General features: G+C 41.3%; 4 protein-coding genes and 1 pseudogene across 30 annotated transcripts in view; 3 read left to right on the forward strand and 2 right to left on the reverse strand.

The window, feature by feature from the left end:
- Positions 1-6,856: 6,856 nt before the first annotated feature.
- Positions 6,857-9,297, reverse strand: LOC307179884 (U3 small nucleolar RNA-associated protein 25 homolog; annotated as a pseudogene). The gene has a single exon. The product of its transcript is annotated as a U3 small nucleolar RNA-associated protein 25 homolog (transcript).
- LOC307180561 (U3 small nucleolar RNA-associated protein 25 homolog) lies at positions 7,058-47,397 on the reverse strand (the record flags this gene model as incomplete). Its single annotated transcript, XM_079910947.1, has 4 exons — positions 7,058-7,100; positions 42,134-43,878; positions 44,045-44,416; positions 47,282-47,397. 3 exons carry the CDS (start codon positions 47,395-47,397, stop codon positions 42,255-42,257), a joined length of 2,112 nt encoding a protein of 703 aa, XP_079767073.1. The 3' UTR covers positions 7,058-7,100; positions 42,134-42,254.
- LOC307179888 (CXXC-type zinc finger protein 1-like) lies at positions 8,110-34,940 on the forward strand. Of its 17 annotated transcripts, XM_079909630.1 has the most exons (11): positions 8,649-8,732; positions 26,369-27,717; positions 27,875-27,890; positions 29,490-29,597; positions 29,724-29,887; positions 30,268-30,475; positions 30,577-30,687; positions 31,012-31,061; positions 31,277-31,373; positions 32,326-32,478; positions 32,555-34,940. In XM_079909630.1, the coding sequence occupies exons 4-11, from the start codon at positions 29,496-29,498 to the stop codon at positions 32,699-32,701; spliced, it is 1,032 nt and encodes a 343-aa protein (XP_079765756.1). In that variant the 5' UTR covers positions 8,649-8,732; positions 26,369-27,717; positions 27,875-27,890; positions 29,490-29,495; the 3' UTR covers positions 32,702-34,940. The 17 variants fall into 17 exon arrangements, with proteins under 17 accessions (XP_079765744.1, XP_079765756.1, XP_079765755.1 ...); XM_079909618.1 differs by lacking the exons at positions 8,649-8,732; positions 27,875-27,890 and adding an exon at positions 8,110-8,148 and having other exon boundaries at positions 26,664-26,741; XM_079909629.1 differs by lacking the exon at positions 27,875-27,890.
- On the forward strand, positions 43,407-71,566 carry LOC307179886 (CXXC-type zinc finger protein 1-like). 8 transcript variants are annotated; one of them, XM_079909609.1, is made up of 11 exons: positions 43,407-43,545; positions 43,942-44,129; positions 61,108-62,261; positions 64,116-64,580; positions 64,707-64,870; positions 65,251-65,458; positions 65,560-65,670; positions 65,995-66,044; positions 66,260-66,356; positions 67,309-67,461; positions 67,541-71,566. In XM_079909609.1, the coding sequence occupies exons 4-11, from the start codon at positions 64,389-64,391 to the stop codon at positions 67,712-67,714; spliced, it is 1,149 nt and encodes a 382-aa protein (XP_079765735.1). In that variant the 5' UTR covers positions 43,407-43,545; positions 43,942-44,129; positions 61,108-62,261; positions 64,116-64,388; the 3' UTR covers positions 67,715-71,566. The 8 variants fall into 8 exon arrangements, with proteins under 8 accessions (XP_079765735.1, XP_079765736.1, XP_079765733.1 ...); XM_079909610.1 differs by lacking the exon at positions 43,942-44,129 and having other exon boundaries at positions 43,449-43,545; XM_079909607.1 differs by lacking the exon at positions 43,407-43,545 and having other exon boundaries at positions 43,749-44,129.
- A 24,445-nt stretch (positions 71,567-96,011) lies between these two features.
- Positions 96,012-144,179, forward strand: part of ZNF81 (zinc finger protein 81) — a 71,633-nt gene continuing 23,465 nt past the window's right edge. Inside the window, exons 1-4 of one of the 3 annotated variants that reach the window (XM_079911488.1) lie at positions 96,012-96,116; positions 101,693-101,938; positions 131,204-131,330; positions 138,499-138,594. In XM_079911488.1, the coding sequence (XP_079767614.1) occupies positions 101,867-101,938; positions 131,204-131,330; positions 138,499-138,594 (295 nt within the window). In that variant the 5' untranslated portion in view covers positions 96,012-96,116; positions 101,693-101,866. Of the gene's footprint in view, positions 96,117-101,692; positions 101,939-121,089; positions 121,183-131,203; positions 131,331-134,922; positions 134,987-138,498; positions 138,595-144,179 lie in introns of those variants that run through there. The other 2 variants (XM_079911489.1, XM_079911490.1) reach the window with 2 other exon arrangements.

The raw sequence follows: 144,179 nt of genomic DNA on the forward strand, positions 1-144,179 counted from the left end.
TTAAGTCAATTCTGCTTCAAGAAAACTTACTTAACATTTTTATTCAAAGTCCCCCGTCCCTTTATTTGTCATAATTTAACTATAGCTATATGAATGTGTACTTGAGGGTGTGTATTTTACCACAACAGTCATTGCTAACCATTGTCTTGCTCTGTTATTTTGAGATCTATCTTCTGATTTAGTATTCATTTATTTAGAATGCTTCCTTTAGTGTTTTCCTCAAATAGAGTAAATTGGTAGAATAGTGTTCATATTATTTAATGTCTGAAGCTGTTTATTTCTCCATGGTCTATGGGAAGCAACTTCTAAAATGGCTCCCAATGATCCTTGCCTCCTGGTATTCATGGCCTTGTGTCCTTCCCTCCATTTGAGTAACTTGCTTCTAATAAATAGCATACCTTTAACACTGAGGAGATGCCACCTTCGTGATTAGATTACAAGAGATTGTAGCTTCTGTCTTGCTAACAGGCTGTCCCCCTTGTTGGATTTAGTGAACCAACTTGCCATGTTGGGGAGGCCCGTATAGCAGGGAACTGAGGGTGGCCTTTCACCAACAGTCGGTATGAAACTGAGGCTCTCAGTCCAACAGCCCACATGAACTGAATCCTGTAAACAACCATATAAGTGAACTTGGAAGCGGATCCTTCCCCAGTTGAGCCATCAGATGAGGCCCCAAGCCTAGCTGAGACCTTGAATGCAGCCTCATGAGAGACCCTAAAACAGAGGACCAAGCTAAGCTGTGCCCAGATTCCAGACTCATATAAACTATGAGATAATAAATGTGTGCTTTTTTAGGCCACTAAGTTTATGGGGATGTAGAGCCAGGCAATTAGGGACTGGAGGGTCAGTGGCTTTGTGAGGGACTTCTGGAATGAAAGCCATAACATCTTTCAGGAATGGTCAGCGTTTAGCTGCTCCATAAGTCAGTTTTGGAAACTATGCGGGTCAGTAACTTGCAGTCTGGGAAGACGGATGATTGGAAGCCTGCTGGGAGTGTGGCACTGGTGTGCCCGTGTTGGGCATTATTCAAGGTTCCTGTGGTCATCATGGATTAATGGTATGAGGAGCATGGGCCATGCCAGTGACCGGGGGACTTTGAAGTATCCTCTGGCAGTCCCTGTAGTCCAACCATAGGTGGCTTCTGCTGGTCAGTAAATGATGGGCAGCCAGAGGAATCAGGGGCATGGTCCCAGGGATTTGGGACCTCACGTGACCAGAGATCAACTTTCCTGAGTTCGTCAATCACTGGAGGACCTGGTGCACACCTGGTTTTCAGTGTCTAAGAAGTGGGTGGGGAGGGTGAGTTTGAGTTTTCATCTCTGTCAGAAGAGGGAGGACCAGGTAGGTTGCCCTGGACGTGCACTGAAACATGCAGAAGCTCAGTTTATGCACACAAGATGTTGTCTCCCCTCAGCCTGAGCACTTTGAAGACAATGGAAAATAGGAATATTGTTTATTGGGAGCCAACCCTGCATGGGGTTCAGAATCGCAGAGTGACAGGGACTTCCCTGGTGGTCCAGTGGTTAAGACTCCGCGCTCCCAATGTAGGGGGCATGGGTTTGATCCCTGGTTGGGGAAGATCCCACATGCCGCGTGGCACGGCCAAAAAAAAAAAAAAAAAAAAAAAAGAATCGCAGAGTGACTGAGTATGGGCACTTTGGAGTCAGCTGAACTTGGCTTAAGTATTTCCTGGTCCTTCTACTTGCTAGCAGTGTGACCTTGGGCAACCGACTTCACCTCACTGTGCTTCCGCTGCTTCTACTGTCAAATGGTCCAAATGATGATCATTGTCAGGTAGCTGACAAGGTTGCAGTGAAAATTAAATGAGGTACCTGATATTGATCACCAGGGCCTCAGGGCAGAGGCAAGTTCCAGACTTGGTGTCCCTGAGACAGGTCACCATCTTCCTGCTGCATGAGCACCACGTGGCTGGTGTCCCACATCCAGAGCCCTTCCTGTTTCAGTGGAAAATGTGGTGCAGCCGATGGAAGAAAGGTGAGATGGGAGGGTCAGCCCCACAGCCTAGAGGAGGGGGAGGCAGCTCCCTGCAGGGTGTCTGCGAGCGAGGTCTGGGTCGGGGTGACCACCGGCCCCAGTCAGGGAGACGCTACCCCCTGATGCCCCGCACAGGCCCTTCAGTCCTCACTGGCTCTGTGCACATGCTCAGTTGATCCCCACCAGAGCTGCTTTCCCCCAGCACAATACTGTTAAATAAGCTATAGACCTAATTCAAATTTCACCATTTTTGCCACTAGTGTTCTTTTTGTTTCAAGATCTTCTCCAAACTTTGACTGTTCCTCCGTCTATCCTTGTCTTTAATGACCTTGACACTTTTGAAAAGTACAGTTCAGGTATTTTGTAGAATGTCTCTCAACTTAGGTTTGTCTGTTATTTTCTCATGATTAGATTGTGGTTTTGCATTTTAGCAAGAATGCCACAGAAATGTCCTCAGTGCACTTCTTGAGGAGGTACGTGATGTCGATGTTAAACTTGATCATTTGGTTAAGGTAATATCTGCTGGTTTCTCCATTGTAAAGTTTCTATTTTTCGCATTGTACTTAATAAATACCTTGGGGAAGATACTTTGAGACTATGCGAATATTCTGTTGCTATTCAATCTTTTGCCCACTAATTTTAGCATTTATCAGTGGATCTTGCCTACAACAATTATTACCGTGGTGTTTGCCCAATAGTGGTTTTGTATTTCCTTCATTCCTTCTACATTTATTAATTGGGATTATTCTCTAAGAAAGAGCTGTCCCTCCCCTCTCACTTATTTATTGTCTTTTTATTCACTTTTTAATTTATATCAGTATGGACTCATGGATATTTATTTTATTCTCTGGGTTATCCTCCAATACAGTGGCCCCTCCTTATCCGCAGTTTAGTTTTCCACAGTTTCAGTTACCCATGGTCAAATGTGGTCCAAAAATATTAAATGGAAAATTCCAGAAACCAACAATTTATAAGTTTTAAAATTGTGTGCCATTCTGAGTGGTGTGATTAAATCTCCCGCCATCCCGCTTCGTCCTGCCTGGGGCTGTGAATCATCCCTTCATCCAGTGTATCCCACCCGTTTGTTGCAATATAGCAGTGACTGTGTTCAAGTAACCATTATTTTACTTAATAATGGCCCCAAAGTGCAGGAGTAGTGAAGCTGGCAGTTTGGCTATTCTCTACTGTGCCTAACTTATAAATTAAACTTTATCATAGGTATGTATGTGTATAGGGAAAAATAGTATGTATAAGGTTCGGTACAATATGTGGTTTCAGGCATCCATTGGGGATCTTGGAACATATCCCCCATGGATAAGGGGGGAGCTACTGAACTAGCATTATTTATTGTGTTGCTCACATTGTCCCAGCTGTGGCTATTGGGAGCTCCTTCAGGTTGGCTCCTGTGTCCTTTTTTCTAAATAAGTTTAAATAAACTTATAAATAAATAAAGTTTAAAGTTTAAATAAAGTTTAAAGTTTAAATAAACTTTAAAAAACTACAATAGCTTTCGATTTATAGAAAAGTCTCAAAGATAGTTTTCCCTATCGTTAACATCCTACATTGCTATGGTATGTTTGTCACAACTAAGGAACCAACATTGGTACATTACTGTTAACTAAACTACACACTTTATTTGCATTTCTTTGGTTTTAAACTAATGTTTTTTTTTTCTGTTGCAGGATCTCATCCAGGACAGCACATTACATTTATTCATCATGTCTCTTTGGCTTCCCCTAGACTGTGAGTTTCTCAAACTTTCCTTGTTTGTGATGACCTTGACAGTTTCTAGGAGTACTGGTCAAGTGATTGATACAACATTCTTCAGTTGGTCTTATCTGACATTTTTCTCATTACCAGACTAGGGTTTGAGATTTTGGGAAGAATACCACAGAAGTGAAGTACCATTCTCATCACTTCATATCAGGGGTACATGCTATCAACCTGACTTATCCCCAATAATGTTAACCTTGATCACTCCCTTGGCAGAGGTTTGCCAGCTTTCTCCACTATAAAGTTACTCCCCACCCCCTTTCTATACTCCAGTCTTAGGAAGCAAGTCACTAAGCACACCCAGGGATGGGGAGAGGATGTTAACCACTACCTCCTGGACGGGGAAATATCTACACACATTATTTGAAATTCTCCAAGTTATCTGTCTCATCTCTCCCATTTATTAGTTTATTCAATCATGTATTTATACTGGTATGGACTTATGGATATTCATTTTTATTTCATGGGTTATAATCCAATACTATTGTTTATGTTTTGTTGCTCAGATCTCTAGCTTTGGCCATTAGGAGCTCCTCTGGGTTGGCTTCTGTATCTTTTTGACATGCCCTGCCTTTTTTGAGTACGTTCTTACTTTTTGGCACCACAAGATGTTTCAGGTTCATTTTGTAGTTTCCCTGCTCCAGCCCTGGACTCAAGCACTTCTCCAAGAAGTCCTAACTCCTTTTATTGGAGAATGGTATTGAGAAACAGGATCTGGGCACTAAATGTGCTCACTGACTAGGCAGAACACTCCAGTGTTACCTAGTATATTCTTAGAGCCCAATCAAGAGACAAATCACACAGGAGTTTGAAGAGAGCATGTTTAATATAAGTAATTAACTATAACAGGGAATTGGAGGAATGGGAGATTGGCTACTAAGAGGTAAAGAGCACTCCAAAGAATAGCAAATATAGGGAGTAGCCTTTATCCCTAGTGCTGAGATAAAGCACCTGAGAAAGAGGCCACTCCCCATCTCTCCACCCCGGCTTAGAATTTGATCTAATTGGAAAGGGCACGACCAAGACCCATTGGATGGCAGAGAAGTTTGCTGAGCTGGTTGGCAGGGCTTGATGGAAGTCTGCCCTCTGGGATGACGGGGGAAGACGTTTATGGGATGTGCCACATGCTTATGGCCGCTGGGTGCTACTGTCCACCTAGGGATGCACTGCAGAAGCCATGGGTGCTGCAGGAACTTGGTGAGAGCAGCACACCAGAGCTAGCAAGAGAAGTCTCTTCCTCCTCCAGTGTCTTTCTATGCCCTCTACTGATAACTGAAATACTTAGGCTAATTTCTTTCCTTTCCCATCCTCTTCAGTGCCGTTATACTATTCATTTTTAATATAGGTATGTTCATTTGTTAGCGTATATGTCATTTAGGGTTCACTCCACATTGTAGTTAATTTTAATTTTTTTGGAGGATGTGAAACAGTATGGTTTCATGAATCAAAGCTACACAAAAAGGTATATTCAGAGAAGCGTCACTTATCTCCTTGTCCCTACTATCCTGTCCCTTTCCCACCTATCCCCTGTAAGTAAGTGAGCTCTTTAGTTTCAAGTGTATCCTCCTGTATTTCTTTTGCAAGGACATGTATGTCTTCTTATATCCCCTTCTTTCTAGACACTCTTTAAAGCTTCACTTTTTTCATTTAACAGTATGAAATCATTCCATATCCATTCATAGTCTTCCTTTTGTTGGAGATCTTTAAGGTGGATTTCTAGATGTAGGATTGCTGCCTCAAGAGGTAAGAACAAATGTAGTCTAGTTAGATATTACCCAATTCCTCGCCAGAAGGATTGAAGCAGTTTGTGTTCCCAACAGAAATATACTAGAGTGCTTTTTTCCCCACAGCCTCACCAACATAACATATTGTCACACTTTTAATTTTTACCAGTCTGATAGATGAGACATGGCATCTTGGTGTTATTTTAATGTGCATTTTGCTAATTGTAAGTAAGTTTGAGCTTTAAAAATATATTTGGTGGCCATCGTACATCTCTTTTTCTTTTTGTGAATTACCTGTTCATGTCTTCCCATTTTTTAAATTTGTTTTGTATTAAAGTATAGTTGATTCACAATGTTGTGTTAATTTCTGCTGTTCAGCAGTGATTCAGTTATACATATACATACATTCTTTTTAAAATATTTTTTTCCATTGTTTATCCATTCCATATATAATAGCTTGCATATGCTAACCCCAGCGTCCCACTCCATCCCTCCCCCACCCTCCATCCCCCTTGGAAACCACAAGTCTGTTTTCTACGTCTGTGAGTCTGTTTCTGTTTCGTAGATGCATTTGTGTCAGGTTTTAGATTTCATATATAAGTGATATCATATGGTGTTTGTCTTTCTCTTTCTGACTTACTGCACTTAGTATGATAATCTCTAGTTGCATCCCTGTTGCTGAAAATGGCATTATCTCATTCTTTTTGATGGCTGAGTAGTATTCCATTGTATATATGTACCACATCTTCTTTATCCATTCATCTGTCAATGGACATTTAGGTTGCTCCCACATTTTTAAAATGAGGTTTTTAGGCCCATGTTTCTCAATTTTTAAGAGTTCTTTATATCAGGGATCAGCAAACTAGAACCCATAGGCCAAATCTGGCCCACCACCAGTTTTTATAAATAAAGTTTTATTGAAACACAGCCACACTCATTTGTTTACATATTGTCTATGCTGCTTTCACACTACCCCTGCAGAGTTGGTAGTGTAGATTGAGTCAATTCTTTTCGTTCTTTTTTTTTTAAGAATTTACCAAGTGTAATAAATTAGAGGTGAAGTCACAACAAAAGAATTTATGGCGTCCAAAAAAATTCACAAGTAGAAGTTTCCTTCTATCAACTTCTCAGAGTCCCATGAGCTCTCCCCTGACCTCTGAAAGATGAGTTTTACCAAAATCTGGTTTACACTGAACTTTTCAGGTATATATGATCTGAAAAGAAAGAAGTATCTGAAAAGAACCTGCCTGGTGCTCCTTCCTTGTTGCAGCCCTTCTTTGTGTAAGTGACCAGAATCAGGTCCAAGTGACACAGAACCAAGCATGACATATCACACCAAACACCATTTCCTGTCCAACCAATTCTCATCTCTCTCCAGTAATGAAGAGGTGGACGTTCTTCTTGGACTGCAGCATCTGTGCAGCCCGCTCGACCCCGACCACAGCAGCCAACCTCTGGGCATCGTACTTGGAGTAGAGGACAGTGCAGGTCCAGGCAGCTTCCTCTCCTCTGGTGGTGGCTTGCAGCATGTTACAGACTTCACTGTAGAAGTGGGGATATGTTGGCAGTTCATAGAAAATCAGGTTCCTGATGCCTTTTATTGTGTATCTTTTGTAGAAATGGAAGCGCTCTGTGAGGAGCAGGAACTGCTTCTCTCCTTGAAGGAAGAAGTGTCTGGCCCTGGAGACACCAGACTTCTGGGCACACTCGCAGATATGAGTGAAGTTCAGTTCCTCCTTCTTGAAGTAATTTCGGAGACGCACAAAGTCCAAGTAGGAGGGGACATAGATAAGCGTGTGAGACATGACTGCGTCACGATACTGAGGCAAAATCTTGTTGACGAAAAAGTTAAACCTGGCATCAATCACTGAAGCTAGGTTTTCAGCTTCCATCCTCTGGAAGACACGTGGGAGCTGCACCAGGACATGACTGATGCAGCCTGTCATCGGGACGTTCCTCACAGCCACGTGGCCTTGCCCATGGACGCAGTATTTGATGAACACAGAGTTGATCTGGGCATCCTGCAGGGCCCCAGACAGCAGCGTCTGACGATAGTACTTGGACTAATTATTGAGGCTCCACATGCGCACTCGAGAAAAGTCCACCCCATGTGAGTCCAAGGGCAGTAGGTCCATGTGGTTCATCAAATGCAAGACATGCTCCCAGTTCTGCATCAGGTAAATGTCAGCTTGGATCAATGATGAGAAGCTCAATAGAAGACAGAAAGTCAAAATCTCTCTTCTTCTCTCCTTCTCCACCAATGATGGTCCTCAAGCCCAGAGGGGAGGCAATGAGGATGTCTGACGAATAGAAGGGGGCATAAAGTCGGATGCTTCTCTGCAGTATTGCCACTCCAGTCCTGAACTGGTCATCGATGTTGCCGACAAATACAGCTTCATAATCCTCAGGGCTCTTCAGGTTGGGTGGTCTCTCCTCGGAATCTGAGCCATACTCTCCATTAAACCTCTTTTTGTTGCCTACAATTATTTTCTTCTTGCTGTCGCCCTCAAGAAGACTGATGAAGAGCTGTACCACCCGCAAAGCAGTTTCCTGGAATGGCACCACTATCAGCACCTTGGGCCTCGTTAGCCCTTGGTCCCTGAAGTCATCATCATCACCCACCCCAAGTTTCTGGCTTCGGCACCTGCTGTTGTTGGTAAGCACCTGGGCATTGGCTTTGTGGGCGTGATTTATCACATGCAGGCAGTACACGTGGCGGATCTCTTCCCCATTCTTCAGGGCAGTCCTTTCTGGGTAGAACAGGTCCTGGTAAGAATTCATAATTAAGAAGAGCTCTTTCTGGAGGGGTGTGAAGGGGCTACTTGAATTTGGGGGACCAGAGAGGAACTGGCTGTTGGTCTTGATCCAGGTGGATTCCAGAGGCTTCTGGAGATGAAGTGACTTTAAGTCAATGTCCTTTGGGGGTTTAAAGGTTTCCGGTTTCCAACTGTTGAAACCTGGATGAAAAGACAAGCTGGCCCAGGATGGGCTATTTTAGCTGGTGGGTAGTTTTGGGATTTGTGGCAACAGCCTGGATTTCTTTTTCTTTCAGTTCTTTGTTTACATGTTGTGCAAATGGATCTTGTAATGCTTTCAGAGAACAGTTGCCTTCTCTTTCCTCTTCGAGAAAGTTGGTTTCTAGGCTGAAGAGTGACTCATGTTTTGCATCTGTAAACTCCTCTGGGGATTCCTCTGATGTGCCAGGTGGCCCGTGCCCATCTTTTCCCTTAGGGTCAGCAGGTAAGGCCGCATTCTTCTGCATGTCAGTAGACGCTACTGCCGTCTCTTCCTCCACACTGATGTCACTATCGCCATCTTCAAGATTCATTTCTGTCTCATCTATAACACTGTCTTCTTCTTCCTCTTCCTCCTCCTCATCTTCCTTGGAAACATCCTTTAATGTGGCAAGTAGTCTGTTGTAACCAGAAACTTGTTCTGGTTCACTCTCTGCTTCACTTTCAGAACTTGAAGTATCTAAACTCTCTGACAGTTGACAAGTCTGTGGTTTTGCTTCCTTTCTGGAAACCCTTGGAAGGTGGAAAACAGAAGTTCAATGTTTTGAAATAAAAGATTTGGTAAAGCTGTCTTCTCTTGTAACTTAGAAAGAAGATCAGTGGACGAAAGCAGTTCAGGAGCTTGTAGTTCTAAAGAAGTCATGATCCACACCATTGTAAAGAAATCATACCCCAATAAAGATGTTAAAAAAAAAAAGTCATGATCAAGTGGGGTTTATTCCAGAGACACAAGGATAGTTCAATATCAGCCCGAGAGGCTTGTCTGCTCACCTGCCGGGGTGGACGGGGCTGGGAGCTCAATTCTTTTCATTCTTGTTTCTTTATTCTGCTCTGTGGTAGTTATTTCCACTATTTTATCTTCCAGGTCACTTATCCGTTCTTCTGCCTCAGTTATTCTGCTATTGATTCCTTCTAGAGAATTTTGTATTTCATTTATTGTGTTGTTCATCATTGTTTCTTTGCGCTTTAATTCTTCTAGGTCCTTGTTAAACGTTTCTTGTATTTTCTCCATTCTATTTCCAAGATTTTGGATCATCTTTACTATCATTACTCTGAATTATTTTCAGGTAGACTGCCTATTTCCTCATCATTTGTTTGGTCTGGTGGGTTTTTACCTTGCTCCTTCATCTGCTGTGTGTTTCTCTGTCTTCTCATTTTGCTTAACTTACTGTGTTTGGTGTCTCCTTTTTGCAGGCTGCAGGTTCATAGTTCTTGTTGTTTTTGATGTCTGCCCCCAGTGGCTAAGGTTGGTTCAGTGGGTTGTGCGGGCTTCCTGGTGGGGGGGACTGGTGCCTGTGTTCTTGTGGATGAGGCTGGATCTTGTCTTTCTGGTGGGCAGAACCGTGTCCGGTGGTGTTTTGCGGTGTCTGGGACCTTATTATGATTTTAGGCAGCCTCTCTGCTAATGGGTGGGGTTGTGTTCCTGCCTTGCTAGTTGTAGGGTGTCCAGCACTGTAGCTTGCTGGTTGTTGAATGGAGCTGGCTCTTAGCTTTGAGATGGAGATCTCTGGGAGAGCTTTCACTGTTTGATATTATGTGGAGCTGGGAGGTCTCTGGTGGTCCAATGTCCTGATCTCGGCTTTCCCACCTCAGAGGCACAGGCCTGACACTTGGCTGGAGCACCAAGACCCTGTCAGACACACGGCTCAGAATTAAAGGGAGAAAGAAAGAAAGAAAGAAAGAGAGAGAGAGAGAGAGAGAGAGAGGGAGGGAGGCAGGGAAGGAGGGTGGGAGGGAGGAAGAGAGAGAGAGAGAGCGAGAGAGAAAGAAGGAAAGAAAGAAAGAAAGAGAGAAAGGAAGGAAGGAAGGAGAAAAGAAAGAAAAAATAAAGTTATTAAAATAAAAAAATATTAAAAATTTTTAAAAAAAGAAAGAAAGAAAGAAGAGAGCAGCCGAACCAAAAAAACAAATCCACCAGTGATATCAAGCCCTAAAACTATACTAAAAAAAAAACCAAAAGCAAAAAAAAAAAACGGACAGACAGGACCCTAGGACAAATGGTTAAAGGAAAGCTATACAAACAAAATCACACAAAGGATACACATACACACTCACAAAAGGAGAAAAAGGAAGAAATATATATATAAAGGAAGAGTAACGAAATCAATAAAGATATCTACCAATGATAATAAACTCTAAATACTAAACTAAGATAAACATAAAACCAGAAACAAATTAGATGCAGAAAGCAAACTCCAAGTCTACAGTTGTTCCCAAAGTCCACTGCCTCAATTTTGGCATGATTCGTTGTCTATTCAGGTATTCCAGAGATGCAAGTTGATTGTGAAGATTTAATCCACTGCTCCTGAGGCTGCTGGGAGAAATTTCCCTTTCTCTTATTTTTTGCACGGCTCCTGGGGTTCGGCTTTGGATTTGGCCCCACGTCTGCGTGTAGGTCGCCTGAGGGTGTCTGTTCTTCGCTCAGACAGGATGGGGTTAAAGTAGCAGCTGATTAGGGGGCTCTGGCTCACTCGGGCCGGGGGGAGGGAGGGGTACAGAATGCGGGGCAAACCTGTGGTGGCAGAGGCCGGCGTGACATTGCAACAGCCTGAGGTGCGCTGTGTGTTCTCCCGGGGAAGTTGTCCCTGGATCATGGGACCCTGGCAGTGGCGGGCTGCACAGGCTCCCGGAGAGGAGGTGTGGATAGTGACCTGTGCTCGCACACAGGCTTCTTGGTGGCTGCAGCAGCAGCCTTAGCGTCTCATGCCCATCTCTCATGTCCGCACTGATAGCTGCGGCTCACGCTCGTCTCTGGAGCTCGTTTAGGCGGTGCTCTGAATCCCCTCTCCTTGCGCACCCCCAAACAATGGTCCTCCAATACTTCTAGGTAGGTCTCTGGACCTGCTGTGGCACTGTGGGGCCAGCTCAGACTCTGATCTGGCCTTACTCCTGCATGTACTTGTCTCCAAAGTCCACAGTTGCCCCCAAAGTCCACAGCCTCGATTGTGGGAACACTCGTTTTCTCTTCAGGTATTTCACAGATTCAGGTTTTACCAAGCCAATTGCAGGGGTTTAATCCGCTGCTCCTGTGGCTGCACGGAGAGATTTCCCTTTCTCTTCTTTGGTCGCACAGCCCCTGGAGTTCACCTTTGGTTTTGGCCCTTCCTCTGCCTGTCAGCCACCCTCAGGCATCTGTTCCTGCCCAGCCAAGAGGGGTGAAAGCAGAGGCTGATTAGGGCTCACTTGCTCACTCAGGCCGGGGAGAGGGAGGGATACAGCTGTCACAGTTGGGGTGTGGGGGGAGTGCCTGCAGTGGCAGAGGCCAGCAGGAAGTTGCTACAGCCTGAGGCATGCCATGCATTCTCCCAGGGAAGTTGGCCCCAGATAATGGGACCCTTGGCAGTGGTGGGCAGCACAGGCTCCCAGGAAGGTGTGAGCAGTGACCTGCACTTGCTCCCGGGACCCTCGGCAGCAGCAGCGGCAGCCGTCGCGCCCGCCTCTGGGATCCTAGGTAGCAGCTGCGGCTCGCATGGGTGATGCCCTGCCGTCTGTGAGTGCATGTAGGTAGAAGCTCCTATGGTGGGATTGCCCCTCTCCTTGAGCACCCTGCAACAATGGTCTCTTGCCTCTCAGGAAGGCCTAGGCTTTTTCCCAGACTCCCTCAGTTGTGGTGCACTAGCCCCCTTCAGGCTGTGTTCACGCAGCCAACCTCAGTCCTCTCCCTGGGGTCTGACCTCCGAAGCCTGAGCCTCAGTGCCCAGCCCCCACCTGCCCTGAACAGACAAGCATCTCAGGCTGGGGAGTGGTGGTTGGCACCAATCCTCTGTGCGGGATTCTCTCTGCTTTGCCCTCCGCACCCCGTTGCTGCGCTCTCTTGCATAGCTCCGAAGCTTCCGCCCCGCCACCCCCCATCTCTGCCAGTGAATGGGCTTCCTAGTGTGTGGAAACTTTTCCTCCTTCACGGCTCCCTCCCAGAGGGGCAAGTCCTGTCCCTACTCTTTTGTCTCTGTTTTTTTCTTTTTTCTTTTGCCCTACCCAGCTACGTGGAGATGTTCTTGCCTTTTTGTAAGTCTGAGGTCTTCTGCCAGCGTTCAGTAGGTGTTCATTAGGAGTTGTTCCATGTGTAGATGTATTTTAGATGTATTTGTGGGGAGGAAGGTGATCTCCATGTCCTACTCCCCTGCCATCTTGAAGGTCCTCCTGGAAGTTTTATATTTTTTAATTACAGATTCAATTTCACTTCTAGTGATCAGTCTGTTCAAACTGTGTTTCTGCTTGACTCTGTCTTGGCAGGCTGTATGTTTCTAGAAATTTGTCCATTTCTTCTAGGTTGTCCAATTTGTTGGCATATAACTGTTCACAGTATTCTCTTATGATTTTTTTTTTTTTTCAGTACGTGATTCTCTCACTGTTGTGGCCTCTCCCGTTGTGGAGCACAGGCTCCGGACGCGCAGGCTCAGCGGCCATGGCTCACGGGCCCAGCTGCTCCATGGCATGTGGGATCTTCCCGGACCGGGGCACGAACCTGTGTCCCCTGCATCGGCAGGCAGACTCTCAACCGCTGCGCCACCAGGAAGCCCTCTCTTATGATTTTTTTAATCTCTGTGATATCATTATTATCTCTCTTCTTTCATTTCTTATTTTGTTTATTTGGGTCCTCTCTCTTTTCTTCTTTGTGAGCCTGGCTAAAAGTTTATCAGTTTCATTATCCTTTTGAAAACCCAGCTCTTGGTTTCATTTACCTTTTTGGTTTTTTTATCTCTATTTTTTTTACTTCCTCTCTGATCTTTATTATTTCCTTCCTACTTCTGACTTTGGGCTTTGTTTGTTCTTCTTTTTCTAATTCTTTCATGTGGTAAGCTAGGTTGTTTAGTTGAGATTTTTCTTATTTCTCGAGAATGGTCTGTACTGCTATGAACTGATTTTGCTGCATCCCACAGATTTTGGAAAATTGTGTTTTCATTTTCATTTGTCTTGAGGTATTTTCTGATTTCCTCTTTGATTTCATTGTTGACTTTTTTTTTAATAGCATGTTGTTTAGTCTCCACGTGTTTGTTCTTTCCCCCTTTTTCTTTCTGTAGTTATTTTCTAGCTTTGTGCCTTTGTGGTCAGAAAAGATACTTGAAATAATTTCTATCCTCGTAAATTTGTTGAGGCTTGTTTTGTGACTTAGTATGTGATCTATCCTGGAGAGCGTTCCATTTGCACCTGAAAAGAATGTGTATTCTGCTTTCTTTGCACGTAGTGCCCTGTAGATATCAATTAAGTCCAACTGGTCTATTGTGTCATTTAGGACCTCTATTGCTTTATTGATTTTCTGTCTCAGTGATCTGCCCGTTGATGTCAGTGGGGCGTTAAAGTCTCCTACTCTTATTGTACTATTGTCAATTTCTTCCTTTATGTCTGTCAGTATTTGCTTTACATATTTAGGTGCTCCTGTATTGGGCACATATATGTTAACGAGTGTAGTATCCTCTTCTTCTATTGATCCCTTTATCATTATATAATGCCCTTCTTTGTCTTTCATTATAGCCTTTGTTTTAAAGTGTATTTTGATACGAGTATTGCTAGCCCTGCTTTCTTGTCATTTCCATTTGCACAAAATAACTTTTTCCATCCCCTCACTTTCATTCTGTGTGTGTTTTCTCACCCTGAAGTCTCTTGTAGGCAGCATGTTGAAGGGTCTTGTTTCTTTATCCAGTCAGCCACCCTGTTTTGTTTGGAGTATTTAGTCCATTGAGATTTAAAGTAATTATTGATAGGTATGTATTTATTACCATTTAATTCCTTGTTTTCTCATTTTTTTGTAGTTTTTTGTTCATTTCTTTTTCTTTTTGTGGTTTGGTGATTTTCTTTTGTAGTATGCCTGAGTTCCTTTCTTTTTGTTTTTTTGTGTATCTATTGTTGATTTTTGATTTGTGGTTACCGTGGGATTCATATATGTTGACCCATAATTGTATCTACTTGCTATAAACTGATAATCATTTAAGGTCACACACATTCTAAAAGATGTACTTTTTTACTTCCCTCCCCCACATTTTGTGATTTTGATGTTCTATTTTACATGTTCATGCTTATCCTTTTGCTGTTAATTGTAGTTACAATTGCTTTTACAAATTTTTTTGATGTTTTTTAATCTATGTACTGGCTTATTTAAGTGATCATCAATCCTTTTATATATCTGCCTTTCCAATAGATTCTTGCTTCTTTTCTTTTTAGAGAAAACCCTTCAATATTTCTTTTAGGGAGGTTAATATTGCTGAATTCCTTTAGCTTTTGCTTGTCTGAGAAATTCTTTATCTTTCTTTCTATTCTAAATGGTAATCTTGCTGGGTAGGGTATCCTAAGTTGCAGGTTTTTCCCTTTCAGGACTTTGAATATATCATGCCACTCCCTCTGGCCTGCAAAGTTTCTGAAGAGAAATCAGCTGAGAGCCTTATGGGGGTTCCCTTGTAACTGACTCCATGTTTCTTTGCCGCCTTTAGAGTCCTCTCTTTATCTTTAACTTTTTCCATTTTAATTATGATATATCTTGGTGTGAGTCTGTATGGGTTCATCTTGCTTGGGACCCTCTGTGCTTCCTGTACCTGGATATCTGTTTCTTTCTTTAGGTTTCAGAAGTTTTCAACCATAATTTCTTCAAATACATTTCAATTCCCTTTCCTCTCTTTTCTCCTTCTGGAAGCCCTATAATGCGGATGTTGGCATGTTTTATATTATCCCGTAGATCTCGTATGTTGCTTTCGTTTTCTTTTTCATTTGTCTTTCTGTCTGCTGTTCTAATTGGGTGATTTCCATTTTTCTATCTTCCAGATCAGTTATGTGTTCTTCTGTATCACCTAGTCTGCTGTTAATTCCTCCTAGTGTATTTGTCATTTCAGTTATTTTATTCTTCAGTTCTGCCTGTTTCTTTTTAATATTTTCTTGTTCCTTGTTAAAATTCTCACTGTGTTCATATATCTGTTTCCTTAATTCGGTTAGCATTTTATTGCTAATGCTTTGAACTCTTTAATAATAATAAATAATTTCTGTTTCATTAGTTGTTTTTTCAGGGGTTTTCTCTTGTTCTTTCATCTGAAAAAATTCCTCTGCCTTCTCATTTTGCTTAACTTCCTCTGTCTCTATGAAATTAGGTGAAATAGTTACCTATACCAATCTTGAAGGAGGGTCCTTGTGTGGGAGCATCACAATACTGTCTTCATGTGCCCAGTGGCTTTGATGGGAGAGCTGGATCTGAAGTGAGCATGAATCACATCTTCCCCCAGAGTGTGCTGGTAGCTATCACATTGGTAGAAGGTGGGGCTGGAAATGGAGGGGCTAGAGCCAGGGCCAGATGTGGTCTAGGGCTTCTCCTCTGCTCAGTGGCCAACACCACCCTGTTGGGGGTGGGGGTGGGGGTAGGGGTGGGGGTGGGTCCTAAGTTGCTGGAGCATAAGTCCTAAGAGTCTGGTCTGAGCTGGCTCCATTCCCTCTAAGTGTGTGCTCTCCCGTCTCCCAGCACGGGCACCCTTGTCCCAAAGGGGAGCAGTACTGGAGCAAGAGGAGCTGGAGCAGGTGCTTGGTGTGGGTCAGGGCACAGGCTGTAGCAGTGCCAGCACCAGTCACTGTTCTGGACCATTCCTGCAACTGCCAGCAATGGCTGCCTTCACCTTGTTTAGATGCCATGCTGGGTCTGAGCCAGCTCGGTCCCTCACAACTGTGCACTCCCCTCTGCCATGGTAGCCCTCACCCTAATGCAGAGCTGCACCATGGAGCAAGTGGGGCCAGAGCAGAGGCTTAGCTCAGGCTGGGTCACATGCTGGGTTGGTCATGGGAAACCAGCCAGAGTCCTGGGTAGTTTCAATATGCTTCCCCACCCTTGTTCCGGGGAGTAAGCAAGCATGTGCATGCTCTTCATGAGTGGTGTGTAGGTTTCTTACAGCCCTCCTATTAGTCTCACTGGTTTTCAAACCAGCTCCAGTTTCTTGTCTTCCCCGTGTCAGACCCCAAGGCTGGGTGCTCAATATGTGGCTTGAACTTCTCACTCCCCAGGGAGGACCTCTGAGCCTGTGCAGTCCCCTTCATCTTCTGTGCCCTCTCTCAGGGGTGCATGTCTTGACCTGATTGCTTCTCTTCCCTTCCTAGCTGATTCTGTGTGGATCATTTTTACAGCCATTTTGCCAGTCTCCAGTTTGTTTTCAGTGAGAATTGTTCCACACGTTGATGTATTTTTCATGTGTTTGTGGGTATAGGTGAGCTCTGCATCCTCTTCCTCTGCCATCTTGATCTCCCCTTCTCTCTTCCCTCCTCCTTTTTTCAATCTCCTCTTCTCCTGAACTTTGAAAAACTTTAAGAATGACAGAAACAGGTTTCAAAAAAACTGTTCTGAAAGCTGCAGGCATGAGATTGCACCTCTGATCCTGAGAAGAAGGCATGGAAAACTGGAACAGTCTCTCAACAGTTCGAACCACAAATTTTCAGCAGTTACAGATAAGAAAAATTGCAGCCTGGGACAGACCACAGTCATATGCCCTTCTTGCCCTATATAAATTAATCCTGCCTCAGCTTGGGAAGTTTATCGTTCTTAAGTTTCTAACTGATGCACATCCGTTGAGTAAAATCTTTAAGTACTCTTAGAGTCACAGTTTTTCTCTCGACAGGTTCATTCTGTACTAATAAAGGGGTTAATTCATCAAAAGGACATAACAATCCTGAATGTTTAGGGACCTAATAACAGAGCTTCAAAAAATGTCAAGAAAATCCTGACAGAACTGCAAGGAGAAATAAATCAATCCACAATTACAGTCCAATATTTCAACACCCTTCTCTCAATAATCACTAGAATAAGTAAACAGAAGAGAAGAAGTAAGGATATAGAAGACTTGGATAACACTATCAACCAACTTGCCCTCATTGACATTTATAGAGCATATCGGCAGACTACACTTCCTTTACAAGAGCGCATGTAACCCATTTACCAAGATAGACCATATTCAGGGTCATGGAACCAATCAAATACATTTAAAAGTATTCATATCATACAAAGTATGGCCTGGGACCAGAACTGAATTAAATTAGACATCAAAACCAGAAAGATCCCTGGAAAATCCCCAAATGTTTTGAAACTAAATTACATACTTCTAAATAATCTGTAGATGAAAGAAGAAATAAAACTTGAAATTATAAGATATTTTGACCTAAATGAAAATGAAAGCACAGCATATAAAAATAGGGGGATTCAGCTAAAGAAATATTTAGAGGTACATTTATAGCACTAAGCATTTATATTAGAAATTAAGAATGCTCTTAAAGCAGTAATCTCAGCTTCCTTCTTAAGAAACAAAAGCTGTACGAGCAAATTAAATCTAAAGTAATTAGAAGAAGGGAAATAATAAAGATCAGAGCAGAAATCAATGAAATAGAAACCAGAAAATCAATAGAGGAAATCAATGAAACCAGAAGCTAGTTCTTTGAGAAGATCAATAAAATTGTGAAACCTCTAACCAGAATGATCAGGAAAAAAAGAGAGAAGACACTAGTCACTAAGATTAAGAATGACAGAGGTGAAATCACTGCAGGTCCTAAAGATGTAAAAAAGGATAAAAGGGAGCACTATTAGCAAAGATGGAGGAGTAAGGATCCCTGGAATTTCACCCTTCCATAAAAGCAATGAAAAAACTGGCAAAATATTGTCAAAATCAACTTTTTCACAACTCTGGAAATTAACCAAAGTTTTTCAGTTACCTGGGAAGCATTTAATCAAGAACATATACTGAATCTCAGTACGAACAGCAAGTTCTGTGGCATTTTAACTTTCCCTACTCCCACCCCCAACTCCCCAGTTCAGTGGCAGACTTGAAAAGACCACATTCCCGGTACCGGTAGGCAGAACGGAGTTATTGCTCTTTCTAAGAGCTGCTATAAACATGGGAGGACAAATATCTCTTTAAGACCCTGCTTTCAATTCTTTTGAATATATATCCAGAAGTGGAATTGCTGGATCATATGGGAGTTCTACTGTTAATTTTTTGAGAAACTGTTATATTTTTTTCATTAGTGACTGTACATTTTACATTCCCACTAACAGTGCACAAGGGTTCCAATTATTCCACATCCTTGCCAACACTAGTTATTTTCTGTTTTTTGATAGTAGCTCTGCTAATGAGTGTGAAGCGGTATTACATGTAGTTTGGATTTGTATTTCTCTAACAATTAGTGATGTTGAGTGTATTTTCATGTGCCTGTTGTCCATCTGTGTGTCTTCCTTGGAAAATGTCTATTCAGGTCCTCTGCCCACTTTTTTTTTTTGGCCGCACTGTGCAGCTTACGGGATCTTAGTTTCCTGACCAGGGATTGAACCCATGACCCCTTCATTGGAAGCACAAAGTCTTAACCACTGGACTGCCACGGAAGTCCCATGCCCACTTTTTAATTGGGTTGTTTTGTTGTTGAGTTTTAGGAGTTCTGTATATATTCTGGATATTAATCCCTTATCAGATATACAGTTTGCAATTATTTTCACCCATTTTGTGTGTTGCCTTTTTCACTCTATTGATAGTGTCTTTTTAAAAATTAATTAATTTGTTTTTGGCTGCATTGGGTCTTCGTTGCTGTGCGTGGGCTTTCTCTAGTTGTGGCAAGCCAGGGCTACTCTTTGTTGCGGTGCACAGGCTTCTCATTGTGGTGGCTTCTCTTGTTGCGGAGCCTGGGCTCTAGGCGCGGGCTTCAGTAATTGTGGCACGTGGGCTCGGTAGCTGTGGATTGCAGGCTCTAGAGCGCAGGCTCAGTAGTTGTGGCACACGGGCTTTGTTGCTCCACGGCATGTGGGATCTTCCTGGACCAGGGCTTGAACCCATGTCCCCTGCTTTGGGAGGTGGATGCTTAACCACTGCACCACCAAGGAAGCCCTGATAGTGTCTTCTGATGCACAAAAATTTTTAATTTTCATGAAGTTCAATTTGTCAAATTTTTTTGGTTGTTGTTGTTGCCTATGCTTTTGGTGTCATACCCAAGAAACGATTGCTGAATCTAAGGTTGTGAAGTGTTTGCCCTATGTTCTTAGAGTTTTAGATCTTACATTTAGGTCATGGATCCATTTTGAGTTATTTTTTTAATATGGTGTTAGGTACGGATCCAACTTCATTCTTTCCCATGTGGATATTCAGTTTTCCCAGCACCATTTGTTGAAATGGCTGTTTTTCCCCCACTGATAGCCTTGATAGTACTGATCGCCTTGATAGTCTTGATAGCCTTCTCAAAAATCATTTGATCATATATACAAGGGTTTATTTCTGATTCTCTGTTCTATTCCATTGGCTTATATGTTTGTCTTTATGCCAGTACCATATTGTTTTGATTACTGTACCTTTGTAGTAAGACTGAAATCAGGAATTGTGAGTCGTCCAATTTTGTTCTTCTTTTTCAAGATTGTTTTGGCTATTCAAGGTCCCTTGAGATTCTATATGAATTTTAGGATTTTTTTGTGTGAAAAAAAATTGGGATTTTGATAAGGATTGCATTGAATCTAGATCAGTATTGACATCTTACCTATGTTTTCTAATCTATGAACATGGGTTATTTTTCCATTTATTTCTGTCTTTATTTTCTTTCAGAAATGTTTTGTAGTTTTCATTGTACAAGTCTTTTAACTTCCTTGGTTAAGTTAATTCCTAAATATTTTTATTCCTTTTGATATTATAAATGCAATTGGTTTTTAAATTTCCTTTTTGGATTGTTCATTGTTAGTGCATACAAATGCAACTGATTTTTGTGTGCTGACCTTATGTCTTGCTACTTTGCTGAATTTGTATATTAGTTCTAACAGGGGTTTTTTTTGGTGTCTCTATCGAATGTAGGGTTTTCTACATATAAGAGCATATTATCTGTGAACAGAGATCATTTTACTTCTTCTTTTCCAATTTATATGCCTTTTATTTCTTTTTCTTGCCTAATTGCTCTGGTCAGGACTTCCACTATTTTGAATAGCAGTAGCAAAGGTGGGCATCCTTGCCTTGTGTCTGACCTTAGAGGAAGTTTTCAGTCTTTTACCACTGAGTATGGTATTTTCTGTGGGTTTTTCATACATCAATCTTACTATGTTGAGGTAGTTTCTTTCAATTCCTAGTTTGTTGATTTTTTTTTTATCATGAAAGAGTGTTGAATTTTGTCAAATGCTTTTTCTCCATCAATTGAAATGACCATTTGGCTTTTCGACCTTTCATTTTGTTAAGTTGGTGTATTACATTGTTCAGTTTTCATATTGAGCCAACCATGCATTCCAGAAATAAATCCCACTTGATCATGTTGTATAATCCTAATATGCTGTTAATTTGGTTTGTTGACTATTTTTGCATCAATGTTCATAAGGGATTTTGGTCTGTGATGGATTTTTTTTTTCCTGTAGTGTCTGTCTGGCTTTGGGATCAGCATAAGGCTGGCTGATTATGAATGAATTATGAATGAATTAGGGAACATTGTCTACTCTTCAATTTTTTATTGAAAAGCTTGAGAAGGAATGATGTTAGTTTTTCTTTAAATGTTTGGTAGAATTCATTGAGAAAGCTATTAGGCCCAGAGATTTCCTTTCTTGGGAGATTTTTGATTACCGATTCAATCTTTTTACTAATTATTGGTCTCTTCAGATTTTCTATTTCTTCATGGTTTAGTCTTGGTAGGCTTTGTTTTTCTAGGAATTTGTCCGTTTCATTTAGGTTATCCAATTTGTTGGCATACAATTGCTCAGAGTACTCTCTTTTAATTCTTTTTATTTCTGTAGAATCAGTAGTAATGTACTCACTTTCATTTTTGATTTTAATAATTTGAATCCTCTGTTTCTTTCTTAGTCCATCTAGCTAAATGTTTATCCATTTTGTTGATCTTTTCAAGAATCAGCTTTGGGTTTTGTTGCTTTTCTATCACTTTTCTATTTCATTTTATCTCTAATCTTTATTATTTCTTTCCTTCTGCTAGCTTTGGATTTAATTTTTTCCTCTTTTACAGGTTCCTTAAGTTGTAAAGTTAGATGTTGACTTGAGATCTTTCTTGTTTTTTAATGTGTTTATAGCTATAAATTATCCCTTAGCATTGCTTTCACAGTGTCACATAAGCTTTTCTTTTTCTTAATTTTACTTATTTTTGGGCTGTGTTGGGTCTTCGTTGCTGTGCACAGGCTTTCTCTAGTTGTGGCAAGCAAGGGCTACTCTTTGTTGCAGTGCACAGGCTTCTCATTGTGGTGGCTTCTCTTGTTGCAGGGCAGGGGCTCCAGGCACCAGGCTTCAGTAGTTGCAGCACGCGGGCTCAGTAGTTGTGGTATGCGGGCTCTAGGGTGCATGGGCTTCAGTAGTTGTGGTGCGTGGGCTCAGTATTTGTGGCTCATGGGCTCTAGAGCGCAGACTCAGTAGTTGTGGTGCATGGGATTAGTTGGTCCATGGCATGTGGGATGGTCCTGGACCAGGGATTGAACCCATGTCCCCTGCATTGGCAGGCAGATTCTTAACCACTGCACCACTAGGGAAGTCCTCCATAAGCTTTTGTATGTTATGTTTTCTTTTTCATTTGTCGCTAAGTATTTCCTAATTTCCCTTGTGATTTCTTTATTGATCCATTGGATGCTTAAAAGTGTGTTGTTTAGCTTCCACAGATTTCTGAAATTTCCCGTTTTCTTTCTGTTATTGATCTCTAATTTCATCCCATTGCTTTTATTTTTTTAATATTTTATTTTATTCTTATATTTTATACAGCAGGTTCTTATTAGTTATCTATTTTATACCTATTAGTGTATATATGTCAATCCCAATCTCCCAATTCATCCCACCACCGCCCGCACCCCACTTTCCTCCCTTGGTGTCCATACGTTTGTTCTCTACATCTGTGTCTCTATTTCTGCCTTGCAAACCGGTTCACCAGTACCATTTTTCTAGATTCCACATATATACATTAATATACGATATTTGTTTTTCTCTTTCTGCCTTACTTCACTCTGTATGACAGTCTCTAGATCCATCCACGTCTCTACAAATTACCCAATTTCATTCCTTTTTATGGCTGAGTAATATTCCATTGTATATATGTGCCACATCTTCTTTACCCATTTGATTGTCAATGGGCATTTAGGTTGCTTCCATGCCCTGGCTATTGTAAATAGTGCTGCAATGAACATTTGGGTGCATGTGTCTTTTTGAATTATGGTTTTCTCTGGGTATATGCTCAGTAGTGGGATTGCTGGGCCATATGGTAATTCTATGTTTTGTTTTTTTAAGGAACCTCCATACTGTTCTCCACAGTGGTTGTATCAATTTACATTCCCACCAACAGTGCAAGAGGGTTCCGTTTTCTCCACACCCTCTCCAGCATTTGTTGCTTGTAGATTTTCTGATGATGCCCATTCCCATTGTTTTTAGAAAAGATACTCTGTATGATATCTAACTTTTAGAAAATATTGAGATTTAATCTGTGGCCTAACATGTGGTCTATCCTGGAATATGTCCCATGTACACTTGTGAAGGATGTGTATTCTGCTGTAGTGGGTAGAGTGTTCTGTATATGTCTGTTAGATCGAGTTTGTTTACTCTGTTGTTCATGTCCTCTGTTTCCTTAGTTATCTCTTGTCTGGTTGTTGTATTCATTATTGCGAGTAGAGTATTGAAGTCTCCAAGTATTATTGTAAAACTATCTATTTCTCCATTCAATTCTGTCAATTTTTGCTTCATATATTTTGATGTTCTGTTATTAGGCATGTAAATGTTTATAATTGTTATATATTCTCACTGTTTTGAACTTTTTATTAATATATAATGTCCTTCCTTGTCTCTTGTCAAGAGTTTTTGACTAAAAATTTATTAGTCTGATATTCGTATAGCCACCCCTGCTCTCTTTTGTTTATTATGCATGGAATAACCTTTTACATACTTTCACTTTCAGCCTATTAGTGTTCGGGGATCTAAAATGAATTTCTTGTAGACCCCATACAGTTGGATCACTTTTTTGAAAAAAATCCTTTCTGCCAATCTCTATCGTTTGATTGGAGAGTTTAATCCATTTACGTTAAAGTAATTACTGATAAGGAGGGACTTACTTCCATTTTGGCATTTGTTTTCTGTATGTCTTTTAGCTTTCTGTCCCTCCTTCCCTGCAACACTGTCTTCCTTTGCGTTTAGTTGTTGGGTTTTTTTTTTTTTGATAATGAAATTTTAAAATTCCTTTCTTATTTCCTTTGGTGTATATTTTATAGCAATTTTCTTTGTGGTTACCATGGGGGTTTCATTTAACATCCTAAAGTTATTACACTCTAATTTGAATTTACACCAGCTTAATTTCAGTAACATATACAAATTTCTCCTTTAATAGCCCCATCCCCACCTCTTTCAGTTGTTGATTTCACAAAATTACTTCTTTATACATTGTGTGTTCAATAACTTAAGCTAATAATTTTTAAAGAATGCATTAGCCTGTCAAATTATGAAGATAACAAAATGTGGAGTTACAAACCAAAGTTATAATTATAGTAGCTTCTAGATTAATAATTGCTTTTTTTAATGTAGTAGTCTCTTAAATCATGTAGAAAACAAACAATGTGGTTATGCAGCATTGTTACAATAATTCTGCCTTTTATAATTGCCCATGTATTTACCTTTACTGAGATCTTTATTTTTCATATGGCTTCAAGTTACTCTCTATTGTCCTTTCATTTCAACCTTCAGGACTCCCTTTATCATTTCTTTTTTTTTTAACATCTTTATTGGAGTATAATTGCTTTACAATGGTGTGTTAGTTTCTGCTTTATAAGAAAGTGAATCAGTTATACATATACATATGTTCCCATATCTCTTCCCTCTTGCGTCTCCCTCCCTCCCACCCTCCCTATCCCACCCCTTTAGATGGTCACAAAGCACCGAGCTGATCTCCCTGTGCTATGCGGCTGCTTCCCACTAGCTATCTATTTTACGTTTGGTAGTATATATATGTCCATGCCACTCTCTCACTTTGTGAAGACTATTTCTTAAAATAAACCTTAAAACTTTGGTTTTTATAATATCCAATATATGAATCACCAACAACTGTTGTAGGAACACTGTGCTGGGAGTCCTTCACACTCCAGCATTGCCTTAACTGTCTAGTAGAGGAGAGAAACCTGCAACCCACACAGTGACACAAAGCAGAATGACAGAGGTGTTGTGAGAAAACTGAAAAAGGAGGAGCAAGGGGTTTGGGGAAGGCTTCCCAGTGGGGCAGGCACCTGAGCTTAACGTTGAAAGATAAGCAGAAAGTTGACAGGCAAAAGCAGACAAATACAAAACAGACAAGTACAGGCAACTCTCCCCCATCCTTTATAATTCCAAGGTTAAAATAAGAGGAACACCACTCACTATTATAACTATTTCCACAAGTGCATTCAGAAGAGAAGCAGGTCACTTGGTTGGAAAGGAAGTAGAGGGAACTTCCCAGATGGTGATGCCAAAGCTGAGTCTTGAAGGGTGAGCAGGACTAAGCAAAAGAGAAGGACAAGCCTGAGCAAAGGCCTGGAATGTGGAAGCCCATGCTGCATTGACAAGAGAGTGACTATCCAGGATGTCCTGAGTGTTTGACACCTGGAGGGCCTGGGAAGAGGATTTGTCTATCACAGGAAAGTGGGGCCCTGTCATAGAGAACTTTGATGGGCACACCACAGAGTGGAGAACTGATTCTGAATACCCTGGGAATCCAGGGAAGATTCCCAAGGAGAATGGTGACATAATTTTTTCATCTGTGGCCCTTTGGGAAGACAACCCTGGAGGCAAAATGGATTAGCCAGCCACATGTCAGAGGTGGGAGTTCATTATAATGTAAAATACAGGAAACCTGAACTAGGGCTTTGGAACTGGGAATGAAAGAAATCAGCAGTAAAGAGACAGGAGATATTGGAGAGGTAGGTCTGAAGTCAGAGGTGAAGAGCAAAACGCTGTCCGAGATTCTTTGAATGAGCCACAGTGATGAAAAATAACTCAAAGGGAAGTTAAAAGTTTAGCTGGGACAAAACAAGTAGTGCTTATAAACATTCACAGCCATAGAGAGGTAGTAATGCTTTCTTTAGAGCTCGCAGACTACTTCTTAGTTCAGCTCGAATTTCTCACCTCTTGCCCCAATCCCTAAACTGGATTTGATAAAAACTGTGAAGATTTAGCAGGGGATACTGTTGTAGTTTATCTTATGACAGGGCCGAAAGTAAGCTCATCACACGAGATGAATTGTGTCGAAGCACAGCAGTAGAGGGCTGCCGCTCGCTCAGGCAAAACAGCCCCGTCTGTCCTGCTGTGGCAGCTTTTATTAAAGCATTATCTACGTTTACATTTTAAGACTTGTTTTCTTAACATTTCAGAAATGCCAAAGCAGCAACCTATGTTTTTATTAATTATACAAGCAATAATTGGCTTTCTTGAAAACATGCCGTGCTTCGTCCTTGAGCGCAAAAGCAGCACAAAGTTCCCACCATTATTTTGATTATACTGAAGTAGCACAAGGACATTTCCTTGCGTTCCCACCACTCTGATTATACTGAGGACATCTCATGGATCAGTGCCCAAAGCACTCAATGCTTCTTCGCAGGCTCCCGGTTTGCCGGGGGAGGGCGGGGGGCTCAAAGCATTCAGGACTGTTCACAGCTCTGGCTTATTCGCATGCCCCCAGTTTGCCGGGGAGGGGGGCTCAAAGCAATCAGGACTGTTTGCAGTTCTGGCTTATTCGCCAGCCCCCAGTTTGCTGGGTGGGGGGGGCTCATGGGTCACGTCTCCTTTCCATGTCCTCAGTTATTCCATTACAGGATACTGTCTTTAGAGGCTAGGCTCGAACCAGGACAATAGCTTCTTAACAGCAACTTCTTAACATTTTTGAACTTTGCTTTTCTACATGATGATTAGTTAGATGCAACTCTAGTGTAAATTACAGCATTTATTTGCTCTTATCTTCAAGGAATAATATGCAGCCAGATAAATTGCAGTAATTTGCCACTTTGCAACAACACCAGGCAAGGCACCTGATCATCAGTAGCTACTGGATACTCTTGTGTGTCATGTGTAAGCTGGGCACTGCGCAACCAGTAGTGAGCAAGACCAACATTGTCCCTGCCTTCATTTCTAGTTGAGGAAGATGGGTGTGACAAAACAGGTGTGAGGGGTTCAGACAATGCCTCCATTTACTTCTTAATTTCAAGATTAAAATAAAAGAAACATTCTTGCTATATAATTATGTCCACAAATTCATTCAGAAGAGAGGCTGGTCATCCAGATGGAAAGGAAGCAGAGAGAGCTTCCCAGACGGTGATGCCAAAGCTGAGTCCTGAAAGGTGAGCAGTGTGATTGTAATCTTTCACAATGATAATGTTTTTTTCTATTTTACTTTTGTTTTACTTTTACTAATATATTTTTCTTTATTTTCATTACACATCATTTTAATCATGTATTATATAAGATTGGAATTTTTACATGTTCATGGTGAATCAAATCATTATAGAATGACCATTTGAACCCCAATTAATACTTTTTGTCTTAGTATTTTTAGTCTGATATTAATATAATTGACCTTGCTTTATTTTGATTAGCATGTACCTGGCAAATTTCCTTCCATCCTTTTATTTCAAACGTTTCTGTATCCTTATGATTTGCCAGGTTTGCCATAAACAGCATATGGCTAGACTTGTTAATTTTCATCCAAAATGACAATCTCTGACTTTAACTGGAGAGTTTACCCCATTGACAATTTTTTATTACTGATTATGTAATCAAGTATAAATTTCAAATATGAACTTATTACTACCTTCTTACATTTTTCTTTCTATTTTCCTGCCTTTCCATAAATCTTTTTCTACTTTCTCGACTTCTAAAAGCTGATTTACTTGTTTTTCTTTGTTTTTCTCATTGCCTACCTCATGACTGAAATAGCAGATAGTAAAATGGTACGAATATGAAATTATTCAAAATAATCGGAAATGGTAAAGGGATCAATTTTCCTGCCACATACAATAATGCGGTGAAGATCACCCTGATGTGTGAAACAGGGAGGCACTGGTGTCAAAAGAAACAAGTGTATCCTTCATGGCGCACAGAACAGCGTGTACTCAACTATTGTTTCACTGTAACCATTTGTTTCAAACTTTGGGCTGTACAGCAGCTCGGATATTAAGGGTCTGGAGCAAGTGCAAACACAGTAGTCTCGGGAAGGGGTGGCGCTAAGGTCGATACCGGACCGGAAGTCGCTTTGCTGCCGTTTTTACCTCAGCTGCCTTGAAGCTCTCCTCCGTGTAGCGCCTTCCGGGCGCTGAGGTATCTTGTGAGGGCTTTGAAGACGGAGGGGTGGGTGAGGGTGTCATCGAAGGGGATTTGGGGGTTGATAATGGGTGTCTTTGGAGGCAGTAAGGGGACTTGTTCGAATTTGAGTTGAGCGCTCAGATCATTATTTTCTGTCTTCTTATATTGTCAGCTGAGACCACAGTTGGGTATGTATTGTTTTCGTTAAGCTCTAAGTATTTTCTAATTTCCGTGATTATTATTTTTTTTACCAAGAGTTTAGAAATGCCTTTTCAATTTTCAAAAGTTAAGGCTTTTGTTTCTAACGCGACTTCTCTGTGCCCCGTGTGATGCTTATTCATTGGAAAGTGTTCAGACTTCCTTTAAGACTAAGGCCAGGGTGAGTTTTTATTAATATTGCATCTGTAGCTCGAAACTAGTATGTGTTCTCTGGTTGATAACTGTCTTAACCAAAACGTGTGTATTCTTTGTGTGTGTGCTTGCTCTTTTAATCTTTGAGAGTAATGATTTGCGTGTGTGTGCAAATGCACGCAAAGATTTAAAAACATTTGTATATTTATATATTTTAGCAGGCGTTACTGGGTTCAGGTAGGAGTAGTTTTCAGAATAAAGATTGTCAAATTCTTCTAGGTGAGTGAGTCAGGGCAGACAGCGCACAGCGTGGCACGTGCAAGTGGGGGAGGGGGCAGGGCTTGGCATGGCTCAGCATGTGAGAGGTAAGGCAGAGCAGAGTATGTACAGGAAGTGGGGAGGGGTATATGAGGCTGAGAGTCTGGGAGGCGGGCAGGGCCTGGCAGCGCATGGGACCCACAGGGCTGGGAGCCTTAAGGCAAGACAGAGTGTGTCCAAGAAGGCAGAGTCAGGCATGTGGAGCCTGGAGAGACTAGGCAGACTGGGCGGGACAGAAAGGTGGGCGGAGCATGTCTGAGGGGCTGGGCCGGCTGGGCAGAGGAGGCTTGTCTGGGACCATGGTGTAGGGCAAGCAGGGTAGCAGGTGTGTCCTGGAGGGTGGACAAGGCAGGCTGAGCCCTCTAAGTGTAAGGAGGTGGAGTCTAGCTTTTCTGGGTGGATATGCAGGGCCTTATGAATTCGACTGGGCAAGATGCAGCCAGATGGACTAGCCAAGTGTGTCTGGATAAGGTGGGCAAGCAGGGCCAGGTGGTGCCAGTCATTCCCAGGCAGGCAAGACCTAGTGCATCCAGGCAGGTGCTGTGGGCCCCAGCCACAGTGGCCAGAGGGTGAGGCCAGGAGTGTTGGGGCAGGGTGAGCCCATCCCCACCCACTTAGTGCTGACCCAGAGCCCTCCTTCCATCAGCACAGGAGCGCTACTTATAAACCCTGGTCTCTGGTGAATCTAGGACACAGGGTGGTTGGGGGAATGGAGCTGCTGCGAGGGTCTGCCCGTCAGTTCTTAACTGTGATACTCTCAGAGACTTTGCCATAGTCCCCCTGACAACTGCTCACTCGATCACACCTGCCTCAACTACAGAAGTCTGAGCTGTCCCAGAAGTACCAGGTGGGGGCAATGCCATCGGCAGGAAAGGAGGCCATACACCAGCTGTTGTCTGAAAAGCACCTGCCTCAGTACTGAAGCTTATACCAGGACTTTTATATACGAGATTCTTGACAATCAAAGCCTGATGAGTGTATGGCAGGGCCCCTGCGTGGAAGGGTAAGGACATTGAAGGCAGGGAGGCTCAGCAATGAAGAGAGAGGCGGCACGGAGTGTCCAGAGATCATTTAAGAAACAAATTGGGGAGACCTGTCAGCATTTTTCTCGCCTACAGCCCTGGATGAATGACACTGAGGACTTCCCATTCCTAGATTCTGCACTGCAGAAGCAGGCAATGGATACGAAGAAAAGGAAGAATTTGAAGAAAAAAGTGGAGTGGAAGGTGACAGAAATGGTGGAATGGGGGGCATGGAGGCAGAGGTTGGGGGCAGAATGCAAGGTAGTAGTACAGGGTTAGGGGGCTGACACTGATTCCCCTGCCCCTGCTTTGACCACTCTTGTCTCACAGAAGGAAAAGCAGCAGAAGCTCATGGAAAAGTCAGAAGACCCAGAGCAGTCAGGTGCCGAGCACCCAGCCTCACTGCGGCAGTGCCTGGGGCCTGACTGTGTGCACCCCACCCGGCCAGGCTCCAAGTACTGCTCGGACGACTGTGGCATGAAGCTGGCAGCTGCGTGAGTGCACCTGGAGGTTAAGCAACAGGGAATAAAGTAGGGCATGATCTATGCCAGCTGTAAGTCCATCTACCCCGCTACCTATGTATCCTCCACCATTCGTCCACTCACCCACCTATCCATCCACCCTTACATCCACGGACCCGCTGAACCACCCATCCACATTCCATCCACCAACCCACTCATTCACCCTCAACAGTCACTTACCCACCCAGCTGTCTAGCCATGCACCCAACCATCCACCATCCAAGCACGCATTCACCAACATTCACTCATCTACCATTCATTATCCTAAACATCCACCATTCGGTCACTCATCCATTTCTTCTTATTTTGATGCCCCCACATACGCATTCCATTCTTGCTGTCTCCCCTTCCAGCCGCATCTATGCGATCCTGCCCAAGCGCATCCAGCAGTGGCAGAAGAGCCCTTGCATTGCTGAGGAGCATGGCAAGAAAATGCTCGAGCGCATCCACCGTGAGCAGCAGGACACCCACACCCGCCTGAAGGACTTAGAGTGCCATTTCCATGAACTTGAGGCCATCATTCAGCGTGGCAAGCAGCAGGCTGTGTGCAAAGATGAAGAGGTGAGTGGGAATGGGTGGGGTGGAGCAGAAAGGTGCCTGATATCTTGCCCTGCCGTCCCCACCCTGCACTGCTTTACTGGCCCTTCTACTGTCCTATGCAGAGTGACAAGCATGGCAGGAACAGCGTCAACCTGCAGATCTTCTGTGTCTCCTGCGGGCAACCCATCAATACGCAGGTTGCCCTGCGCCACATGGAGCGCTGCTTCGCCAAGGTTGGAGCATTGGCTGGGGGAAGATGGGGCAAGGGTGTTTTTGGCTGGGTGGGGTCCATGAGGAGGGGGGCAGGTTTGGTGCCCGGGTATTTGTTGTAGAAGACAATACAACACACATCCATGGCTCTACCCATTTGTGCTTTTCTTCCACCCCCAGTAAAGGGGCCAAGATTTGGGCATCAGCCACTGGTGAGGGGGGGACATCGGCTGAGCAGACAGGAGCGTAGGGTCCACAGGGAGCAAATGTGTTGTTTGGGGCTTTTTCATGGGAGGTTACGCAGTGTGTGTCTATAGTTCCTCCCATTTGTACTCTTTTTTCCCCAGTATGAGCGCAAATCGCCCTTCACGTCCATGTACCCCACTCGCATTGAGGGGTGAGTGTGAGTGCTGCTCAGGGTCAAAGGCACGATGTGGACAAGGTCAGGAGCAGGGTGGGCAAGATCAAGGGCAGGATGTGGGTAGGCTCAGAGACAGAGGTGGGCAGATTAGCGGCAGGGTATAGGTGGGGTTGGGGACAAAGTGTGGGCAGGGTTCAGGGTGGGACCAGCCTCCTCCTGACCCTTAGCACCTCACTTTCACCTCTCCCCAGAACCGCAAGGCTCTTCTGTGATGTTTACGACCCACGGAGTAAGAGCTACTGTAAGCGACTCCAGGTGTTATGCCCTGAGCACTCGAAGGACCCCAAGGTGAGACTTTTCTTTCTCTACCTCATCGCCCTCCATTCCTCCCCTTCTCCCTACCTGACCACCTTCCTCTCGTCCTCCAGTGCTTGATTGCCTCCTATTCCTTCTTCCTTCTGCCTGACTGCCTTCATGCCTCCTGACCAATCCCTATGTATCCCCTCCTCCTTTCCTGACCTCCCCTACACCCCCCTCCTCACTGCCCAATCACTTTCTAGTTTTACTTTTCTCCCTGCCTGTTTATTTATTCATAATCTCCTTGCCTGACCCCGCACCCCAACATTTCTCTCTCCCTCTGCCTGACCAGCCTCCGTTCCTCTGCTCCTCACTGCATAACCATTCCCCATTCTTCCCTTCTCCTTGCTTGCTCATCTCCCTTCTTTTCCTAGCCCCTGCCTGACCACCCCACAATCCCCCCTTCCTCCCTGCATGGTTACCCTCAATTCCTCTCTTCTCACTTGCTGACTTCCTTCCATTCTTATTCTCCCTGCCTCACTTCCCCAATCGCCTTCTCACTGCTTGTCATGTCCTAAATCCCTTCTTCTTCCCTGTTTGATCAGCCCCCATCCCTTTCACCCTCCCAGCCTTATTCCTCACCTCCCCCATGCTTTACCAACCCTCATTCATCTACTTCTCCCTGTCAGACCCCCCCTCCATCCTTCCTCTCCGTCCTGTTTGATCTCTTTCTGTTCTTCCGTCCTTCCTGCCTGATCACCTCCATTCCTACATCCCTGCTTAACTTCTTCCTCCATTCTCCATGATTGATCATCCCCCTTTGGCCCCCTCTTCTTTACCTAATCACTGAATTCCTCTCTTCCCCCCGCTAGGTCACCACTCCCCATTCCTCTCCTTCCTTCCTGCCTGCCCTCTGTTCCCCTCTTCCTTGCATCCTGCCTGCCTGATCACCCTCCATTTGCCACCCTTCACGTACCTCATCATCTTTCATTCTTCCCCACAGGTACCGGATGAAGAAGTGTGCGGTTGCCCACTAGTGAAAAACGTCTTTGAGCCCACCGGTAATTTCTGTTGCCTCCCCAAACGCTTGTGCAATCACCACTACTGCTGGGAGAAGCTGAGACGTGCCGAGGTGGACCTAGAGCGCGTGCGCATGGTACGTTACAAGACTGAGTGGGGCCGAGGGGCGGGATGGAATCCTAGAAGCCCCTTCTCATGCTTGCCCCCCACAGTTGCTCAAGCTGGAAGAGCTGGTTGAGCAGGAGCACAAGGTGCGCACAGCCATGAAGAATCGGGCAGGGCTGCTGGCCCTGATGCTTCATCAGACAACCCAGCATGACCCGCTCACCACTGACCTACGCTCCAGAGTAGACAGCTGAGCTCTGCTCAGCTGAGGTCCTGTACTCAACACCCTGTGCAAGGGAGACACTCTACGAATTCCTCACACACCTGTTCCTCTAACATCCTTCTCAGGGCATCTCAGAGTTTCTCTGCGCTTCTCTGTTCCCCATTTAGTCTCCTGTCTCGGTCTACGCCTCCTTGAGGTGGGGTGGTCCTCAAAATCCCCCTCTTTCTGTCCGTTCCTGTATCCTCCGTCTCTTTCTTTCCTGAATCTGGGCCAGGAGATCTGCCCTGCCCTCATCTCCCACCATCCAGAGTTTTGTTTAAAAACTTTAGAACAAGAGATTTTAATATCCTCTGGTGGCCCCTAAGCCGTTCTCTCTGGCCACAAACCCAATTCCGAACCTCCAGTGGTGGTGGGTGACAGTGCAGCTTTACTTGGGGGGTGGGCTACAGTGCACGTTTGGGGGTGCCTGTGATGCCCACTGTGCTCGGTGCATCCTCTTCTGTCAACGGAGATGTGATCTTATGAAGGGAATGCCAGTGACTCTTGTTCTCCTAAGTCCCCCATCCCAGTCCATCAAATATGTAGTTGGCACCTGATCAGTGTCCCTTGACCAACTTCTGTATAATTGTTAATATTCCCCAGGCCAGAGGTGCTGGGGAAACGTTGCAATGGAGGGAATAGGTGAGTGTGGGATAGTCCTCCTTGGTGATTCCACTTTGGGACACTGAGGAGAGTTCAGGGTGTCATAGCAATTATGTCCCTGCCCCCACTCACCTTGTTCCACCCTTTACCATACCACGAGGTCCCGGCCTTTTCTGTCAGCCTTGGCCCCTGCCAGTCCAGTCCTGGTCTATCTGTCTCCCCCACAAACCTGCCCATCCTGTCCTGTCCTCCTCCTCCCACTACCCTGCCCTGGGTCTGCCCTTTCCAGCTGGCTCTGCCCATTTCAAGCCTATAGGGTTGCCGGAAGAGGACTGGGACCTCTGCCACATCTGCCTTTGCCAGCCCCAGCCAGGCCTCCTGTGCCAGTAGAGGTGTGTCAAGCAGTGCTGCCTGTGGGTACTGGTATGTCTCAAATGATGGACTTGAACTACTCTTCCTATTCTTTTTATATTCACGGGCCCCTTAGGGATATTTTCATTAATTTTCACTGTTACATTTTTACCCGGGGACTCACATATTTCACCTAAATGTTTAAGTATGTTGCTCTAGACTTATATCTCATATTCCACGATAACTAGTATATTAGTTCTCTAATGCACTACGTATCTGGTGCAATATCTCCTTTTTTATTACTAGTATTGTATTTTTTTTCTTTTAAACTTCGTCAGAGTTTCCAGGAGCTGAGCCATATAGTCAATTATTAGAAAGGCTTACCTTTTTGTTTTATTTATACTCCCTAAATTTATATTTATGTACTTAAGCTTTTACTATATACTTAAGCTTTATGTACTTAAGCTTTTATTAACTGCCACCTTGATTTTTTTGTTTTGTGTTTCATTTTTCTATGTGTTTGCTTCATTTTGTTCTTTTTCTACCTTCTTGAGTCAAATTCCTAACGGTTATTTTTTGGTTTCCCAGTCTTTTCTTTAATAGTAAAGGATTTGAGACTCTACACTTTTTTCTAAATGTAGCTGTGTCTCATAAACTCTGGTGTGAAAGGTGCAACTTCAGAATTGATTTCTCACTTTGATCCTAGCTATTGAGGAACGTTTCTTAGTTTCTAACTGGTTAAAGTAGTTTGGTTATCTTTTCTTTCTTTCTTTGTAATTATGGTTTTACTGTGATCAGAGAATGTAGCCTGTTGAATCTGAACTTGTAAACATTACTCAAGATTTTCTCTGTGGGCCAGATTACTCAATTGAATTTTGTAAAACTTTCATGGATATAAGAGAAGAAACTATATTCTCGGTTAGGTACAGATTACTCATTAGGACTTTTCAATCTAGTTTGAGGATTAACATTTCTTTACTCTGATTTTTTGTCTTTTTGTCTACTCCATCTGTTATATTATCAAAAGATAGAATAAATGTTATATTTTAAAACAAATTTCTCCTTATAGTTCTGTTTTTGGCAGGTGGGTGGGGGGATCCTAAAGTATGTATCTTTGGCCATTTTTCACAATGCCACTATGTGTTTTCTTTGTTTTGCTTGTTGAGTCCTTTTGACCTTGAATTTACTTTGGTAAGTACATCATCACTGCTGCTTTTATTTTGCTGCCACTAATCTGGTGTGTCTTTGGCTAAACCTTTATTTTGCATTTGTCTCTTTGTTTAAGATATACTTCTTTTAGCTGCATATAAGAGTATTTTTTGCTCTAATCCCACATTTGTGTCTTGAGATTCAGTCCATTTAAATTTGTATAATGATGATAACCTTATTTTTTTGTATTATATTATCCTTATTATCAGTTTTACTACTTCCTAAATATAACTTTCATTCTCTTCTTCTTCCTAACACCTTTATGACATTTCTGTTCAGTTTTGTCCCCCCCCCTTACCTCATTAGTTTGGTAATTTTTATGTTTACTAATTGTCCAGTTATATATTTGGTCCTCTCTAACAGGCATGATTTATGTTTTTTCTATTATTTGATCAGAATATAATTAACCTTTCTTGGTAGAGAAAGATACTCTATCCTCCATATTTGCCTCAGCAAGGTGAACAGTATTATTTCCGGATTTTTCTAGAAACATTTAAACTGCTTTTATGAAGACTATATTTTTCTTAGGTTAAGTCAATTCTGCTTCAAGAAAACTTACTTAACATTTTTATTCAAAGTCCCCCGTCCCTTTATTTGTCATAATTTAACTATAGCTATATGAATGTGTACTTGAGGGTGTGTATTTTACCACAACAGTCATTGCTAACCATTGTCTTGCTCTGTTATTTTGAGATCTATCTTCTGATTTAGTATTCATTTATTTAGAATGCTTCCTTTAGTGTTTTCCTCAAATAGAGTAAATTGGTAGAATAGTGTTCATATTATTTAATGTCTGAAGCTGTTTATTTCTCCATGGTCTATGGGAAGCAACTTCTAAAATGGCTCCCAATGATCCTTGCCTCCTGGTATTCATGGCCTTGTGTCCTTCCCTCCATTTGAGTAACTTGCTTCTAATAAATAGCATACCTTTAACACTGAGGAGATGCCACCTTCGTGATTAGATTACAAGAGATTGTAGCTTCTGTCTTGCTAACAGGCTGTCCCCCTTGTTGGATTTAGTGAACCAACTTGCCATGTTGGGGAGGCCCGTATAGCAGGGAACTGAGGGTGGCCTTTCACCAACAGTCGGTATGAAACTGAGGCTCTCAGTCCAACAGCCCACATGAACTGAATCCTGTAAACAACCATATAAGTGAACTTGGAAGCGGATCCTTCCCCAGTTGAGCCATCAGATGAGGCCCCAAGCCTAGCTGAGACCTTGAATGCAGCCTCATGAGAGACCCTAAAACAGAGGACCAAGCTAAGCTGTGCCCAGATTCCAGACTCATATAAACTATGAGATAATAAATGTGTGCTTTTTTAGGCCACTAAGTTTATGGGGATGTAGAGCCAGGCAATTAGGGACTGGAGGGTCAGTGGCTTTGTGAGGGACTTCTGGAATGAAAGCCATAACATCTTTCAGGAATGGTCAGCGTTTAGCTGCTCCATAAGTCAGTTTTGGAAACTATGCGGGTCAGTAACTTGCAGTCTGGGAAGACGGATGATTGGAAGCCTGCTGGGGGTGTGGCACTGGTGTGCCCGTGTTGGGCATTATTCAAGGTTCCTGTGGTCATCATGGATTAATGGTATGAGGAGCATGGGCCATGCCAGTGACCGGGGGACTTTGAAGTATCCTCTGGCAGTCCCTGTAGTCCAACCATAGGTGGCTTCTGCTGGTCAGTAAATGATGGGCAGCCAGAGGAATCAGGGGCATGGTCCCAGGGATTTGGGACCTCACGTGACCAGAGATCAACTTTCCTGAGTTCGTCAATCACTGGAGGACCTGGTGCACACCTGGTTTTCAGTGTCTAAGAAGTGGGTGGGGAGGGTGAGTTTGAGTTTTCATCTCTGTCAGAAGAGGGAGGACCAGGTAGGTTGCCCTGGACGTGCACTGAAACATGCAGAAGCTCAGTTTATGCACACAAGATGTTGTCTCCCCTCAGCCTGAGCACTTTGAAGACAATGGAAAATAGGAATATTGTTTATTGGGAGCCAACCCTGCATGGGGTTCAGAATCGCAGAGTGACAGGGACTTCCCTGGTGGTCCAGTGGTTAAGACTCCGCGCTCCCAATGTAGGGGGCATGGGTTTGATCCCTGGTTGGGGAAGATCCCACATGCCGCGTGGCACGGCCAAAAAAAAAAAAAAAAAAAAAAAAGAATCGCAGAGTGACTGAGTATGGGCACTTTGGAGTCAGCTGAACTTGGCTTAAGTATTTCCTGGTCCTTCTACTTGCTAGCAGTGTGACCTTGGGCAACCGACTTCACCTCACTGTGCTTCCGCTGCTTCTACTGTCAAATGGTCCAAATGATGATCATTGTCAGGTAGCTGACAAGGTTGCAGTGAAAATTAAATGAGGTACCTGATATTGATCACCAGGGCCTCAGGGCAGAGGCAAGTTCCAGACTTGGTGTCCCTGAGACAGGTCACCATCTTCCTGCTGCATGAGCACCACGTGGCTGGTGTCCCACATCCAGAGCCCTTCCTGTTTCAGTGGAAAATGTGGTGCAGCCGATGGAAGAAAGGTGAGATGGGAGGGTCAGCCCCACAGCCTAGAGGAGGGGGAGGCAGCTCCCTGCAGGGTGTCTGCGAGCGAGGTCTGGGTCGGGGTGACCACCGGCCCCAGTCAGGGAGATGCTACCCCCTGATGCCCCGCACAGGCCCTTCAGTCCTCACTGGCTCTGTGCACATGCTCAGTTGATCCCCACCAGAGCTGCTTTCCCCCAGCACAATACTGTTAAATAAGCTATAGACCTAATTCAAATTTCACCATTTTTGCCACTAGTGTTCTTTTTGTTTCAAGATCTTCTCCAAACTTTGACTGTTCCTCCGTCTATCCTTGTCTTTAATGACCTTGACACTTTTGAAAAGTACAGTTCAGGTATTTTGTAGAATGTCTCTCAACTTAGGTTTGTCTGTTATTTTCTCATGATTAGATTGTGGTTTTGCATTTTAGCAAGAATGCCACAGAAATGTCCTCAGTGCACTTCTTGAGGAGGTACGTGATGTCGATGTTAAACTTGATCATTTGGTTAAGGTAATATCTGCTGGTTTCTCCATTGTAAAGTTTCTATTTTTCGCATTGTACTTAATAAATACCTTGGGGAAGATACTTTGAGACTATGCGAATATTCTGTTGCTATTCAATCTTTTGCCCACTAATTTTAGCATTTATCAGTGGATCTTGCCTACAACAATTATTACCGTGGTGTTTGCCCAATAGTGGTTTTGTATTTCCTTCATTCCTTCTACATTTATTAATTGGGATTATTCTCTAAGAAAGAGCTGTCCCTCCCCTCTCACTTATTTATTGTCTTTTTATTCACTTTTTAATTTATATCAGTATGGACTCATGGATATTTATTTTATTCTCTGGGTTATCCTCCAATACAGTGGCCCCTCCTTATCCGCAGTTTAGTTTTCCACAGTTTCAGTTACCCATGGTCAAATGTGGTCCAAAAATATTAAATGGAAAATTCCAGAAACCAACAATTTATAAGTTTTAAAATTGTGTGCCATTCTGAGTGGTGTGATTAAATCTCCCGCCATCCCGCTTCGTCCTGCCTGGGGCTGTGAATCATCCCTTCATCCAGTGTATCCCACCCGTTTGTTGCAATATAGCAGTGACTGTGTTCAAGTAACCATTATTTTACTTAATAATGGCCCCAAAGTGCAGGAGTAGTGAAGCTGGCAGTTTGGCTATTCTCTACTGTGCCTAACTTATAAATTAAACTTTATCATAGGTATGTATGTGTATAGGGAAAAATAGTATGTATAAGGTTTGGTACAATATGTGGTTTCAGGCATCCATTGGGGATCTTGGAACATATCCCCCATGGATAAGGGGGGAGCTACTGAACTAGCATTATTTATTGTGTTGCTCACATTGTCCCAGCTGTGGCTATTGGGAGCTCCTTCAGGTTGGCTCCTGTGTCCTTTTTTCTAAATAAGTTTAAATAAACTTATAAATAAATAAAGTTTAAAGTTTAAATAAAGTTTAAAGTTTAAATAAACTTTAAAAAACTACAATAGCTTTCGATTTATAGAAAAGTCTCAAAGATAGTTTTCCCTATCGTTAACATCCTACATTGCTATGGTATGTTTGTCACAACTAAGGAACCAACATTGGTACATTACTGTTAACTAAACTACACACTTTATTTGCATTTCTTTGGTTTTAAACTAATGTTTTTTTTTCTGTTGCAGGATCTCATCCAGGACAGCACATTACATTTATTCATCATGTCTCTTTGGCTTCCCCTAGACTGTGAGTTTCTCAAACTTTCCTTGTTTGTGATGACCTTGACAGTTTCTAGGAGTACTGGTCAAGTGATTGATACAACATTCTTCAGTTGGTCTTATCTGACATTTTTCTCATTACCAGACTAGGGTTTGAGATTTTGGGAAGAATACCACAGAAGTGAAGTACCATTCTCATCACTTCATATCAGGGGTACATGCTATCAACCTGACTTATCCCCAATAATGTTAACCTTGATCACTCCCTTGGCAGAGGTTTGCCAGCTTTCTCCACTATAAAGTTACTCCCCACCCCCTTTCTATACTCCAGTCTTAGGAAGCAAGTCACTAAGCACACCCAGGGATGGGGAGAGGATGTTAACCACTACCTCCTGGACGGGGAAATATCTACACACATTATTTGAAATTCTCCAAGTTATCTGTCTCATCTCTCCCATTTATTAATTTATTCAATCATGTATTTATACCGGTATGGACTTATGGATATTCATTTTTATTTCATGGGTTATAATCCAATACTATTGTTTATGTTTTGTTGCTCAGATCTCTAGCTTTGGCCATTAGGAGCTCCTCTGGGTTGGCTTCTGTATCTTTTTGACATGCCCTGCCTTTTTTGAGTACGTTCTTACTTTTTGGCACCACAAGATGTTTCAGGTTCATTTTGTAGTTTCCCTGCTCCAGCCCTGGACTCAAGCACTTCTCCAAGAAGCCCTAACTCCTTTTATTGGAGAATGGTATTGAGAAACAGGATCTGGGCACTAAATGTGCTCACTGACTAGGCAGAACACTCCAGTGTTACCTAGTATATTCTTAGAGCCCAATCAAGAGACAAATCACACAGGAGTTTGAAGAGAGCATGTTTAATATAAGTAATTAACTATAACAGGGAATTGGAGGAATGGGAGATTGGCTACTAAGAGGTAAAGAGCACTCCAAAGAATAGCAAATATAGGGAGTAGCCTTTATCCCTAGTGCTGAGATAAAGCACCTGAGAAAGAGGCCACTCCCCATCTCTCCACCCCGGCTTAGAATTTGATCTAATTGGAAAGGGCACGACCAAGACCCATTGGATGGCAGAGAAGTTTGCTGAGCTGGTTGGCAGGGCTTGATGGAAGTCTGCCCTCTGGGATGACGGGGGAAGACGTTTATGGGATGTGCCACATGCTTATGGCCGCTGGGTGCTACTGTCCACCTAGGGATGCACTGCAGAAGCCATGGGTGCTGCAGGAACTTGGTGAGAGCAGCACACCAGAGTTAGGAAGAGAAGTCTCTTCCTCCTCCAGTGTCTTTCTATGCCCTCTACTGATAACTGAAATACTTAGGCTAATTTCTTTCCTTTCCCATCCTCTTCAGTGCCGTTATACTATTCATTTTTAATATAGGTATGTTCATTTGTTAGTGTATATGTCATTTAGGGTTCACCCCACATTGTAGTTAATTTTAATTTTTTTGGAGGATGTGAAACAGTATGGTTTCATGAATCAAAGCTACACAAAAAGGTATATTCAGAGAAGCGTCACTTATCTCCTTGTCCCTACTATCCTGTCCCTTTCCCACCTATCCCATGTAGGTAAGTGAGCTCTTTAGTTTCAAGTGTATCCTCCTGTATTTCTTTTGCAAGGACATGTATGTCTTCTTATATCCCCTTCTTTCTAGACACTCTTTAAAGCTTCACTTTTTTCATTTAACAGTATGAAATCATTCCATATCCATTCATAGTCTTCCTTTTGTTGGAGATCTTTAAGATGGATTTCTAGATGTAGGATTGCTGCCTCAAGAGGTAAGAACAAATGTAGTTTAGTTAGATATTACCCAATTCCTCGCCAGAAGGATCAAACCAGTTTGTGTTCCCAACAGAAATATACTAGAGTGCTTTTTTCCCCACAGCCTCACCAACATAACATATTGTCACACTTTTAATTTTTACCAGTCTGATAGATGAGACATGGCATCTTGGTGTTATTTTAATGTGCATTTTGCTAATTGTAAGTAAGTTTGAGCTTTAAAAATATATTTGGTGGCCATCGTACATCTCTTTTTCTTTTTGTGAATTACCTATTCATGTCTTCCCATTTTTTAAATTTGTTTTGTATTAAAGTATAGTTGATTCACAATGTTGTGTTAATTTCTGCTGTTCAGCAGTGATTCAGTTATACATATACATACATTCTTTTTAAAATATTTTTTCCCTTGTTTATCCATTCCATATATAATAGCTTGCATATGCTAACCCCAGCGTCCCACTCCATCCCTCCCCCACCCTCCATCCCCCTTGGAAACCACAAGTCTGTTTTCTACATCTGTGAGTCTGTTTCTGTTTCGTAGATGCATTTGTGTCATGTTTTAGATTTCATATATAAGTGATATCATATGGTGTTTGTCTTTCTCTTTCTGACTTACTGCACTTAGTATGATAATCTCTAGTTGCATCCCTGTTGCTGAAAATGGCATTATCTCATTCTTTTTGATGGCTGAGTAGTATTCCATTGTATATATGTACCACATCTTCTTTATCCATTCATCTGTCAATGGACATTTAGGTTGCTCCCACATTTTTAAAATGAGGTTTTTAGGCCCATGTTTCTCAATTTTTAAGAGTTCTTTATATCAGGGATCAGCAAACTAGAACCCATAGGCCAAATCTGGCCCACCACCAGTTTTTATAAATAAAGTTTTATTGAAACACAGCCACACTCATTTGTTTACATATTGTCTATGCTGCTTTCACACTACCCCTGCAGAGTTGGTAGTGTAGATTGAGTCAATTCTTTTCGTTCTTTTTTTTTAAGAATTTACCAAGTGTAATAAATTAGAGGTGAAGTCACAACAAAAGAATTTATGGCGTCCAAAAAAATTCACAAGTAGAAGTTTCCTTCTATCAACTTCTCAGAGTCCCATGAGCTCTCCCCTGACCTCTGAAAGATGAGTTTTACCAAAATCTGGTTTACACTGAACTTTTCAGGTATATATGATCTGAAGAGAAAGAAGTATCTGAAAAGAACCTGCCTGGTGCTCCTTCCTTGTTGCAGCCCTTCTTTGTGTAAGTGATCAGAATCAGGTCCAAGTGACACAGAACCAAGCATGACATATCACACCAAACACCATTTCCTGTCCAACCAATTCTCATCTCTCTCCAGTAATGAAGAGGTGGACGTTCTTCTTGGACTGCAGCATCTGTGCAGCCCGCTCGACCCCGACCACAGCAGCCAACCTCTGGGCATCGTACTTGGAGTAGAGGACAGTGCAGGTCCAGGCAGCTTCCTCTCCTCTGGTGGTGGCTTGCAGCATGTTACAGACTTCACTGTAGAAGTGGGGATATGTTGGCAGTTCATAGAAAATCAGGTTCCTGATGCCTTTTATTGTGTATCTTTTGTAGAAATGGAAGTGCTCTGTGAGGAGCAGGAACTGCTTCTCTCCTTGAAGGAAGAAGTGTCTGGCCCTGGAGACACCAGACTTCTGGGCACACTCGCAGATATGAGTGAAGTTCAGTTCCTCCTTCTTGAAGTAATTTCGGAGACGCACAAAGTCCAAGTAGGAGGGGACATAGATAAGCGTGTGAGACATGACTGCGTCACGATACTGAGGCAAAATCTTGTTGACGAAAAAGTTAAACCTGGCATCAATCACTGAAGCTAGGTTTTCAGCTTCCATCCTCTGGAAGACACGTGGGAGCTGCACCAGGACATGACTGATGCAGCCTGTCATCGGGACGTTCCTCACAGCCACCTGGCCTTGCCCATGGACGCAGTATTTGATGAACACAGAGTTGATCTGGGCATCCTGCAGGGCCCCAGACAGCAGCGTCTGACGATAGTACTTGGACCAATTATTGAGGCTCCACATGCGCACTCGAGAAAAGTCCACCCCATGTGAGTCCAAGGGCAGTAGGTCCATGTGGTTCATCAAATGCAAGACATGCTCCCAGTTCTGCATCAGGTAAATGTCAGCTTGATCAATGATGAGAAGCTCAATAGAAGACAGAAAGTCAAAATCTCTCTTCTTCTCTCCTTCTCCACCAATGATGGTCCTCAAGCCCAGAGGGGAGGCAATGAGGATGTCTGACGAATAGAAGGGGGCATAAAGTCGGATGCTTCTCTGCAGTATTGCCACTCCAGTCCTGAACTGGTCATCGATGTTGCCGACAAATACAGCTTCATAATCCTCAGGGCTCTTCAGGTTGGGTGGTCTCTCCTCGGAATCTGAGCCATACTCTCCATTAAACCTCTTTTTGTTGCCTACAATTATTTTCTTCTTGCTGTCGCCCTCAAGAAGACTGATGAAGAGCTGTACCACCCGCAAAGCAGTTTCCTGGAATGGCACCACTATCAGCACCTTGGGCCTCGTTAGCCCTTGGTCCCTGAAGTCATCATCATCACCCACCCCAAGTTTCTGGCTTCGGCACCTGCTGTTGTTGGTAAGCACCTGGGCATTGGCTTTGTGGGCGTGATTTATCACATGCAGGCAGTACACGTGGCGGATCTCTTCCCCATTCTTCAGGGCAGTCCTTTCTGGGTAGAACAGGTCCTGGTAAGAATTCATAATTAAGAAGAGCTCTTTCTGGAGGGGTGTGAAGGGCCTACTTGAATTTGGGGGACCAGAGAGGAACTGGCTGTTGGTCTTGATCCAGGTGGATTCCAGAGGCTTCTGGAGATGAAGTGACTTTAAGTCAATGTCCTTTGGGGGTTTAAAGGTTTCCGGTTTCCAACTGTTGAAACCTGGATGAAAAGACAAGCTGGCCCAGGATGGGCTATTTTAGCTGGTGGGTAGTTTTGGGATTTGTGGCAACAGCCTGGATTTCTTTTTCTTTCAGTTCTTTGTTTACATGTTGTGCAAATGGATCTTGTAATGCTTTCAGAGAACAGTTGCCTTCTCTTTCCTCTTCGAGAAAGTTGGTTTCTAGGCTGAAGAGTGACTCATGTTTTGCATCTGTAAACTCCTCTGGGGATTCCTCTGATGTGCCAGGTGGCCCGTGCCCATCTTTTCCCTTAGGGTCAGCAGGTAAGGCCGCATTCTTCTGCATGTCAGTAGACGCTACTGCCGTCTCTTCCTCCACACTGATGTCACTATCGCCATCTTCAAGATTCATTTCTGTCTCATCTATAACACTGTCTTCTTCTTCCTCTTCCTCCTCCTCATCTTCCTTGGAAACATCCTTTAATGTGGCAAGTAGTCTGTTGTAACCAGAAACTTGTTCTGGTTCACTCTCTGCTTCACTTTCAGAACTTGAAGTATCTAAACTCTCTGACAGTTGACAAGTCTGTGGTTTTGCTTCCTTTCTGGAAACCCTTGGAAGGTGGAAAACAGAAGTTCAATGTTTTGAAATAAAAGATTTGGTAAAGCTGTCTTCTCTTGTAACTTAGAAAGAAGATCAGTGGACGAAAGCAGTTCAGGAGCTTGTAGTTCTAAAGAAGTCATGATCCACACCATTGTAAAGAAATCATACCCCAATAAAGATGTTAAAAAAAAAAGTCATGATCAAGTGGGGTTTATTCCAGAGACACAAGGATAGTTCAACATCAGCCCGAGAGGCTTGTCTGCTCACCCGCCGGGGTGGACGGGGCTGGGAGCTCAATTCTTTTCATTCTTGTTTCTTTATTCTGCTCTGTGGTAGTTATTTCCACTATTTTATCTTCCAGGTCACTTATCCGTTCTTCTGCCTCAGTTATTCTGCTATTGATTCCTTCTAGAGAATTTTGTATTTCATTTATTGTGTTGTTCATCATTGTTTCTTTGCGCTTTAATTCTTCTAGGTCCTTGTTAAACGTTTCTTGTATTTTCTCCATTCTATTTCCAAGATTTTGGATCTTCTTTACTATCATTACTCTGAATTCTTTTCAGGTAGACTGCCTATTTCCTCATCATTTGTTTGGTCTGGTGGGTTTTTACCTTGCTCCTTCATCTGCTGTGTGTTTCTCTGTCTTCTCATTTTGCTTAACTTACTGTGTTTGGTGTCTCCTTTTTGCAGGCTGCACGTTCGTAGTTCCCGTTGTTTTTGGTGTCTGCCCCCAGTGGCTAAGGTTGGTTCAGTGGGTTGTGCGGGCTTCCTGGTGGGGGGGACTGGTGCCTGTGTTCTTGTGGATGAGGCTGGATCTTGTCTTTCTGGTGGGCAGAACCGTGTCCGGTGGTGTTTTGCGGTGTCTGGGACCTTATTATGATTTTAGGCAACCTCTCTGCTAATGGGTGGGATTGTGTTCCTGCCTTGCTAGTTGTAGGGTGTCCAGCACTGTAGCTTGCTGGTTGTTGAATGGAGCTGGCTCTTAGCTTTGAGATGGAGATCTCTGGGAGAGCTTTCACTGTTTGATATTACGTGGAGCTGGGAGGTCTCTGGTGGTCCAATGTCCTGATCTCGGCTTTCCCACCTCAGAGGCACAGGCCTGACACTTGGCTGGAGCACCAAGACCCTGTCAGCTACATGGCTCAGACTTAAAGGGAGAAAGAAAGAAAGAAAGAGAGAGAGAGAGAGAGAGGGAGGGAGGCAGGGAAGGAGGGTGGGAGGGAGGAAGAGAGAGAGAGAGAGAGAGAGAGAGAGAAAGAAGGAAAGAAAGAAAGAAAGAGAGAAAGGAAGGAAGGAAGGAGAAAAGAAAGAAAAAATAAAGTTATTAAAATAAAAAAAATATTAAAAATTTTTAAAAAAAGAAAAAAGAAAGAAGAGAGCAGCCGAACCAAAAAAACAAATCCACCAGTGATATCAAGCCCTAAAACTATACTAAAAAAAAAACCAAAAGCAAAAAAAACGGACAGACAGGCCCCTAGGACAAATGGTAAAAGGAAAGCTATACAAACAAAATCACACAAAGGATACACATACACACTCACAAAAGGAGAAAAAGGAAAAAAATATATATATAAAAAGAAAGAGAGTAACGAAATCAATAAAGATATCTACCAATGATAATAAACTCTAAATACTAAACTAAGATAAACATAAAACCAGAAACAAATTAGATGCAGAAAGCAAACTCCAAGTCTACAGCTGTTCCCAAAGTCCACTGCCTCAATTTTGGCATGATTTGTTGTCTATTCAGGTATTCCAGAGATGCAAGTTGATTGTGAAGATTTAATCCACTGCTCCTGAGGCTGCTGGGAGAAATTTCCCTTTCTCTTATTTTTTGCACGGCTCCTGGGGTTCGGCTTTGGATTTGGCCCCACGTCTGCGTGTAGGTCGCCTGAGGGTGTCTGTTCTTCGCTCAGACAGGATGGGGTTAAAGTAGCAGCTGATTAGGGGGCTCTGGCTCACTCGGGCCGGGGGGAGGGAGGGGTACAGAATGCGGGGCAAACCTGTGGTGGCAGAGGCCGGCGTGACATTGCAACAGCCTGAGGTGCGCTGTGTGTTCTCCCGGGGAAGTTGTCCCTGGATCATGGGACCCTGGCAGTGGCGGGCTGCACAGGCTCCCGGAGAGGAGGTGTGGATAGTGACCTGTGCTCGCACACAGGCTTCTTGGTGGCTGCAGCAGCAGCCTTAGCGTCTCATGCCCATCTCTCATGTCCGCACTGATAGCTGCGGCTCACGCTCGTCTCTGGAGCTCGTTTAGGCGGTGCTCTGAATCCCCTCTCCTTGCGCACCCCCAAACAATGGTCCTCCAATACTTCTAGGTAGGTCTCTGGACCTGCTGTGGCACTGTGGGGCCAGCTCAGACTCTGATCTGGCCTTACTCCTGCATGTACTTGTCTCCAAAGTCCACAGTTGCCCCCAAAGTCCACAGCCTCGATTGTGGGAACACTCGTTTTCTCTTCAGATATTTCACAGATTCAGGTTTTACCAAGCCAATTGCAGGGGTTTAATCCGCTGCTCCTGTGGCTGCACGGAGAGATTTCCCTTTCTCTTCTTTGGTCGCACAGCCCCTGGAGTTCACCTTTGGTTTTGGCCCTTCCTCTGCCTGTCAGCCACCCTCAGGCATCTGTTCCTGCCCAGCCAAGAGGGGTGAAAGCAGAGGCTGATTAGGGCTCACTTGCTCACTCAGGCCGGGGAGAGGGAGGGATACAGCTGTCACAGTTGGGGTGTGGGGGGAGTGCCTGCAGTGGCAGAGGCCAGCAGGAAGTTGCTACAGCCTGAGGCATGCCATGCATTCTCCCAGGGAAGTTGGCCCCAGATAATGGGACCCTTGGCAGTGGTGGGCAGCACAGGCTCCCAGGAAGGTGTGAGCAGTGACCTGCACTTGCTCCCGGGACCCTCGGCAGCAGCAGCGGCAGCCGTCGCGCCCGCCTCTGGGATCCTAGGTAGCAGCTGCGGCTCGCATGGGTGATGCCCTGCCGTCTGTGAGTGCATGTAGGTAGAAGCTCCTATGGTGGGATTGCCCCTCTCCTTGAGCACCCTGCAACAATGGTCTCTTGCCTCTCAGGAAGGCCTAGGCTTTTTCCCAGACTCCCTCAGTTGTGGTGCACTAGCCCCCTTCAGGCTGTGTTCACGCAGCCAACCCCAGTCCTCTCCCTGGGGTCTGACCTCCGAAGCCTGAGCCTCAGTGCCCAGCCCCCACCTGCCCTGAACAGACAAGCATCTCAGGCTGGGGAGTGGTGGTTGGCACCAATCCTCTGTGCGGGATTCTCTCTGCTTTGCCCTCCGCACCCCGTTGCTGCGCTCTCTTGCATAGCTCCGAAGCTTCCGCCCCGCCACCCCCCATCTCTGCCAGTGAATGGGCTTCCTAGTGTGTGGAAACTTTTCCTCCTTCATGGCTCCCTCCCAGAGGGGCAAGTCCTGTCCCTACTCTTTTGTCTCTGTTTTTTTCTTTTTTCTTTTGCCCTACCCAGCCACGTGGAGATGTTCTTGCCTTTTTGTAAGTCTGAGGTCTTCTGCCAGCATTCAGTAGGTGTTCATTAGGAGTTGTTCCATGTGTAGATGTATTTTAGATGTATTTGTGGGGAGGAAGGTGATCTCCATGTCCTACTCCCCTGCCATCTTGAAGGTCCTCCTGGAAGTTTTATATTTTTTAATTACAGATTCAATTTCACTTCTAGTGATCAGTCTGTTCAAACTGTGTTTCTGCTTGACTCTGTCTTGGCAGGCTGTATGTTTCTAGAAATTTGTCCATTTCTTCTAGGTTGTCCAATTTGTTGGCATATAACTGTTCACAGTATTCTCTTATGATTTTTTTTTTTTTTGCAGTACGCGGGTCTCTCACTGTTGTGGCCTCTCCCATTGTGGAGCACAGGCTCCGGACGCGCAGGCTCAGTGGCCATGGCTCATGGGCCCAGACGCTCCGTGGCATGTGGGATCTTCCCGGACCAGGGCACGAACCTGTGTCCCCTGCATCGGCAGGCAGACTCTCAACCACTGCGCCACCAGGGAAGCCCGCTCTTATGATTTTTTTAATCTCTGTGATATCATTATTATCTCTCTTCTTTCATTTCTTATTTTGTTTATTTGGGTCCTCTCTCTTTTCTTCTTTGTGAGCCTGGCTAAAAGTTTATCAGTTTCATTATCCTTTTGAAAACCCAGCTCTTGGTTTCATTTACCTTTTTGGTTTTTTTATCTCTATTTTATTTACTTCCTCTCTGATCTTTATTATTTCCTTCCTACTTCTGACTTTGGGCTTTGTTTGTTCTTCTTTTTCTAATTCTTTTATGTGGTAGGCTAGGTTGTTTAGTTGAGATTTTTCTTATTTCTCGAGAATGGTCTGTACTGCTATGAACTGATTTTGCTGCATCCCACAGATTTTGGAAAATTGTGTTTTCATTTTCATTTGTCTTGAGGTATTTTCTGATTTCCTCTTTGATTTCATTGTTGACTTTTTTTTTAATAGCATGTTGTTTAGTCTCCACGTGTTTGTTCTTTCCCCCTTTTTCTTTCTGTAGTTATTTTCTAGCTTTGTGCCTTTGTGGTCAGAAAAGATACTTGAAATAATTTCTATCCTCGTAAATTTGTTGAGGCTTGTTTTGTGACTTAGTATGTGATCTATCCTGGAGAGCGTTCCATTTGCACCTGAAAAGAATGTGTATTCTGCTTTCTTTGCACGTAGTGCCCTGTAGATATCAATTAAGTCCAACTGGTCTATTGTGTCATTTAGGACCTCTATTGCTTTATTGATTTTCTGTCTCAGTGATCTGCCCGTTGATGTCAGTGGGGCGTTAAAGTCTCCTACTCTTATTGTACTATTGTCAATTTCTTCCTTTATGTCTGTCAGTATTTGCTTTACATATTTAGGTGCTCCTGTATTGGGCACATATATGTTAACGAGTGTAGTATCCTCTTCTTCTATTGATCCCTTTATCATTATATAATGCCCTTCTTTGTCTTTCATTATAGCCTTTGTTTTAAAGTGTATTTTGATACGAGTATTGCTAGCCCTGCTTTCTTGTCATTTCCATTTGCACAAAATAACTTTTTCCATCCCCTCACTTTCATTCTGTGTGTGTTTTCTCACCCTGAAGTCTCTTGTAGGCAGCATGTTGAAGGGTCTTGTTTCTTTATCCAGTCAGCCACCCTGTTTTGTTTGGAGTATTTAGTCCATTGAGATTTAAAGTAATTATTGATAGGTATGTATTTATTACCATTTAATTCCTTGTTTTCTCATTTTTTTGTAGTTTTTTGTTCATTTCTTTTTCTTTTTGTGGTTTGGTGGTTTTCTTTTGTAGTATGCCTGAGTTCCTTTCTTTTTGTTTTTTTGTGTATCTATTGTTGATTTTTGATTTGTGGTTACCGTGGGATTCATATATGTTGACCCATAATTGTATCTACTTGCTATAAACTGATAATCATTTAAGGTCACACACATTCTAAAAGATGTACTTTTTTACTTCCCTCCCCCACATTTTGTGATTTTGATGTTCTATTTTACATGTTCATGCTTATCCTTTTGCTGTTAATTGTAGTTACAATTGCTTTTACAAATTTTTTTGATGTTTTTTAATCTATGTACTGGCTTATTTAAGTGATCATCAATCCTTTTATATATCTGCCTTTCCAATAGATTCTTGCTTCTTTTCTTTTTAGAGAAAACCCTTCAATATTTCTTTTAGGGAGGTTAATATTGCTGAATTCCTTTAGCTTTTGCTTGTCTGAGAAATTCTTTATCTTTCTTTCTATTCTAAATGGTAATCTTGCTGGGTAGGGTATCCTAAGTTGCAGGTTTTTCCCTTTCAGGACTTTGAATATATCATGCCACTCCCTCTGGCCTGCAAAGTTTCTGAAGAGAAATCAGCTGAGAGCCTTATGGGGGTTCCCTTGTAACTGACTCCATGTTTCTTTGCCGCCTTTAGAGTCCTCTCTTTATCTTTAACTTTTTCCATTTTAATTATGATATATCTTGGTGTGAGTCTGTATGGGTTCATCTTGCTTGGGACCCTCTGTGCTTCCTGTACCTGGATATCTGTTTCTTTCTTTAGGTTTCAGAAGTTTTCAACCATAATTTCTTCAAATACATTTCAATTCCCTTTCCTCTCTTTTCTCCTTCTGGAAGCCCTATAATGCGGATGTTGGCATGTTTTATATTATCCCGTAGATCTCGTATGTTGCTTTCGTTTTCTTTTTCATTTGTCTTTCTGTCTGCTGTTCTAATTGGGTGATTTCCATTTTTCTATCTTCCAGATCAGTTATGTGTTCTTCTGTATCACCTAGTCTGCTGTTAATTCCTCCTAGTGTATTTGTCATTTCAGTTATTTTATTCTTCAGTTCTGCCTGTTTCTTTTTAATATTTTCTTGTTCCTTGTTAAAATTCTCACTGTGTTCATATATCTGTTTCCTTAATTCGGTTAGCATTTTATTGCTAATGCTTTGAACTCTTTAATAATAATAAATAATTTCTGTTTCATTAGTTGTTTTTTCAGGGGTTTTCTCTTGTTCTTTCATCTGAAAAAATTCCTCTGCCTTCTCATTTTGCTTAACTTCCTCTGTCTCTATGAAATTAGGTGAAATAGTTACCTATACCAATCTTGAAGGAGGGTCCTTGTGTGGGAGCATCACAATACTGTCTTCATGTGCCCAGTGGCTTTGATGGGAGAGCTGGATCTGAAGTGAGCATGAATCACATCTTCCCCCAGAGTGTGCTGGTAGCTATCACATTGGTAGAAGGTGGGGCTGGAAATGGAGGGGCTAGAGCCAGGGCCAGATGTGGTCTAGGGCTTCTCCTCTGCTCAGTGGCCAACACCACCCTGTTGGGGGTGGGGGTGGGGGTAGGGGTGGGGGTGGGTCCTAAGTTGCTGGAGCATAAGTCCTAAGAGTCTGGTCTGAGCTGGCTCCATTCCCTCTAAGTGTGTGCTCTCCCGTCTCCCAGCACGGGCACCCTTGTCCCAAAGGGGAGCAGTACTGGAGCAAGAGGAGCTGGAGCAGGTGCTTGGTGTGGGTCAGGGCACAGGCTGTAGCAGTGCCAGCACCAGTCACTGTTCTGGACCATTCCTGCAACTGCCAGCAATGGCTGCCTTCACCTTGTTTAGATGCCATGCTGGGTCTGAGCCAGCTCGGTCCCTCACAACTGTGCACTCCCCTCTGCCATGGTAGCCCTCACCCTAATGCAGAGCTGCACCATGGAGCAAGTGGGGCCAGAGCAGAGGCTTAGCTCAGGCTGGGTCACATGCTGGGTTGGTCATGGGAAACCAGCCAGAGTCCTGGGTAGTTTCAATATGCTTCCCCACCCTTGTTCCGGGGAGTAAGCAAGCATGTGCATGCTCTTCATGAGTGGTGTGTAGGTTTCTTACAGCCCTCCTATTAGTCTCACTGGTTTTCAAACCAGCTCCAGTTTCTTGTCTTCCCCGTGTCAGACCCCAAGGCTGGGTGCTCAATATGTGGCTTGAACTTCTCACTCCCCAGGGAGGACCTCTGAGCCTGTGCAGTCCCCTTCATCTTCTGTGCCCTCTCTCAGGGGTGCATGTCTTGACCTGATTGCTTCTCTTCCCTTCCTAGCTGATTCTGTGTGGATCATTTTTACAGCCATTTTGCCAGTCTCCAGTTTGTTTTCAGTGAGAATTGTTCCACACGTTGATGTATTTTTCATGTGTTTGTGGGTATAGGTGAGCTCTGCATCCTCTTCCTCTGCCATCTTGATCTCCCCTTCTCTCTTCCCTCCTCCTTTTTTCAATCTCCTCTTCTCCTGAACTTTGAAAAACTTTAAGAATGACAGAAACAGGTTTCAAAAAAACTGTTCTGAAAGCTGCAGGCATGAGATTGCACCTCTGATCCTGAGAAGAAGGCATGGAAAACTGGAACAGTCTCTCAACAGTTCGAACCACAAATTTTCAGCAGTTACAGATAAGAAAAATTGCAGCCTGGGACAGACCACAGTCATATGCCCTTCTTGCCCTATATAAATTAATCCTGCCTCAGCTTGGGAAGTTTATCGTTCTTAAGTTTCTAACTGATGCACATCCGTTGAGTAAAATCTTTAAGTACTCTTAGAGTCACAGTTTTTCTCTCGACAGGTTCATTCTGTACTAATAAAGGGGTTAATTCATCAAAAGGACATAACAATCCTGAATGTTTAGGGACCTAATAACAGAGCTTCAAAAAATGTCAAGAAAATCCTGACAGAACTGCAAGGAGAAATAAATCAATCCACAATTACAGTCCAATATTTCAACACCCTTCTCTCAATAATCACTAGAATAAGTAAACAGAAGAGAAGAAGTAAGGATATAGAAGACTTGGATAACACTATCAACCAACTTGCCCTCATTGACATTTATAGAGCATATCGGCAGACTACACTTCCTTTACAAGAGCGCATGTAACCCATTTACCAAGATAGACCATATTCAGGGTCATGGAACCAATCAAATACATTTAAAAGTATTCATATCATACAAAGTATGGCCTGGGACCAGAACTGAATTAAATTAGACATCAAAACCAGAAAGATCCCTGGAAAATCCCCAAATGTTTTGAAACTAAATTACATACTTCTAAATAATCTGTAGATGAGAGAAGAAATAAAACTTGAAATTATAAGATATTTTGACCTAAATGAAAATGAAAGCACAGCATATAAAAATAGGGGGATTCAGCTAAAGAAATATTTAGAGGTACATTTATAGCACTAAGCATTTATATTAGAAATTAAGAATGCTCTTAAAGCAGTAATCTCAGCTTCCTTCTTAAGAAACAAAAGCTGTACGAGCAAATTAAATCTAAAGTAATTAGAAGAAGGGAAATAATAAAGATCAGAGCAGAAATCAATGAAATAGAAACCAGAAAATCAATAGAGGAAATCAATGAAACCAGAAGCTAGTTCTTTGAGAAGATCAATAAAATTGTGAAACCTCTAACCAGAATGATCAGGAAAAAAAGAGAGAAGACACTAGTCACTAAGATTAAGAATGACAGAGGTGAAATCACTGCAGGTCCTAAAGATGTAAAAAAGGATAAAAGGGAGCACTATTAGCAAAGATGGAGGAGTAAGGACCCCTGAAATTTCACCCTTCCAAAAAGCAATGAAAAAACTGGCACAATATTGTCAAAATCAACTTTTTCACAACTCTGGAAATTAACCAAAGTTTTTCAGTTACCTGGGAAGCATTTAATCAAGAACATATACTGAATCTCAGTACGAACAGCAAGTTCTGTGGCATTTTAACTTTCCCTACTCCCACCCCCAACTCCCCAGTTCAGTGGCAGACTTGAAAAGACCACATTCCCGGTACCGGTAGGTAGAACGGAGTTATTGCTCTTTCTAAGAGCTGCTATAAACATGGGAGGACAAATATCTCTTTAAGACCCTGCTTTCAATTCTTTTGAATATATATCCAGAAGTGGAATTGCTGGATCATATAGTAGTTCTACTGTTAATTTTTTGAGAAACTGTTATATTTTTTTCATTAGTGACTGTACATTTTACATTCCCACTAACAGTGCACAAGGGTTCCAATTATTCCACATCCTTGCCAACACTAGTTATTTTCTGTTTTTTGATAGTAGCTCTGCTAATGAGTGTGAAGCGGTATTACATGTAGTTTTGATTTGCATTTCTCTAACAATTAGTGATGTTGAGTGTATTTTCATGTGCCTGTTGTCCATCTGTGTGTCTTCCTTGGAAAATGTCTATTCAGGTCCTCTGTCCACTTTTTTTTTTTTTGGCCGCACTGTGCAGCTTACGGGATCTTAGTTCCCTGACCAGGGATTGAACCTGTGACCCCTGCATTGGAAGCACAAAGTCTTAACCACTGGACTGCCACGGAAGTCCCATGCCCACTTTTTAATTGGGTTGTTTCGTTGTTGAGTTTTAGGAGTTCTCTATATATTCTGGATATTAATCCCTTATCAGATATAAAATTTGCAATTATTTTCACCCCTTTGTGTGTTGCCTTTTTTACTCTATTGATAGTGTCTTTTTAAAAATTAATTAATTTATTTTTGGCTGCATTGGGTCTTCATTGCTGTGCGTGGTCTTTCTCTAGTTGTGGCAAGCCGGGGCTACTCTTTGTTGCGGTGCCCAGGCTTCTCATTGTGGTGGCTTCTCTTGTTGCAGAGCCTGGGCTCTAGGTGCGGGCTTCAGTAATTGTGGCACGTGGGCTCAGTAGTTGTGGCTTGCAGGCTCTAGAGTGCAGGCTCAGTAGTTGTGGCACACGGGCTTAGTTGCTCCATGGCATGTGGGATCTTCCTGGACCAGGGCTTGAACCCATGTCCCCTGCTTTGGGAGGTGGATGCTTAACCACTGCACCACCAAGGAAGCCCTGATAGTGTCTTCTGATGCACAAAAATTTTTAATTTTCATGAAGTTCAATTTGTCAAATTTTTTTGGTTGTTGTTGTTGCCTATTCTTTTGGTGTCATACCCAAGAAACCATTGCTGAATCTAATGTTGTGAAGTGTTTGCCCTATGTTCTTAGAGTTTTAGATCTTACATTTAGGTCATGGATCCATTTTGAGTTATTTTTTTAATATGGTGTTAGGTACGGATCCAACTTCATTCTTTCCCATGTGGATATTCAGTTTTCCCAGCACCATTTGTTGAAATGGCTGTTTTTCCCCCACTGAATGGTCTTGATAGCCTTCTCAAAAATCATTTGATCATATATACAAGGGTTTATTTCTGGATTCTGTGTTCTATTCCATTGGCTTATATGTTTCTCTTTATGCCAGTACCATATTGTTTTGATTACTGTACCTTTGTAGTAATACTGAAATCAGGAAATGTGAGTCGTCCAGTTTTGTTCTTCTTTTTCAAGATTGTTTTGGCTATTCAAGGTCCCTTGAGATTCTATATGAATTTTAGGATTTTTTTGTGTGAAAAAAAATTGGGATTTTTGATAAGGATTGCATTGAATCTAGATCAGTATTGACATCTTACCTATGTTTTCTAATCTATGAACATGGGTTATTTTTCCATTTATTTCTGTCTTTATTTTCTTTCAGAAATGTTTTGTAGTTTTCATTGTACAAGTCTTTTAACTTCCTTGGTTAAGTTAATTCCTAAATATTTTTATTTCTTTTGATATTATAAATGCAATTGGTTTTTAAATTTCCTTTTTGGATTGTTCATTGTTAGTGCATACAAATGCAACTGATTTTTGTGTGCTGACCTTATGTCTTGCTACTTTGCTGAATTTGTATATTAGTTCTAACAGGGGATTTTTTTGGTGTCTCTATCGAATGTAGGGTTTTCTACATATAAGAGCATATTATCTGTGAACAGAGATCATTTTACTTCTTCTTTTCCAATTTATATGCCTTTTATTTCTTTTTCTTGCCTAATTGCTCTGGTCAGGACTTCCACGATTATGTTGAATAGAAGTAGCAAAGGTGGGCATCCTTGCCTTGTGTCTGACCTTAGAGGAAGTTTTCAGTCTTATACCACTGAGTATGGTATTTTCTGTGGGTTTTTCATATATGAATCTTACTATGTTGAGGTAGTTTCTTTCAATTCCTAGTTGTTGATATTTTTTTTAATCATGAAAGAGTGTTGAATTTTGTCAAATGCTTTTTCTCCATCAATTGAAATGACCATTTGGCTTTTCGACCTTTCATTTTGTTCAGTTGGTGTATTACATTGTTCAGTTTTCATGTTGAGCCAACCATGCATTCCAGAAATAAATCCCACTTGATCATGTTGTATAATCCTAATATGCTGTTAATTTGGTTTGTTGACTATTTTTGCATCAATGTTCATAAGGGATTTTGGTCTGTGATGGATTTTTTTTTCTTGTAGTGTCTGTCTGGCTTTGGGATCAGCATAAGGCTGGCCTCATAGAATGAATTAGGGAACATTCCCTACTCTTCAATTTTTTTTTGAAAAGCTTGAGAAGGAATGATGTTAGTTTTTCTTTAAATGTTTGGTAGAATTCATTGGGAAAGCTATTAGGCCCAGAGATTTCCTTTCTTGGGAGATTTTTGATTACCGATTCAATCTTTTTACTAATTATTGGTCTCTTCAGATTTTCTATTTCTTCATGGTTTAGTCTTGGTAGGCTTTGTTTTTCTAGGAATTTGTCCATTTCATTTAGGTTATCCAATTTGTTGGCATACAATTGCTCAGAGTACTCTCTTTTAATTCTTTTTATTTCTGTAGAATCAGTAGTAATGTACTCACTTTCATTTTTGATTTTAATAATTTGAATCCTCTGTTTCTTTCTTAGTCCATCTAGCTAAATGTTTATCCATTTTGTTGATCTTTTCAAGAATCAGCTTTGGGTTTTGTTGCTTTTCTATCACTTTTCTATTCTCTATTTCATTTTATCTCTAATCTTTATTATTTCTTTCCTTCTGCTAGCTTTGGATTTAATTTTTTCCTCTTTTACAGGTGCCTTAAGTTGTAAAGTTAGATGTTGACTTGAGATCTTTCTTGTTTTTTAATGTGTTTATAGCTATAAATTATCCCTTAGCATTGCTTTCACAGTGTCACATAAGCTTTTCTTTTTCTTAATTTTACTTATTTTTGGGCTGTGTTGGGTCTTCGTTGCTGTGCACAGGCTTTCTCTAGTTGTGGCAAGCAAGGGCTACTCTTTGTTGCAGTGCACAGGCTTCTCATTTTGGTGGCTTCTCTTGTTGCAGGGCAGGGGCTCCAGGCACCAGGCTTCAGTAGTTGCAGCACGCGGGCTCAGTAGTTGTGGTATACGGGCTCTAGGGTGCATGGGCTTCAGTAGTTGTGGTGCGTGGGCTCAGTATTTGTGGCTCATGGGCTCTAGAGCGCACACTCAGTAGTTGTGGTGCATGGGATTAGTTGGTCCATGGCATGTGGGATGGTCCTGGACCAGGGATTGAACCCATGTCCCCTGCATTGGCAGGCAGATTCTTAACCACTGCACCACTAGGGAAGTCCTCCATAAGCTTTTGTATGTTATGTTTTCTTTTTCATTTGTCGCTAAGTATTTCCTAATTTCCCTTGTGATTTCTTTATTGATCCATTGGATGCTTAAAAGTGTGTTGTTTAGCTTCCACAGATTTCTGAAATTTCCCGTTTTCTTTCTGTTATTGATCTCTAATTTCATCCCATTGCTTTTATTTTTTTAATATTTTATTTTATTCTTATATTTTATACAGCAGGTTCTTATTAGTTATCTATTTTATACATATTAGTGTATATATGTCAATCCCAATCTCCCAATTCATCCCACCACCGCCCGCACCCCACTTTCCTCCCTTGGTGTCCATACGTTTGTTCTCTACATCTGTGTCTCTATTTCTGCCTTGCAAACCGGTTCACCAGTACCATTTTTCTAGATTCCACATATATACATTAATATACGATATTTGTTTTTCTCTTTCTGCCTTACTTCACTCTGTATGACAGTCTCTAGATCCATCCACGTCTCTACAAATTACCCAATTTTGTTCCTTTTCATGGCTGAGTAATATTCCATTGTATATATGTGCCACATCTTCTTTACCCATTTGATTGTCGATGGGCATTTAGGTTGCTTCCATGCCCTGGCTATTGTAAATAGTGCTGCAATGAACATTTGGGTGCATGTGTCTTTTTGAATTATGGTTTTCTCTGGCTATATGCTCAGTAGTGGGATTGCTGGGCCATATGGTAATTCTATGTTTTGTTTTTTTAAGGAACCTCCATACTGTTCTCCACAGTGGTTGTATCAATTTACATTCCCACCAACAGTGCAAGAGGGTTCCGTTTTCTCCACACCCTCTCCAGCATTTGTTGCTTGTAGATTTTCTGATGATGCCCATTCCCATTGTTTTTAGAAAAGATACTCTGTATGATATCTAACTTTTAGAAAATATTGAGATTTAATCTGTGGCCTAACATGTGGTCTATCCTGGAATATGTCCCATGTACACTTGTGAAGGATGTGTATTCTGCTGTAGTGGGTAGAGTGTTCTGTATATGTCTGTTAGATCGAGTTTGTTTACTCTGTTGTTCATGTCCTCTGTTTCCTTAGTTATCTCTTGTCTGGTTGTTGTATTCATTATTGCGAGTAGAGTATTGAAGTCTCCAAGTATTATTGTAAAGCTATCTATTTCTCCATTCAATTCTGTCAATTTTTGCTTCATATATTTTGATGTTCTGTTATTAGGCATGTAAATGTTTATAATTGTTATATATTCTCACTGTTTTGAACTTTTTATTAATATATAATGTCCTTCCTTGTCTCTTGTCAAGAGTTTTTGACTAAAAATTTATTAGTCTGATATTCGTATAGCCACCCCTGCTCTCTTTTGTTTATTATGCATGGAATAACCTTTTACATACTTTCACTTTCAGCCTATTAGTGTTCGGGGATCTAAAATGAATTTCTTGTAGACCCCATACAGTTGGATCACTTTTTTGAAAAAAATCCTTTCTGCCAATCTCTATCATTTGATTGGAGAGTTTAATCCATTTACATTAAAATAATTACTGATAAGGGGGGACTTACTTCCATTTTGGCATTTGTTTTCTGTATGTCTTTTAGCTTTCTGTCCCTCCTTCCCTGCAACACTGTCTTCCTTTGTGTTTAATTGTTGGGTTTTTTTTTTTTTTTGGTAATGAAATTTTAAAATTCCTTTCTTATTTCCTTTGGTGTATATTTTATAGCAATTTTCTTTGTGGTTACCATGGGGGTTTCATTTAACATCCTAAAGTTATTACACTCTAATTTGAATTTACACCAGCTTAATTTCAGTAGCATATACAAATTTCTCCTTTAATAGCCCCATCCCCATGTCTTTCAGTTGTTGATTTCACAAAATTACTTCTTTATACATTGTGTGTTCAAAAACTTAAGCTAATAATTTTTAAAGAATGCATTAGCCTGTCAAATTATGAAGATAACAAAATGTGGAGTTACAAACCGAAGTTATAATAATAGTAGCTTCTAGATTAATAGTTGCTTTTTTTAAATGTAGTAGTCTCTTAAATCATGTAGAAAACAAACAATGTGGTTATGCAGCATTGTTACAATAATTCTGCCTTTTATAATTGCCCATGTATTTACCTTTACTGAGATCTTTATTTTTTCATATGGCATCAAGTTACTCTCTATTGTCCTTTCATTTCAACCTTCAGGACTCCCTTTATCATTTCTTTTTTTTTTAACATCTTTATTGGAGTATAATTGCTTTACAATGGTGTGTTAGTTTCTGCTTTATAAGAAAGTGAATCAGTTATACATATACATATGTTCCCATATCTCTTCCCTCTTGTGTCTCCCTCCCTCCCACCCTCCCTATCCCACCCCTTTAGATGGTCACAAAGCACCGAGCTGATCTCCCTGTGCTATGCGGCTGCTTCCCACTAGCTATCTATTTTACGTTTGGTAGTATATATATGTCCATGCCACTCTCTCACTTTGTGAAGACTATTTCTTAAAATAAACCTTAAAACTTTGGTTTTTATAATATCCAATATATGAATCACCAACAACTGTTGTAGGAACACTGTGCTGGGAGTCCTTCACACTCCAGCATTGCCTTAACTGTCTAGTAGAGGAGAGAAACCTGCAACCCACACAGTGACACAAAGCAGAATGACAGAGGTGTTGTGAGAAAACTGAAAAAGGAGGAGCAAGGGGTTTGGGGAAGGCTTCCCAGTGGGGCAGGCACCTGAGCTTAACGTTGAAAGATAAGCAGAAAGTTGACAGGCAAAAGCAGACAAATACAAAACAGACAAGTACAGGCAACTCTCCCCCATCCTTTATAATTCCAAGGTTAAAATAAGAGGAACACCACTCACTATTATAACTATTTCCACAAGTGCATTCAGAAGAGAAGCAGGTCACTTGGTTGGAAAGGAAGTAGAGGGAACTTCCCAGATGGTGATGCCAAAGCTGAGTCTTGAAGGGTGAGCAGGACTAAGCAAAAGAGAAGGACAAGCCTGAGCAAAGGCCTGGAATGTGGAAGCCCATGCTGCATTGACAAGAGAGTGACTATCCAGGATGTCCTGAGTGTTTGACACCTGGAGGGCCTGGGAAGAGGATTTGTCTATCACAGGAAAGTGGGGCCCTGTCATAGAGAACTTTGATGGGCACACCACAGAGTGGAGAACTGATTCTGAATACCCTGGGAATCCAGGGAAGATTCCCAAGGAGAATGGTGACATAATTTTTTCATCTGTGGCCCTTTGGGAAGACAACCCTGGAGGCAAAATGGATTAGCCAGCCACATGTCAGAGGTGGGAGTTCATTATAATGTAAAATACAGGAAACCTGAACTAGGGCTTTGGAACTGGGAATGAAAGAAATCAGCAGTAAAGAGACAGGAGATATTGGAGAGGTAGGTCTGAAGTCAGAGGTGAAGAGCAAAACGCTGTCCGAGATTCTTTGAATGAGCCACAGTGATGAAAAATAACTCAAAGGGAAGTTAAAAGTTTAGCTGGGACAAAACAAGTAGTGCTTATAAACATTCACAGCCATAGAGAGGTAGTAATGCTTTCTTTAGAGCTCGCAGACTACTTCTTAGTTCAGCTCGAATTTCTCACCTCTTGCCCCAATCCCTAAACTGGATTTGATAAAAACTGTGAAGATTTAGCAGGGGATACTGTCTTTAGAGGCTAGGCTCGAACCAGGACAAGAGCTTCTTAACAGCAACATCTTAACATTTTTGAACTTTGCTTTTCTACATGATGATTAGTTAGATGCAACTCTAGTGTAAATTACAGCATTTATTTGCTCTTATCTTCAAGGAATAATATGCAGCCAGATAAATTGCAGTAATTTGCCACTTTGCAACAACACCAGGCAAGGCACCTGATCATCAGTGGCTACTGGACACTCTTGTGTGTCATGTGTATGCTGGGCACTGCGCAACCAGTAGTGAGCAAGACCAACATTGTCCCTGCCTTCATTTCTAGTTGAGGAAGATGGGTGTGACAAAACAGGTGTGAGGGGTTCAGACAATGCCTCCATTTACTTCTTAATTTCAAGATTAAAATAAAAGAAACATTCTTGCTATATAATTATGTCCACAAATTCATTCAGAAGAGAGGCTGGTCATCCAGATGGAAAGGAAGCAGAGAGAGCTTCCCAGACGGTGATGCCAAAGCTGAGTCCTGAAAGGTGAGCAGTGTGATTGTAATCTTTCACAATGATAATGTTTTTTTCTATTTTACTTTTGTTTTACTTTTACTAATATATTTTTCTTTATTTTCATTACACATCATTTTAATCATGTATTATATAAGATTGGATTTAATTATATAAGATTGGATTTAATCATGTATTATATAAGATTTTTACATGTTCATGGTGAATCAAATCATTATAGAATGACCCTTTGAACCCCAATTAATACTTTTTGTCTTAGTATTTTTAGTCTGATATTAATATAATTGACCTTGCTTTATTTTGATTAGCATGTACCTGGCAAATTTCCTTCCATCCTTTTATTTCAAACGTTTCTGTAGCCTTATGATTTGCCAGGTTTGGCATAAACAGCATATGGCTAGACTTGTTAATTTTCATCCAAAATGACAATCTCTGACTTTAACTGGAGAGTTTACCCCATTGACAATTTTTTATTACTGATTATGTAATAAAGTATAAATTTCAAATATGAACTTATTACTACCTTCTTACATTTTTCTTTCTATTTTTCCTGCCTTTCCATAAATCTTTTTCTACTTTCTCGACTTCTAAAAGCTGATTTACTTGTTTTTCTTTGTTTTTCTCATTGCCTACCTCATGACTGAAATAGCAGATAGTAAAATGGTACTAATATGTAATTATTCAAAATAATTGGAAATGATAAAGGGATCAATTTTCCTGCCACATACAATAATGCGGTGAAGATCACTCGGATGTGTGAAACAGTGAGGCGCTGACGTCAAAAGAGACTAGTGTATCCTTCATGACGCACAGAACACCGTTCATGTAACTATGGTTTCTCTGTAACTATGGTTTCTCTGTAACCATTTGCTTCAAACTTTGGGCTGTACAGCAGCTCGGATATTAAGGGTCTGGAGCAAGTGCAAACACAGTACTTTCGGGAAGGGGTGGCGCTAAGTTCGATACCGGACTGGAAGTCGCTTTGCTGCCATTTTTATCTCAGCTGCCTTGAAGCTCTCCTCTGCGTAGCGCCTTCCGGGCGCTGAGGTATCTTGTGAGGGCTTTGAAGACGGAGGGGTGGGTGAGGGGGTCGTCGAAGGGGATTTGGGGGTTGATAATGGGTGGCTTTGGAGTCAGTATAGGGACTTGTTCGAATTTGAGTTGATCGCTCAGATCATTATTTTCTGTCTTCTTATATTGTCAGCTGAGACCACAGTTGGGTATGTATTGCTTTCGTTTTCGTTAAGTTCTAAGTATTTTCTAATTTCCGTTGTTATTATTTTTTTCCTCAGAGTTTAGATATCCCTTTTCAATTTTCAAAAGTTAAGGTTTGGGCTTCCCTGGTGGCGCAGTGGTTGAGAGTCCGCCTGCCGATGCAGGGGACACGGGTTCGGGCCCCGGTCGGGGGGGTCCCACATGCCACGGAGCGGCTAGGCCTGTGAGCCATGACCGCTGGGCCTGCGCGTCCGGAGCCTGTGCTCCGCAACGGGAGAGGCCACTAAGTTAAGGCTTTTGTTTCTAACGTGACTTCTCTGTGCCCTGTGTGATGCTTATTCCTTGGAAAGTGTTCAGACTTCCTTTAAGACTAAGGCCAGGGTGAGTTTTTATTAATATTGCATCTGTAGCTCGAAACTAGTATGTGTTCTCTGGTTGATAACTGTCTTAACCAAAACGTGTGTATTCTTTGTGTGTGTGCTTGCTCTTTTAATCTTTGAGAGTAATGATTTGCGTGTGTGTGCAAATGCATGCAAAGATTTAAAAACATTTGTATATTTATATATTTTAGCAGGCGTTACTGGGTTCAGGTAGGAGTAGTTTTCAGAATAAAGATTGTCAAATTATTCTAGGTGAGTGAGTCAGGGCAGACAGTGCACAGCGTGGCACGTGCAAGTGGGGGAGGGGGCAGGGCTTGGCATGGCTCAGCATGTGAGAGGTAAGGCAGAGCAGAGTATGTACAGGAAGTGGGGAGGGGTATATGAGGCTGAGAGTCTGGGAGGCGGGCAGGGCCTGGCAGCGCATGGGACCCACAGGGCTGGGAGCCTTAAGGCAAGACAGAGTGTGTCCAAGAAGGCAGAGTCAGGCATGTGGAGCCTGGAGAGACTAGGCAGACTGGGCGGGACAGAAAGGTGGGCGGAGCATGTCTGAGGGGCTGGGCCGGCTGGGCAGAGGAGGCTTGTCTGGGACCATGGTGTAGGGCAAGCAGGGTAGCAGGTGTGTCCTGGAGGGTGGACAAGGCAGGCTGAGCCCTCTAAGTGTAAGGAGGTGGAGTCTAGCTTTTCTGGGTGGATATGCAGGGCCTTATGAATTCGACTGGGCAAGATGCAGCCAGATGGACTAGCCAAGTGTGTCTGGATAAGGTGGGCAAGCAGGGCCAGGTGGTGCCAGTCATTCCCAGGCAGGCAAGACCTAGTGCATCCAGGCAGGTGCTGTGGGCCCCAGCCACAGTGGCCAGAGGGTGAGGCCAGGAGTGTTGGGGCAGGGTGAGCCCATCCCCACCCACTTAGTGCTGACCCAGAGCCCTCCTTCCATCAGCACAGGAGCGCTACTTATAATCCCTGGTCTCTGGTGAATCTAGGACACAGGGTGGTTGGGGGAATGGAGCTGCTGCGAGGATCTGCCCATCAGTTCTTAACTGTGATACTCTCAGAGACTTTGCCATAGTCCCCCTGACAACTGCTCACTCGATCACACCTGCCTCAACTACAGAAGTCTGAGCTGTCCCAGAAGTACCAGGTGGGGGCAATGCCATCGGCAGGAAAGGAGGCCATACACCAGCTGTTGTCTGAAAAGCACCTGCCTCAGTACTGAAGCTTATACCAGGACTTTTATATACGAGATTCTTGACAATCAAAGCCTGATGAGTGTATGGCAGGGCCCCTGCGTGGAAGGGTAAGGACATTGAAGGCAGGGAGGCTCAGCAATGAAGAGAGAGGCGGCACGGAGTGTCCAGAGATCATTTAAGAAACAAATTGGGGAGACCTGTCAGCATTTTTCTCGCCTACAGCCCTGGATGAATGACACTGAGGACTTCCCATTCCTAGATTCTGCACTGCAGAAGCAGGCAATGGATACGAAGAAAAGGAAGAATTTGAAGAAAAAAGTGGAGTGGAAGGTGACAGAAATGGTGGAATGGAGGGCATGGAGGCAGAGGTTGGGGGCAGAATGCAAGGTAGTAGTACAGGGTTAGGGGGCTGACACTGATTCCCCTGCCCCTGCTTTGACCACTCTTGTCTCACAGAAGGAGAAGCAGCAGAAGCTCATGGAAAAGTCAGAAGACCCAGAGCAGTCAGGTGCCGAGCACCCAGCCTCACTGCGGCAGTGCCTGGGGCCTGACTGTGTGCACCCCACCCGGCCAGGCTCCAAGTACTGCTCGGACGACTGTGGCATGAAGCTGGCAGCTGAGTGAGTGCACCTGGAGGTTAAGCAACAGGGAATAAAGTAGGGCATGATCTATGCCAGCTGTAAGTCCATCTACCCCGCTACCTATGCATCCTCCACCATTCGTCCACTCATCCACCTATCCATCCACCCTTACATCCACCGACCGGCTGAACCACCCATCCACATTCCATCCACCAACCCACTCATTCACCCTCAACAGTCACTTACCCACCCAGCTGTCTAGCCATGCACCCAACCATCCACCATCCAAGCACACATTCACCAACATTCACTCATCTACCATTCATTATCCTAAACATCCACCATTCGGTCACTCATCCATTTCTTCTTATTTTGATGCCCCCACATACGCATTCCATTCTTGCTGTCTCCCCTTCCAGCCGCATCTATGCGATCCTGCCCAAGCGCATCCAGCAGTGGCAGAAGAGCCCTTGCATTGCTGAGGAGCATGGCAAGAAAATGCTCGAGCGCATCCACCGTGAGCAGCAGGACACCCACACCCGCCTGAAGGACTTAGAGTGCCATTTCCATGAACTTGAGGCCATCATTCAGCGTGGCAAGCAGCAGGCTGTGTGCAAAGATGAAGAGGTGAGTGGGAATGGGTGGGGTGGAGCAGAAAGGTGCCTGATATCTTGCCCTGCCATCCCCACCCTGCACTGCTTTACTGGCCCTTCTACTGTCCTATGCAGAGTGACAAGCATGGCAGGAACAGCGTCAACCTGCAGATCTTCTGTGTCTCCTGCGGGCAACCCATCAATACGCAGGTTGCCCTGCGCCACATGGAGCGCTGCTTCGCCAAGGTTGGAGCATTGGCTGGGGGAAGATGGGGCAAGGGTGTTTTTGGCTGGGTGGGGTCCATGAGGAGGGGGGCAGGTTTGGTGCCCGGGTATTTGTTGTAGAAGACAATACAACACACATCCATGGCTCTACCCATTTGTGCTTTTCTTCCACCCCCAGTAAAGGGGCCAAGATTTGGGCATCAGCCACTGGTGAGGGGGAGACATCGGCTGAGCAGACAGGAGCGTAGGGTCCACAGGGAGCAAATGTGTTGTTTGGGGCTTTTTCATGGGAGGTTATGCAGTGTGTGTCTATAGTTCCTCCCATTTGTACTCTTTTTTCCCCAGTATGAGCGCAAATCGCCCTTCACGTCCATGTACCCCACTCGCATTGAGGGGTGAGTGTGAGTGCTGCTCAGGGTCAAAGGCACGATGTGGACAAGGTCAGGAGCAGGGTGGGCAAGATCAAGGGCAGGATGTGGGTAGGCTCAGAGACAGAGGTGGGCAGATTAGCGGCAGGGTATAGGTGGGGTTGGGGACAAAGTGTGGGCAGGGTTCAGGGTGGGACCAGCCTCCTCCTGACCCTTAGCACCTCACTTTCACCTCTCCCCAGAACCGCAAGGCTCTTCTGTGATGTTTACGACCCACGGAGTAAGAGCTACTGTAAGCGACTCCAGGTGTTATGCCCTGAGCACTCGAAGGACCCCAAGGTGAGACTTTTCTTTCTCTACCTCATCGCCCTCCATTCCTCCCCTTCTCCCTACCTGACCACCTTCCTCTCGTCCTCCAGTGCTTGATTGCCTCCTATTCCTTCTTCCTTCTGCCTGACTGCCTTCATGCCTCCTGACCAATCCCTATGTATCCCCTCCTCCTTTCCTGACCTCCCCTACACCCCCCTCCTCACTGCCCAATCACTTTCTAGTTTTACTTTTCTCCCTGCCTGTTTATTTATTCATAATCTCCTTGCCTGACCCCGCACCCCAACATTTCTCTCTCCCTCTGCCTGACCAGCCTCCGTTCCTCTGCTCCTCACTGCATAACCATTCCCCATTCTTCCCTTCTCCTTGCTTGCTCATCTCCCTTCTTTTCCTAGCCCCTGCCTGACCACCCCACAATCCCCCCTCCCTCCCTGCATGGTTACCCTCAATTCCTCTCTTCTCACTTGCTGACTTCCTTCCATTCTTATTCTCCCTGCCTCACTTCCCCAATCGCCTTCTCACTGCTTGTCATGTCCTAAATCCCTTCTTCTTCCCTGTTTGATCAGCCCCCATCCCTTTCACCCTCCCAGCCTTATTCCTCACCTCCCCCATGCTTTACCAACCCTCATTCATCTACTTCTCCCTGTCAGACCCCCCCTCCATCCTTCCTCTCCTTCCTGTTTGATCTCTTTCTGTTCTTCCGTCCTTCCTGCCTGATCACCTCCATTCTTACATCCCTGCTTAACTTCTTCCTCCATTCTCCATGATTGATCATCCCCCTTTGGCCCCCTCTTCTTTACCTAATCACTGAATTCCTCTCTTCCCCCTGCTAGGTCACCACTCCCCATTCCTCTCCTTCCTGCCTGCCTGCCCTCTATTCCCCTCTTCCTTGCATCCTGCCTGCCTGATCACCCTCCATTTGCCACCCTTCACGTACCTCAGCATCTTTCATTCTTCCCCACAGGTACCGGATGAAGAAGTGTGCGGTTGCCCACTAGTGAAAAACGTCTTTGAGCCCACCGGTAATTTCTGTTGCCTCCCCAAACGCTTGTGCAATCACCACTACTGCTGGGAGAAGCTGAGACGTGCCGAGGTGGACCTAGAGCGCGTGTGCATGGTACGTTACGTGGTACGTTACATGGTACATTACATGGTACGCCCCTTAGGGGCTGAGAGGCGGGATGGAATCCTAGAAGGCCCTTCTCATGCTTGCCCCCCCACAGTTGCTCAAGCTGGAAGAGCTGGTTGAGCAGGAGCACAAGGTGCGCACAGCCATGAAGAATCGGGCAGGGCTGCTGGCCCTGATGCTTCATCAGACAACCCAGCATGACCCGCTCACCACTGACCTACGCTCCAGAGTAGACAGCTGAGCTCTGCTCAGCTGAGGTCCTGTACTCAACACCCTGTGCAAGGGTGACACTCTACGAATTCCTCACACACCTCTTCCTCTAATATATTTTTCAGGGCATCTCAGAGTTTCTCTGTGCTTCTCTGTTCCCCATTTAGTCTCCTGTCTCGGTCTACGCCTCCTTGAGGTGGGGTGGTCCTCAAAATCCCCCTCTTTCTGTCTGTTCCTGTATCCCCCGTCTCTTTCTTTCCTGAATCTGGGTGGGGCCAGGAGACTGCCCTGCCCTCATCTCCCACCATCCAGAGTTTTGTTTAAAAACTTTAGAACAAGAGATTTTAATATTCTTTGGTGGCCCCTAAGCCGTTCTCTCTGGCCACAAACCCAATTCCGAACCTCCAGTGGTGGTGGGTGACAGTGCAGCTTTACTTGGGGGGTGGGCTACAGTGCACGTTTGGGGGTGCCTGTGATGCCCGGTGTGCTCAGTGCAGGTCCTGGTGCACACCTGGTTTCCAGTGTCTAAGAAGTGGGTGGGGAGGGTGAGTTTGAGTTTTCATCTCTGTCAGAAGAGGGAGGGACAGGTAGGTTGCCCTGGATGTGCAGTGAAATATGCAATCAGTTTATGCACACAAGATGTTGCCTCTCCTCAGCCTGAGCACTTTGAAGACAATGGGAAATAGGAATATTGTTTATTGAGAGTCAACCCCATATGGGGTTTAGAATCACAGAGTGGCTAAGTGTGGGCACTTTGGAGTCAGCTGACCTCGGCTTAAGTATTTCCTGGTCATTCTACTTGCTAGCAGTGTGACCTTGGGACAACCAACTTAGCCTCACTGTGCTTCAGCTGCTTCTATTGTAAAATGGTCCTAAGGATAGTCATTGTCAGGTAGCTGGCAAGGTTGCAGTGAAAATTAAATGAGGTACCTGATATTGATCACCAGGGCCTCAGGACAGGGGCAGGTGTGTCACAGGAGGAGCAAATTCCAGACTTGGTGTCCCTGAGACAGGTCACCATCCTCCTGATGTGTGAGCACCATGGGGCTGGTGTCCCACATCCAGAGCCCTTCCTGTTTCAGTGGAAAATGTGATGCAGCCGATGGAGGAAAGGTGGGATGAGCGGGTCAGCCCCACAGACTAGAGGAGGGGGAGGCAGCTCCCTGCAGGGTGTCTGCGAGCGAGGTGTGGGTGGGGGTGACCACCGGCCCCAGCCAGGGAGACGCTACCCCCTGATGCCCAGCACAGGCCCTTCAGTCCTCACTGGCTCTGTGCATACACTCAGCTGATCTCTACCAGAGCCTGCTTTCCCCTGATCCTTGGGGATTTGCTGATTTCTCCTCTATCCTGATCTAGGGCAGAAAAATCCCTTTTCTTTGGAACTTAGAGAATGGCAGGGTAGTAGGGTGACCACGCTCTCTAGGGCCCTTCTGCTTCTTCCTCCTCCTCTCAAAGATGAGTAAAGTGGCCTGAGAAGGTACATGACTTGCCCAGGCCTCTGGGATTATGAGTGACAGCAGTGGACTGGAACCTGGTCTCCTGACTGTGCCTTCCACCCTCAGCACACAATAGCCAAGACCAAGTTTCCCACTAAAAGTTCCCCTCAAGGGATTTCCCTGGTGGTCCAATGGTTAACACTCTGAGCTTCCATTGCAGGGGGCACAGGTTCAATCCCTTGTCAGGAAACTAAGATCCTGCATGCCGAGTGGTAAGACTAAAAAAAAAATGTTCCCCTTGAGAGTCCGTAAACAGAGGCAGACGATGAGGGAACCAGACCTTGCCCCACAGTTCCCTCCTTCCTGTGGATGTTGTCACCTCTGGGGACAGGCTCATTTTCACAGGGGCTCAGGGTCATGTGGTCAGTAAGACAGTATATATGACAAAACTCATTTTAGTTTTGTTTATTATACAGTTATATTTGTAACTATTACAAATATAACTATTTGTATAATAAAACTAAATATAAAGCAAGTTATACACTACAAATAAGTAGAAAGAATAAAATTTAAATGACCTCTGTTATCTCCTAACTAAATTCTATTAACATTTTGATTTTTTTTTTTTTTTTTTTGCGGTACGCGGGCCTCTCACTGTTGTGGCCTCTCCCGTTGCAGAGCACAGGCTCCGGACGCGCAGGCTCAGCAGCCATGGCCCATGGGCCCAGCTGCTCCGCAGCATGCGGGATCTTCCGGGACCGGGGCACGAACCCGTGTCCCCTGCATCGGCAGGCAGACTCTCAACCACTGTGCCACCAGGGAAGCCCCATATTTTGATTTTTTTGCTTTCAGATATTTTTTCTGGCTCTGAGCTTTGGTGTTTATGTTCATGAGTGTTTAGTATATTCATACATGCACATTTAATTTAAATGAAAACTAGAATTGTTTGGTTACCTTCTCTCTTTGCTCTGTATTCTAACTTAAGTATTTTTCCACGTCAGCAAATATTTTTGTATACAATTTTAATAGCTGCATAATATTGAGTCTTTGAATATATCATAATTTTTATAACCAATATACTGTTAGTTAACATTTATGAAGGATAGTTTTGGTTTTGACTATTAACATCACAGTAGTGAAATTCCTGCATTTAAATCTTCATGCACATACATGATTGTTTTCTAGAAATTGAAATCTTGGATCAGGGTGCAAGGACAGATATTAAACGACTTAGGAGGCGATAGTTGTACACTTGGTCCCAATGAGAAACCTGCCTTTTCCAAGTGTCACACAATCATATCAGTCACAGATACACAGCTTGTGGCCACAGAAATGTGGTGCCCCCTGGGTCTCCCACAGGGTGTGGCCCCCAGCTGAAGTGTGGGTGTTTCCGGGCTGGTGAATCTGATCTCTGCAACGTACCTGCACATCATCCTCTCTGCAGCTTTGACTTCACAGACCCAAGCCCCTTCCCAGGAACAGCAGGAAATAACCAAGTTTTTAATTTAATAGATTAATTCATGTATTTGTTTGTTGTACCCATTGCTTTTCCAGTGTTTTTAGGGGGCATTAAAGAATCCCTGTAGTAAAATGTCCAGGTATGACTCTATAAATTTAGGTCAGAGAAGATATAGACAGAACGAACAAAGTCAGCACTAGAATCTATTTGGACTATAGGCATTTGGGCCTGATGGTCCTGCAGAGTAATTAAATTTGAGCTAGAAGTTTTTTTCTTATCTTCCTATCAGATATAGCTGGAAAGGAAACGCAGTCGTTTGTAAGATTTACATTGGCCACAGGGAGAAAATGTGACAATTCTTCCAGGGTAAAGGTTTCCTGATAATTGAATTTCAAAAACAAATTTGATCTCATTATGGAGTATGGGTGAGGTAACCTTATACTTTATCATCCAAATCAGGACACTTTAGAATGGGAAGGGGCATCATTAATAATTATGCCGGAACAACAGGTGTAAACTGGACAGAGGATCAGCCTAATGAAAAAGACGAGTGTCGTCAACAGTAATCTTGTCATAAGTGTATGATGATAGGGTTTGCCACAGCCACCTTCTAGAACAATGGTTCTCACAGTATGTTTCTTGGACCACCACCAGCAGCATCATTTGAGAGACTGGTAGAAATGCAAATTCTCGGGTCCTACACCAGACTTTTGGTTATGAGGTTTAGTAGTCTGTGTGTTGACAAGCCCTCTAGGTGATTCTGATGCATGCTCAAGTTTGAGAACCGCTGGTTGAGAACCATCTAAAAGAAGCCGAGGGCGTAGGGCCCAAGCAGAACACAGTGGATAGGGTTCTTCATGTGCACACCTCACTGATGATTTCATTTCATACAGGTGCAAACCATCCTACATTTTAACTTTCCTCTGGGGCTTTTGACACTACTTGGGCCTTAGGTAGGTCAAAGTTAAAAGAATATATTTATATCAAAACACCATATTGGGGGCTTCCCTGGTGGCACAGTGGTTGAGAGTCCGCCTGCCGATGCAGGGGACACGGGCTCGTGCCCCGGTCCGGGAAGATCCCATGTGCCGCAGAGCGGCTGGGCCGTGAGCCATGGCCGCTGAGCCTGCGCGTCCGGAGCCTGTGCTCCGCAACAGGAGAGGCCACAACAGTGAGAGGCCCGCGTACCGCAAAAAAAAAAAAAACCAACCTTACCATATTGTATACCTTAAGTATATATAATTTTTAATTTGTCAACCATTCCTCAATGAAACTGGAAAATTTTTTAAATATTCAAAAACATTGGTAATAGAATATGCCATTTTCAGTCTGGGCTTAAAGTTCTGTGCAAAGACTCTGTGGTCAGTTCCTCTTTTAATGTTGTTTTTAAAAATCTCTACTTAAAATATGTTATCCTGAAATATAAAATACAATTGCAATAGGGACTATAATTCTTTCAAGATACAAAAGTTAGTTAATATATCTTCCCTGCATATATAATCCCTCCATGGTGATCCATTAGATCAAGGAAAAAATTCTTACTTTTTCTATGATGGAGTCCAGCATTTGTCCTCAGATTTTAAATTTATTTTGCTTCCCTGAATGTCACATAGACCCTTCTTCTTCTACATAGAGCTATTTGACATCAAATAGTTTTTCTTTTTCACTTCCATACCTTTGCACTTTGTATCACATGCCTTATCATCCAATTTAAGCTTCTCCAACACTGGCGGGTAAACTTACTCCCTCATGGAGAACTTACCTTTCCTACCTACCTGTATTTGTTTTTCACATTTCAGGGTTGCTACAGGACAAGGGGTGTGTGTATAATATATTTCTCCCTTCCCAGTTCCTGGCATAACATTTGCTACTCGGTACTCAACGGCCCAGGAAAGGTGTTTCTGGCAGTTCTCAAAATAGCAGGAGGACTTAAGAGGGTTGTTTAGCCCTCATTTTTATCAATATTTTTTAAATTGAAGTATAGTTGATTTACAATGTTGTGTTACTTTCTGCTGTACAGCAAAGTGATTCAGTTATACATATATATACATTCTTTAAAAAAATATTCTTTTCCATTATGGTTTATCATAGGATATTGAATATAGGTCTCTGTGCTATACAGTAGGACCTTGTTGTTTATCCATTCTATATATAAAAGCTTACATCTGCTAACCCCAACCTCCCACTCCATCCCTCCCCAGCCCCCTCCCCCTTGGCAACTACCAGCCTGTTCCCTATGTCCATGATTCTGTTTCTGTTTCACAGATAGGTTCATTTGTGTCATATTTTAGATTCCACATATAAGTGACACCATATGGTATTTGTCTTTTTCTTTCAGACTCACTTCACTTAGTATGATAATCTCTAGTTGCATCCATTTTGCTGCAAATGACATTATTTCATTCTTTTTCATGGCTGAGTAGTGTTCCATTGCATATTTGTACCACATCTTCTTTATCCATTCATCTGTCAACGTAGTTCTCATTTTTAGTAAAGAATAACTTTTACTGCATGAACACAGTGAATTGCAGAAATTTCAATTATATTTCTTTCTCCTATAAAATATTATATAATATTAGGTATTTAGTAGTAGGCATACTATGTTATATACCAGGATAAAAACTCATTAAAAAATTATTAACTAGGAGATGTGGGTTATTCTGGGCTGGGGTGGGAAAAGTACCGGATGAACCTGAACATTTTGTTGTACCAGAAGGTCAGGATGTGCTCAAGGAATCATGGGACATGTCAAAAGGACATAACATTCCAGCTGCAAGTGACTCCCACTGGCCAAATCTGAGAATATTTTAAAATTCAAATTAAATATAGTAATAAATTATTAGAGAAATGCAAATTAAAACTACAGTGAGGTACCATCTCACACTGGTCAGAATGGCCATCATTAAAAAGTCTACAAATAACAAATGCTGAAGAGGGTGTGGAGAAAAGGGAACCCTCCTACCCTGTTGGTGGGAATGTAACTTGGTACAGCCCCTATGGAGAACAATATGGAGGTTGTTCAAAAAACTAAAAATAGAGTTGCCATATGATCCAGCAATCCCACTCATGGGCATATACCCAGACAAAACTATAATCCCACTCGTGGGCATATACCCAGACAAAACTATAAAACCACCCCTCTAGGTGGTCACAAAGTACCAAGCTGATCTCCCTGCATACAGGTCTTTTGTCTCCTTAGGTAGATTTATTCCTAGATATTTTATTTTTTTGTTGCAATGGTAAATGAGAGTGTTTTGTTAATTTCACTTTCAGATTTTTCATCATTAGTGTATAGGAATGCAAGAGATTTCTGTGCATTAATTTTGTATCCTGCTACTTTACCAAATTCATTGATTAACTGTAGTAGTTTTCTTGTAGCATCTTTAGGATTCTCTATGTATAGTATCATGTCATCTGCAAACAGTGACAGCTTTACTTCTTCTTTTCCGATTTGGATTCCTTTTATTTCTTTTTCTTCTCTGATTGCTGTGGCTAAAACTTCCAAAACTATGTTGAATAATAGTGGTGAGAGTGGGCAACCTTGTCTTCTTTCTGATCTTAGTGGAAATGGTTTCAGTTTTTCACCATTGAGAACGATGTTGGCTGTGGGTTTGTCATATACGACCATTATTATGTTGAGGTAAGTTCCCTCTATGCCTACTTTCTGGAGGGTTTTATCATAAATGGGTGTTGAATTTTGTCTCACACCAGTCAGAATGGCCACCATAAAAAAATCTACAAACAATAAATGCTGGAGAGGGTGTGGAGAAAAGGGAACCCTCTTGCCCTGTTGGTGGGAATGTAAATTGAGACAGCCACTATGGAGAACAGTATGGAGGGTCCTTAAAAAACTACAAATAGAACTACCATACGACCCAGCAATCCCACTACTGGGCATATACCCTGAGAAAACCATAATTCAAACAGGGTCATGTACCACAATGTTCATTGCAGCTCTATTTACAATAGCCAGGACATGGAAGCAACCTAAGTGTCCATCGACAGATGAATGGATAAAGAAGATGTGGCACATATATACAATGGAATATTACTCAGCCATAAAAAGAAATGAAATTGAGTTATTTGTAGTGAGGTGGATAGACCTAGAGTCTGTCATACAGAGTGAAGTAAGTCAGAAAGAGAAAAACAAATGCCACATGCTAACACATATATATGGAATCTAAAAAACAAACAAAAAAATGGTCATGAGGAACCTAGAGGCAAGACGGGAATAAAGACGCAGACCTACTAGAGAATGGACTTGAGGATATGGGGAGGGGGAAGGGTAAGCTGGGACAAAGAGAAAGTGGCATGGACATATATACACTACGAAATGTAAAATAGATAGCTAGTGGGAAGCAGCCACATCACACTTGCATTGGAAGAATCAACATTGTGTGGTGATATGTCTGGATAGAATTTTGAAAGCAGAATGCTGTTCTCCTCCAGCCAGCACCATGGTAAAAATTCTTTTAGGATTTTCCCTGATTTTCCCAGTTAACAGGTGAGTTTCCTGGAGGAAAAGCCTATAAAAGCTTGGAACACCCCATGCCTATAGGCATCAGGGACTTCACACTAGAACAGTGACCCACACATAAACTTTAAAAATTTGTTAAGTATTTCTAGCTGAATCTTCTTACTAGCTTAAATGGCATATGGTAGTATCTGTACCAGGTAAGCAAATGATGGCCTTTTTTCTCCCTGTAGGCACCTATTTTTCTCCAGATATTGGGTTACAGTCATACTTCATTTTATTGCACTTTACTATACTTCGGAGATCTTGCATTTTTTGTTTGTTTGTTTTTAACGAATTGAAGATTTGTGGCAAACCTGCATTGTCAAATTTTGGTTAGCATATTTTAGTAATAAAGTATTTTTAAATTAAAAAAAAAGAATCAACATTGTGAAAATGACTCTACTACCCAAAGCAGTCTACAGATTCAATGCAATTCCTATCAAACTACCACTGGCATTTTTCACAGAACTAGAACAAAAAATTTCACAATTTGTATGGAAACACAAAAGACCCCGAATAGCCAAAGCAATCCTGAGAACGAAAAACGGAGCTGGAGGAATCAAGCTCCCTGATTTCAGACTATACTACAAAGCTACAGTAATCAAGACAGTATGGTACTGTCACAAAAACAGAAAGATAGGTCAATGGAACAGGATAGAAAGCCCAGAGATAAACCCATGCACATATAGGGTCACTTAATCTTTGATAAAGGAGGCAAGAATATACAGTGGAAAAAAGACAGCCTCTTCAATAAGTGGTGCTGGGAAAACTGGACAGCTACATGTAAAAGAATGAAATTAGAATACTCCCTAACACCATACACAAAAATAAACTCAAAATGGATTAAAGACTTAAATGTAAGGCCAGACACTATAAATTTCTTAGAGGAAAACATAGGCAGAACACTCTATGACATAAATCACAGCGAGATCCTCTTTGACCCACCTCCTAGAGAAATGGAAATAAAAACAAAAATAAACAAATGGGACCTAATGAAACTTCAAAGCTTTTGCACAGCAAAGGAAACCATAAACAAGATGAAAAGACAACCCTCGGAGTGGGAGAAAATATTTGCAAATGAAGCAACTGACAAAGGCTTAATCTCCAAAATTTACAAGCAGCTCATGCAGCTCAATATCAAAAAAACAAACAACCCAGTCCAAAAATGGGCAGAAGACCTAAATAGACATTTCTCCAAAGAAGATATACAGATTGCCAAAAAACACATGAAAGAATGCTCAACATCATCATTAGAGAAATGCAAATCAAAACTACAATGAGATATCATCTCACACTGGTCAGAATGGCCATCATCAAAAAATCTACAAACAGGGCTTCCCTGGTGGCACAGCGGTTGAGAGTCCGCCTGCTGATGCAGGGGACACGGGTTCGTGCCCCGGTCCGGGAAGATCCCACATGCCGCAGAGTGGCTGGGCCCGTGAGCCATGGCTGCTGAGCCTGCGCGTCCGGAGCCTGTGTTCCGCAACAGGAGAGGCCACAACAGTGAGAGGCCTGCATACCGCAAAATAAAATAAAATCTACAAACAATAAATGCTGGAGAGGGTGTGGAGAAAAGGGAACCCTCTTGCACTGTTGGTGGGAATGTAAGTTGATACAGCCACTATGGAGAACAGTATGGAGCTCCTTAAAAAACTAAAAATAGAACTACCATATGACCCAGCAATCCCACTACTGGGCATATACCCTGAGAAAACCATAATTCAAAAGGAGTCATGTACCAAAATGTTCATTGCAGCTCTATTAACAATAGTCAGGACATGGAAGCAACCTAAGTGTCCATCAACAGATGAATGGATAAAGAAGATGTGGCACATATATACAATGGAATATTACTCAGCCATAAAAAGGAATGAAACAGTTATTTGTAGTGAGGTGGATGGACCTAGAGACTGTCATTCAGAGTGAAGTAAGTCAGAAAGAGAAAAACAAATACCATATGCTCACACATATATATGGAATCTAAAGGAAAAAAATTGGTCATGAAGAACCTAGGGGCAAGATGGGAATAAAGATGCAGACCTACTAGAGAATGGACTTGAGGATATGGGGAGGGGGAAGGGTAAGCTGGGACAAAGTGAGAGAGTGGCATGGACATATATACACTGCCAAACGTAAAATAGATAGCTAGTGGGAAGCAGCCGTATAGCACAGGGAGATCAGCTTGGTGCTTTGTGACCACCTAGAGGGGTAGGATAGGGAGGGTGGGAGGGAGGGAGACTCAAGAGGGAAGAGATATGGGGACATATGTATATGTATAACTGATACACTTTGTTATAAAGCAACAACTAACACACCATGGTAAAGTAATTATACTCCAATAAAGATGTTTAAAAAATCTTTTTATTGGAGTATAGCTGATTTACAATGTTATGTTAGTTTCAGGTGTACAGCAAAGTGAATCAGTTATACATATGCCCACTCTTTTTTTAGATTGTTTTCCCATATAGGTCATTACAGCGTATTGAGTAGAGTTCCCTGTGCAGTCGGCTCTTATTAGTTATCTATTTTATATATAGTAGCGTGTATATGTCAATCCCAATCTCCCAATTTATCCCTCTCCCCTTCCCCCCTGGTAACCATAAGTTTGTTTTCTACATCTATGACTCTATTTCTGTTTTGTAAATAAGTTCATTTGTACCATTTTTTTAGATTCCACATATAAGTGATATCATATGGTATTTGTCTTTCTCTGTCTGACTTACTTCACTCATTATGACAATCTCTAGGTTCATCCACGTTGCTGCAAATGGCATTATTTTGTTCTTTTTTATGGCTGAGTAATATTCCATTGTATATATGTACCACATCTTTATCCATTCCTCTGTTGATGGACATTAAGTTTGCTTCCATGTCCTGGCTATTGTAAATAGTGCTGCGATGAACATTGGGGTGCATGTATGAATTCTTTGGATTAGTGTTAGCATGGTACATGTTTTGCCATCCATTTACTTTTAACCTATTTTTGTCTTTATATTTAAAGTGGATTTCTTGCACAGAACATATAGTTGCGTCTTGCTTTTTTATCCAATTGAAAAATCTCTATTTGCCATTTACATATAATATGATTATAGATGTGGTTGTGTTGAAATGTATCATATGGCTATTTGTTTTCTATTTGTTCTATCTGTTCTCTTTTCCCTTTTTCCTTTATTTCTGTCTTATTTTGAATTAAGTATTTTTTATTATTCCATTTTATATTCCTCGTTGGGTTTAAGAGCTTTAATACTTTCTCGTTTTATTTTAGTTGTTGCTTTAGAATTTATAGTATTAATATCATTAACTTATTACAGTCTACCTTCAAGTGATATTATAGCACTTTATGTATAATTCAAGAACTTTTACAACATACTTCAATGTACCCTCCTAAGTTTTGTGCTATTGTTGTTATATATTTCAATTTGCATATATTATAAATGGCATGATTCATTGTTATTTTAATTTTAAACAGTTGATTATCTTTTAAAGAGATCCAAATAATAAGAAAAGTATTTATATTTACCCATGTAGTTACATTTCTGGTGCTCTTCATTCCTTTGTGTAGATGTAGATTTCCATCTGGTATCATTTGCCTTCTGCTTGAAGGACTTCCTTTAACATTTTTTGTAGTGCAGGTCAGCTGATGATGAATTCTTTAAACTTTTGTATGTCTGAAAATGTCTTTATTTTGTCTTCATTAAAAAAATAATTTTGCAGGTAGAGAATTCTAGGTTGCTGGTTTGTTGTTGTTAATTTCAGTAAAGTTCTTGCTCCACTGTTTCCTTGCTCCACTGTTTCCTGGCTTATTACTGACAAGAAAACTGCTTTCGTCCTTATCTTTGTTCCTGTGCATTTTCTTTTTTTCTCTAGGATTTTATCTTCACCAGTGGTTTTGAGCAACTTGATTATGACGTGCCTTAAGTAGTTTTCTCATGTTGTTGTGCTTAGGATTTGTTGATTGTTGTATCTTTGGGTATATATTTTTTATCTTATGTGGAAATATTTCAGCCAATATTTTTCCAGACACCCATCTCTCTCCTCTCTTCAGGAAGCCCCACCTCCTAATACATTTATGAAATGACAAAATTTTGGAAATGGAGACCAGGTTAGTAGTTGCCAGGGGTTAGGGAAAGGTATAGGAGGGGGAGGTAGGTGTGGTTGTAAACTGCAACACCAAGGATCCCTGTGATAGAAGTGTTCTCTACCTTCATTCAAACCTCTAACTGTGATAAAATTGTATGAAACTAAACACACACACACAAATGAATACAAGTAAAACTGGGAAAATCAGAATAAGATCAGTGTACTGTATCAGTGTCAATATCCTGATTGTGATCATAGTTTTGCAAGATCTTACCACTGGGGGAAACTGGGTGCTATGAACTAAATGTCTGTGTCCCCCACAGATTTCATAGGTTGAAATCCTTACCCCCAAGGTGACAGTAGTGGGATGTGGGGCCTTTGGGAGGTAATTATGTCATGAGAGTGGAGCCCTCATGAATGGGTTTAGTGCCCTTATAAGAAGAGACATGAGAACTAGCTCTCACTCTCTGATCTTCACCATGTGAGGATACAGTGAGAGGATGGCCACCTGCAAACCAAGAAGTGGGCTCTCACCAGACATCAGATCTGCTGGCACTTTGATCTTGGACTTCCCAGCCTCCAGAACTGTGAGAAGTAAATTTCTGTTGTTTAAGCCACCCAGTCTATGGTATTCTATTATAGCAGCCTGAATGGACTAAGGTACTTGGTAAAGGATACACAGGACCTCTCAGTATTATTTGTCATAATTGCATGTGAGTTCACAATTATTTTAATTAAAATTCCAATTTAAAAAGGCATGTATGGGACAATTAAAGGACATTTCTATAATAAGTAGGTAACAAATGATATTAAGAAAATATTGTTAATGTTTTAAGTATGTTAATGGTATTGCAGTTAAACAGAGATACATACTAAAGGAAGTAAGGACAAAACATATCATTTCAGTGATTTGCTTTAAAATAATCCTTCAGTAGTAGATAAAACAAGATTAGTCATATGTTCATAACTGTTGATAGTTGTTGTACATGGGCGATGGGTACAAGGGGTTTATTATACTATTTTTTGCATTTCTGAATAGCTTGAATATTATGCAGTACACGTGGATAAGTTCTGTAATGCCAAAAATTAAAAGATAATTTCTAAGAAAAAGGGAGGAAATGACCACAGGAAAAAACTGGACTGAAAATGTTGTATATGACTAATGCCACTTATAATTTTGACCTATCTGTTCCTCAAGCAGTGTCAAAAGGCTGACCAAGAAAAATTATTACACAGTATTACTGAAGTGCATTTAGCCCACGCATTGATACATATAATTTAGTCTTTTCTGTTTGTATGATGTCAGACCATCAGAAAGGTGTGCCCTCAGACAGTTTTGGTTTCTTGTTATAATACATTTGCTGAGATCTGCTTTGACTGTAGGGCTTTGGCTTCCTCTGGAAAAAAATGCTCTAGAATAGGGGTAGGCAGCTACACTCATTTGTTTACATATGGACTATGGCTGTTTTCATGCTACAAAAGCCGAGCTAAGTAGTTGTAACAGAGACTATGAGCCACAAAGCCTAAAATATTTACTACTGGGCCCTACAGAAAATATTTGCCAAGGGCTGCTTTAGAAGACAGCCAAAGAAAACACACAGTACTACATGCAAGATGGGGTTGCTATAACAGGGAACTATATTCAATATCCTGTGATAAACCATATATATATATATATATATAACTGAATCACTTTTCTGTACAGCAGAAATTAACACAACATTGTAAATCAACTATACTTCAATATAAAAAAGTAAAGGACTTCCCTGGAGGCACAGTGGTTAAGAATCCGCCTGCCAGTGTAGGGGACATGGGTTTGAGCCCTGGTCCAGAAAGATCCCACATGCCGTGGAGCAACTAAGCCTGTGCTCAACAACTACTGAGCCTGTGCTTTAGAGCCCACGAGCTACAGCTACTGAGCCCGTGCACTGCAACTACTGAGCCCACGTGCTGCAACTACTGAAGCCCGCGTGCCTAGAGCCCATGCTCCTCAGCAAGAGAAGCCACTGCAATGAGAAGCCAGTGCACCGCAACTAAGAGTAGCCCCTGCTCGAGAAAGCCCGCACGCAGCAATGAAGACCAAATGCAGCCAAAAATAAACTTTAAATTTTTTTTAAAAAGTAAAAAAAAAGATGGGGTTGCTGTAAGTGACATCGTTTCTCTATTATTAGGCTGACTATATGTCCAAGTTGTCACAGCATAATTATGAACAGAGTCCCCTCTATCAATTTATATGAATATCTATCAAAAACCTTTTGAAAACCCCATACCAGGAAGTTTCTACCACAGAGGAACTGTCATGCTGTCCTTGTGGACAATTTAATCACCTAACTGCTTGTGTTTCTTTTATTCTGTATCTGCCACAAAGAACACAAATTTGCAGTTGGATTTTAATAGCCATGTTACTAAAATTCATTCAGCATTGTGTGAATAGCTACAGTCTAATTGTGCTCTGTTGTTGACTTTGTCCACTCTGTCTATATTTTCCCTGATCCTAACTTTATAGATTCATATGTGTTCATTTTACTATACTGATTATAAACCTCATAAATCCAATGGTAAATGGAAGCAGCAACTAAACAAATAAAGGAACAAACAACAATGCACCAGAGACTGAGTATTTTCTAGTTCTTATTTGGGAAGGAGAAGAGATCTATGGTCAGAGCTGGGGAAATGAGGGGTTACAGGTGAGAGGGTACCTTCCAGAGTCTGGAATCAGCTGGGAGCTGCCTCCCCCTCACCTAGGCTGTAGGGGTGACCCTCCCATCCCACCCTTCCTCCATCAGCTGCATCAGTTTCCACTGAAACACGCAGGGCTTTGAATGTGGGACACCAGTGATTTGGTGCTCACGCAGCAGAAGGATGGTGATCTGTCTCGGGGCAGCGAGTCCAGAATCTGCTGCTTCTGTGAACCACATGCCCCTGCCCTGAGGCCCTGGTGACAGGTTAGGGCCAACTCCTCACTGAATTCCTGCCCCTGGAGACCCCTCCCTCCTCACCTCACACATGCTGCCATGTCCCTCTGCAGCCAGGGCTGGGGACCACTGGGGAGAGCTCCAGTTGGCTGGCATCTTCTTGCTGGGCCTCAGCCCCCAGGCTCTCTTGCTGACAGCTCTGCTCTTCCTGGGAGCCCGAGGCCAGGTGGGCACCCATGGACTCAACCAGAGCTGCTGAGGCCGGAAGGAAGATTCTGCAGCCTTCACTATGGGGTCTTACCCAGGGGCTCCGCAGAGACTTCAAGAAAACTGGAAAGACAGTGTCCACATGGTCAGTTACTCAACATTCATCCCACGAACACTTCCTGCAGGCACCAAGGAGTGGCTAGCTGTGTTGAATACAGCTATTCTGTATTCAAAATACAGATACAGCTATTCTGTATCTGAAAATACAATTTTCTCTGAAGAGAAAAATTCAGAAAAAAACGAACTCTAGTTTATAGTCATGGTGGAATATAGGAAAGATGATAAAATTTGGATTAAAATTACTGAAGGTTTGAATCCCAGGTCTCCCACATGTTAGCTGGGAGTATATGAAGAAGTTACTTTCAGATACAGGTTCCAAAACAAGACAGATATGCGTATCTTAAGAGACAGTAAAAACTACATGAGATGATACTTGTAATGGTAAGCATTGAATAAATATTAGCAATTACTGTTATTGAAAGGCACACATCAGGTACCTCATTTAATTTTCACAACTCTGACAATCAGTTCCGACTATTATTATTCTACCCATTTTACAGATAAGAAAATAGAGGCGTAGAGATTTTTTAAGTCATGTGTACTAAGATCACAAAACTAAGTGGAAAGACAGGATTCAACCCAGATCTGTTAGTTCCAAAATTCACACTCTCAGCCACTCAGTAATATTGCATCAAATGCCCAATCCCTGACCTGCTCTGGCCTGTTGATAATTGGTCACTACGGGTCCCAGATCCCTGAGACCACATCACTGTCATCTCTGGCTGGTAGTAGAAGCCATCAATGACTCACTGAACCACATCAAATGCAGGGTGCTACTGAAAAACTAACCAAACATTGACATGGCACAGACTCTTAACATTAATTCAAACAGATTGCAAATTACTTTTCCAAGAGGGTAATTAGCCTGGCTTTCAAAGGCCCCTCAAATAATCCCCAGCAGAGGATCCCAGTAACATACCCCCACCAGGAATCCAATCATTGATCTGTCTAGACAGCTAATAACTGATCCTTACAGTACCTGAAATGGACTAAAGGAGAGGCCAGATGCTGACCTTCCAGGCCCCAATTAACTGACTTCACATGGCCACAATTCCTGATACCCATAGGACACCAAATCACTGATCCCAAGTATTTTCAAAATAAGACTGCCCCAAAGTCTCCAGTTGCCAAAGCTCCAAGGCTCTCAGTCAACTCACTGACTATGTCAGCCTTTCAATCATTATCTTGCAGAGATCTTAATCACTGACTTCTACAATCAATGATTCCTACAGAGATGTAATCACTTTCCCCCAAAATGCCCAAGTATTATTTGCTAAGGGCTCCTTCAAATGCACATTCACTGCTGACAAATTAGTAACTCCAGCAGGACTTCCCATCACTGATACCATTAGGCCTGAAATCAGTGGTTCCTAACTCTGCCTGCACATCAGAATCAAACTAGGATCTTCTAAAATCTTCTAAAAATGCTTATGCAAAGTTCCACTCCTGAATGAATGTAACTTAGTATCTGTGGGCCCAGGCATCTGTATTTGTAAAAACTGCATAAGCGATTCTGATGCACTGTGAGGAGTGGGAACCACTGTGTTAAATCTGATCCTCCCCCACATGCATCCTCCTAGCATCAGACTTCTCACTTACAACAATGGAAGCCAGAGTCATTTAACATCTACAGACCATGGAGAGAAGAGGACTTCAGTGTAAGGAGATTATATCCCTCCTAAAGATCCTATTTCTCAGCCAGAACAAAAGAAGGACAGTTTTAGACATGAAATAATTTGAAGAGTGTTCCATCAATTTACCATAGTGAAGGAAAACATTCAAGGAAGTATTCTAAATAAAAGAAAATTGAATCAGAAGTGAGATCTCAAAAGAACAAAACAATGCATATGCAAACACACACGTTCACCTGGTCATCGTGAGATCTTTGAAAACAACAGGACTTGTATGTATGTAAGTGCGTGTACAATCATAACAGAGGAAGAAAATGTGACTGGGAATTTGAAATTTAAAATGCTAAGTACCTTTTAAAGCAGAAACCTAAAGAAAATATAAACGACCTGTAATAAAAAATTTTAATTATCTTTGAAAGGTCCAGAAGTATAACTGTCTTGCTGAAGAAAATTGAAAGGAGAGGGCATGTCTCTATAGGTATAAATGGGGAAAATATAAACTTAATTATGTTTGATAGAAATGGGAAGATATACCTTTAAAGATTTTATAAAAGTTAAAATTCCCTGACTTAAAAGGTGAGTGGGTTGGGGAGAGAGGGGGTGAATGGTCATGCCTGCATTAAGTCATCAAAAGTAAGAACAGGAAAAAGAAAGCAGAAAATAATATAAATAGTAAACATAAAATAAGAAACAAGGCATAGAATTAGGTATACTATGGTTATGTGAAATTGAATCAGTTGATTCATTCTGTAGAGAGATAAGATTGGAATAAAAAAGCAAGCACAATGAGACATAGTTATAAGAAGCATAACTAAAACACAGCAGCAATTTGCAAAATAAAGGGCTGGGCAAAGATATGCCAAGCAAAGTCCAGAAAAAGGACAGCCAGTTTGGTGATATAATTATAAAAGGGAATTTCAAGGTCAGAAGCATCCAATTGGTATAAACAGGTTATATATAAAGGCAGAGCTAGTAGACTAAGGAACTTAGGAAGAGTGAACTTAGGAACTCTAATTCAAAAAATTAAACCCAACCCCAAATAGCCCAAAACAATCTTGAAAAAGAAGAACAAAGTTGGAGGTCTTACACTTACTGATTTCAAAACTTATTACAAAGCTACAGTAATCAAAACAGTGTGGTACTGGCATGAAGACAGATATATAGACCAATGGAATAGGGAACCCAGAAATAAATGGGTCATATATGGTCAAATGATTTTTGACAAAGGTGCCAAAAGCATTCAATGTGGGAAAGGTTAGTCTCCTCAATAAATGGTGCTGGGAAAAAAACTGGATATCCATGTGCAAAAGTATTACCTTACACCATATACAAAAATTAATTCAAAATATATCAAAGACCTAAATATAGGACCCAAAACTATTAGAAGAAAACACAGGGGAAAAGCTTCATGACATTTGTATTTGGCAAAGATTTCCTGGATATGACACCAAAACATAGGAAACAAAAGCAAAAATAGGCAAATTGGACTACATCAAAATTAAAAACTTCTGTGCATTGAAGGACACAATCAATAGAGTGAAAAGGCAACCTAGGGAATGGAAGAAAATATGTGCAAATCATATATCTGATAAGGGGCTAATATCCAGAATATATAAAGAACTCCTATAACTCAACAACAACAAACCCAGATAACCCAATTAAAAAATTGGCAAAGGATTTGAACAGACATTTCTCCAAAGATGATACATGAATGGTCAACAAGCATATGAAAAGATGGTCAACATCAATCATTAGGAAAATACAAGTCAAAAAAAGTGAGATAACACCTCATACCCACTAGGATGTCTACTATTAAAAAAAAAGAAAATAACTAGTGTTGGCGAGGATATGGAGAAATTGGAACTCTTGTGCACTGCTGATGGGAATATAAAATGGTGCAGCCACTATGGAAAATAGTACAGCTTTCCTCAAAAAAAGAAAAATAGCAATCTCACTTCTGGGTATATATCCAAAAGAATTGAAAGTAGGATCTCAATGACAAATTTGCACACTCCTGTTCATAGCAGCACTATTCACAATAGTCAAGAGGTGAAAGCAACACAAGTGTCCATCAGGAGATGAATGGATAAAAAAAATGTGGTATATTCATGCAATAGTATATTATTCAGCATTAAAGAGGAAATTCTGACACATGCTACAACATGGATGAAACTTGAAGACATTATGCTAAATGATGTAAGTCAGTCACAAAAAGATAAGTCCTGGATGATACCACTTACATAAGGTATCTAGAATAGTCAAATTCATAGAAACAGAAAGTAGAATGGTGGTTGCCAGAGGCTGAAGGAGGGGGAAATGGGGAGATGTCGTTTAATGGGTATACAGTTTCCATTTTGTAAGGTGAAAAAGTTCTAGAGATTGTTTGCAAAACAATGTGAATATACTTAACACTATTGAACTATACACTTAGAAACGGTTAAGATGGAAAATTTTATAGTACATGTTTATTTTTGCCACAACAAAGGTAATTAAAAATAGATAAAGAAATAAAAATCAAACTCAAAATGCACCCACAACACTGAAGTTATACACTTTGTACCAGATGTTATTTCACACAGCAAAAGCTATATTTATAAGAAAATGTACAGTCCTACATGATTCGTTATTAAAATGAGAGAAAACCTCAAAAAAGCTAAGTACTCAATCTGAGTAATTAGAAAAAGAAATTAGAAAAAACTCAAAATATGCTAATAAATCCCCTAATAAAACCTAAATGCGATATATATTTGTATATTATATGTCCATTGAGAGTATAAATAAAGTGAAGAGCTCATCCTTTGAAATGACCAGTTACATGAATAAATTTCCAGCAAATCTGATAAACGAAATAGAAAAAAAATACAATATTAGGAAGGAGGAGATATTACTACTAGAGGAGATATTCCACTAAACATTATTTCTAGGAGAATATTATGTGCAAATCCATAGCAACATTTAAATATGGAGGTGAAACAGGTGCTTCTCCAGCAAAAAAAAATTAATGCAAAAAAAGAAAGAGCAAAAGAATCTCTAAGTGACCAGTGTATAGAAGTCAGAAAGTTTGTAATGTGTATAATTTTTAAAAAAACACCAGCTTTGGGATTTCCCTAGTGGCGCAGTGGTTAAGAACCCACTGTCAATGCAGGGGGCACAGGTTCGAGCCCTGGTCTGGGAAGATCCCACATGCCGTGGAGCAACTAAGCCTGTGGGCCACAACTACTGAGCCTGTGCTCTAGAGCTCGCGAGCCACAACTACCGAGTCTGCATGCCACAACTACTGAAGCCTGTGAGCCTAGAGCCCATGCTCCACAACAAGAGAAGCCACCGCAATGAGAAGCCCGCGCACCGCAATGAAGAGTAGCCCCTGCTCGCTGCAGCTAGAGAAAGCCTGCGCACAGCAACGAAGACCCAACGCAGCCAAAACAAAAACAAAAACAAAAACACCAAAAACCCAGCTTTCTGTACTATTTTTTGCAATGTCCTGTGAATCTATAATTATCTCAAAATAAAAAGTTAAATACAGTATGGTGACAGACAGTTACTAGACGTATCATGGTGATAAATTTGTAAGAAATATAAATGTTGAACCACTATGCTGTGTACCTGAAACTATTATAATATAGTATGTCAACTCTACGTCAATTAAAAAAGGAAAGTTAAGTACAAAAAAAAAGGTACCAGGATGAAACTGACTTAATATGGAGTGCAATCTAACTTTTAAAAAACAGTATTTCTACAGTTTTTAAACAGTTCTAGACCAAGGGATGGCAAACTACAGGCTGCAGGTCAAATCTAGTCCTTGGCCGGTTTTGTAAATAAAATTTTATTGGAAAACAACCATGTCCGTTCGTTTACATATTGTCTGTGGCTGCATTTGCTACAGCAGCAGAGTTGAGTAGTTGCAAGAGAGACTGCAGTACTGGCAAAGCCTCAAATATTTACTATTTGGCTCTTTACAGAAAAAGTTTGCTAATCCCTGTTTCAAATAATAATAGAAAGTTGGAAATCTTCCAAATTTATTTTATGAAGCACTGTTACCTTACCTAAAAAATATAGTCCTAATACAAACAGTTATCTGGAGATTATTTCATCTTATAGATGCAAACATCTTTAATAAAATATTAGCAATTTGAGTCCAGTAAGGCTCAAAAGAAAAATTTACCCCATGAACAAATTGGGTTTTCTGATAAGACAAAGATGGTTAATGCTAGTCCATTTATCAATTTACCTATTACATCAACAAATTAAGAAGAAAAACTATACAACCGTATCAATGGATATAAAAAGGGCATTTGACACAATTCAGCAGTAATTCTTAAAATTTTGTAGGAAACTACAAAAATTCGGCAAAGATCATAGTCTCAAAACCACCAGGAAGTATAAAACTAAAAGGTAAAATGCTGAAGACAGTTTCCATTAAAACCAGTAACAACATGGGGTTGTTCCTATGCCAACAGTGTTTGAAAGCTCTAGCTGATGCAATTAAATATGAAGATGAAATAAACTGCTTCAATATCAAGAAAGGAGAGAAAATCATTTTTATTTGCAGGTTATATCATTGTATACTCAGAAAACTAGCACAGGGAATTTTGACAAGGTGATGGGGTACAAGATTGAAACAGATGGGAGAGGAAAAAAATATCCTATTTCCAATAATGACAACACAAAATACCTAAAAGTGAATGTAACAAGAACGGTGCTGGACTCAAAATAGAAAAACTAATAGTTATTATTCTAGAATATAGTATAAAACTTAAGCACATGGAGAGGCAGACCATATTCCTGGGCAGGAATATGGTAAAATAAAAATATCACTGGTTCAATATTAACCGTATTGACAAGTGCCAAGCAGAATTCCAATTCTTTTCCAGCTTGGTAAAACAATTTCAAACTCTGTATGCACGTATAAATAGCCAAAAAAATTATGTAAAGGAATACTGAGGGGATGCTTGGACTAGCAGATATTAACATTTACAATAAAACTAATGCAATCAAAACAGAGATAAATAGGCCAGTAAAATAAAAGAAAATGTCCATACTTTGATCTTAATATGTACAGGAATAGATATGACACCAGCGATGTTCAATTGAGGGAGTACAGAAAAGTTCACTATGTAAAAGCCAGGGGAAAGAGGAGGAACGAACAAAGGCTATGGAAATGCAGAGAAGGAATCAAAGTGCCCAAATAACCAGAAAAGATCTCAACCACTAATAGGTGGAAAAGGTAAAACAGAACTAGATATAATTATTCAGCCCTCAGAACAATAAAAAATGCAAAAGAACATCATCCAGTGCTGGAGAGGATTTGGGGAAATGGGGGTATTTATATATTGCTGATGGGAATATTTCATACACATTTCCGTATACATAGATATATGTATTATACATTGTATATATCGATATAATATATACACAATGTATTATAATATATATATAACACTTTTGAGAGGCATTTGGCAATGTCTATTTTAAAAATACACACACTTGTACCTAATAATAAGGTTCAAATACAGCAAAAGCCGACACAAGCAAAGAGAAACGCACAAATCACCATTACACTGCCCTCTACAGAGCAGGTAGGTGAAAAAAAAATCAGAGAGGGTATACCAGTTTTGAACAACACAATTAACAATCGGAGAACACATATTCTTTGAAAGCAATAGATGGCACATTTACGGGACTTGGCATAAGGCAAGTCTCCACAGGTTTCTAGGAACGTTCATGACACAAATCACATTATCTAACCTCTGAGAAATTAGGTTAGAAATCAATAACAAAAGGATTAACTGTTTATTGCAAAACAGAAACGCGCTTCAAAGTGACACGTGTGAAATGAAAAAAAATCATAACTGAATTTTAAAATACTTGGAAATGAACAATAATGATAATACGATACAACAAATCTTGTGGGTCTTAGATGGAAATGTATAGCCTTAAGGCTTAAATTAGAAAGAGAAAGGCTGACTAACAATTAGCTGGGCATCCGATGTAAAAGAGCCCACCACTGAATCCACAGTAGCCCCATCACCCACCCAGATTCCGCCCCCCACCATCACTCAGCTCAGAGTAGCCAATCCCCTTCAAAATCACCTCTGCGTGTCGCTAACTCGTAAACAGCTGAGAACCGGTTCCCTTCCAAGTGCCGACCTCTAACACCCGGGTGTTTAGTGGAGGGGCGGGGGGTGTCTCATGCGCATGCTCAAAAGCACTTGCGAAGCTCCGTTCCCCAATCAACAGGGCACTTTCACGCAGAGTCCGTGAGAGTTCCCTTACCCTCTGCGGCTTTGCTGGGCTCGGAATATGGCCGCATCCAAATGTTGCTAATTCAGGGGGCCGCCATCATGGAAGGGTGTCCGTGCCGTACAGTGGAAGAAGCTGTTGCCTCCTGCCTCACGCAGCAGAACAGTGGGGCTGCCTTGGGAGGACGTGGACTACCCTTCTTTGGGTAGACTTCCTGGTGCATGGAGGTCTTTGCATTTAGCCTCTGAGGGGCTCCTAGGGACATGGCACGGGTGAGAGGGGAGCCATTACTAATGAAAAGGGTAAGAATAAGAACCCAGAGTGTGTCTGGGAGATACCACTGGAGTTGAGGGGAGAAATGTCAGGATGGTACCCTCCCCTGGCCGATATTATGGAGTGTTGTAGAAGGGAGAGTAGGAGCGATACTGTACCCCTCCCCCCCCAGATACCACGAGGGGAGAGGAGTCGGGGTGGGAGCGTCGGGGTAATCTCAATCAACCCTCACACTAGTCACTCCAACTGAAATAATTGGTATCAACAAAAATTAGTTTATTTATTTTTGGGCCGCACCTCCTGGCTGGTAGGATCTCAGTTCCCCAACCAGGGATTGAACCCGGGTCACCACAGTGAAAGCCCAGAATCTTAACCAGCAGGCCACCAGGGACACCCCCCCCCAATTAGTTTTAAATTGATATGACTAATGGTTGTTTTCTTTGTCTAATGTAATGTGTCAGTAAAAACATCTTCCAGAATTATTCATACTTCCTTGTAAAATAACATCTAAGTAATAATTATGCAAGTGCAGCCTTACAACAAATTTCCAATCCTGTCCCACAAGGAGTTTGTTGCCCCTTAGGGCGTCAAATATGGAAATTATGGAGAAGCCATTGCCCCTATGGGAGATGTCGTGGGGGCAGAGGTGAGAAGAATCCACCATATCCCCTCAATGGATGAACTGCTACACATTCTTCAAAACCCATCTCACATGTGTCCTGTGGGAAGCCCTCTCTGACGGTGGTAGAGGCTCAATGCCAGCTGAAGGTCCTTCTGAAACGCAGGTCCTATTTGAAAGGACCTGGCCCTGAGCTCTGGTGTTCTCTATGCCTTTGTGCCCTCAGATCGGTCACGTCCTTTTTGGGCCCCAGTTCAACATTCTGGACAGAAGAGGGCTGGACTCTGTGATTACCCAATAATAGTGTGAAATTTTTCCATTAAAAAGCTGGGTGTAAAATAAATAAGCTATCATTGCCTTCTATCTACTGACACATGTAAATGGTTGTGGCTGTTTGTCCAGAGGTCCCTGCTCAGTAAATATTGTTAACTATTTTTTACCTACTAAAGGAAGGCATGCAAGACAAGACTGATCAGAAGACTGTGGATATTACTCCTTGCATCTACCGTAGGGCAAAGAGGTACTCATCATTACATCCTTAGCTGCAGATATGAAAATATTCTGACCTTGCGTTCTTCCTCGTTTTCAACTACATGCCCATATAAATGTGAGGATTCGAGACTGGCCTGCTCCAGGATGCAGGGCAGTCGGTGGTAGAGTTTAAAAGGAGACTCTGATCTTCCTAGTTAAAGTGCAGTCCTCCGGCATTTCCAATTCACATCACTCTGCCCTATCCACCCCTCTTTAGCAGTTATCACCTTTCAACAATGTTTATTGCCTCTCTTCCCCACTAGGATGTCAGATCCAGGAAGCTAGGGACTTGGGGGCTGTTTTGTTTTACCAAACAACAAGTACCGAGAGCAGTGACTGGTGATCAATAAATATTTGGTGAATGAACGAATATGGTCTTACATACTTAGAAGTTCTCCATCTCTAGTATTTTCTGCATTACTCTAGAAAACAATTTTATAATTAGTCATGTCATCCAGAGATGCCTGTAGAGTCTTTAGGAGGGAGTAATTAATCTTTTAAGAAAATGAATCCAGTGCATGTGTTTTGCTGCTCTCTACATGTATGGTAAGATACTAAAAATAAGGCAGTTGATTACTCCACATACGTGAGAAGCAGAAATCACTGCAGTATCAGCACGAACAAAGAAATGTGCAAACAGTAAATGAATAAGATAATTTCTGATAAAAAGGAAGGCTATGAAGAAAACGAAAGCATGGCGAGGAGCTAGAGAGTTGTGGGGGTAGATCGGGGAAGAAAAACATCCGAAGAAAGGACATTTGAGCAGGTGCACGAGTGGTGTGATGGAGTGAGCCCTGGGGCCAGAGCACTTTTGGCAGGGGCCACAGAAAGTATCAATGCCATGGAGCTTCTGCCTCCCTGCTCATCCCACAACTGGGTGGCATCTCTGGGCTGGAGCCAGAGATTTTCTTACCCCATTCAAGAAAGGGACATCACTTTTCTCCATGCAGACTTCCTCTTTTTACATTTAAGTGTTTATCTAACAGTTTAATTTTCCCAATTAACTTAAATATTAGTTAGTTTCAATAACATAATTAGCACTTATGCACCTACCACCCAAAAGAAAAGGTATGGCCTTAATAACCTCCATCTATCCATGTGTTCCCCCAATTGATGGCCCTGCCTGCCCTCAGCTGAGGTAAGTATCATCCTAAATCCCAAGTTCATCAATTTTTGATTTCCTTTTTATATAATTTTATCACAACTATACAAAATCCTAAATAGTTCATGTTCTTTATATTAGTAGCTTTTAATTTTATAAACGTGTGTTATGTTTTATATACTATTTTGGGAATCACAGGGTTTGTTTTTTCCCTTAAACTCATCCTTATTGTTGGGTACTGTTCTAGTTCATTCATTTTGACTCCATCCATTTTTGTTTCCAGGTCTTGCTATTGTGAACAGGATGCTATGCATATCCTAGGTTTCATGTGCAAGTGTTTCTCGTGGATATATTCCTAAGAGTGGACTGGATAGATTGTGAGGTATGTACATATTCGCTGTAGGAGGAAATGCTAACTATTTTCTAAAGTAGTTACACTGGTCTATATTCCTTCAACAGGGCAAAAAGATCCTGTAGCTGTACATCCTCTGCAACACTGTACTGTCAGACTTAAATATTTGCAAATTGAATGGGTGTAAAATGTCATCTCATCATGTCATGATTTGTATTTCCCTGATCGCTGATGACTTTGAACATCTCTTCATATGTTTTTTTTTGAGCCAGCAATAAAATGAAGACTATATTATTAAACTTACATAACAAAAGTTCCAGTCCCCAACTCTAACTACTTGAATATGTTGGCTCCTTTTGGTCATTTTTTATTCTTCAAAGGAAAACAGCCATGAAGTTGATACAATGCAGAAAAGAAAACTTTACATGCTGAAAGGAAAGTAATAGCACTCTTATTTGCACTTGACTCAATCAATTATGCAACCTCAGGAACACAATAAATGCACTTGACTGTTTATACATCATTAATATTGCAAAATCAACTATATTATCATAAATTTTCTTTACTTATCTCAGAATATAATCTCCAAAGACTGTAGTCTCCATGAAACAATTGTCCATCTGGAATTACTTTGTCCCCCTAAATGAGGCTAGTTACTTTTTTCCTATTAGGAAGCCATCCAAAGTTTGATTCCTTTCAGAGTCATATCTCAAATGTCTATTTCTGAATTTATTTTGTTGCAAGCTTACAGTTAGCAGTTGACAAAACCTTTAACTTTTTTTATACCCACAACAATTTGACAAAATATTTTTTACGTTTCATATGTTTATTGGCTCTTTTTTTTTTCCTTCTCTGAAATAGTCTAATAGACTTAGTTTTTTAAAAACGTAACCATAGTGCTATTACGACACTCACATGAACAATGATTCCTGGAGCTCTATTAGACATGTATGCATGCCAAACATGCTTCCACTTATTCCATTTCTTCTTTCATTTATTCATTCAACAAACACTCAGACCAGGGCTATAGGGGCAGAAAGAGAATCTGGGATAATCAGAGTCCAACCCTCTAAGAAAGTAAAAATTAGCTCAGGGTATAAAAGTCTGCTCTGCCACTCATAAGGCTGGGAGAACAGACACAGATTAAGTCAGATGCGAAATTAACAGAAAATATTATTTCTCCCAAGGATGTCCTACAGCTGTAATGCCATAAATAACTCCTACTTTGAGTGACTACTGCTTTTTTACTCACTGAGAAACTGTTCTCTACAATCATAGGCTATCAGAAACTACTGTTTGAAGTGATATCAGTACAGATAAAACATCTCCCTCTTGCTGAAGATTATAAGTCACTTAGACACCGCAGCTAAGATTTCTAACCCCAGTGCAGAGAGAAGGGGTATCTAGATACAAAATTCTGTATCTATCTTAACTTTATGGTTTCCAAGGAAACAGGATTCTGGGTTCACTTCATAGTCCACATACAGCCCTGCTTTGCTTTGAGTTTACCAGAACACTGCTTCATTCACATTTCACCTGAACTTCACCATTCCTCAGAATTCCATAATAACTCTATTTTTTCCTTGTTTAGTGAGCCACCCCATGGTTCCTCTGGCGTGTGGTCTCCCTCACTGACTGATAGATTTGTCTGACTACAGATTAATCCCAGATGGTCTTAGGCTAATTGGGATAGGACACCCTTACATTCCAGATTGTTAAACTGAGGCCCAGAGGGGATGTGACCGGACTGAGAGCATCCAGCAAGTTCACACCTGAGCCCCTCAAAACACCTTCTTCACTTGAGGATTCAAAAAGGCCTTCAGAGGGTTACAGAGCCTTCTACCTCTTTCAGGAAGATTCCCTGGAGGAGATAGCTGAACTTGGTTTTGAAAGATAAGTAGGCATTCCCAGGTGAAGGGTAGCATGACTTCTTCCCCTTCTGCCCCAGTAACATCTCCCAGAGGGCACAGGCATCTCCAGAATTTCCATATTGGGGGTGATAAGGGGCAACAAATTGGTTGAAGGGCAGAATCAATCTTGTCTTAAAGCTACACTTGCAAAGTAAGGGCACTATTACTATATAGATTTTATTTTATAAGAAAATAAAAATAAATTTTCCTAAAGATACTTTTATTGACATATTGCATTAGATTAAGGGAAAAATCAAAAACCTTTATTGGTAAGAACTTCTACTTTAGCTCGGGTAGCTGGAGTGGGAGATAATGTAGATTATGGGAGCATCCAAACCCCACAGCCAACCCCAACAAGCCCAGCAGAGGGGAATCTAACACTGACTCCTCCCCCTTTTCCCCAGGGCTATATCCTAGGAGGACTTGCAGGTCCCTGATTTCTTCCCTTTCTCCCCTCGTGGTATGTTCCAGGAGAGGCCCGCAAGCAGTCCTACTTCTTCTCATCCTGTGGTATCTGCCAGGAGATAACAGCCACTGGCACCTCTGCGTCTTTCCAGAGGCCTCTCAGCTTCTCTGAACATTATTACACAGATCCCAGGATGCCCGCCCAGAGAAACGTCCCCACCCTCTCTCCCCACCATCTGTGAGACAGCGCCAGTGCTCAGCAATGTGAGTTTAGAGGCTTCCTCATCCTCTGTACGGAATGGACACTCCTCCAACATGGCGTACTCCATGAGGAAGCGCAACCTGGGCGCGGCCATGTTCCCCGCCTGACAATGCTGCCTAGGGGCACTGAAGGCAACTAAACACAGACTCCGTAACATCTCCATGTTGGCTCTGGCTGACTGCGGCTTCGAATGTGATTTTGCGCATGTGCAGAACCACGCCCCTTCGTGTAAAGCCCCAAACCCCGAGAAGGGGCGGTGCTAGGGGTGGTGACCGGAAACTGCTGCGGTTTTCGGCCGCGGTTTAATAGTTGTTGTCAAGAGGATCCCAGTGCTCTTTGCCGGAGGGATGTGGAGGTGATGGGGACCCGGGGAGGGTGAGTGTTGAGGAATTCTGTGTGGTCAGTGATGGAATCGGTTGTCTGAATGTAGTTGGATGATTCGCTTGTTATTTTTCAGGCTTTCCTCTTTTCTCATATCAACGTTAAGGTCTTAAAATTCACTCTGAGACCCACAAGGTTTGGTGCATTATAAGTGTTTTCTAAGAGTTGATTATTATTTTTTTTGCTCATGAATTATTTAAAAGTGCGCTTTCATTTTACAGAAGTTTATCTTTTTACTAGACTTCTAACCTTAGTTTTCTGTGGTTAGAAAAATGTCTACATGAAGCTCATTCCTTGAAATATGAGGGGAGTCATGGCCTAGTCCTTGGTGAATTGTTTTATAAATGTTCCATGTATAATTCGAAAATAATATTTAATTGTTTAGTCGTCAATTGTGTTGTACAAAATTTGTACTTTTTTTCCCCTGCTAGTTCTATTACAGAGAAAGGAGAGATTAAGTCTTCACTGTGATGATGATTTGTTCATTTCTCCTTCCTGCTGTCCATGATACATTTTGAGTTAAGTTTTGTATAAAGTGTGAGACTTAGATCAAGGTGCATTTATTTGGCTGTCCAATTACTCAAGCACCGTTTGTTAAAAAGACGGTAGTTCCTCCACGGACTCGTTCTGTACCTGTGTCAAAAATAAATTTGCCATACTTTTGTGTGGCTATTTCTAGGTTCTCTATTATGTTCCATTTATTTATGTGTCTATCTATGTGTCTTTTATCATGAATGTGTGTTGAATTTTGTCAATACTGTGTGAATTTATATGGTTTTTCTTCTTTGGCTTGCTAATATGGGGGAATGCCCTTATTGATTTTTGAATATTGAATCAGCTTTACATTCCTGGAATAAGCCTCACTTGGTTGTGGTGTATAATTCTTTTTTTATAGTGCAGGAATTGATTGGTTAATGCTTTTGTTTTTGAGGATTTTTGTGTCTAAGTTCGTGAGAGATGTTGGTCTATAGTTTTCTTTTTTTGTACTTTCTTTTTCTGGTTTTAGTATTAGGGTAATACTGATCTCAATAAATGAGTTAGAAAGTGTTCTCTTCTATTTTCTGGAAGAGATTGTGTAGAATTATGTTATTTTTCTTTAAATATTTGATAGAATTCTCCAGTGAAACCATCTGGGCCTGGAAATTTCCTTTTGGAAGCTTTTGATTATGGCTTCAATTTCTGTAGTAGTCAAATGACTATTCGGGTTATCTATTTAATATCTTTTCAGAGTATCTTCATATTTAATAGTGGGTAAGTTGTGGGAGTCTCTGTTTTGTGAGGAATTGGACTATTTCATCCAAGTTGTTGAATTTATGTGCATAAAGTGGTGTGTGGTATTCCCTTACTTTTCTTTTAATGGCTGCAGGATCTATAGTTATATCTCCTGTTTCATTTCTGATATTGGTAATTTGTGTCTTATCTCTTTTTATCTTTGTCAGTCTTGCTAGAGGATTACCAATTTTATCGGTCTTTTCAAAGAACCAGCTTTTGTTTTCATTGATTTTTCTCTATTGTTTTTGTTTTCAATTTTATTGATTTCTGCTCTTATATCTATTACTTCTTTCTTTCTATTTGCTTTGGGTTTTCTTTGCTCTTCTTTTTCTAGTATCTTATGGTGGGAGCTTACCTTACTGATTTAATACCTTAATTCTTTTCTAATATAAACATTTAGCATTATAAATTTCCCTCTCCATGCTGCTTTATCTGCATCCCGCAAATTTTGATATGTTGTATTTTGATTTTCATTCATTACTTTTTAATTTCCCTTGAGACTTCCCCTTTGATCCATGGATTATATAGAAATGTGTTGTTTACTTTCCAAATGTTTGGAGACTTTCCTGTTACCTTTCTGTTATTGATTTCTAGTTTGATGCTGTTATGATCAGGGAACATATGCTGTACGATTTCAATTTATTAAGGTTTGTTTTATGACCCTGGAGAATGTAGCACAGGTGCTTGAAGAGAATGTGTATTCTGTTAGTGTTTGGCTGCAGTAGAATGGGTATGTTCAGTTAGGACACCCTTTTCTTGGTCCTTTGATTAAGGGGAGCAGGCTTTTCTTAGAGCTTTTTTTGTCTGTAGCTATTGATGGTTCTGAGTTATAAGCTTTTCTAGTGCCCTGTTTGTGATATATGGGAGGGAAAATGAAACCCAGGGAACTCACCGCTGTGTTGTTCCTTAGGCCCTGAGGTCTGTGGACTGTCTGCCTTTCCTTTTTACCTTTCAGAGTCTTTCTGTTTGTATTTGCTGTTATGTCATTTTTTCCCTGGTCTCTTCTACATTCATTATTCTCTTCTACCTGTATTTTCCTGTATTAACTTTGTTAATTTACATTTTGCTAGGGAAGCATCTGCTTCACATCAATATTAAAATATGTTGCTATACAGTTATGCATAATATCCCGCAATAACTACTTTGAAACACTGCCTGATCTGGGAAAGATTCTCATTCTGTCTCCCTCTCCCTCTCCCTCTCCCTCTCCCTCTCCCTCTCCCTCTCCCTCGCTCTTGCTCTCTCTCTTTCTCTGTGTGTGTGTGTGTGTGTGTGTGTGTGTATATGTTTTTAAACTCTTCTTTATCTCATTTGCTAGGGGGTTATCTGTGACATCCGTCATTTTAAAGGACCAGCTCTTTGTTTTCTTTAAACTCCCATTGTTATATTTATTTGACTTATTTAAGGTTTTTATTAGTTACTATTTTCCTTTCGGGGGGTTGCTTCATTTTGGTTTTTTTCTACTTCTGATGTTCTCGATTGAATACTTAGCTCTTCTTTGTTTTTATTTATTTATTGTATAAAACATTTACTTTGTTGGTCTTTGGGGGCAGTTTGATACATCACCAGTGTATTACAGCTGAGCCATTAATCTTGTAGCTTCCTCACCATTAACTGGTTCATTTTTATGACACTGCTGAGGAGTCTGCTGTTTCTGCAGAGGTTCAAGAGAAAGGCCTTTTAAGAAATGTGCAGGTTCCTTTTGTATATCTCCAGAAGCTGTTTCCACTCTATTAACTTTTTCATCATTCACAGTGTTTATCTTCTTAAGATTAGTGGTAACTGGTTTTTGCTGTATTTTTTTTTTTTTTTTTTTTTGCGGTACGCGGGCCTCTCCCTGCTGTGGCCTCTCCCGTTGCGGAGCACAGGCTCTGGACGCGCAGGCTCAGCGGCCATGGCTCACGGGCCCAGCCACTCCGCGGCATGTGGGATCCTCCCGGACCGGGGCCCGAGCCCGTGTCCCCTGCATCGGCAGGCGGACTCTCAGCCACTGCGCCACCAGGGAAGCCTGTTTCTTTTCTTTTAAAACAGATTTATTTATTTAGATATATAAAACAGACTTATTTATATATATTCAATACCTTAAGATTCACCCATTTAAAGTATACAATTCAGTGGTTTTTAGTACATTCACAGAGTTGTTCAGTCATCACCACAATCTAATTTTAGAATATTTTCAACACACCAGAAAGAAACCTTGCACACATTAGCAGATATTCACCATTCATGCCACCCCCTACCCCCAGCCCTAGGCAACTTCTAATCAGTTTTCTGTCTCTGTATATTTGCCTATTCTGGACATTTCATATAAATGGAATCATAAAATATGTGGTCTTTGTGACTGGCTTCTTTCACGTATGATAATGATTTCAAGGTTCATTCATGTTATAGCGTGTATTGGTACTTCTTTTTTATTGCCAAATAATATTCCATTGTATGGACACACCAAATTTTGTTTATCTGTTCATCAGTTGATGGACATTTAAGTGCTTTCTGCTTTTGGGCTATTATGAATAATACTGCTGTGAATATTTGTATACAAGTTTTGGAGTGGACATGGGTTTTCATTTCTCTTGGTAGATACCTAGGAGTGGAACTGCTGGGTCATATGACAACTCTATGGGTAGCATTTTGAGGAACTGCCAACCTGTTTTTCAGAGTGGCTGCACCATTTTACAATTCTACCAGTAATGTATGAGCTCAGTTTCATTCACATCTCACAAACACTTGTTACTATCTTTTTTTTTTTGCCGTCTTTGTGTATATGAAGTAGTCTCCTAATGAATAGAACATTTTTGATTTTTAAAAATATTTATTTATTTTTTGGCTGCGTCGGGTCTTAGTTGCGGCATGCAGGACCTTTTGTTGTGGCGTGCAGGCTCTTCGTTGCAGTGCGCGGGCTCCAGAGTGTGTGGGCTCTGTAGTTGCAGCAGTCAGGTTCTCTAGTTGTGTCGCACGAGCTTAGTTGCCCCGTGGCATGTGGGATCTTAGTTCCCTGACCAGGGATCAAACTGGCGTCCCCTGCATAGCAAGACAGATTCTTAACCACTTGACCACCAGGGAAGTCCCAGAACATTTTTGGTTTTGATTACATTTCCCTAAGGACTAATGACGTTGAACATCTTATACTATAATCAGAGAATGTAGTCTGTCAATTCCCAACATTCAGACATCTACAAGATTTTTTGTGTGGCCAGGTTATTTGATAGAATTTTGTAAAAGTTCCATGGGTATAAGAAAAGAAAGCATATTCTCTTTCTTTGGCACAACATCATCTTTATGTGTTTAAAATTTAATTTGTTCATACCTTTAATTTTATTTTACTCCTTATTTCTTTTACTCTGTTGTTTCCTCTTCATCTCATTTCTTACTTTTGTTGTCCTAATTAAGTTCCTCTTCATTTTATGTGATATTTACCCTTTCCCAACAAGAATGACTAAATCTGTAGTGCCTGTATTAGTTGATCGTAATGAAATTGTACCTCAATTTGGACACAGAGACACCCTCCCCTCCCTAGTTCCCTCAACAGGAGAAACATTTTTCACCTCTGGATGTTTTTGAGGTAATTAAAAATTTTAGTCCCAGGCTACTAGTATTTTCCTTATTGCATATCTCTTCTGTTTTAAGAAACTTTACTTAACATTTTTTTAAAATTTTTATTCCAAATTACGGTCATGTTTTCAACATTTGTTAAATAGAACCATGTTTATTTTGAGCCTCCCACATAAAAGGTACCATGTGATGTACCACTGAGAATGTGAACTTGAAAGCCAGGTAGACTGAGTTTGATTTAACATCACAAACCTCTGTTTCTGTATGCATAAAATGAGATAATAATAACTACAGCAACACATGGATGACGTGATTGTTGTGCAAATTAAATGAGGTACCTCCTTCTGTATATTACATGAGTCCTTGTAATAACAGTACTTGCTAATATGAATTAAATGTTTACCTGGGCCAGTCTGGTGCTGAGTGCCTTAAAAACATCATCTCATTTAATTTTCACAACCCCTTGAAATAAATAGTTTTGATTTGTTTTGGGAAAAAAGTCTGAAGAAACATTTTCATATTCATATAGCTAAAGGTTGGCAGAGCTAGAAATGAAGCTTTTATTAATTTTAGTCTAAATCTCATGGTCTTGCTCATATTCCATTGTAATGAATAACTTGAATCGGTGTTGATGTGGCTTTGTCTACTCCACAGTATCCAGTGTTGTGAGCTATACTTCGGTGCCCTCAGGAAGCGCTTGTGGGGTGAATGGTGAATGCCTGACCAAGTGGACACTGTCTTTCCAGGTTTCTTGGAGTCTCTGTGGAGCCCCTGGGCCAGACCCCATAGTGAAGGCTGCAGGATCTTCCTTCAGGCCCCAGCAGCTCTGGTTGAGTCCACAGGTGCCCACCTGACCTCGGGTTCCTGGGAAGAGTGGAGTTGTCAGCAAGAGAGCCCGGGTGCTTAGGCCCAGGGGGAAGATGCCAGCCAACCGGTGCGCTCCTGGGCCATCCCTGGCCCTGACTACAGGGGGGTGTGACAACTCCTGTGAGGTAAGGAAGAAGAAGAGGTGCCCAGGGACTGGAATTCATCCAGAATGAAAGATAATATCTCATTATTTGAATTTGTATGACTTTTTTTTTAACCAGGCAACATAATCAGGGGGTTTTTATTGGATTTATTTCCCTTATGTGAATTTCCTTTTCCTGTCCATTGCTGAGTTATTTATTTTAGCTTATGGATGTTTACAGTTTTTTTTGAATATTAAGGTTAATAACCCTTTATCTTTCTTATATATTTTTGTGAATATTTTTTGCCACTTTGTAATTTGAAATTAGTTTCTAGCTTTATTTATAAGTGGCAAAAGGTGCCAAGTAGTTTTTGAAGTCTTCTTAAAACAGTGGCTCTTTCCTGCTTTGTTTCTCCCAGATTCCAACTCCCTAGAAGCAAGCATTCTTAATCTTTTTAATGGATTTATTTTTTTTTCGTTTTGGGCCTTATCTATTGACTTTCCACTATGGAAGGTAGAGGTTCAGCTTTTCCTTGCACCTCCACTCATATACACATTTGCCTCTAGCTATCACTGTTTTTATTAGATCTACTGTCAGGGTTTATTATTGTGACTGTTTATAGTTAAGTCATGTAGTGTCCATGCTGTGATTACTATTTCTGTACAACTTTTCCTTTTGCCTGGAATTAACTATTTTTTTTTCTGGTTTAGTCATTTCTTTGCTTTACTATATACATATCAATAATTCAACTCCAAATTCTTTCCAGTTGTTTAAATCTCCACTCTGTATATTCAAACATATTAGGTAATGATCATAGTGACAATAATTATAAACACTCATATAATGTTTACTATATGCCCAGCACTGTTACACACACACTACATATACTAACTCATCTTCCTAACAACCTGGAGAAGTAGGTACCATTGTTATTCCCACTTTATAGAAGGGGGAACTGGGGCATAAAGAAAAACTATCTGGCCCAAGTTAACACAGCTAGTAATGGAGGGGGGGCTATCTCAGCTCTGGGTATCATGTCTTCTCTTTGAAGAAATCTCTCCTGGACCTTACTGATTCACTGAAGGCTGGTTTGGTTGCTCTCTCAGCTTCACACACAGCTATGACCTTGGTGTGTTCTGTTCGCCATCCCTCAGGAAATCCTTTTTACCTCTGTCTTGTGTCAGATTTCCTTTCCTGGGAATCCTGTCCTTCCTTCCTGTTTCCTGGATCCTGTGTCTTCCTCTTTCTTGGTTTACCCCCTAATTTTTTGGAGCACATCCTCCAATATGTCCCTGAGAATGGATGCATGACAGGTGAACTTTATGAAGCTTTGCATGTCTGAAAATGTCATGCAAAAATGTATTTATATAATATATATAATTGTATAAATAAACTTATAGAAGTAAAAAAAAGTAATAAATACCATGGAAATATATTTATTTGACCCTGACACTAAATTTATCTTTTTGGCTGGGTATAGAATTCTAGGTTGGAAATCATTTTTGTGTAGAATTTTACAAGTCTGTTTCCAGTCTAGTCATTTTCTACCCATACACACGTTTTCTCTGCTTTTCAAAAAACTATTCTTGTTCAGTTGTTAATCCTCCATATTTTAAATTCTTTGTCCTACTGATTTCCATTTCTTTTTCTTTTGCTCACCTTTCTAGTTCTTTTTTAAACTTCACCTCCCAGGTTTTCTTCTATGTCTCTCATTAATGCTGTTCTATATTGTTGGAGGATGGAAGCAATGAAAAGTGCCCACCAAACTGGGAAGGTATCTTGAGACTGAAAAATGAGGCAGGCAGCTCCATATAATCAATGGATCAGTTTATTGTTATAGGGTAACTTACTCACAGGGTGGGATCAAGGGGGCGATGATCCAGAAGTATTTGCAGCTGCATTCCGCACAGCTGAGGGACGTTTGGGACAATTTCATAGTTAACCTAGGGTATGGGGGTACGTGCTTGGAAACAGGAAGTGCATTCCTAAGTCAAGATTTATGAATGGGTAACTGGTCTTATGAGCACTGGGAATATGTCAGTGAAGGTCTTCATTATTGTTTATATATTTATTTTATTTTTATTTATTTTTGGCTGTGTTGGGTCTTTGTTGCTGCACATGGGTTTTCTCTAGTTGCGGCAAGCGGGGGCTACTCTTCGTTGTAGTGCATGGGCTTCTCTTGTTGCGGAGTGTGGGCTCTAGGCGTGCAGGCTTCAGTAGTTGTGGCACGCGGGCTCAGTAGTTGTGGCTCATGGGCTCTAGAGCACGGGCTCAGTAGTTGTGGCTCATGGGCTCTAGAGCACAGGCTCAGTAGTTGTGGCACACGGGCTTAGTTGCTCCGTGGCATGTGGGATCTTCCTGGACCAGGACTTGAACCCCTGTCCCCTGCAATAGCAGGCGGATTCCCAACCACTGCGCCACCAGGGAAGCCCTTCATTATTGTTTAAAGACTACCAGAGCGTAGAGGCCACCAGACCTAACGATCGTGAAACAATATCTATTAACTACAAAGCCCTTGGTGACAGAGAAGAGGCTTACCACACAGTACAGCTCTAGGCAGGGTCATTGGAAGGACAGGAGGAACTGCAGAGGCCCAAGATGGCATCTGTTATGATGACAACCATACATAAGTTTTTATTTTAAATAGCTCTGTTTCTTTTCAGGATATTCCCTTATAATAGCATACTATTTTTGTTTTATGGATGTAGCATCTTATCACTCTAAGGACATTAGTAATAGTTTTTTAATCTAATTTTTAAAAAGTAATAGACACATGGCTCAAAAATAAAAAAATTAAAAAGTATATAAAAATTTAAAATATACAAAGCTATATAGTCTAAATTCTCTTACCCATCTTTCTCCTATCTGTTCATCTCTCTTTAATACATATAACCAAGTTAGTTAGTTTTCTCTGCATGAGTTTCTTTATGCAGATAAAAGCAGCTGAGAACATATTCTTATTTTCTCCTTTTAAGTTCATGAAAGGTGTCCCACAAAACAAATTGTTATCAATTTTTAGTAACTTTAGGTCTTTTGGTGAGATAGAATATGAATTATAAACAATGCTGCCATGAACATTTTTGTTCATGTCTTGTCATGTACATGTGTCCACCCCTCTCTTGACTATATGCATAGGGGTGGAGTTAGTGGGTCGTAGATTCAGCCTATCTTTAAAAAATGTTTTTATTGTGAAATATAACATATATCCAGAAAAGTGTGCAAAACAGACATGTACAGCTCAGTGATTTTTCACTATATAGGTCTAGAAAATACCCATAGTCAGCATTCCAGAATCCCCCTACTTCCAAAGATAACTACTCTCCTGACTTTTATGATAATTACTTCCATTGAGAAGAAAATCACAAGACACAGAGTGGAAAAAGAAACAGACAACAGAGGAGTTATATCCAGGATGTATAAAGAACAACAAAACAATAAGAAAAAGCAGACTACCCATTAGTCAGAGGCCTTATTTGAATAGGTGTGTAACAAAGGAAGAAATCCAAATGACTAATAACACCTGAGATGGTACTCAATCTCTTTAGTCATCAGGGAAATGCAGAAGTTAAACCACAATGTAATACCACTACACTCCCACCAGAATGGCTAAAATTAAGAAGTCTAACAATGACAAGTGTTAGCAAGGATAGGGGGTCATATCAGTAGTTCATATACTCATTTCAGCACATATAGCTGCTGCTATGTTAGCTCATATCAGCAATTCATATGCTGCTGGTGGGAGGGTAAATTGGCACAATCTCTTTGGAAAACATTTTAGCCTTCTTTATCAAAGCATACGTAGACCATATGAGGAAACACTTCTAGGAAAATACCCAAGAGAAATCCTTGGCTAATGTACCGGGACACACATTTAAATGTTCCCTGTAGCATTACTTGTAACAGCAAGAAACTGGAAATAACTTAAATGTCCATCAATAGTAGAATGGATACAAAAATTGAACATAATATTGAGTGAAAGAATCCAGACACAAAATAATTTGTATTGTTTTAATTTATGTAAATTAAAGCAGAACAAAACCATATTGTACAGGGATGTATGGTTAGGTGGTGAAACTCAAAAGCAAGTGCTTACTATCAGAGGCAGGATAGTGGTTTCCATGATTGATGGGGAGGCTGGGTGGAAGGAGGGAAAGAGGCATGAGGAAGGCTTCTGGGCAAAGAGGTGGCAATGTTCTGTTTCCAGACCAGAGTGGGAATTATGTAGGTATTTGCCTTGAATAATTAGTTAAGCCAAATATTTATGTTTCATGTATTTTTTGAATGAGTATTATATTTTATAAAAATCTTTTGAAAAGGAAAAGAATATCTACCCTCCAATTTTGACCGCAGTCTCCCATAAACCCTTTCCAAAGACAGCTACAAAAACATACATACATACACACACAGACACACACACACTCTGCTATAGCCATTTTTAAACTTCTAACACTTTTCTCATTTAACAGTAAATCTTGGTGATCATTAAATGTCAGTAGATGTAATGAGTTGCCTCATTCTTTTTAAAGGCTGAATCTTATTCAATTATATGGATATATCACAATATAACCAGCCCCCCGTTAATAGACATTTAAGATGCTTCCAGTCTTTTGCTATTACAGACAATGCTGCAATGAAAATCCTTATTTCGTCCTTATACATATTTCAGTTGACACAAGAGGGAATATGTTTAAAGAGAAATTTCTGCAAATGGAATTCTCAGGACAAATGATATATATGCATTTTTATTTTTGATTGATATAGCAAAATGACCTTCTTTGTGAGTTGTATCATTTGTATAAGAATGCCCGTTTTCACCATACCCAAGACAGAAGAGTGTCTTGTCATATTTTTCTTTTTGGCCCATATAATAAGTTAAAACAAGGTATATTAGTACAGATCTAATTTGCATTTCTCATGTTATGACTAAGGTCGAATATATGTAATTGTGTTTAAAGATCCATTTATATTATTTTTCCTGAGCTGATTTTAAATTTCCTTTGCCCATTTTTCTATTAGGTTTTTGCTATTTACGTATTAATGACAGTAGCTCTTTGTCTGGGTCTGTCTCTGGGTCCCAAATATTTTCCCTCAACTTCTCAGTTGTCTTTTAAAGGAAAATATTGACTTTTTCTCCGTGCATTTCACATAATTGTGCTTATCAATCTTTTATGTCCTCCAAGCTTTGTGTCATAAGTAGAAGGCCTTCCCCATTGCTCAGCTATATTTAAAAAAAAATTCCTGCATTTTCTTTTTAGTATTGGTACTTTCATGTTTTTAGTTTTGCTTTTTACTTCTGTGACTATCTGGATTTTTGGTTGTTGTTGTAAAGCCTTAGCTAGGGATCAATCTTCATTTTCTTCAAGATGCCTACACATTTGTCCCATTACCAGTTATTGAATAACCTATATTTTCCCCACTAATATGCAGCACTACATTAGGATATATATATATATATATATATATATATATATTTGTATTTATATTCTAATACATAACTCTGGGTATATTTAGGCACCTTATTCTCTTCTGTTGATCTAATAGTCATAGTCTTTATGATTCTAGTTCCTCTGTATTTATAGTTTATTCTAATACATCGGAGGGCTAAGTCTCTGATTACTCTTCTTTTTCAGAAATTTACTGTTTTCTTGACTATTTTATTTTCCGTACACAATTTATAATCAGCTTACCAAATTTAAAAATAATCCTCTTGTCATTGTCAGTGAGTTTGCATTAAACTTGTATTTTAAGATACAACCATTCGTCTCTTTATAATTCAGATTTACTACTGAAGTACAGAGTATGTCTGTGTTTTTTTCAAGTAATCTTTGCATTTTCCATTAGTGTGATAAAGTTTCCTTCTTCAAGTATATTTTTGACATCAGTGCTTGTTTCTGTTATCTAAATGAAAAAATACAATGCAAATGTATATGAACTTATATCATTACAAAATGGAACTAAAATGACAATTATACACACAGATAGTTGGAGAGTGAGTGAAAGGAAAAACAAAGAATCCTATGGTTCTCTTATTCTTGTTCAGGAGAACGATATAGATATTGATGGACCTTGTTAGAGAAACAAGCGTATACTTATGGTTCCCTTTTCTCCACATCCTCTCCAGTATTTATTGTTTGTGATCTTTTTAATGATGGCCATTCTGACTGGTGTGAGGTGATACCTCATTGTAGTTTTTATTTGCATTCCTCTAATAATTAGCAATGTTGAGCATCTTTTCATGTGCCTATTGGCCATCTGTATGTCTTCTTTGGAGAAATGTCTGTTTAGGTCTTCTGCCCATTTTTTTGATTGGGTTTTTTTGTTGTTGTTATTGAGTTGTATGAGCTGTTTGTATATTTTAGAAATTAAGCCCCTGTCGGTCACATCATTTATAAATATTTAAGGGAGACAGATTTCTAATCTCAGTCATTCATGAGACAGAATGGGGAGTTGGAGGGTCTGTGTCTGGCGTTGTCTGCAGATACAGGCAAAAGGAGAAAGGTCTGCATTTGTTCTTGTCACAGGTAAACAAGGGAGTCGTTTGCAAGTCGTATGGGGGTCATGGGAAAGAGTGGACAGCCAGACTTAGATAAGTCATGTGGGAAGAATGGTTGTTTGTGGTAGGTCATTTCTCAAAAAGGAATACAAGTAGGTAGGAGGGATTTCTTAATTGTCACTGTTTTCAGGGCTCAGGTGAAGTTCGACATTGTCAGGGGTTCTCAGTTCTGTTTGAAAACTTGCATCCTAGATGTCCATGCCCCCGGCCACATGGCATTCTTCTGCCCCACAGAATGGCTGAGTGATGACCAAGAGAAGTGGTTCAGGGAGACATTTGGAGGTGTTGGCAGGTGTTTTGCGTGTGAGATGCAGGAGCTGGGACCCTACCTGCTGTTTCTGACAGACTTCTTAGCAAGATTAAGGGGAATGGTGATAGCATCCTGGTCGTAGGTATTGGAAGACCTGACAGTTAAATTTAAGGCTTTTGCAACAGTTTGGGAGAGATGTGCCAGGGCATTTTCCTTTGTGAGGAAGGCTCCAGGGGGTGGTTCTGAAAGGCAAAGATCATTAATGCCTGTCCCTTTCCTGTACCTCCTGAGGTCTGAGGTGTTTCCTCTTCAGGTTCTGTGTTGTTCCTCATCCTCTACTGACACAAAATCATTATGGCCCATTCTAGTAGCTATAAATTCACCTCCCCCTGCCCAATTATCTTCTACTAGTTCCCAGACCTTTCATCTGAATGGGTCAGGTACAAGAAAGACAAGGGCATTTTTATAAACTCACAGAGATCTGTTATGTTGTGCACTTTGGCCCATAGTAAGCAATGTACTGAACCAAGTAGTAATTAGCCTTGTGATCTAGGACAGTGTCCATCCAACCAGAGAATCCAGGTAGCTGAACCAGAATTAAATTTCAGTCTCTCAGGCTCCCTCCCTGCTGGCTGGGCTGCCACACAGAGGGTTACCAGCCAGGCTGGTCTGGGGTCGCTAGGTGAAGGAAAGATTATACCCAGGAATGTTCAACGGAGGATCCCAGATTGTCAAAATATGTCCATATAACCCCTGATCACTAATTACCCAGGGAGCAGCTGAAAGGAACTGATTACTTTCTGGGGAGAGCCATATTCATTGACCCAACTGCTTTACTAGGGTGTATGGACCAGAAGGAGGCAAGGGTGATAGAGTCTGAAATCCTTTTGAGTCCATTTCTGAGGAGGCCATTCCAACACTCGACAATACCAGATGCTGGTGGATGGTTGGGGAGTGTGGAAGTCCATCAGATACCTTGACTATCAGCCTATCATTACATGGCTTTTGCAGTAAAAGGTGTACCGTTTTCAGGCTGCAGATAAATAGTCCAGGATGCCGAAAACTTGACACAGAATAATTCTAAGGGCCACAGCGGTGTGGCTGGAGTCAGCTGAGCAGACTGCAACACTTCAACCTGAAAAAATGTCAACAATGGTGCAACAGTGGTGACATCCCTGAGAGCAGGCTCTTGAGGTGTGATGCTGTATGCCAGGAGCAGGCGGGCCCACAATTCATGCAGTGTGTCCTTCCTCATCCCAATGGGTCATCTTTTAGAAGGAGTCATGTTTTGGCAGGCAATGGTAGCTTCTGCGTCAGCTATAGTCTTGCAATTTGCGCCCAGTCTGTGATGATGGTTGTGTTGCCATGTCCGTGTGATGATGGATGCAGAAAAGCAATAGCAGTAATATAGGCCCTGAAGGCTCCATCAGCAGTGTGATTCCAGTCAGTATCATCAGAGACTGGACCCTTACCATGGGCACCTACGTGGGTGACCCAGACCGTTCAATTAGTAGCCTTGTTTTGTTTCCATGGCCCACGATACCAAAGAAGGCTGCCCAGTCTCCCAGCCTGTAGTCTTCCAAGTGGGAGACTGAACAGCTGGACATTGGCAATAGCTTAAGAGTCAATAGATATCAAAGGGAATATTGGCCAGAGTTACAAGCATAGGCTTGAGTTCTGCCTGCTGAGGGGAGTGCTCACATCCATCCTCAGTTCTACTAAGGTTGAACAGCCACAGAGCCTGGTAGAAACCATTAGATTCCAGCTTAGACCACTCATTAGTGGATCAGGTCTAGGCATTTGAGGGATCTTCTATGAATCGAGTGCCCCATGAAGCCCAGCAGCCTTGCTCCACGGTTGGCAGAGTGGGAAACAGATTTTCCCCCAAAGGGAAAATCTGTCCCATTTTCATGTGAAGCCAGGCCAGCTGTGCTCTTGAATATATTCTTTCCTTTTGACAAATGAGGCTTTTGGGCCCTTCCCATCTTGTTAGTCATCGAGTCTGAATTGACCTACCCCCAAAGGGGAGTATCAAGCTGAAGGGTTTGCAAGGCCTCCATGAGTCAGGTGTTCAGTTTCGACAAGGGCCCAGTAGTAAGCTAATAGCTGCTTTTCATAAGGGGTATAGCTAGTAGGTGTGTAAGGAAGACGACAAAGCCTGTACCCTAGGGGGCTTTTCCAAACGGAGGCTGCCCCCCGTTGCTAGCAGCCCCAGTAGGCAACACCATCAGTTACACGGACTGGTAGTTCAACAGGGTCATTTAGGCTTTGGGGACCCTGAAGGCAGAGAGCAGAGAATGTGCCACAGCGAGCCGGACAGCATCCTACACTGACCGTTGGTTTGGGCCACACTCAAAAGACATTGTGGTTTAGCCAACATAAAGGATCAAATAGAATGTCCAGGGGAGGCACATATTGTCTCCCATTCCCAAAGAGCCCAGTGTGATGTTGGGCTTCCTTTTTGGCATAGGGTTCAAAGAGATAGAAGTTTTTCTTTGCAAGAGGGATAGAGCATCGTCCATCCACCCAGAGGTCCCAGACACTTTAGTCGAATTTTGTCAGGGTTTACCAGCGACCTCTGATGGCAAAGGCGTAATAATACTATGGGCGGAGCCATTGAAATTAAGGCTTCCGACTGGCTAACCAAGAAGACTTCATCTATATAGTGAAAAGTTTGGACAGCAGAGGGTAGAGGCAGTCTCGCCAAAGCCTGACCCACTCACTGGTGTGAAACGCCGAGGTACTCTCATTACTTCTGGGAGAGCACTGCCAACGTATATGGAAGGCCTTGCCATGTGAATGCAGATTGGTCGTGGTCCTTGGTGTCAAGAACTGTGTAGGGGCTGAGATTTTACCCTACTAGTAAGCTAAGAAGTTGGCTTGCCACAGTTTCAAGTATGTTGACAGAGGCCATGAGACTCCTGAGTCAGTGATGGGAGACTTTATTTGTCACAGAAAAATCAGTAGCCAGAGTCAGCATGGTTGCATGTTAGGGAAAAAAAATTAAATCTCATAGCAACCCAGGAAATATAAATACGCAAATATAAAATAGAAAGAAAATTGTTTTGTTATTGAATAAGCATCAAAGCAGACCACAGTGTGCATCACAAGCAATTAGCTAAAGAGATTGCAAAGACAGAAAGAAATCTCACCCTTTTCTGGGACAGAGCAGGTAGAGTCCATTACCTGCTTGTTTTCAAAATAAATGATAACTTATCAAGTCCTCATGCAAGAGGACTTGACAGGACAATTCAGTCTACATTCTTTCATAGTTCATCCTAAGTTCACCTGGTAATGGGAGTGGCCATCTGTGCTAGTTAATTGCCTTTATCTAAAGGCAAAATCAAACTGCTCCTGTCTCTATGACAAGCAGGTAGTTCCAGCTTAGAGCCAGGTGCCTAGGCTAAGCTCCCAGGGTGACAGGGAGATAGGGTGCTATCTTTCTTCCTTGTTATTTACATGTCAATGAGGTGTCTCCCAGACCCTTAAGAAAAACATTCCTGGGTTATAATGCTGACAAAAGGCTTATTTAACCTTTTAAAAGATTTACATACATATAAAAGGGGCAGAGGGAGGATTTACAAATACCAGGTTTCTCAAGGAAATACTCTAAGAAAAGGGAAGCGGTGGGGGGGGGAGTCTCCTCTTTTGGCAACAGGGAAAATTCCATTTTTTTTATCCTTACAACTTTCCTTTTATAATAACACCACACTTTTCTAATTATCTCACTGCATTTTCTACCTTTCTGTGGGCAGTTTGCTGCCACCTAAATATCAAGTAAGTCCACACAATAGCTAAGCACAGCAATTAGGAAAATAACCATAGGGTGAATTTTAAAAGTCAGTGCAATATATGTGTTGGGGAAAAAAACCTTTAAATATGTCTTACCAGTAGTTAAAGCACATTCTTGATTAGCAATGTGCAAAAGCTCTCTGTTCCTCATACATTACTTTTACAAACTGTTGTATTATCTTTATTCCTTGCTCTTTCAAATGATTAATTATTTAAGTATTATTTTGTAGTTCCTTATGAAGTCTTACCCAGTCCAAGGCCAAGGAGTAGCTCTCTGGGGGCCTGATAATTAATTTTTGTTTGTTTGTTTTTTGATGTGGACCATTTTTAAAGTCTTTATTGAATTTGTTACAATATTGCTTCTGTTTTATGTTTTGGTTTTTTGGCTGGGAGGCATGTGGGATCTTAGCTCCCTGACCAGGTATCCAACCTGCACCCCCTGCATTGGAAGGTGAAGTATTAATCACTGGACCACCAGGGAAGTCCCTAATTAAGATTTTTTTGTGGCTGCTTCCCACTAGCTATCGGTTTTACGTTTGGTAGTGTATATATGTCCATGACACTCTCTCACTTCGTCACAGCTTACCCTTCCCACTCCCTGTGTCCTCAAGTCCATTCTCTACATCTGTGTCTTTGTTCCTGTCCTGCCCCTAGGTTCTCCAGAACCATTTGTTTTTAGATTCCATATATACCATGTAGCATACGGTATTTGTTTTTCTCTTTCTGACTTACTTCACTCTGTATGACAGACTCTAGGTCTATCCACCTCACTACAAATAACTCAATTTTGTTTCTTTTTATGGCGGAGTAATACTCCACTGTATATATGTGCCACATCTTCTTTATCCATTCATCTGTCTATGGACGCTTAGGTTGCTTCCATGTCCTGGCTATTGTAAATAGTGCTGCAATGAACATTGGGGTACATGTGTCCTTTTGAATTATGGTTTTCTCAGGGTATATGCCCAGTAGTGGGGTTGCTGGGTCATATGGTAGTTCTATTTTTAGTTTTCTAAGGAACCTCCATGCTGTTCTCCATAGTGGCTGTATCAATTTACATTCCCACCAACAGTGCAAGAGGGTTCCCTTTTCTCCAGCATTTATTGTTTGTAGATTTTTTGATGATGGCCATTCTGACTGGTGTGAGGTGATACCTCATTGTAATTTTGATTTGTATTTCTCTAATGATTAGTGATGTTGAGCGTTCTTTCATGTGTTTTTTAGCAATCTGTATATCTTCTTTGGAGAAATGTCTATTTAGGTCTTCTGCCCATTTTTGGACTGGGTTGTTTGTTTTTTTGATATTGAGCTGCATGAGCTGCTTATAAATTTTGGAGATTAATCCTTTGTCAGTTGCTTCATTTGCAAATAATTTCTCCCACTCTGAGGGTTGTATTTTCGTCTTGTTTATGGTTTCCTTTGCTGTGCAAAAGCTTTGAAGTTTCATTAGGTCTCATTTGTTTATTTTTGTTTTTATTTCCATTTCTCTAGGAGGTGGGTCAAAAAGGATCTTGCTGTGATATATGTCATAGAGTGTTCTGCCTATGTTTTCCTCTAAGAGTTTTATAGTGTCTGGCCTTACATTTAGGTCTTTAATCCATTTTGAGTTTATTCTTGTGTATGGTGTTATGGGGTGTTGTAATTTCAGCTCGGTGCTTTGTGACCACCTAGAGGTGTGGGATAGGGAGGGTGGGAGGGAGGGAGACACAAGAGGGAAGGGATATGGGGATATATGTATATGTATAGCTGATTCACTTTGTTATAAAGCAGAAACTAACACACCATTGTAAAGCAATTATACTCCAATAAAGACGTTAAAAAAATAAAAAGAAAGAAAAGATTTTTTTTTCTTATAAGCCCACTGAATTTCTCCCGAGTTCCTGTTGTTCAGTAATTAACATCACACGGACATAATGTAGCCCTGCAGTAATGGTTCCATCTCCCCAAATAGTATTTCCCAGATGCAAAACACAGAGACAGCCATGGTCATTTCTAGTATATTATTATGAGGCACTCTTTGAAGGGTACAGATTGAACTTCCAATGCTTAATGTAGTTTTAATTATTTTAAGTCTTGAGGAACAACCCCGCCTATGGGCCGTTGCTTGCATTGGTCCAAATCAATAACAGGCATGCAAATCTCCCTGAATAATAGGCATCTACTTTTGTTTATCCATACTGGGACTGGAGAGAACTTGCATCCTAAAATTAATACAGTGACATAAGACCTATCTTCTGCAGTCGCTATCTATAAATGCCAGGTTTCTGTTTGTCTATTAATTAGATGCTGTTTTAAACCATTCTTCTGTCCCTTCTGGTATAGTCATAGTGCAATACCTGTTTGTTCCCTTGAATATGCTGTAATTCTGAACTAGTGATGCTATCCTAGAGTTATTTGATAGCTAACTGCTCCTGGACTGTACAGATGAGTGGCTCTGAGACCTATGTGGTGATTTTTTTGCCCCATCATTAAATTATTCCAAACAGTCCAATTCCAGAATTTTCTCAGTTTCCATTTGACTTGAGTTTCCATGGCTTTTAAACATCTTGCATGATGTGATTCCATGCAGTTTGCCATTGTATTATGTGTTTTTGTAGTTATCCCAAAGCACCAAGTTTATTATTCAAAATCTCATTACCAAAAGAGTTAGCTATACCTGTGCCTGTTCCTGTTTCTTCCAGGATTGTATTCCGATAAGCCTTCTTTTGCCCTTGTGTGGTCCCAAACAGGCCCCTTAAACAGATTCCATAGTGGGAGGGCTCAGGGATACAAGTCTAGTTGTGAAGACTGATTTTAGCCTCAGATATATTAAGAGAAACTATCCACCTATAATCCTAGGAGCTATTAAAATAGACTCAGGGCATTACCATGTTCCAAACGTAGTAGGGAGATCTCGTTTATATATATCTTACAGGGTCTGTTGATAGGATTCTTACCAGTTTTTATGATGTAATTTACCATCACTATCTTTACAGCTATCAGTAGTCTTATTGAACCAAACCCTTACCATAGTAAAGGCAAGAGAACAGTTCCCTAGTAGGATTACTCCTACAGTTCTCTTGATTGTAGTATAGTTAAGAGAGTTCTTTCTTCTATAACGATCCTTCCAGTCAAACTAGTTAAAACATTTTTGTGTCAAATTTAGGGCTGGAGTATCTTGATGCATATTAGTTACTTTACTTTGGTATTATAAAAAATTACTAATGAATATGGTTCCACCTTTACTCTGCCAATAATTGACTTGTTTGACTTAAAAGTCCAGATCATGTCTATTCTGAGAATACAATATGGAGTTGATTAGAAATATGTAATTGTGGAGACCATTACTTGGAGTATAGAAAAAAAAGCAGTGTAATATGTGTTTTCTAGTAAAATCTGATTCTTAGGTAGTTGAAATAACTCTGCTGTGACTAGGACAGCAAGGCAGTTATGAGAATGGTAATGTTTGCTTGTAGGGGAGGAAAAAATAATTTTCTTTCTACCCTTCTAAGTTCTTGGCTGAGACCCCTTTAATAAAAGATAAATTAATAAGAGAAAACAAGTTTATTAACTTACATACCTCTTGTATATATGGGAGATACCCAGGGAACAATGAGTCACTCAAAACGGTGGCTTAGAATTCCGGCTTATGTAGCATCTTCAGCAAAGAACAATAAATTTATGGGGAAACGACAGGACAAAGGAAAGCAGTTTTAGGTTTCCAAGGGCAGCATACTGTGGGAACATAAATATATGGGAGAAGGCTAATGGTAGATAAAGGCTAGTTAATAAAGTTTGTTATGTAGTGCCATCTCCAGGCTGATAGGGTCTAAAGTTGCCTCCTGTGATTAACTTTTGTCCTTCCTGGGAGAGAGGAGAGGAGAGACACCTTAGAAAATTTATATCTTTTTAAAAAAAATTTTTATTGGAGTATAGTTGGTTTACAATGTTGTGTTAGTTTCTGCTGTACAGCAAAGTGAATCAGTTATACATATACATATATCCACTCTTTTTTAGATACTTTTCTCATACAGGTCATTACAGAATATTGAGTAGAGTTCCCTGTGCTATTCATTGATCCTTATTGGTTATCTATTTTATATATAGTAGTGTGTATATGTCAGTCCCAATCTCCCATGAAAATTTATATCTTACTTTTAGGCAAATGGGAGGGCAGGGAGCTTTTCTTGTACCTGCTTCTTCTCAACTGCATTCAGCTCAAAATAATCCTTATGCCAAAGTGACATATTCTGCTACTCTTCAACCTCATTTCAGTTGAGCTCAATACCAGTATCAGTCACTCTAGAAAACTTAAGTTTCAAGTCCTTTGTGGGAGAGACAGTCCAGTCCTCCTGAGGTACTGGCTTCATAGGGAAAGCATGAATCCAACTGTATTTTTTCTTTTACTTGGAAAGATCCCTCCCAGTGTGGTGACAGCCTGTCTTTTCCTGGGACTCTTTTATGTAGATGAAATCTCCCTTTTGATAGAGGTGGCAGACTTTCCAGGGGGTCTTTCCAGGTTCTTATGACTTTATGTCTCAGGGTTTCTGGGGAAGAGAGAAACCCTTTTAAGAATTGAATATGATTATGGGAAGATTCAGTTAAATTAGGCACAGGACATGGTCTCAGACCAAAATTCATAGGCCTGCTAAACATAAGTTCAAAGAGAGTGATTTCATGCTTGCTGGCAAGGGTTGCTCTAATTTTTAACAAGCTAGTGGTAAAGCTGTAGGCCTTTTTAACCCTAATTGGTTGCTGAATCTTGGCCAATGAGTTTCTTTAGAGTTTGATTCATTTGCTGTACATGTCCACAGGAATAAGAATGATAGGCTATATGATAGCTTGTAGAAATCTGTAAACATTTTTGTAATTCCTGAACAGCAGTGGAAATAAATTGACTTTTTCTGTCTGATTCAACGTGCTCTGGTATCCCCAAAGTGGAAATTACGTTTATTAAGGGAACCTATACCATTGCCTGAGCACTGGCTTTTTGAAGAGAGGAAAACTTCAGGCCATTCTGACATCATACACACCATAAGTAGACAAAACCTCCTATGTTCTGCACGCATTACTTCTATGAAATCCAACTGCCAGCAGTTCCTGTTGGATGGGAAGTTGGTTGGGGAAAACTTCTGGTGATTACCTTGGGAGTGGCCTGCAAAGAATTCTGCTGACAGATAGCACATCTCTTTAATATGTTTTGAATAAGTTCATCTCTTTGGTAGGTGTAGTGAGAGTCTTTAAAATGCCTTTATCAATGGTGAAAAACTGAAACCATTTCCACTAAGATCAGGAACAAGACAAGGTTGCCCACTCTCACCACTGTTCACCATAGTTTTGGACGTTTTAGCCACAGAAATCAGAGAAAACAAAAGAAATAAAAGGAATCTAAATTGGAAAAGAAGAAGTAAAGCTGTCACTGTTTGCAGATGACATGATACTATACATAGAGAATCCTAAACATGCTACCAGAAAACTGCTAGAGCTAATCAGTGAATTTGGTAAAGTAGCACTTCCGGGAGCTGGAATGGGGGAAGGGCTCTCCCACCTCCATGGCCTCCTTGCCTCCCCAGGGAGAGGGGAAAGGAGTCAGCCAGCTGTCAGTGCTAGAAGCTTCAGGATCACGCGCTCGGACAGCGGACTTTCTCTAAGAGCCTGTGCACCCATCCCCAACCAGGAGAAGACGCTCAACCTCCCATATGTCCTGTCCACCTGGGTTTCAGAGGATCTTGCCTTCTGACCCGGAGGCAAAGGGATTGAAGCCATCGCCTTCCTCCCTTACTAGAAACACAAGAAGAAGCTGAGAGTGAAACACAAGAAGAAGCTGAGAGTTACGTGGCCGGATCAACCCAGGCTCCCAGTGCAGTGTTAGGACTGAGGGCCCCAAGGGGGGAAAGTGGGAGACTCGCCCCTTCCAGATCATTCGCACCTGCTCCCTCCGCCCTGCTGTGGGTCGGGCTCTCTGCCAGGGTGGCCTACCCCTTGCGTAGCTTTTGTGATTTGATGTTCTGTTTATTTACTAAGTGGGCAGGTTACAGGTGTGGTGCAGGAGTCCTGAGGTTTTGCTGCTGTATACTTTTTTTCTTTTTAAGATTTTGGTTTGTCAGGCTTGCTATGTTCATTTCACACAGCGAGGGTTTTCTCGTGCCCGAGACGGCCACGGCCAGCAGGAGTGAGCTTTATTGTGTGAAGAGTTCAGGGAGATCTGTGTCTTTATGCCTGTCTTACCCCTAAGTACTTCATGACCTTTTTTTTTTTCTTAGATTCCATATATATGTGTTAGCATACGGCATTTGTTTTTCTCTTTCTGACTTACTTCACTCTGTATGACAGACTCTAGGTCCATCCACCTCACTACAAATAACTCAATTTCGTTTCTTTTTATGGCTGAGTAATATTCCATTGTATATATGTACCACATCTTCTTTATCCATTCGTCTCTCGATAGGCATTTAGGTTGCTTCCATGACCTACCTATTGTAAATAGTGCTGCAATGAACATTGGGGTACATGTGTCTTTTTGAATTATGGTTTTCTCAGGGTATATGCCCAGTAGTGGGATTGCTGGGTCGTATGGTAGTTCTATTTGTAGTTTTTTAAGGAACCTCCATACTGTTCTCCATAGTGGCTGTATCAATTTACATTCCCACCAACAGTGCAAGAGTGGGGGAAGGGTAAGCTGTGACAAAGTGAGAGAGTGGCATGGACATATATACACTACCAAACATAAAATAGATAGTGGGAAGCAGCCGCATAGCACAGGGAGATCAGATCAGCTCAATGGTTTGTGACCACCTAGAGGGGTGGGATAGGGAGGGTGGGAAGGAGGGAGACGCAAGAGGGAAGAGATATGGGAACATATGTATATGTATAACTGATTCACTTTGTTATAAAGCGGAAACTAACACACCATTGTAAAGCAATTATACTCCAATAAAGATGTTAAAAAAAAAAGAGTTCAGGGAGGGAGGTGCCAGCCTGGGGTATCAGTTCCCAAAACAAGGGTGATGGTACCGTTCTGAACACTTCACTCACTCGCCTTTTCCTTGGGCCGCCCGACTTCCTGTTCTCACTAGAAAGAGAAGTAATTTTCCAAACGAGGAGCAGGCCAAACACCGAAGGAGCTGGGCTTGCCGGCCGCTTCCCACCCTGCAAGAGCTAGCGTGGTTGGTTTGGGGTTTGGTTTTCACGATTTCTGAGTTAAAACTGCAGGCCGCTTCTGCCTCCCAAATCCCGCACGAGGGCACAGGTGCGTGGCGAGCATCCCAAGTGGCTGTAGCCATGTTTTAGCTGCTTGGAGACAGACAGTGGTGTTGAGGATGACACGGCCTGTCAGAAAATACCGGTTGAGGCAGACTTCTTGTATGCATATTCTACAGCACCTGGTTACTATTCCTGGCGAAATTCAAAGGACAGACCCTGGTTCATCCAGTCACTTTGTGCGATGCTGAATCAGTACGCTCACAAGCTTGAGCTTATGCATACTCTCATTTGGGTTAACCGAAAGGTAGCGATAGAATTCGGGTCCTTTTCCACTGATTCTGCTTTTCACGCAAAGAAACAGATTCCTTGTATTGTGTCTATGCTCACAAAAGAACTGTTATTTTTAATCACTAAAGAAATGGATGATTTTTTTAAATTTGTATGCCAAGTGAGGAAACGGTGTAACTGATACTGTATTTTCCTCTCTCATTTAAATCTAATCGAATCCCCCAGGTGATACTTGGAAACATGTCACTTTCATAGAAATAAAACTACTATGAAGCTACTTCAGACACAATCAGGTAGTTGAAATTGAATTTAAGAATAAATAAAAATGGATAGTGGTACAGTCATTATGAGAGGATTGTAAGTTAACAGCTCTCATAATTAGTAAGTTTTAGTGCTTATGCTATGCTACAGATTTTCAAGGAATTATGGAAGAAGTTAAACATTGCAGTAATGTATTTCATTGATATGGATATGTTGTTGTATCAGAGAATGTGTTATGGTTTTTGTCAAACTATAGAAATGATGATGTGGAATAATGTATCCTAGAAATTGGTGGTCCGTGTGCGTGGTCAAAGGCTTGAAGACCTTGATCTTAGAATTAGTATTTGGAGATAAGACAATGGTATTTTTACATCACTTCTCTGAGCACATGGTTTTTTGATGCATGTCTTTGTTGTTAAAAGAAAAAATCATGTTTAGTATTGAAAAAGGAACTAAATGTTTTAATTGAAAATGTGTGAGAAAACTAAGTTGACGCTCTCAAGGTTAAATGCAACATTAATAGAGGGAGACAGAGTTAGGACTATAAGGTGCTGAAACGCAACTCTTCCCACTAGCTGCTGGGCCTCGCATTCCCACAGAATATCTGAAGGGCTCTTATGTCAAAACCTCAAACTTTGATCACACTGATAGCAGCATGAATTGAAGAAACTCTGTAGGAACATACTAAAATACAACTTGCAGAATACACAGTGAGGTGTAAGGAAGAAACAGTAAATCAAGCATCTGGGCACTCCGTAATTAGAAGAATAGTTGGAGGTTGAACAGGGACACAGCGCAGCCTATGTGATGAAGGCAGAGCCATAGACTGCGGCTTCAGGAAAAGGAATGCTGGCTAATTATCTTCATAGGTACTGGTGTGCGTGGAGGATGCTCCCAAGGCAAGAAGCTCCAAGAAAGTGAACCAAATCAAACTTCTGAAATGGAAATTTTCCAAAGATGGTGAGAGTCATAATAAAAATCATAGCACTCTTTTTTTTTTAATTTTTCAATGATGGCTTTTAACTGGATGTTAAATCAAATTCTTATCTGCCTTTTTGTAGATAGCACATTATATAAAATACACTTAGCACCACTACCAATGTAACGGATACACTGAATAACAGTTCACTTCTCACTTTACACTGAGGGGGAGAAGGGCTGCGGTTGTCAGCCTGTCAGAAATTAAGTATGTAAATTAATGCTTAAGTGTATGAATTTGAATATGATTTACAAGAGGCTTGGAGTGTTGTTGGGGGGAAATACTGAGGTTTCTCTCTCCCCTTCAAGGTTAACACGTGCTCAGTGACCTTTACAGACTGCATGCGGGCATGGGTGTGCCCATGTGTGCACTTGGCCACCGAGCTTTGGCCGGGAGCTGAAATACTCATGAAGAGCAAATCCTGGACTCCTTCTGGAACGCCCCTTTCTGCCATCCATGAATGTCAGCCCATAAAAGCAATTTCATTAGCATTTCCTCATTTTCCAATATAAGCAGTGAGTGTGGCCTGATAATATGGGCCCTCATCCATCCTTTGCAGAGTATGGGAAAAATCATAGCACTCTTTGTAGTAAAATTTTTCAGCATGTTAAGTTGTATTCTGTTGACATTTACAATCAAAGGAGAACGATACTGTTATGATCATATACTGTTCTCTGAAATGAATGGACCATGGCACCCAGGACTTTATCAGTCATCCAGTCTTCCCTCCTTTGGTGCCAGGGAAACTGAAGGCCAGAGAGGAGAAGCAGCACAGCCCCCAGCCAGGGAGGCCTGGCTCTGAGCCTTCTAGCTCAGGAGGTGTTGAGCTGTCCCTGCATCGCTGTATCCTGCTGGTTTTCAGTCTGACATTTCCTGTGAGCTTTCTTTTTTTTTTTTTCTTTAAAGCAAGATTTATTACTAGAGATATTTCATAATATAAAAGAGCCAATTTAACAAAACAATATAAAAATTTTATATCTGTACACAGCTAATAACATAGCCTCAAGATAATAAAACATAAACGGAGAAAAAAAAGAGAAATAATCAAATCCATACTCAGTGGAAAATTTAACATACCTCTTTCAGTTACTGAAAGAAAAAACAGGCAAAAATTCAGTAGATATAAAAGACCTGAACAACATAATTAATGAACTTGAGCCAACAAAAATATATAGAGCACTGTAACCAACAACTTCCGGGTACATATTCTTTTCAAGAGCACAAGGAATGATTATAGAAATAAACCACATGCTGTGCAATAAAGTTTTTAATATGTCATTTTAAATTATCATTCAGCTAAAAATATTTTTAAATTTCCTTTTTTTGTCCCATGAATTATTTAGAATCCTGTGAGCTTTCTTTTGCTAAAAGAAACGAACTCACATTTATAAATGAGAGCTATTTGTTTTGACTATGTCCGTAACTTTTTCTAAGTGAAGCATGTAGTGGTATCTTAAGGTGTGTTCCTGTGTGGCAGTTTTATAAAAAATTTGTTGTTATGAATTTTTATTCCCAAATATAAATTTTAACTTAAAAATATAAAACTAAAACACGTCAGTGGTGATCTATTACTAAAAGAATTCATACTATTTCATGATCAGACTCCAGCCTACTTCCTTGGATTTTTTTTTTCTCATAATTGCCTCCTTGACATATTATATAATCTCTCCTTTTCACAAAGCTGTTCGCTCTTTCCTTAATTACTGTGTATTTTCCTGTCTCCACACCAATTTCTTCGTCTTTTCTGGAAAACATTTTCCCTCACTTATCTCTATCACACTTATTTTTTCCAGGATTCAGTTTAAACTGTACCAGCTCTATGGAACCTAAACCTACATCCCCAGTAGAATCAACTGTTTTCTCTTTGGGGCCCACATTGTACCCTGAATATATTTATAATATGCACTTTTTTGTGTGTTTTTTTGAAATGAGTTATATTTGAACGACATTGAATTACCCAGATCTTAAATGGTATAGTTTAATGAATTTTGACAAATATGTATACCCATCACTCAAATTAAAATATAGACCATGTCCATCACCCTTGAAGGTTCCCCCTTAATCAGTCAATATCCTCCCCCTGAGGCAATCATTGTTAATATTTTTAATCCTTATAGATTAGCCCTGCTGGTCCTTGATTGTCATATAAATAGAATCATACGGTTTATGTTTGGCTCTGTGTTTGGCTTCTATTTGTAAATTTTTGAGAGTCATCCAGGTTGTTTGTTCTACCAGTAGCTCTTTCTTTTTTATTGCTGAATATTCAATTATATGAATATGCTATAATTTGTTTATGCATTTACCTGCTGATGAACATTTGGAATGTTTCTAGTTTTTTTATCATGATAAATCCTGCTATAAATATTCTTGTGGAATTTTTCTGAAGATATATTGTTGTCATTTCTCTTTAGTATCTACCAAGGAATGGAATTGCCAGATTACAGGCTGGTGTATATTTAACTTTATTAGAAACTGCCAAACCAGGGACTTCCCTGGTGGGGCAGTGGTTAAGAATCCGCCTGCCAGTGCAGGGGACACAGGTTCGATCTCTGATCTGGGAAGATCCCACATGCCGCGGAGCAACTAAGCTCGCACGCTACAACTACTGAGCCTGCATGCCCTAGGGCCCACGTGCTGCAACTACTGAGCCCGCACGCTTTAGGGCCCACAGGCCACAACCACTGAGCCCGCGTGCCTAGAGCCCATGCTCCGCAACAAGAGAAGCCACCACAATGAGAAGCCTGGGCACCACAACGAAGAGTAGCCCCTGCTCAACACAACTAGAGGAGGCCCGTGCACAGCAGCGAAGACCCAACACAGCCAAAAAAAAAAAAAAAAGAAACTGCCAAACAAGTTTCCAAAGTGATAGTTCAGTTTTACATTTCTACCAGCAATTTTTCAGTTTTTTTTAATTTTAGCTTTGAAAGTGAGTGTATAGTGCTATCTCAGTGTAGTTTAAATTGCATTTCCCTTATAACTAATGATGTTGGACATCTTTTAATATGCTTTATTGGTATGTCTTTTTCATGTGTGTCTGTTCAAATATTTTGCCCATTTAAAAAAATTGGGTTACAGGCCTCCCTGGTGGCACAGTGGTTGAGAGTCCGCCTGCCAATGCAGGAGACACGGGTTTGTGCCCCGGTCTGGGAGGATCCCACATGCTGCAGAGCGGCTGGGCCCGTGAGCCATGGCGGCTGAGCCTGCGTGTCCGGAGCCTGTGGTCCGCAATGGGAGAGGCCACGGCAGTGAGAGGCCTGCGTACCGCGAAAAAAAAAAAAAATTGGGTTACATGTCTTTTTCTTTTTGCTTTGTAGGAGTTCTTTATACATTCTTAATATGGGTGTTTTGTATACATATTGCAAATATTTTCTCCCAGTCTGTGTCTTGGCTTTTTGTTTTCTTAATGACATCTTTTTTAAATTTTTATTTTATTGAAGTATAGTTGATTTACAATGTTGTGTTCAACATTTCTGCTGTACAGCAAAGTGATTCAGTTATACATATATATATTCTTTTTCACATTCTTTTCCATTATGGCTTATCACAGGATATTGAATATAATTCCCTGTGCTCTACAGTAGGACCTTGTTGTGTATCCATTCTGTATGTAATAGTTTGCATCTGCTAACCCCAAACTCCCAATCCATCCCTCCCCCACTGCCCCTCCCCGTTGGCAACCACAAGTCTGTTCTCTATGTCTATGAGTTAATGACATCTTTTGATGAGCAGAAGTTTTAATTTTGATAAGGTCCCATTTATCAAAATTTTCTTTTGTGGTTGTTGCTTTTTGTACTATGTCAAGAAATCCTTGCTTGTCCCAGCATTGCAAAGATGTTCTCTTATGTCTTCTTCTGGGGCATTTTTAGTTTTAGTTTTTATGTTTAGGTCGATAATACAGCTTGAATTAATTTTTTGTTGACTTTTTCTGTCATTTGTTTTCTATTTCATTAATTTTTTTGATCTTTGCTAGTTCTTTTACCTTCTTTGGGTTCATTTGGTCTTTTACTTTCTAGCTCCTTGAGGTTAAATTTTAGGTCATTGATTTTAGACTCTTTTCTAATATAAGCATTTAAAGCTATAAATTTCCTTCGAAATTTATCTTTATTTGCTTCATGCAAATTTTGATTTTTTTTAGTAAGCAGCCTTCTAAGTTGGCTGTCAGTGATCCCCACTTCTCGGTATTCATACCCTTGTGTAATCCACTCCCCTTTGTATGTGGGCTGGACCTAGTGACTTGCTTCTAAGAAACCGAATAAGGTAAAAGTGTTGGGATGTCAATTATGTGATTAGGTTATAAAAGACTGTAACTTCCATCTTGCTGGCACTCTCTCTCTCTGGTTCTTCTTGCTTGCTGGCTTTGATGAAACAAGCTGCCATGTTGTGAACTTCCCTATGGAGAGATCCACGTGGCAAAGGACTGAGGGCAGCCACTGGCCAACAGTCAATAAGGAACTGAGTCACTCAGTACAACAGACCTCGAGAAACTGAATGTTATCAACAACCACTTGCCTGAGCTTGGAAGTGGGTCATTCCAAGTCAGTGTTCAAGATGAACGTAGCCCTGGCCAACATCTTGACTGCAGCCTTGTGAGAGGACCTATTTAAGCCACACCTGGGCCCCTGACCCACTGTGAGATAATGGATATTGTTGTAACTCACTAAGTTTTAGGGTAATTTGCTATGCATCAAATAGAAAGCTAACACAGATTTTGGTACTGGGAGTAGGGTGTTGTCATAACACACCTAAAAATGTGGGAATATCTTTCAAACTTGGATGTGGGTGGAGGCTGGAAGGATTTTAAGGAGCATATTAGAGAAATCCTAAATTGCCTGAATAGACTATTAGTTGAAATTTGGACTATAGGATGCCGATGAAGGCTCAAAAGGAAGTGAAGAACATGTTTTGGAAACTGGAGGAGCTTATGTGATAGAAACTTAGCAACACTGTCATCTGCAGTTATGTGGAAAGTAGAGAATTGTGCTTCATGAACTTGGTGATCTATCTAATATTTCCAAGAAAAGTGTTGAACGCATCAAGTTTCTTGCTGCTTTTAGCAAAATATGAAAGGAGATAAATTGAGAGAAAGACTGTCAAACACAAAGGATCCAGGACTTGATGGTTTTGAAAATTATTAGCCTCTTCAGATAGCACAAGATTCTAAAGTTAAGAAATAGCTCTGCGAAATTGAGCTATTTGTAATGAGGTGGATAGACCTAGAGTCTGTCATACAGAGTGAAGTAAGTCAGAAAGAAAAAGACAAATACCGTATGCTAACACATATATATGGAATTTAAGAAAAAAAATGTCATGAAGAACCTAGGGGTAAGACAGGAATAAAGACGCAGACCTACTGGAGAACGGACTTGAGGATATGGGGAGGGGGAAGGGTGAGCTGTGACAGGGCGAGAGAGAGTCATGGACATATACACATTAACAAACGTAAGGTAGATAGCTAGTGGGAAGCAGCCGCATGGCACAGGGATATCGCCTCGGTGCTTTGTGACCGCCTGGAGGGGTAGGATGGGGAGGGTGGGAGGGAGGGAGATGCAAGAGGGAAGAGATATGGGAACATATGTATATGTATAACTGATTCACTTTGTTATAAAGCAGAAACTAACACACCATTGTAAAGCAATTATACCCCAATAAAGATGTTTAAAAAAAAAAGAAATAGCTCTGAAACACTATCAGGAAAATATGATCTAGAAATAAAGCAAAAGATGTGACTATACAACCTTTTCTTAAGACCTCAGATCAGAGGACCAGAGCATTCAGCCACACAAAACTCCCCTTGAAGAGATTAAGAGTGCCTCATAGATCTCAATCAAGCAAGAGGGCCTCTAGGAAGCTTAAGAGTGTGTCTCTCAGCCCTCTCAGCAGGAGTCCAAGATAAAGAATGGCTTATCTCAAACAGATCTGTAGGTGCACTTTTCGTCTAAGGGAGTGAACCCAGTGAGATTCACAGACAACTCATAAAATTTTAGAGCAAATTATATGAACAGAAACACTACCACCTTAGACTTAAAGGGATAGAGACAATACAAAAATGGAAAGATGTCAGACCTTCAAAATTCTACCGGTAGGAAGCAGACTGAGAAAACTCTTCTGCTACCTTTCCTGAAATGCTACCTTTCAACCTTTCATGAAATAGGAAAGATGGCTCAGAGGGTGGGACCAGAAACACAGAGGGTAGAACCAAAAGCCATGAAGAACTTATCAAGGCACTCCTAGATTTGCCCAGCCAGATAAAACTTATTTTCTTCATCATTTAAAAACTTTGTAGTTTGTATTCTGTATTTTGACCTCTGTTTCTTCTGTTGAGCACTGAGTGGTCATTTTAATCACTGTTTCCCTGTATGTAATATGTCTTTTTCTGTTTGTTTTCTGGCTGCTTTCTTTTCTTCTTTGGTTTTCATTAGTTTGACTACACTGTGCATAGGTGTGGTTTTCTGTGGATTTATCCTGCTTGAATCTGTAAATTTATGTCTTTTACCATATTTAGGAAGTTTCTGCCCCTTATTTTTTTATATAAATTTATTTATTATTTGTTTTTGTCTGCATTGGGTCTTCGTTGCTGTGTGCGGGCTTTCTCTAGTTGCGGTGAGCAGGGGCTACTCTTCGTTGTGGTGCATGGGCTCCTCATTGCAGTGGATTCTCTTGTTGCAGAGCACGGGCTCTAGGTGCACGGGCTTTAGTAGTTGTGGCACGCGGGCTCAGTAGTTGTGGCTCGCGGGCTCTAGAGTGCAGGCTCAGTAGTTGTGGCGCATGGGCTTAGTTGTTCCACAGCATGTGGGATCTTCCCAGATCAGGGCTCAAACCCGTGTCCCCTGCATTGGCAGGCAGATTCTTAACCACTGTGCCACCAGGGAAGTCCATGCCTTTTTTTTTTTTTTTTTTTGTGGTACGCGGGCCTCTCACTGTTGTGGCCTCTCCCATTGTGGAGCACAGGCTCCAGACGCGCAGGCTCAGCTGCCATGGCTCACGGGCCCAGCCGCTCTGCGGCATGTGGGATCTTCCCGGACCGGGGCACGAACCCGTGTCCCCTGCATCGGCCGGCGGACTCTCAACCACTGCGCCACCAGGGAAGCCCCACTTGGTTATTTTTTTAAATTGAGGTATAATTGACATATAAAATTATATTAGTTTCAGGTATATAACATGATCATTCAATATTGTATATATTGTGAAATGATCACCACAATAAGTCTAGCTAACATCCATTACCATACATAATTACAAATATTTTTCTTGTGATGAGAACTTTTAAGATTTACTTTCTTAGCAACTTTCAAATATGCAATACAGTATTATTAACTATAGTTATCATGCTGTATATTACATCCCCATGACTTATTTATTTTATAACTGGAAGTTTGTACCTTTTGACCCCTTCACGCATTTCACCCACCACCCACTCCTGCCTCTGGCAACCACCAACTCTTCTCTGTATCTGTGAGCTCTGTTTTCTGTTTTTTGTTTTTCTTAGACTCCACATATAAGTGAGATCATATGGAATTTTCTTTCTCTGTCTGATTTATTTCACTTAGCATAATGCCCTCAAGGTCCATCCATGTTGTTGCAATGGCAATATTTCCTTCTTTTTTATAGCTGAATAATATTCCATTGTGTGTATGTGTGTGTGTGTGTATGTGTGTGTGTGTATATACACACATACCACATTTTCTTTATCCATTTTTCCACTTATGGTTGCTTAGGTTGATTCTATATCTTGACTATTGTAAATAATGCTGCAGTGAATGTGGGAGTGCAGATATCTTTTTGATTTAATGTATTCATCTTCCTTAGATAGATACCCAGAAGTGGAAGTGCTGGGTCATACCTAGTTCTGTTTTTAATTTTTCGAGGAACCTCTATCTTGTTTTCCATAGTGGCTGCACCAATTTACATTTCCACCAACAGTGCACAAAGGTTCCCTTTTTCCTGTGTTCTCACTAACACTTGTCATTTCTTGTCTTTTTGATGATAGCCACTCTAACAGGTATGAGGTGATATCACATTGTGGGTTTGATTTGCATTTCCCTGATGATTAGTGATATTGAGCACCTTTTCATGTACATGTTGGCCATCTGTATATCTCTTTGGAGAAATGTCTGTTCAGATCCTCTGCCCGTTTTTTAATCAGATTTTTTGGGGTTTTTTGCTGTTGAGTTGTATGTGTTCTTTATATATTTTGCATATTAACCCCTTATCAGATATATGATTTGCAAATATTTTTTCCCATTCAGTAGGCTGCTGTGTCATTTTGTTGAAGGTTTCATTTGCTGTGCATAATATTTTTACTTTGGTATATTCCCACTTGTTTATTTTTGTTTTTTCTTGCCTTTGCTTTTGGTGTCAAATCCAAAAATTTATCTCCAAGACTTATGTCAAGGAGCTTACCACCTATGTTTTCATCTAGGAGTTGTATGATTTCTGATCTCATGTTCTAGTCTTTAATCCATTTTGAGTTATTTTTTGCATGTAGTATAAGATAGTGCTCCAGTTTCATTCCTTTGCATGTGGCTGTCCAGTTTTCCCAACACCATATATTGAAGAGACTGTCCTTTCCCCATTTTATGTTCTTGGCTCCTTTGTCATAAGTTAATTGACTGTATATGTGTGGGTTGATTTCTGGGCTTTCTGTTCTATTCTGTTGATCTGTATATTTGTTTTTATACCACAATCGAGTTACTTAATACATTCATCACCTCACAGAGTTGCTTAGTTTGAGTGTGTGTGTGTGTGTGTGTGTGTGTGTGTGTGTGTGGTGAGAACACTAAAGTTAATTTTTGTATATGGTGTGAGATGTGGGTCAAGGTTTGTTTTTTTCCTCCAAAACTCATATCCATTTGTTCCAGCACAATTTTTAAAAAAGACTTTTCCTTTCCCCCTTTGGCACCTTTGTCCCTTTCCCCTTTGGCACCTTTGTCAAAAACCAGTTGTCCATATGTGTGCAGATCTGTTTCTGGATTCTCTATTCTGTTCCATTGATATATGTGTCTGTTCTTAGATCAATACCACACTGTCTGATTATTGTAGCTTTAAAGTAAGTCTTAACATTGCATAGTATAAATCCTCCATGCTAATCCTTGCTTTGTGTATTCTAGTTCCTTTGCATAGCCATATAAACTTTTAACATCTCCCTGTCAATTTTTACCAAAAAGTTGACAAATAATTGGCTGAACAAGTAGAAGACAAATGAGTAAAGTGATATAAAATTTCAGCAGCACTCAATCAAGTTGATTTATATATTATAACTGCACCCACCAATGACTGAATATGCATTCCTTTCCAGGGACACATGAAACGTTCTTCCGGATAGAACATATGTTGAAATCATACAGAGTATGTTTTCTGACCACTATGGAATTAAATTAAAATTGGCCAAAAAAAAAAAGGCATCAAGAGAAAATGGTTATGTTTTTGAAGACTAAATGAAAGCAGCAGTAGAGGGAGCTATGTAAAGTGAAAAAAAATGTACATTCTTCCTTCTAAAAGTTATAAAACACAAATTCCCATTAAAATGAGCAACAAAATAGGATCAAGTTCAAATCCTGTACAGAAATGTTATTTTTAAAAATGAAAGACTGAGGCGCTTCCCTGGTGGAGCAGTGGTTGAGAGTCCGCCTGCCGATGCAAGGGACACGGGTTTGTGCCCCGGTCCGGGAAGATCCCACATGCTGCGGAACGGCTGGGCCTGTGAGCCATGGCTGCTGAGCCTGCGCGTCCGGAGCCTGTGCTCCGCAACGGGAGAGGCCACAGTAGTGAGAGGCCCGCATACCAAAAAAAAAAAAAAAAGAAAAAGAAAGACTGAGTGTTGTATACAATGAATAGCAGAAATTTCCAATTAGATATTTGTATTCTGTACATTATGTATAAGTAGGTATTTAATAGGCATACCCTATGGGATATTATGGTAAAAGTTACTAAAAACAATTTTCTATCTCTTCCCTATCCCGCCATGCTGACCATGTCACCCTGAATGGGATTGTGTTGTTACAGGTGTCAGTGTCCTTTGAGGACGTGACTGTGGACTTCAGCAGGGAGGAGTGGCAGCAGCTGGATTCTACTCAAAGGCGCCTGTACCAGGACGTGATGCTGGAGAACTATAGCCACCTTCTCTCACTGGGTAAGCAGAGCCACTCTATGAACCTACAAGGACCTTGTTATGGGTAAAATTGTGGCCCCCCCCAAAGAAAATATGTTGAAGCCCTAACCCCCACTACTTCTGAATGTGACCTTATTTAGAAATAGGGTCTATCCAGAAGTAATCAAGCAAAAACAGGGTCATTAGATGGGCCCTAATCCAATATGACTGGCATCCTTATAAAAAAGGGACATCTAGACACAGAGACACAGAAACACAGAGGGAAGGCAATGTGAAGACATACAAGGAAAAGATGACCATGTGACTGGAGTGATGCATCTATAGGACAAGAAATGCCTGAGGCCACAAGAAGCCAGGAGTGAGGCATGGAACAGTTCCCTCCCTAGCACCTTCAAAAAGAGCATGGCCCTGCTTACACCTTGATTTTAGACTTCTGGCCTCCAGAACTTCAAGACAATAAATTTCTGTTGTTCTGAGCCACCCAGTTTGTGGTACTTTGTTACAACAGCCCTAGGAAACTAGCACAGCTTTCTGTACTGGGAAGTGGGGTGCTGCCGTAACAAATACCTACAAAATCCATGGAGGTGGCTTTGGAATTGGGCAATGGGTAGAGCCTGGAAAGATTTTCAGGTGCTTGATAGAAAATGTCTAGATTGCCTCAGAGAAACTGTTGGTAGAAATAGGAGTGTTAAAGGTGTTTTTGGTGAGGTCTCAGATGGAAGTGAGGAACATATAATTGGAAACTAGTGGAAAGGTGATTCTTATTATAAAGTGGCAGAGAATTTGGCTGAATTGTGGGTAGAAAACAGAAGTCGTGAGTGATGAATTTGGATATTTAGCTGAGGAGATTTCTAAGCAAAGTGTTAAAGGCAGGGCTTGGTTTCTGCTTCATACTTACAGTAAAATGCTAGAGGAAAGAGAAATTGAAGAAGGAATTGTTAGTAAAAAGGAACTAGAATATGAAGATTTGGAAAATTCTCAGCCTATCCATACTGTAAAATATAAGAAGGTGTACTCTGGAAAGAGCACCAAGGGTGTGGCTGGACAACCAGTTGCTAAAAAGATTAGGTATATGATTTGTGGATCCAGTCAACCATCTCAGAAGAAACGCTGCCAGCTTGGGCTGAAGAGGCCGGAGGCAGGGAAAAAGGAAGGAAGGCTGGGGTTCTGGGATTCTACAGACAGGAAACAGTCCAGTAAAGCTATTTGGCTATGAACACGCTTCAAGAAAAGGGATGAATGACCCCCAAAATGGTTCAGAAGCCAGCAGGGCTGTCACTGCCATCACAGGCCCAGAGGGCACAGACTGGGGAGATGCAGGGTGACTGGCTGTCACCTCTTTGTTTCCAGAAGGTGAGCCACCTAATTAGTTCCAGAGCTAAGAGGGCAGGGCCACCACCCAGGTGTGAGGTCGCCACATCTGATCTGAGGTCACACCTCTTAACATGCTCTCTTGAACTCTCTCTTCAACTGTCCCTTATGGTACTTGTTGACTATCAATTTTGAGCCAGTATTTAGCCTTAGACGGAGTTTACCGCCCACTTTAGGCACATTCTCAAGGAGCACGACTCTGGGAGGACCCAGTCTCAGTGCTCCAAGGGCGGCTCCTGGCCTCATACCATCCACAGGCTGGGCCTCCATCATAAGGACTTGGGCCCCTTACGAGCAGCACTGGGAGGCAGGTGTTGCCCCTCCTTTTGTTTATGGAAAAGCCAGACACAAAAACTTACTCTTCAAGACCTTAGAAGGGATATCTCAACATGCCCCACACCACTGGACCCCTAGAAATTTCACTGCGATAGAAGGCCCCTAAATTTTTGTCAGATTTACTTCCCACCTTCTGCCACACAAATGTCTTATCCATAAGTCTAGAGTAGTTGCTCCTCCTTGCTCACTAGGTCTAATGAGCATAGTATCATCCATGTAATGGACCGATGTGATGTCCTGTGGAAGGGAAAGTTGATCAAGATCCCTGCAGACTAAATTATGACATAGGACTGGAGAGTTGATCTGCCTCTGAGGTAGGACAGTGAAGGTGTATAGCTGGCCTTGCTAACGGAGAGAAAACTGCTTCTGCTGGTCTTGACTAACAGGTATTGTTTTTTAAAAAAGCATTTGCCAGATAAATAGCTACATACCCGGTATCAAGGAGTGCGTTCATTTGCTCAAGCAACAAAACCATATCTGGTACAGCAGCTGCTGTTGGAGTCACTAGCAGGTTGAGTTTATGATAATCCACTGTCTTCTGCACAGGCCAAATAGGCACGGTGAATAGGGATGTAGTGCAACCACCACCCTGCATCCTTCAGGTCCTTGATGGTGGCAGTAATCTCTGCAGTCCTTCAAGAATGCGGTACTGCTTTTGGTTTACCATTTTCTGAGGTAGAGGCAGTTCTAGTGGCTTCCACTTGGCATTTCCCACCATAAAACGCCTCACTCCATAGGTCAGGAAACCAATATGGGGATACTGCCTGTTGCTGAGTATGTGTATTCCAGTTATGCATTCCTGGACCAGAGAAATAACCGCAAGATGGCTTTGGGGATCCACTGAGCCCACTGTGTGTGATGGACCTGAGCGAAAACTCCATTGATCACTTCACTTTTATAAGCCCCTACGCTGTCTGGTGGGCCACAGTGATGTTTTGGGTCTTTTGGAATTAGTGTCAGTTCAGTGCTAGGGTCCAGTGATATCTGGTAAGCCTCATTGTTTTTTTCCCCAACGCACAGGTACCCTGTAAAGGGCTATAGGTCCCTTTAGGGAAGGTTGGGAGAAAGGTTAGTAGTATAAATTTTTGGCAGTGTCATGGGTTCCTTCCTTCAGGGACCCAGCCTCCCCTTCATTCAAAAGTGTTCATTCCGGGTATATAAACTGGCTCAAGTCTGAGAATTGATTGAGGAGCCAGGACTCTGTGTTTTGATGTTTCAAGTTAGACTTCTGTTCACTTGACCTAGGACTCTTCTCCTTATACAGATCAAGGAAGAAATTAGTAGATTGCCCACCTGTTTCTTTTCTAGGGATGTCAGGATCAACTAGCCAACCCCATAGATCTCTGTGAATTGGACTTTTTGTTTGTTTGTTTGTTTGGCAGCACAGAAAGTTTGTTTTATTTCTAAAGTATATTAAAGACATGTATGCATTTTTTCCTATTTGACAGTAGTATGGTATATGAGAAAGAAGTTTAAATCTTCACCCGGCCACTTGTTGAGTGAATAACTAAGCCTCTTACTAGCTATGTGATTTTGGAATTTTACCTCTCTGAGCCTCAGTTTCCTTATCTAAAGGGACTAAGAGGAGAGTTATTTTCAAGATGAAATGAATGAATTTATCTAAAGTGCCTAGGGCAGTGTCTGGTACATAATGAATACTCAGTATTCTTTCATTTCCCCTTTCCTTGCTCTTAATTTGTTGATATGTCTGTCTGTGAGCAGATGAGCCACTCTGTAACAGGTGTTATATTTAATGCTATTCCCCTATTCTCATATAGTGTTAGAAGGATAGAGAGGTATAGACATATAACACATAAATATATGAGTATGTAGCATAGTTTCATAAATATCTGAAAACTGTTCTTTGCTAAATGTTCATATACTGTTTTTGTCCTGCTTTTCTTAGACTGTCCTAACTCTGCTGCCTTTAAAGAAGGTTATCTCTTAAATAATGGAACACTAAGATAAAGGTTTGTTTTGAAAGATGTCTGAAGTCTAATGAGTAGGAGAATGAATTAAAACAGTATTATAAAAATGTCTACTCTTATGTGTGAATCGGACTTTTCTGATTACTGCTTTGACCCTGTGGTAACCGCATCCACCTTGCATTTGACAACTCAATGCCTCTGTTTGGCCCCTGCCACCCCAGGATCCAATTACTCCCATTGCATTTAGGTTTCCCAGTTCACTGGCAGAAGTTCCCACTGAAATTTCTGACCTACAGCAAGGAGCTTGCAGCAAAGAGCAATCACAGATTACCCGGGGCCCCTTCACAAATTTATTAGTCACAGTCATCATGACAGGTGTGTCTCTGGACCCTCCCAGTGTGAGTGAGCAGACCTTCCACGATAAATCCACTCTAACATTCCAATCTCCCTAAGCCTTTGGATGCCTTCCTCTGTAGTACACCAAAGTAGTCCTGGCATTTCAGCTACATTTAGTGTGGGCCATGTTTTGGTCCATGTTTCAACCAACCAGCCAAACACACTGTTTCAGCCCTTCCTAACCCCTCAAGTGGCAACATTACATTCAGAATCTGCTTAGTGTACACATATCAATAATTTTGGCCTGATCCAACTTTATGTTCTTTCCATTATCCCACACTCTTAATATCCATTTCCACACATATTCCCCAGATTTCTGTCCGTATAGATTGGACAAATCATGCAGTTCTTTTGGAGTATCTCACACCTCCTCATGGGTCACACTCTGTACCTCACCCTTGGGCCTTGATGAGACTTAAGTCTAGTTATAGGTCTGGAAGCAAAGAAGGGTGGTAGACATAGGTCCTGAGGGGAACCAGCAGTACCTTACAAGGCAAGTCCCTCAGGGGAGCCCACTGCAGGCTCCTCTGGCAGAGGAGGGTTAAACTTCTCAGTTGAGGGTAAAAGGGCTGCTTCTACTGGCAAAGACTCATCTGAATTTAGAAGTTCAGTGTCCTCATATGTCTCCATTCCAGTTTTCAGGATCCCGTTCCTTCCTCATCAATGCTCTCCTTTAACAGCAGACACTCTGTGAAGTTGGGAATTCAATTTGTGTTGTAATTTAGCCACTCACAGGATGAGACTCTGGGTTTGGTTTTCAGCCATCTCAGCTCTGCAGCTATAGGAGCTAAGGGTTACTTTCAGGACAGACAGAGAAATTTTCAGGTCACTTATGCGATGCATGATCTGGAAAATCAAATCCCTGAGCTCATCCTTTTCTTTCCCCACTTCATCCAGCGCAATTAGGAGTAACCAGGCAATCTTATTATACTTGGAAGTTTGACAAAAATTTCCAAGGTATCAAATACAAGGTTATCCAGAACCTCACTTCTTACAAGCATTTGATTAGGAGTATCCAGTGTTGACATTTTGCATATCTCTATTGCCATGTTACACCAGGGACTATTAGTGCCCTCCTTACTACTGAAATAGAGTCATTAGTGCTTTTGAATCTAATCAGAATAAGGAATCAATTCTAGAAATCCCATAACTAATTCAGAAAACTCATCCTTGAGATTCTGTTCCTCTAGAGCCACTCTCTATTATGGTTCTGCAGAGAAATAGAACCAATAGGATACAGGTATATACATATAGAGAGTATACACATACGTGCACGCGCACGTGTGTACATAAATACAGAGTAGGGGGGAGAGATATATTTTAAGGAACCAGCTCACCCAGTTGTGGGGACTGGCAAGTCTGAAGGGCAGGCCAGCAGGCTGGAAATTCAGGTGAGTTGATGTCGAACTTTTGAGTCTGAAATCCACAGGGCAGGCCACAGACTGCAAACTAGGCAGATTTCTTATGTCGCAGTCCTGAAGCAGAATTCCTTTTTCCACTACCCCGTTTTTTGTTCCCTTTGCTCTCAGCAAGCACCTCAGCTGGTTGTGGTTTTTTACCAAGTGGGATGACCCAAAACTTTATTCCTGAAGGGTCTGGCCCATCAGTAGTGCTGCCTGAGTTGAATTGTTGTAGTTTTCCATTGACTTTAATCACAGGGCATGATAGTATGCCTTATGGGGTCTCCTGTATTCTAGACATACTCTTCTTTACCTCCATCATGATATAGCAGTCCAATTTCCCCTTGGTGGTCAAGATCAACCACCACAGCCAGCACAGTAACTCCCTTCTTTGCCTGTCGATTCAGAGACATGAAAAGACCAAGATGTCCAGGTGGCAGACTTAACTTCCAGTTCAAGGGAATCGTTGTGTCTCTCGGTGGAAGTGTTCCTCCCTTTGGAACTAAAACGTGTAGAACAGCAGAGCATAAGGTTGCCGGTACAGGAAGCAAAATTTTTGCTAATGGGTCACTAGTGGTAATAGTAAGTGGTGCCACTCCTGGCCCGGGGCTGAGTGGGTGGGGCTACCACCCTCGTGGGCTTGGAGGACAGAGTGTTGTACCAATGAGAATTATTGTGAAGCCTTAAAATCTAATGGAATTTGCCCTGCTAGGTTTCAGACTTGCTTGAGACCTCCCATCCCTTTTTAAATTCTAATTTCTCCCTTTTGGAATGGGAGTATCATCTATCCTCTGCCTGTCCCACCACTGTATTTTGGAAGCAGATAACTCATCTGCTTCCACAGGTTTGCATGGAGAGGAATGTTGTCCCAGAATGACTCATACTCAAGTCTCACCTGTAAGATTTGGATGATTTAGATGATGTGATTTGAGACTTTGAGTTGATGTTTAGATGAGATTTTAGGCATAAGAGTTGATGCTGGGATGATTAAGACTTTGGGGGATACTGGGATGGGGTTAGTGTATTTTGCACATGGGAAGGACATGAATTTTGGGGCATCAGAGGGCCGGCTCTTACGGGTTGAATTGTGTCCCCTCAAAAAAATATGTTAAAATCTTAACCCCCAGTACCTCAGAATGTGCCCTTATTTGCAAGTAGTAATCTTTACAGAGGGGATCAAGTTAAGATGAGGTCATTGGTCTGGGCCCTAATTGAGTGGTATCCTTACAAAAAAGGGAAATTTGGGCACTGAAATAGGCACACATAGAGGGAAGACAATGAGAAGAGACGCACAGGGAGAAGACAGCCATGGGACTGGAGTAAGATGCGTTTACAAGCCAAGGAATGCTAAAGATTTTTGGCAAGCACAAGTGCTAGAAGATGCAAGGAAGGATTCTCCCCTATATCTGCCAGAGAGAACATGACCCTGCTAACACCTTGATTTGAGATTTCTAGCCTCCAGAAATATGAGACAATACCTTCCTATTGTTTTAAGCCACCCAGTTTTCAGTACTTTGTTAGAGCAGCCCTAGGGGAACTAACACAGAACCTCAGAGAGGCTGCTTCCATCCTCAGCTGCTGAGTGCTCTGGGGCATCTGAAGTGTGTGATGGTGTCATCCTTGATTGGTCTGAGATTCTTCAGTCCCTTTGCACCTTTGCGCTTATTACTCTTTTCCCAATGAAATGTGGTCACTTTTCCAAAGAACAAATGGAAAGCAATTAGCTGGACCCCATTTTCTATCATTTCCTGTTAACAGGGTGTGAAATTCCCAAGCCAGAGGTCATCTTCAAGTTGGAGCAAGGAGAGGAGCCTTGGACGTTGGAGGAGGAAACCCCACATCAGAGCTGCTCAGGTGAGCGAGTGTGATCCGGGCAGAAGGGAGACATGGAAATACTTGAGGCTGATACTTGTAAAAGGCTATGATTGCTACCCTTTTTTTTTTTTTAACATCTTTATTGGAGTATAATTGCTTTACAATGGTGTGTTAGTTTCTGCTCTACAACAAAGTGAATCAGTTATACATAACACATGTTCCCATATCTCTTCCCTCTTGCGTCTCCCTCCCTCCCACCCTCCCTTCCCACCCCTCTAGGTGGTCACAAAGCACCAAACTGATCTCCCTGTGCTATGTGGGTGCTTCCCACTGAAGGTTCCAAACTTTAGAGACTTCTTGAAAATAGATAACATTGGCCTCTCTGGTACCAAATTGCTCTCTCCCTTTATTTCCCTTACTGTTATCAACTGTCTTCTTGGCTTGGCTTTCCTCCAGGAGAATTGCTGCAATATGTATAGTCTCGATTATATGACAGGCTTCCTCAGTATGGATCTGGTTTTCTTGGATATTCTCTCCTTCCATCACATTTTTATGCTTTAGTACCGAAACCCCACTCCCAGGGTCTTAGATCCTTATCATATACATTCAGGTTTTAATGGATTTACCATCTTTGAAGATCAGTTGGTTGCCTCACTCCTGTTCTCCCTGGTGCCCTTTCACCTTCTTCCCCATCTCATTTTCATCTTCTCACTCTAAGATACCAATAAACTATCATCTACAACCAGCCTCACCTTCTTTTCTCTTTGTAGGTATTGCCTTTAGATTCCTCACTTCTCTCTACCTTCCCTATCTCACGCCTCTCTCCCATCTTCTGACTTTATGATCACTGTCACCTAGCATTTTTTCTTTTAAAATCAGCTTTATTAAGGTATAATTTACATACCATAAAATGTATCCATTTTAAGAGTACAGTTTCCTAAGTTTTGACAAAGGTACACACTGATATAACCACCACCCCAATCATGACATATTACATTCCATCACACAGAATGCACCTTCATGCCCCTTGAAGTTAATACTCAACACCACTTCGGCCCCAGGCAACCATTGGCATGCTTTTTGTTATTATAGATTAGATTTGTCTTTATTAGGGTTTCATATAAATGGAATCATACTGTATATACCCTTTGGCGTCTGACTTTATTTGTTCAGCATAATGATTTTGCAATTCATTCATGTTATTGAGTGTATCACTAATTTGTTCCTTTTAAATAGTGAATACTATTCCGTGGTATGACTATACTGTAATTTGTTTATCTCTATACCTGTTGATGACAGGTGGTCATTGTTTGGTTATTATGAATAAAGCTGCAGTGAACATTCTGATATGTCTGTGTGTGAACATATGTTTACATTTCTCTTGCGTAACTCACCTAGGAGTGGAGTTGCTGGTATAATATAATCAGTGTTTGCTTATGTTTCTTATAATTGCCAAACTGTCTTCCAAAGCGGCTGTATTATTTTACATTCCTAACAGCAATACATGAGAATTTCTGTTGTTCCAAATCCTCACCAACACTTGCTATCGTCAGTCTCTTTAATCTTTGCTATTGTAGTGGATGTATGAGTTTAAGTTGCATTCCTCTGATGAGTAATGATAAGTATCTTTTCATGTGCTTATTGACCATTTGTACATTTTTGTGAGTTGTCTATTCAAATATCTTTCGCATTTTTTATTGGGTTGTTTGTCTTCTTTTTATTGAGTTTTAAGAGTTGTTTATATTTGCTCTATACAACTCCTAAGCCAGATATATGTATCACTGATATTTTGTTCCAATCTGTGCCTTGCAATTTTTTTAAATATTTTTTTAACTTTTATTTTATATTGGAGTATAGCCGATTAACAATGCTGTGATAGTTTCAGGTGCACAGCAAAGTGACTCAGCCATACATATACATGTATCCATTCTCCCCCAGCCTCCCCTCCCATCTAGGCTGCCACATAACATTGAGCAGAGTTCCCTGTGCTATACAGTAGGTCCCTGTTGGTTATCCTTTTTAAATATAGCAGCGTATACATGTCAATCCCAAACTCCCTAACTATCCCTTCCCTCCACCCTGCCCCCCACTGGTAACCATAAGTTCATTCTCTAAGTCTGTGAGTCCGTTTGTGCCTTGCAATTTTATTTTCTTACTGTTGCCTATCAAAAGGCAAATATTTTAATTTTGATGGAGTCTAATTTATCATCTTTTTCAAACTTTTAGTATTTTTTGTGATCTGTTTAAGAAATCTTTGCCTACTACAAGGTCACAAAAATTTTCTCATATTTTCTTCTATAAGTTTTATTATTTTAGCTTTTTCAGTTTAGGTCTATGATCCATTTTGTGTGTTTACTGTAAGGATTGATGTTCATTTTTTTCAATACGACATTCAGTTGTTCTAGAACCATTTGCTGAAGAGACTTTTTTCCCACTGAATTTCCTAGGCACATTTATTAAGATCAATTGATTTCATATATGTGAACCTATTTCTGGATTCTCTATTCTGTTCAATTGATCTATATGTCTTTCTGTTTTAAAATGAAGGTTTTATTATTATTTATGTATGGTGAGGTCAACAGATCCAGAGACAACTGCCATTGAAAATAGTTTGTAACTCACAGTTCTCAAGAGGAGGAGGCATGCCACACCACGTAGGGTCACACCAGGGAGCACCAGGGTCAATCACGAGGTAGAATTTGTGAGGAGGAAGCATGGGCAAGAGACTTTATTGTGATTTTCATGGAAATAATGGGTGAGCCAGAGTAATCAGGCTGGGGAGGTTTAGAATTAGCTAGTTTGAGTAATTTCAGCTGGCTCTGGGGTGTAGGGAGTTGCCTGGTACCCAGCCCTGAGGTGATTTGGGCATGGGGCTAGTGGCTCAACCTGTGAGATCGTGATGAAGGAGATAATTGGTGGATATGGGCTCTGGATTGGTTGTTTTGCATATGAAAGGTACGTTAAAGGGAAGTCATTTACTGCCTCTAGGAAATAACTAGGCCTGGGAGGGGCAGTCTCTCCAGGATCAGCAAGGCATCGGATGCCAGAGCATCAAGAATACAGAAAATAAGAAAATATAGTTAATACACTGTCCTTTTGCCAGACCCATACTTAATTACTGTAGCTTTTATAATGAGTCTTGAAGTCAGGTAGGGTAAGTTCTCCAGCTTGGCTTTTTAAAAAAATTACTTTAGCTCTTCTAGGTCATTTGCATTTCCATATAAATTTTATAATCAGTTTGTAATTTTTTTGAAAAAGCTTGCTGGGATTTTGGTATTAATTCTGTAGATCAATTTTAGGAGAACTGACATCTTAATAATATTGAGCCTTTGAATCCATGAATATGACAACTTCCTACATCTATTTAGACCTTTGATTTCTTTCAGCAATGTTTTATAGCTTTCTGTTTAGAAGTTTTATGTATCCTCCATTAAATTTATCCCTAAGTATTTAATGTTTTTTGATACTATTATAAATGGCATTGTGTTTTTTTTATTTTCAGGTGGTTCATTGCTAGTATAAATTGCTAGTGATTTATTTTTGTATGTTGACTTTGTATCCTGAGGCATTTCTAAATCCACCTATTAGTTTTCTTGTAGGTTCCTTGGGGTTTTTCATGTAAGTAATCATCATCACTTTAAGGGCACTTTTACTTCTTCCTTTCCAATCTCATGATTTTTATTTCTTTTCCTTTCCTTATTTCAGTCTAAGACCTTTAGTTTGATGTTGAAGAGAAGTGTTGAGCATGGGCATGCTTGCCTTGTTCTGATATTTGGGGCAGAAAGTTCATACCATGAAGTATGATGTTAGCTGTAGGTTTTTTGAAGCTGCCCTTTATCAGGTTATGTAAGTTCTTTCTAATCCTAGCTTATTGAAGAGGTTTTCTCTTATCATGGTTACATATTGTATTTTGTCAAGTGCTTTTTCTTCATCTTATTAGAGTGATCATATGATCACTTTTATTTTGTTAATATGTGAATTTATTTATTGATTTTCAAATGTTAAATTGACCTTGCATTTTTGAGATAAATACTAGTTGATTTTGATTTATTAACCTTATTATATCAATGCATTGTTGGATTCTATTTACTGATTTTTTTAAAAATATTGGCATTTTTCATGAGTGATATTGGTTTGTAGTTTTCTCTTCTTTTGCAATATCTTTGTCAGGTTTCAGTATTAGGGTTATGCTGGCCACAAAAAAAATGAGTTGTGAAGTTTTCCCTTCTCTATTATCTGAAATAGTTTGTGTAAGATTGTTACTTTTTTTACTGTTTCATGGAATTCACCAGTGAAACCATCGGGCTTGGAATTTTCTTGACGAGAAAGCTTTAATAACAAATTCAATTTATTTAATAGACATAAGGCTATTCAGATTTTCTGTTTCATCTTTTGTCAGACATAGTAAGTTGTATTTTTTAAGGAATTTGTCTATTTCCTTTATGTTGTCTAATTTAATTCTGTTGTGGTCTGAGAAAAGAATATATTTAGCTGTTGATGGGTGTTGTGTACTAATACTGTATATATATATATATATATATATAAAATCTATATATAGATTTAAAGTTGGTTGTGTGTTGTTGAGATCTGTTGCTTTATGGAATTATATTCTACTTTTTCAATCAATTATTTGTAATTATAGGGGATTAAAACTGACAACGAGATTTTAAAGTTTATATGGATATACAAAGGACCTAGAATAGCCAACACAGTCTTGAGAAAGAAGAAAAAGTATGAAAGATTTACACTACCTAATGTTCAGATTTACTATAAAGCTACAGTAATTCAGACAGTGTAGTATTGGTGTAAGGACAAACAGATATATAAATGGAACAAAAGAGAGTCCAAAAATAGACCCACATGTATATGGACAACTGAGTTTTGAGAAAGGTGCAAATACAATTCAGTGGGAGAAAGGAACATCTTTTGAACAAATTGCACTTGAACAAATGGATATTAGTATCAAATGGAAAAAACCTTGACCCAAACCTCACACTATATACAAAAATTAACACGAACCATAGTAGGACTGAATTGTTTCCATTGGACCAACCCATCTAACAGATCAAAAGTGTTAATTCTATCCATCTCTTTTTTTTTTCGGTACGTGGGCCTCTCACTGTTGTGGCCTCTCCCATTGCGGAGCACAGGCTCCGGACGCACAGGCTCAGCAGCCATGGCTCACAGGCCTAGCCGCTCCGCGGCATGTGGGATCTTCCCAGACCGGGGCACGAACCCGTGTCTCCTGCATCGGCAGGCGGACTCTCAACCACTGTGCCACCAGGGAAGCCCCCAAACTGTTAATTCTGGAAAATATATTTTAAAAACTACTGAAGACACTGGAGAGTGACCAAAAGAACATTTTTCTAGGTCATCATATATTGAGTAATTTTGGATTGTATCTTGAACATTATCAGTGTTATGTTGTAGTAACACTATATTCTGTTACACTGTTCTGCGTTTTTTCACAGTAGGCAATTAACCAGGTTATACTCAAATCGGAGATGCTGTCTCACCTAAGGTGGATAGCAACTCAGATCTCTGTTCAGACTTCCTCTAACTTCTGACTTCTCTCCAAAATCTGCTTGCTTTTATTCACTCTACCAATACCTGTTTTGTTTTGT

The sequence above is a fragment of the Stenella coeruleoalba genome (genome assembly GCF_951394435.1).
Source record: "Stenella coeruleoalba genome assembly, chromosome: X".
NCBI classification, from domain to species: domain Eukaryota; kingdom Metazoa; phylum Chordata; class Mammalia; order Artiodactyla; family Delphinidae; genus Stenella; species Stenella coeruleoalba.

Bases quoted from the DNA above. Each gene is read 5' to 3' on its own strand.
- LOC307179888 (XM_079909616.1), top strand. From the start codon at position 29,406: ATGAAGAGAGAGGCGGCACGGAGTGTCCAGAGATCATTTAAGAAACAA. The intron at 29,888-30,267 runs GTGAGTGCACCT...CTCCCCTTCCAG, and splicing joins GGCATGAAGCTGGCAGCTGC to CCGCATCTATGCGATCCTGC. The intron at 30,688-31,011 runs GTTGGAGCATTG...TTTTTTCCCCAG, and splicing joins TGGAGCGCTGCTTCGCCAAG to TATGAGCGCAAATCGCCCTT.
- LOC307179886 (XM_079909609.1), top strand. From the start codon at position 64,389: ATGAAGAGAGAGGCGGCACGGAGTGTCCAGAGATCATTTAAGAAACAA. The intron at 64,581-64,706 runs GTGACAGAAATG...CTTGTCTCACAG, and splicing joins AGAAAAAAGTGGAGTGGAAG to AAGGAGAAGCAGCAGAAGCT. The intron at 65,459-65,559 runs GTGAGTGGGAAT...TGTCCTATGCAG, and splicing joins CTGTGTGCAAAGATGAAGAG to AGTGACAAGCATGGCAGGAA.